Source organism: Sorex fumeus, unplaced genomic scaffold, assembly GCF_029834395.1.
Source record: "Sorex fumeus unplaced genomic scaffold, SorFum_2.1 ptg000041l, whole genome shotgun sequence".
In the NCBI taxonomy this organism is placed as follows: Eukaryota; Metazoa; Chordata; class Mammalia; order Eulipotyphla; family Soricidae; genus Sorex; species Sorex fumeus.
Window position 1 is genome coordinate 4,324,886 of NW_026606098.1, and position 107,316 is coordinate 4,432,201.

General features: G+C 56.3%; 1 protein-coding gene across 1 annotated transcript; it reads left to right on the forward strand.

Annotated features, from left to right (window-relative positions):
* The first annotated feature begins 31,418 nt into the window (after positions 1 to 31,418).
* On the forward strand, positions 31,419 to 100,731 carry BACE2 (beta-secretase 2). The gene is made up of 9 exons (XM_056119514.1): positions 31,419 to 31,858; positions 61,759 to 61,847; positions 67,634 to 67,850; positions 69,296 to 69,424; positions 70,164 to 70,298; positions 72,384 to 72,485; positions 75,978 to 76,127; positions 79,378 to 79,546; positions 100,445 to 100,731. The coding sequence occupies exons 1-9, from the start codon at positions 31,598 to 31,600 to the stop codon at positions 100,696 to 100,698; spliced, it is 1,506 nt and encodes a 501-aa protein (XP_055975489.1). The 5' UTR covers positions 31,419 to 31,597; the 3' UTR covers positions 100,699 to 100,731.
* The last annotated feature ends 6,585 nt before the right edge of the window (positions 100,732 to 107,316 follow it).

Sequence of the window (107,316 nt, forward strand, 5' to 3'; positions counted from 1 at the left end):
GAGGAGCCCACCACAGGAAACACGCTGCAGCTGAACCCGTGGGAAAGACTGAGGCAAGAGAAAGCGGTCCCCAGAAAACTAACCCAGAAAACATCAATGTATGGGGAAGATGAGGAGTAAAGAGCCAAGTGGGCTGTGAAGTAGCGGCGGGGAGAGGGGAGGAGCGTCCTGGAGCACCTCTGTTCGCACACAGGGACCGAATGCCACATTAGTCACCGGTATTTGTAACAGACCACATCTGACTGCAGGGGTCACTCTAAAACCAGGACACACTCGCTTTAGTTTCCAAGCAGAAGCTCAGAAATGGCAGAACCCTCCAGAAAATTGGTTATCCTGCAAAAGAATATTAACCCCCCCCCAAAAGCCCCTATGGGGGAGGATGAAGCAATGCAGCTACTCGGGGCTCTACAGGCGTGTCAGCATTGCTCTAAATGAGTTCCGGAAAGTTCTCTGCTCTGCAGAACCAGACCGCTATTCATTTCACCATTTCATACATCGTCGTGGGCGGTCAGTATTCACCAACAATGGGCCAGCGGCAAGAAGGCCCAGCCCTGTCCCTTCCTGGGCACATCAACCCTGCAGCCCGCGTCTCACGCACCCTGTTGAGCGGAGCCTTCATGCCAGGTTTGTTGTTCTTTTGAGGCTCCGAACGGAAATGTTACGGCAATCGTGGAGACAAGTGTAAAAAGGCTGAGAAATTTGGAGGCGCGGAACAGTGCAGGGACCATCTGGAGCGGCGCGGGAGATGACAATGACTGCTCAGCTGTAGGCAACCAGCCCCCAGCCGGTTAGTGGAAGCCAAGCTCTCATGGGCTGCCGAAGTGGCTGTGGGTTGTCAATCTCACGGGTGAGGTTTGTTCCACCCTAACAGACCGCAACCCCTCTCCCTGTGGGCAGACTCCACATCTCGAGAACTTCCTCAGGTCTGTTTCCACACACACGTGTGCACAAACACACTCACACACGCACGAGTGCACACACCCACACACATGCACACACGCACACACATGCACACACACACTCACACTCACACATGTACTCACACACATTCACACCATGCCCCCAGGGGCCAGAGAGGTCGAACAGAGGGGAAGGCTCTTGCCCTGTCTGCACCTAACCCAGCTCCGATGGAGCCCCAGCACCCCATATGGTCCCCCAAGCCCACCAGGAGTAATCCCTGAGTGCAGAACTGAGAGTCAGCCCTGAGCACTGCTGGGTGTGGCCCCCAAACAAAGAAACCAGTGCCCACTCCCACCCCACCCCCACTCCCCCGAGGCTGCCCTGCTGGCTTCTGCCTCACACTGCAACTTCCAAAAGCCAAGGAGGCAGCAGCTGCCCTGTGTTAGATGGAAAATGAATAAATCCAGGCTCAGTGTCAGCTTCTACAAAGTTCCAGGACGTCTGAGGTACGTGTTCCCAAAGACAGGAGCATGAGTTAGAAGCAGGGGTGTGTCTGTGACAGGCTGGTGTCCTGTTCGGGTGCCTGGAACCTCCTTTTCTTCATAATCAAGCTTGGTGATGCTCACAGAGCCCCCCCATGCCGGGCCCCCTGATCAGTGGGTGCACGGATGCAGGCACCCGGCCACTGACGTCAGCCGCTCAGGTTCAGACCCTACTGAAGCAGGAAAGTTACCTTCATGGCCTCCTGGTGCCTCCACCCCCAGAATTTCCCCTCTGTCCTCCCGAGTCAACCTGCTCTCCCACCTCACCCAAATCCCTGCTGCACCTCTAAAGCTCCCTGCTATACCCCATGTAATCCCCACTATGCCCCCAGTCTCCTCCCTTCCCTAAACCCCTCTATGATTGGATTTCATGTACACTCTACCCTCTGGCCCGGCCTTCCCTGGGTGCAACGATGCTCCCTCCTTGGTGAAGCAGTGCTCCGTCCCTGGGTGTGATGGTGCTCCCTCCCTGGGTGTGATTGTGCTCACTCCCTGGGTGCCACTGTGCTCCCTCCCTGGGTATGATAGTGCTCCCTCCCTGGGTGCCTCTGTGCTCTGTCCCTGGGTGTGGTGGTGCTCCCTCCCTGGGTGCCGCTGCACTCTGTCCCTGGGTGTGATGGTGCTCCCTCCCTCGGTGTGATGATGCTCCCTCCCTGGGTGTGATCGTGCTCCCTCCCTGGGTGCCGCTGTGCTCCTTCCCTGGGTGCATTAGTGCTCCCTCCCTCAGTAAGGCTGTGCTCCCTCTGAGTCCGGACCACAGCCTGGCTCTGGCCCCTTTGCAGACACATTGGAACAGCCCTTCCCGCTCACAGAGTCCATCTACTCTCAGTCTTGCCCAGGCTCAGGGTGGAGCTGGCCTGGCCTCATCCTCAGAAGGCCCCAGGAAGCTGCCCCAGCCCTGGTGGGTGAGGCGGAACCCTGACTTCCAGCCCAGCCAGGATCACCACTGTGATCCTTCCTTCCTTCCTTCCCCCAGCTCGGCCCTCCTATAGGCCTCGGGGACACCTCAAACCCCACTTATCTGGAGTCTTCTGGAAAGTCCAATTTACATCATACCAGGTTGATTCACACTAGAAAATAAAGTCATCCACATGTTTTGGAGAACTGAGATTTTTCCAATAAAAATAGATGATTTAAACATGGAACTTTAAGACAAAATCTTTACTTGTCTGCGACCCACAGTCGCATGACATGCCCTTTCCCTGCTGTGGCAGGACGGGAGAGCTTCGGGGGTCCCGAATCTCCTAGAGTAGCACCCACCCCCAGAACCTCACTCCCACATACTTATTATTTTGATAGGCAAGAGAAGGGCTGCAGAGCCCCTGAGGAGTAAATAAAGCTGAAACCTAGACGGGCTGGAGCACCGTGAGTAACACCTACTCAGGCAGAAGCCGGCCCGAAGCCGTGTCCCCAGAGGGCCTGAGTTATTCTCCCTGACCTGCATTCTTTACGTTTCCTGAAGGAGAGAGCTGGAGAGTGTCCATTTTTCTCCATGGCATTTGTGAAGGAATCTCACCAAAACCTGCTCCCCAGGGGTTGGAGAGACAGGACAGGGGCTAAGGCACTTGTCTTGCACACGACTCCATCCCTGGCACCACAGAGGGTTCCCTGAGTACTGCAGTGGGTGATCCTCAAGCAAGGAGTAAACCCTACAGATCCAACTGTGGTTGTGGAAATTCCCAGCCCAAGCCAGCGAAAACCCAGGCAGCAGTGGGAGGTCTGTTGCTTTTCCTTGCACACCCATGACGCTCCACAACCTGGTCTTGAACAACGGCAAGCGCATGAGGGCGCAGCGTTTGCAAGGACTGTAGCGCTGTAGCACTGTTGTCCCGTTGTTCATAGATTTGCTCGAGCGGGCACCAGTAACATCTCCATTGTGAGACTTGTTGTTACTGTTTTTGGTATATTGAATAAGCCACAGGGAGCTTGCCAGGCTCTGCCATGTGGGTGGGATACTTTTGGTAGCTTGCCAGGCTCTCCGAGAGGGATGGAAGAATCGAACCTGGGTCGGCCTCATGCAATGCAAATGCCCTACCTGCTGTGCTATCACTCCAGCCAGTCAAGAGAGGACAGAAGCAGAAAGTCCCAAGCACGTTACTTTGCAAAGCAGGGTCTGAGCACCTCAAGGACACGGTTGGTAACTATCTCCAGGTTACCAAGGTGACAAAGTGAGGCTCTGACCATCTCAAAGACAAATGCCTGCCCCAGGTATGTCACGTGACCTGTCTCAGCTGCCCCGGCTGCTCCTGGGGTGAAAATGCGGCTGGGGGCCTGTTTTCCTCCTTAACCAAACACCACCACTGCCCCCCACCAAAATAAAAACAAAAGTTCCCCAGAAGAATGCGTGTGGCTAGCGTGTGCATCTCCCCAGGACCCTGCTTACTCAGTGCCTGTGGGTGACTAGAACAGGCCCCTGCTCTGACCTGGTCCCCTGCCCTTTGCTGCTGCTCTGGCCTTGTAACCCATAACATGGTGTCTGCCCAGGGAGAGAGCCACAGCAGACACTGGGCAGCCAGTCCAGGAGGTGCGGTCAAAGGTGAAAGTGGAACTGATAGCAGGAATCACAGGTCCTGGATTCATAACTCGCCCAGCCAGCTCCCCTGGTGTGGCGCACGCAGGAAGAAAGGGCTTAGCACTGCCTTGGTGCTTCTCGGGGCTTCTCAGGCCTTCTGGGGGCTTCGGGGGCTGCAGGTCCTCGGCCTCTCTCTCACTGTCTCTCCTTTAGGACTGCCATATCGCGCCCACGTGTGTGGGTCTCTCCAGAACCTTGTGGTCTCCTACCCAGAGGGATTCCCTCCACAGCGTTTCCAGATAAACCTGTCTCTGTCTGTGCCTTGGCTGTGGTGGCTTTGGGGATCATGCACCCCACTTCCCGATGCACTCAGTTTCCCTCTGGGGGCCTGGGGGGGTGTCCCATGTACTTGATCTCTTCAAAGAAATTTTCTAGTCCCTGAAAGCATGTAACATTTGACTTTTCAGAGATACTCAGAAATGGTTCTAGAGTCAGTCTTCTCTAGAGCAGTTTTCCTGGTCATGAACGTCTTTCTTCTTCTTCTTCTTCTTCTTCTTCTTCTTCTTCTTCTTCTTCTTCTTCTTCTTCTTCTTCTTCTTCTTCTTCTTCTTCTTCCTCTTCCTCTTCCTCTTCCTCTTCCTCCTCCTCCTCCTCCTCCCCCTCCCCCTCCTCCTCCTCCTCCCCCTCCCCCTCCTCCTCCTCCTCCTCTTCCTCTACCCCTTCCCCTTCTTCTCCTCCTTCTTCTTCTTTTCCTCCTCCTCCTCCTCCTCTTCCTTCTCCTCTTCCGCCTCCTCCTCCTCCTTGTTCTCCTATTCATCCTCCTTCTCCTTATCCTCCTTCTCCTCCTTTTTCTCCTTCTCCTCCTCCTCCTCTTTCTCCTTCCCCTTCTCCTCCTCCTGCTTCTCTTCCTCCTCCTCCTCCTTGTTCTCCTTCTCATCCTCCTTCTTCTTCTCCTCCTTTTTCTCCTTCTCCTCCTCCTCCTCTTTCTCCTTCTCCTTCTCCTCCTCCTCTCCCTCCAACCACAGTCACAAGGCATGAGCTGGAGTCCCGGACTGGCTTCAGGATGGCTCCCCCAAGGAAGGCTCCCCAGGCCAGAGTGAGAGCACAGCGGGTGGGCACTGGCCTTGCACGAAGCCCACCCAGGTTCCATCCTGGCATCACATGTGGCCCCCTGAACACTGCCAAGAGCGACTCCTGAACACAGAGCTAGGACCAAGCCCTGAGCACCGCCATGTGTGGCCCCCAAGCAAACAAACAAAACAATCCCAAGGAAGGACCCCTCCCAAAGAGCAGCTGCTGTCTCCCACCCTCCCTCTTGCCAAGCAAGAGGGACAGGACACCTGTCCACGCATGCACAGATTGGTTTAGACCCTTCGTTCCCTGCCACCCCATCACTCCCATGCTCCTGAGGCAGGGCCCCCAACTGTGCTTCAGGGATGACTTTTGGCGAGCCGTATGTGGCGCTGGGGGTAGAACCTGGGTCAGTGGGGCAGTTAGTGAAGCCTGAACTCTCTCAGATGCCTAGAATTCCCTCTCCTGCCCTTGGGAATCCAAGAGCTTAGCAACAGGAGGACCCTCATGTTCTGGGAAACTCAGGGCCATGGGTGTGTGGGAACCACAAGTCCATTGGGACAGTGACATCAGAGCCAAGTCCCTCTTTATTACTCAAGGGTAAATAAAGTTCAGGGAATCCGGTTAAAGTTGGAAACGTAGAGCTCAACACTCTAGTCCCAAAGCAGGGACCCCCCCCCCCCCCGCCCGTCCCTAGGGAAAAAAAAAACAAACATGAGAGCAGGGTTGAGGCTGTGAGATCAGCCAGAGCGTGGGAGGAGGCGAGGGGAGCAGACAGACGCCGAGACAGGGAAGGGGGCGGCGGGTGAGCCCTGCAGACCAGGATGTGCCAGTTTGGATGACAGGGATGAGAAGGCCAAGACACGGCTCAGGAGCAGGGCTGTGGGACCGGGCGTGGCATCGTGTGATGGCTGCCGTGGGGAGTGGAGGGAGGGATGAGGTGAGTAGGGGCAAGGGTGCCCGTGTCCCCGCCTGACTCGGAGGCAGCATCCTGGGGGCTCAGGGGAGGGGGGCCCAGCTCTGAAGGCAGAGAGGCCACAGCAGGGAGCGGAAGGAGAAGGATCGGGGCTCAAAGGACAGGCCTGAGCGAGGGGAGGGAGGACACAGCTTCCGGCTTCTGTTTCATTAGTTGATGTTGAGGTGCGGCCTCCTGGAGTTTCCCACAAGCATCCCATTCATCACCATGCTCCACCCTTGTGACCTTGAGCTGTGCAAGTTTTCGGAGGGAGCTGCAGGGCAGAGGAGCTTCCAGCCAGAGTCACCGGGCTGCACGCAGGCGGGACCCCCGACACCAACCTGAGCACCCACACGTGGGGGCAGGGAGGGGGTATGCGTGCCCCCCAGCTTCACATCGTGGCTCCTGGCTCCAAGTCTGGGAGGTGCAAGTCCCCCCACCCTCCCCCCGCCCCAGGGAAGTCAGCCTGGCCTCTCCCAGCTCTCTTCCCTCGGTGACCCCCAGGCAGGGAGAGTACTCTGTCCACACAGATACCAGAGACCCCCGCCCCCCACCCCTCTGATGTGTGTGTCCCCAACCCTGATTCAGACCCCACCCCCACAACCTCCTCCCCCTCCAGCTCCCTGGCCTCTTCCTCCATCCTGTCCCTGCTGCCACCAAGAAACAGGACCCATCATTGAATCCAGAGGCTGGAGCATAGAAACAGACGGAACGTCCAACGCCAGGTGGGTGGGAAAGGAGTCTGCAGGCTGGAGTGAGCCGCAGACACGTGGAATGCGACACAGCACTAAGATGAAATCCTGCAGTTTGGAGGGCATTGGGTAAGTGAATGGATCAGAGGGAGAGAAATAGCAAGTACTCTCGTTCATCTGCGGTGCGCAGAGAAAGAAGACAAGAGAGGGGCACAGCGGGGAGGGCGTTTGCCTGGCATGTGGCCGACCTGGGTTCGATTCCCAGCATCCCATATGGTCCCCTGAGCACCGCCAGGAGTAATTCCTGAGTGCATGAGCCAGGAGGAACCCCTGGGCATCGCTGAATGTGACCCAAAAAGAAAAGAAAAAAAGGGGCCTGGAGCAATAGCACAGTGGGTAGGGCGTTTGCCTTGCACGTGGCCGACCCGGGTTCGATTCCCAGCATCCCATATGGTCCCCTGAGCACCGCCAGGAGTAATTCCTGAGTGCATGAGCCAGGAGTAGCCCCTATGCATAGCCGGGTGTGACCCCAAAACAAAACAAAAACAAAACCAAAAAAATAGGACAAGAGAATGGACGATCGAAGAATGACAGATCCCTGGCCCTTGTTCACAGACTCAGTGTGTGTAGGGGGAGAGGGAAGGAGCGGGAGAGAGGGGCTAGCGGGGACACAGGACAGTCAGCAAACCCTAGAGGACGTCACTACTGTGATCACATCACTGAAAGTATAGGTGAGGCCGAGCAGCCCACAGAAAGGCTGCTTCCCAACAAGTGACGTACCACGTGAGGGTAAAGCCCGACAGCTCTGTGGGAATCGCCAAGAACTTCTTCCTCCCTCCCCTGGGCGCTGGCTGGTAAGCATGAAGAGAGTTCTCTAAGTCTGTGTTAACGGGGAAGTGGCCTGTGAGCACGTTCATCACTTCCTGCAGAATGGAGCAAACGCATGGTTTGGGCCTCATGGGAAAACTATTAGGACAGGACAGCCTCAGACTGGGCCAGGGACAATGAAGATAGTAAAGTTTCCACTCAGGTCTCTACTATCTGCTTGTTCCAGGAGGAATGTATGGGCCCCTGAGCTATGAAACAGATGGCTGTCACGGTCCGGGCTCAGCCCTTGGACCCGGATAGCGCGTGAAGCCCAGAGCGGGTACCTACGTACATTGTGACCTTCAAATCTGCCGTATTGGCTGACTTGGGCCTATATCAGTAACGCCTGATATAGGGTCTGGGTCAGGGTCTGGCCTCTCACACGAGACCTGGGTGTCGCTCTGTGCGCGTGCATGACCCTGGCTAGCCAGCTTAATAAACTGCTTGCTGATTTCATTCCTGTGTGGCCCTTGTCTGTGGTCGGAGATCCAGAGCCGTGCCCTAACAAAACGAAAGAAGCTGAAGATCAATGAGGTGAGCATTCAACACAGGTGACAGAAGCGGCAAAGGAAACCTGAAGGAACAGATCTGCTCTGAAAATGGGAGCAGTCAGGGCCTGAGGAGCTGACTCAGCGGTCAGAACACCTGCTGGGCATGTTCAGGGCCTGGGTTTAAAGCCCGGCACCATATATTTTTTTATATACCACAAATATAAGACTAATATCCACGGCCAAGGAAAACAGCGGCTGGGAGGACTGGTCAATGGTTGGAACGAACCACAAGTGTGTGAGGGGCTGAGGTAGGTAACAGAGAAGGGAGCAGTAAGACAGTAATAGCTGGGAAGGATCACGCTGGACAAGAGCTGAGGGTTAAACGTAGGCAAGGGATATTCTGGATAACCTTTCAGTATCAATATTGCAAACCACAAAGGGGCAGGAGAGAGGAAGAAAGAGATAGAGAGGGTTGGAGGGAGAGAGGGAGAGAGAGGAGAGAGGAGAGGGTGAGGGAGAGAAGGGGAGAGAGAGGGAGAGAGAGAGGGAAGGAGGGAGAGAGAGGGAGAAAGAGAGGGAGAGAGAAGAGAGAGGGAGACAGAGAGGGGGAGAGCTATGAAACAGATGGCTGTCACGGTCCAGGCTCAGCCCTCGGACCCGGATAGCACATGAAGCCCGGAGCGGGTACCTAGGAGCCTAAGGAAGGCAGGGGGTAGGGTGGGGGGTGATGGTGGGCAACCTGGGGACACTGGTGCAGGGAAATGTGCACTGGTGGAAGGATGGGTGTTGGGACACTGTGTGACTGAAACCCAGTCATGAACAGCTTTGTAAGGGTCCATCTCACAGTGATAACAAAACAAAACAAAACAAAAAGCTGTTAAATTTTTAAAAATCCTGAAACCACATGTGCACCCAAGGACCACTGAGCATCTCCACACCCTCCAGGAAGAGCAGCAACTGCCCAGCACCTGGTGATGGATACACGAGTATCAAGGAGCGTCAGAAGAGACCCCCCCACTCTCGCAGAAGCCCCTAAACATGGCGTGAGAGGTTCCATTATCCATCTCAGCATTTAGGGACAGAAAACAAAACAAATCTATGGGAACAAGGATCTGTGTGAGAAAAGTGCTGACGGTACGTGTGGGAGAATGAAGAGAACTACAGCTGGATCAAACACGTGATGCGTGGAGGGACCCACTGAACCTGTGCAGATCCAGGCTAGATGTGGGCACATCGACATCGGCACACAGACATAGAGGCACAGACTCGGGCTGGACACGATAAAGACATCGCAACAGCGTGTGCCACAGACACTGCCACGGTAGATCTGGGGGTACGAAGGACAGCCAGACATAGCGTCTACATGGTGACATGCAGACACAGACAGGCCTAGACACGCTCACACACACAGACAGAGACAAAGACATAGACACACAGACACACAGAGACACAGACACACAGACAGACACACAGACACACAGGCACACAGACACACAGACACACAGACACGCAGACACACAGGCACACAGACAGACACATAGACACACAGAGACAAACACACAGAGATACACACACAGACACACACAGAGAAACAGACACACAGAGAGACACAGACAGAGACATACACACAGATACATATACAGAGACTCAAACACAGAGACACTAACACACAGACACAGAGAGACACACACAGAGATACACAGAGAGATACACACACAAGCACACAGAGAGACACACACAGAGATACACAGAGAGACAGAGACACACAGAAACATAGGCACACAGAGACACACACAGTGACACAAAGAGGCACAGACACAAAGAGACACACAGAGGCGAGACACACAGAGAAACACAAAGAGATACTCACACAGAGGCACACAGACACACAGAGACACAGACACATAAAAATACACACAGACATACACACAGACACACACAGACACTCACAGACACAGACACACACAGACACACAGACAAACAGATACAGAGACACACAGAGACACAGACACACACACAGAGACACGGCCATGGCCAAGGGCTCGGTCGGCCTCCTGCGACTGGCCTCCTTCTCCCAGCTACCTCCTCCCAGCCCGGGCAGCACCGATGGAGCCTCAGACAGATAGAAACGCTACATCCAGCGTGCCTGGGGCAGGAGGCCCAAGCAGAGAGGAGGAGACGTCCGGGAGGACCAGCCTGTAGACAGGGCTGCATCAGATAAGGGGGGGGGGGGGCAGAGCCACAAATAGTTAACAACGCTGGCATCAGCTGACCACAGGGAGGCTAGTACCACCAGCGAGGGTGTGTCCCCAGCCGTTAGGGCAGGTGAGGGCCCAGAGAGCAGCACCCACACGAACAGGAGCCCAGTGACCCCCACAAGGACATTCCCCAGCAGGGCGAGCCTAAGGACAGAGGCCTGGCTGGGAACTGGCCAAAGGCTGCAGTGCCCAGAGGCGACCAGGCCGGAGAGGATGTGGCAGGGTAAGGGGCTGGCCTGGCACACAGCCCACCTGCCTCCACCACTGGCACCACAGGGAATCCCCAGGAACTGCCAGGAGTGCTCCCTAAGCACCATGGGGGTGGTCTAACCCTGCCCCCGAGAGAGCCGACCCGGAGGGGCAGACCCCCGGCCGTCCTGCGTGGTGACAGGTCTGAGAGAGGCAGCTGGAGGGGTCACAGAGAGAAGCTGACTCTGCGTACTTTATTGTTTTTGTTTTTTTTTTTTTGTGCTTTTTGGATCACACCGGGCAACGCACAGGGGTTACTCCTGGCTCTGCACTCAGGAATTACCCCTGGCGGTGCTCAGGGGACCATATGGGATGCTGGGAATCGAATCCGGGTCAGCCGCGTACAAGGCAAACGCCCTACCCACTGTGCTATTGCTCCAGCCCAGACCTTGCGTACTTTAGTCCGATGCAACTCACACATGTTCAATGTTCACACACGCACAAACATGCTCACAGACATGTTCACATACACTCACACACGTATACACACATGTTCACAACCCTGGGGGGGGCTGGGCGGGATCAGATGCGGGGGCAGGGTCAGATGTGGGGGCTGGGGGGGGCGTGCAGAGTCTGGGCTGGCAGAGACAAGAGGCTACACCTGTGGCTCTGAGCAGGGCCAGCAGGGGGGACTGAGGCCCCTCAGTTCTCACCGTGCACACACCTTAGAGGCAGAGACTCGATCCCATCACCACACACGGTCCCCAACCAGGAGTGGCCCCTGAACAGGGAGCCAAGAGCAAGCCCTGAACCCAGCTAGCATGTCCCCAGACCAAGAAGACCCCCCAAAGCCAGCCATGCTCACAGAGGCTCTTTGATGTGGCCCCTTTTCTCTGGAGAACATGAGGCCCAGGCGCAGGACGGACATGCACAGACATGCTCACATGTGCATACATACTCAGACACACACATGCATGTGCTCACGCACAAACGCGCTCACAGACAGGCTCACACACTCACACACATGCATATACACATGTTCACAGACACATATGCACAAACACGCTCATAGACTGGCTCACACACATGCATATACACATGTTCAATGTTCACACACGCACAAACACGCTTACAGACAGGCTCACATACACTCAGACATGTTCACAGATACATGCACAGACACACTCACAGACATCTCACACATGCACACCCAGACACACACACATGCATGCACACATGCTCACACATGCACACACACATGCACAAACATGCTCACAGACATCCTCACACATGCACACCCAGACATACATACATACATGCATACACATATGCTCACACATGTACAGACACAACAAACACACTCACAGACATGCACACACATAGACACACTCACACACATGCTCACACTCGCACGTGTATATACTCACACTCATACACACTCATGCTCACACACAATCACAAATGCGTGCACACACTCATGCACACACTCACATGATACACACATCACACCCATGCACATAGACACGCTCATACAGACACTCTCATGCACAAGTTCATGTACATGCACACAGACATGCTCACACACACGCACACGGACACGCTCACCAACATGCACAAGTTCACGTGCGTGCATACAGATAGGCTCACACGCATGTGCAGAGACACGCAGGCACACACAAGTGTACGTGCTCCACACATGCACATCTTGCATGTGCCACTGTCCCTCACGGCTTCCCCCAGGGACTGGTCCCCAGAGTGGCCGTGAGAGCCCAGCCGCCCTCAGGAGTGTGGACCGCGGGACGCACGGCGGGCTCCGGGCAGGGCGCTGCAGGAAGCCTCCACCAGAGGGCGCTGGAGGCCACCTCAGAAACAGTTGGTGCCAGGACCGCCGCTGGGCCGTGTGCCGGACCCTGTCTGAGGCTTGTGCCTCTGAGATGCAGCCGGGCAGCCAGGGAAACCCTTCCCACGACCCTGCCCCCGCTGGCGCCCCGCACTCCATCGCCAGGCCGCCCCATGCCTGCCCTCACCCGTCCCAACCCGCGGCCTCCCTTCCTGCTGCCCAGAGCAGAACCAAGTGACACCCACAAGGACAGGCGCTCCGGTCAGAACCTGGCCTGGGCATGTAGAGGAGGGTGCAGCATCTGCTGGGCTCAGAGCACCCCCGGATCTGGGTTTGGGGTGCCCCCAACAGCTCTCAGCTCAGAGCCCACATATCTAACCCCTGCCCCCTGCCCCTGCTGTGTCCTGAAGTGTCCAGAGGCACCCCTTGACTAAGGGACTCTCAACTCACGCCTTGACTCGTTTGACACTTGGGGATGGGGGTTGGGGGTGAGGGGGCTTCTCCCCACTGGCCCAGATCCAGAGCAGAACTGCCGGCACCCCGAACCCTGCCCAGGCCAAGGGCATGGAGTCGTTCTCTGCCCAGAGCAGGCTGCAGGGCCAGGCGTGTCCACACAAGACCTGGTGGGAGACCTGAGGGCCTGACTGGCCGCTGTTGTTCAGTGCAGCGCTCTTGCTCTCCAGGGTAGGGGGTTGGGGAGACAAGGTCAGCCTGCCTGGACAGACACGCAGCAATGACTGTGGCCTGCCTCTGGAGGGGCAACTTTTACCAGCCCCCACCCGTAGACCTTAGGCTGCAGGAGATGACAGAGACCAGAGGGCCACGCAGTCAGGTTAGGGCCACTTGGTTGCAGGGAGCGGGATTAGATCCCAGAGTGTCTACACTCCTCATCAGGCCCATGAAGTTAAACTGGTACCCAGAGGACAAGAGTCGATGTATTTCCTTCCAGTTGGGGCTGGAGAGGTAGCCCTGGGCTTAGGTGCTGCCTTATATATGACCATCCAAACTCGGTCAATCCCCAGCACCAACAGGAGGGACCCCTGAGCACAGAATCAGGAGTAAGAAGCCCTGAGCAGCACCAGGTGTGACCCCCCCCACACACACACACACATACACACACACACAACCGAAAAGTAGAGCAGCAGCTTCCTTTGGTTTCAAATCGAGCCGTGACAGCCCAGGTTGTCTTCACGGGCTTTCCCACGGAGAGGGGTGAACAGAAGGGGGACCGGGGAACAAAAAGAAAAACATATTCATGAATAAACAGGGAGGAGCATGTGTACACAGTTGTGATGCCTGCAGGAATAAGCACGAATGACCCAACTGTGTGCGTGCACACCGCACACATACACACACGCACACACACGCACGGTGGAGTCGCCATGTGATTTGTACACACACACAGCAAATCCTCATGGCTCAGCATGAAGGCGATGGTGTCGGGGTCCAAGATGACAGCAGTGGCAGCAGTGTCTGGAGGGGGGTGACCCTATGCTGAATGTCCTTCTGTTAGGATCAAACAAGCCCACTGCAATGTGAGGTGCATGCGGGGGAAGCCTTTCCCCAGGGCCCGGAATACAACCCCACACGCAACGCATGTGTAGTAGCTACTGGGTCGCTGAACCCGTGAGCCAAGGCCTGATCTCCCCAGGAGGCCAGCTGGACAGGGAGAGGGAGCACTGTGCAAGGCGAGAGACCAGAGAGCCAGAGAGGGCTATGGCGCCAGCCCTGCGTGTTCTATCCCCAGCACGGCATATGGTCCCCAAGTCCGGCTAGGAGTGATTCCCAGGCACAGAGCCAGGAGCAAGCTCTGAGCATCACCACACTGACAGCTTTGGCCAGACCTTGCCCCTGAGGGGGGAGGGGAAAGAGAGAGAGGGAGATAAAGAAAGAAGAGAGAGAGAGGGAGAAAGAGGGAGAGAGAGGAAGAGTGAGGGAAGGAGAGAGGGAGGGAGAAAGAGGGAGAGAAGGAGGGAAGGAAAGAGAGGGAGCGAGAACAGCCATCCAAATGGATAAGGGCAAAAAAAAAAAACATTTGAGAAGGTCTCTTTCTTTTTTTCCTATTTCAAATATAAATCTTGCAAAGATATCTCACCAATCATATTTTAGGCTAAACTTAGCACCGAGACCATCAAGTGTCCAAACAACATCTCTTCCCCATGAGTTTTTCTGCCCTTCGGAGGAACGATAGTTAACCCAATAGTTAACACTCAGCTGAATGGAGGCAGAATTTGCGAGGCTCACGGGAAATGAGCACAAATCCAGCAAAGCTGTCCACTGAGGCTCGGGTCAGCTCCCACTGGACACCCAGAACAGTTCGCACCTGCCCAGTGTGGCAGTCCACTAACACACAGCCTCGAGAGATTCCTCAATAGACTCTGTGGAGAGACACTGAAAGCCAGCACACTCCCAGCACGGGACAAGCTTCCTAACGCCGAGGCTCCCTTGAACCCCCCTCCCATGGGTCTGGCTTAATCAGGGTCCGATTCCCCCTCTTCTTGCTTTTCCACCACCCTAGAGCTCCCCAGCTCCCCCCTTCAGAGTCTTGTGTGTAATATTCCATAATCTCCGAGCGTCTGGCCCCCGTCCCAGATTCCCGGGGATGAGGAGCGTCAGCTGGAAGCTGAGCCCTGCAGGGCCACCAGTGGGCGTGAGTGCGATTATACAATCACTGACGCCCTGCCAGGGACCAGCGAAGCCTCCTGTAGAACCACCAGGCCCAGCATGAGCCCAGGAAGGGCGTAGCCGTCCACAGGGGCAGCCTCCCCCACCCACAGTGCTCAAAGCCTTGCAGAAAGGCTGAGCTGGTGGTCCCCGCCGCAGACCACCAGCTGTCCTTCTCAGAGAGAGGAGACAGGAGATGAAGTTGTCTCCCATAGTCGACGAGCTGGTTGATATGGGCCGGGAGGGAGCGCAGGCCAGGGAAGCAGCCTAGGACCTTAGCCCAGGCTCTTTGGGGACAGGCGGACAGTGTCCACGTCTCACAGGCACCGTCCATGAGCCTGTGGGCTCTAGAGCTGGACTCTGCCCCCTGAGCTCCTCTGCACCACCCCCAAGGGAACAGACATCCCCAGTACCAGGCTCGCCCTCCCTCTGGGCTGGACAACAACCCTTTGTGGATGCTTGACATGGTCATGGCTGCCCAAGAAGAGGGTCCAAGAGAAGCCCCTCGTTTTCTGCCAGATGGGCCCAACAGGGTGAGGCCAATCCTCACAGAGCTTTGCATCATCCGAGCAGGCGAAACCCAGACCAGAGTCTGGCAGCTAAGACAAGAGGAGCACTTTGCACCGAGTACAAGATGAGAGGAAATATCACAGACTGGGGGCCCCAGAAACCGACTTGGGGGAGTCCTTGCGCCTCTGACTGGGCACCAGGCTGTGGGCACTTAGGGAGAAACCGCTGCCGCCCAGGGGGCCGGGGAGCGAGCGAGTGGAGGTTCTGGAACTTGCGAAGAGCAGGGAGGCATGAAAGCAGCCGCTTGCAGGGTGAACACAGCTCTCAGAAGAGCACCTCGAGAGCAAGGCTCTCTAGTCTACTCATCCAAGCTCAGAGCACGTCTGGGAGGATTATACTGAATCCTGGTAAAGTAGCTACTTGTCAGCGCTACTGACACTGTAAGGAAGGCGACAAGATCCAGACGGGAGCTAAGGCAGCATCCACCAAGACCAGCATAAAAGCCATAACTTATAGGCATAAAACAGAATGACAGAACCTGGAGGAAAATGAATGAGTAGGATTTGCAGTGAGGCCAGGGGCTGAGACATTTGCCCTTGCACGCGGTCAGTCTGGATTTGGTCCCAGGCATTTCCTGTGGTCCATCTGCACGAGAAGGGATCCAAGAGAAGCCCCCCCGCCCCCGCCCATTTTCTGCGAGATCCAGGTTCCAGCTACCAACAGGGGAAGGCCAACCCAGGAGCACCTCCAGGAGAGATTCCTGAGCACAGAGCCAGGGATAAGCCAGCAGCTCAGTATGGCTCAGAAGCCAGAAGATAAAAATGAACGATGACACGTACTATGAAGTTAGCTGACAGGGATTTTAAAACAACTCATTAATGACACACATGGAGAAAAACATGAACATGATGTTAGAACAGTTGGAGGCTCTCGACAGAGGAACGGAAACTAATAACGAAACACCACGGGGAAAGCGGATGAGAAAAACAAAGGCCGCAAATCAGCGACTCCTGGACTGGACCAGAGTGTTGGCACAAAGGACGATGAACAGGAAAACTCAGAAACAGAAATTGTCCAACTCGAAAACAAAGAGGAAAAGGCTGGCGGAACAATGAAAGCTTCAATAACGTGGTGAAAATTAAGTGTTATGGTCAGTGCGTGGCTGGAGATGGATTAAATACTAGAGCATGAAATAGTGAAGAAGCAAAGAAAGACACAAACAGTTCCTGATTTCGTGGAAACAGCATCCCCAAGACCTCAGAGAAAATAAACACAGAAGTCCGGGACAGCACGTGGCGATCGGCTGCTGAGACCTTGGCACCTGGGTCATCCTGCCAGGGCATGCAGGAGAAAGAGAATGATAAAACACAGCTTTTTAAAAAAAAAATCTGGTTCCAGCAGGAACTGAGAATGTTTTCAGACAAATACAAAGGAGGAGGACGTCTCAGAGGTGCACCTGAACTGCACAAGGGCCTGAAGGAATCCAGAAATGGTGAAATAAGGAACGAGGGGAAGGAAGGGTGGCCGAAATGTCGTCCCTGAAACAAATTCTTCAAGTCAATTCACTGTTGAAAGCAAACCCGGTTGCAGCAGGGTGGGAAAAAATAATGTGGCTGGTACAAATGCCCGTCGCAAGAGTGCGGGGTTCCGGGGGGGTGGGAGGGATTAATACTACTGGGACATGCTGGGTGATCCCCAAAAGGAAAGCCAGCTGGATGGAGGGCAGAGGAGGCCGACCACACACAGAGCAGACGCACGGCGGCCTGGGAGGGGACCCCAAGGGGGAGGGCAGACCAGCTCTTCGAGCAGTAAGGAGGTGGCTGCCCCAAGAGCCACTTCTACGACAGCCCCAGGCGGGGAGGAACAGCTGCCCGGACCCTAGACTCAAGACATGTGGCCGGGAGGAAGAGCAGGCTTCAAGACCCCATACCGGGGCTGGAGAGATAGCACAGCGGGTAGGGCATTTGCCTTGCATATGCGGCCGACCCAGGTTCAATTCCCAGCATCCCATAGGGTCCCCCGAGCACTGCCAGGAGTGATTCCTAAATGCAGAGCCAGGAGGAACTCCTGAGCATCGCTGGGTATGACCCAAAAAAAAAAAAAAAAAAGGACCCCACAACAGTGGGCGCCAGGCTGCTGCAGGAAACAGCTGGTGCACTTCTTCTTGAAGGACACCAACATGAGGCCAGAACACCGAGTGCCCCATGCTGGCCCTCTCCCTCATGTCCCCCAGCTGCCTCGCACCTGGGCTTCCCTCCAGGTGGGCTTCCAGAGTTCTGTCTCTTCTTTTGCTCCCTCTAGCACAGCCCCCTTGTACAGGAAATGTTGACACCCGCACTCCCTGGCCCCAAGCATTTTGCACGCCCATGGCATGATGCCACAGATCCAGCCAAATTGATTTTTATTTAATCCCTGAGACAACCCACACCTCCCGGTGAGACGGACGCCACCCTTGTCTCTGAAAACAAAACCTCGCCTGAGTCCCCCCAGGTGGCATGGGACAGAGCTAAGGTACGGTCTCGTCTGCTGTTTGTCTTCTTAGCCATCAGCCTTTCCCCATCATGGACCAGGGCTGATGCAGCACACCTGCCGGGAAGCAGCCAACCAGGCCGCCTTCCAGAGATGCACGCGCTCTGTGCCCACCTGGCCCCCCAAGGAATGGGTGTCAGACCAGGCTAGGGAGACGCAGGCCACGGGGAGAGCACTGCGACAGAGCAGGCCAGCTTCCCTGCAGAACACTGCCTGCTGGAGTCAGCACTTAAAGCAGAAAGGAGAGGACTGGGGTGAAGGGTAACCAGAAGACAAGAAGTTACCCAAGGCAGACGGTGCCCGGCTGAGATCAATCAGCGTTTGTTAGCCGTCCCGATGGCTCTGGAGCAGATTCTGAACCCAACTGCCTGACAGCTGGACAGAGAAAAGCCTGGAGACAGCAGGAACCCCCTGACAATTAGACCACGGCTATGTGGCTCCAAGGGGCAGTGCAGAGACAGAGCCACCCTGGCGCGGTCCCTGTCCCCACGGAGCCCTGGCCACTCTGAGCTCAAGCTTCCCCGGGGGCTCTGGAGCAGAACGGGCACAAGACTGGCACGGGTGCCTGGACCCCGCTTCCTGGGGGATGCTGGAGTCCTGAGCTGGGTGAGGGCCCATCTCCCTCCCACCCCACACAACTTGCCAGTGGCCTCAGGGTGGCCCTGGGAGAGGGAAGACTGGGTGTGAGGGTAGAAGCCGCCAGAGGCAAAGGTTTGGGGTGTGGTCGAAGGTGGTGGGGAAGAGCCTCATTGGCCATATTTACTGCAATTAGTTCAGGGCGTGGTTTGTCCCTCTCTGAGTGTTTATTCCTACAAAGGAATGCTTATTTCTTAGACAATTTTTTTGTTGTTGTTGTTTGGGGGCAACACCCCGCAGTGATCAGGGCTTACTCCTGGCTCTGTGCTCAGAAATCACTCCTGGTGGGGCTCAGACAGGGGACCAGACAGCGTGCATAGGTCAGCTGCATGCAAGGCAAGCACCCTACCCATCGCACTATCTCTCTGGCCCTCTTAATCACCATTTTTTACTTTTTAACCGCCTCACCTGTCTCCAGAAGCTTTCCCTTCTGTGTTGGCCTAAAAATAAAACCTAAGAAGTCTGGAGCAAGTATAAGGGAGGGACAGCTGTCTACCCACTTCCCACCTTCCAACAAAAAGTGACAAACCTGAGACTCCTGTCACTCCAGAGAGTGTTTGCAAAGATCTCCAGGTGACTCTATTTTCATGAGGCCACACAGTTTGTTTCCTTAAGAACTTTGTCCTATTTGCACAAAATTAAAGTGATATGTCATTAAAATGCAGATGGTGCCCATTTATGCAAGATCATATCCAACAGGCCACTGCGATCTAATTTCTTAAAAAGTATGTCAATGTCAGAGGTGAGCATCATCTATTTCCACAGAGTCTTCTAGAAAATTCTAGAAAAATCACACAATCTCAGATTTCTTTGTCCCCCTTTTAGCCCGTGTTTACCCTGGGATCTTTAGAGGAGGTGAGTGTAAGTCAATATTTACTTTCTCTTCCCTGAGTCCTTTCCAGGGCTGTTTCTCACACATCTCTGGCCAGGACAGTCGTGGGTCTAGGCTGGCCGGCTGTGCTCGGTGTGGGCCTCAGTGGCCAAGTGCTGATCCTCAGCAAGTCCATCTCCTCCAGTGTCCACGGTCCTGCTCGGGCTCTGCTGGTTACCTGCTGGGGATTCTTAAGGCGCCCGGTGCCACCCCTCACCACAGAAGCTATTTTTCCGGGTACATCGAAATGGATTTTTACCCGAAAGCTGACGTGGCCCCTGGGTTTCCCCTTTGAACACTGTGGGTCTCTAGCCACCCCCCATACCCTGGGCACCCTGACTCCGCCTGTCTCTCCGACCCTGCTTGGCATGGGCCTTCAGCTTGGTGTTCCTTCACGTCGGATCAGAGTGAAGGTGAAGTTCCCAAGGGCATCACAGAGTGCCTGGGCCTCCCTCACACCCCCGAGATCTCCCCTCTACTGCTGCACAGTCACTGGGAATGCATTCAAATGCGGGCCAGTGCCAAGCCCAGTTCGCTCAGTGTATGGGATCCAGTGTGGGATCAGCGTGTGGGATCAATGTGTGGGATCTAGTGTGGGATCAGTGTGAAATCAGTGTGTGGGATCAGTGTGTGGGATCAGTGTGTGGGATCCGTGTGTGGGATCCGTGTGTGGGATCAGCGTGGGATCCAGTGCGGGATCAGCGTGTGGGATCAATGTGTGGGATCTAGTGTGGGATCAGCGTGAAATCAGTGTGTGGGATCCGTGTGTGGGATCCATGTGTGGGATCCGTGTGTGGGATCAGCGTGAGATCCAGTGTGGGATCAGCGTGTGGGATCAATGTGTGGGTTCTAGTGTGGGATCAGTGTGAAATCAGTGTGTGGGATCAGTGTGTGGGATCCATGTGTGGGATCCGTGTGTGGGATCAGCGTGGGATCCAGTGTGGGATCAGTGTTGGGATCAGTCTATGGGATCCAGTATAGAATCTATGTGCAGGAGTGTGTGGGATCCAGTATAGGATCCGTGTGTAGAATCGATCAGTGTATGGGATCAGTGTGTAGGATCCAGCAAGTTATGTGCACACACCTAAGGACACAGTTGTGTACAGACATTGGTGTGGACACACGTGCTTCTGTGCACACCAGCATACATATGTACACATAGAAACATATGAGTGCATATGAATGGGCACACATCACATATGAACACAGATAGATCCACATACACATAAGACTATATTTGTACATGCATGAACATGTGTGTCTATATGCAGGTATATAGAAACACGTGGTCCATACATATCATCACCTGTATGTAACACATCCAGTGGCACAGTAGCGCCTGTATATGTACACATGAGCACAGATGTGTACAAACACACATAAATGTGCATGCGTGGGTATAAGTACATATATGAATACCTGTATGTACATTTACCCATGTGTCTATGGGGGGCAATACACACCAGCACATGTGTGTTCATGCACAAGTCTGGTGTACATACATGCACACACAGGTGCACACGCGGTAGTCGTACTGCGTTCCGAGCTGTGGCAAGAGGGACCTGCTGAGTTCCGTCGTCACCTCCCATGTTGCCTCCCCATCCCCATGCAGCTGGGGGAGGACACGGCACCCTGAGGAGTGCACGTGAGCCCTCCCAGCTGCAGGGGAACTCAGAGTTTCCCACCTCGCTACCTTTGAAATTGGCTCCAAAAGAAATTTGGGAAAAATTTGTCCATCTGCTGCCCAGCCCTCCCCCGCTGGCCCCGCACGCAGGGTCACGCTGCACGAGCAGCCACGGAAGCACACGGCAGCCGCGTCCCAGCCCACACACGCCATGCTCCAACACCGCCTTCCTGCCAAGTGGGCTTCTGGCTGCGTCCTCGGAACGGCTCCCGGCTTGCCGAGTACGGGAGGCGTCTTGGCAGGAACCAGAGCCTGGGTCGGAGTCTGACGTGACCCCCCCCACCATGTGCTGGGAGGCCCAGACTGGGCTGGGTGCCTGGTGCTTGCGGGCAGGACCCTCCCGGCTCAGTGGGTGCCCACCCACCCCCAGCCCCGCCCACCGCCAGCTGCTTGCTTCCCACACACACACAGCGTGCTCATCCACGTGGGTCCAGAGCCCAGCAGCAGGACTGACGGCTGGGGCCAGCCGGAGGTCTCGGGCCTCCCAGAGCAGCCACATGTGACCTGGGGGCGCCTTGGACCCCTTCCTGTGGGGGTCCCTTTTTAGCCAACAGAGCCAGCCAGTCCTCAGGCTCCAGAAACTCTTCAATTCCTGGCATGGGGGGGAATCTGAATTAATTGTTGCCTGTTGTAAGTTCAGAAAAACAGTTACTGCTGCCAACTTCCTCATAACGCCCAGAATCAGTCGCCCCATCCCACCTGGGCTCACGGACCACCATCAGGAACAAACGCAGCCCTGGACAACAGCTGTGACCACTGAACCCATTTTGCAGAAATGCCCCCCACCACCGCAGTGTGCCCACACCCCAGCTCAATGTCCCCACCACCCCACCACCATGCCAGCACAACCACCAGTGAGTGACCCCAGTGAGTGTGAGTTGCAGCCAGAAGGGCCCGGCCAGCTCCGCTGCAGGACATTTGCTGACTCGTGGTTAGAGCAGGGCTGCAGAGGGCAGGCCAGAGGGAGTGATGCCCTCGGAACTGGCCTGATCCCCCATCTCAAAGGGGCGCCCGGACTCTTTGGGGATCAGGAAGTTCTTCCGGAAGAGCCAGGGCAAGTTCGCTAGGGACCCACCTGTGGGGTGTGGGGGTCCCCCACTGCTCCCTGCCATGCCCCCCGAGGCCCCACTGCGCCCGCCCCACCTCCTCCAGGGGTCTCGCAGTACCTTCCCCCTGCAGTGAGCCTAGCGAACAGCCCCCCACCCGGTACTCAGGGCACCTGGGGTGACCAGCCCGGAGGCCACCTCCCTGGGCCATCCATCCCCACCTCCCGCCTCCCACAGGATGGTGAGGAGGGTCTGCCATTACACACACACACACACACACACACACACACACACACACACACACACCCCAGCCTTGCCTGAGTGACTCATGCTCTTCTTCATGAAAACCTTCCAGGAAGTTCCTTTGGCAGAACGCAAGCTGTCCATCGAGGCCGTGTGCAGCTGACCCCACACCACGGAGGGGCTTTGTTGGCATCAGCAAAACCAGCTGCAGACAGTGACGTGGGATCTTTGGGCGAGGGTGAGGTGTGTGGGGAGGTGGCGGGGGGGCGGGAGCAGAAGCTGGCGGCCCCCAGGGCTGTGAGGAAGGGGCAGTTCTAGCCAGCGCTTTGGGTGTTTGAGTCAGCCCCATCTGTACCCAGAAAGCCCAGCTGTTAGCTTTGTTTGGGGGCCACCCCCGACAGTGCTCAGAGCTGTCTCCTGGCTCTGCACTCAGGAGTTACTCCTGGCAGGGCTTGGGGGACCCTATGGGATGCCGGGGACCTAACCCAGGCCAGGGATGGAACCTGAGTCAGCCACACACAAGGCAACTCCCTCTGGGCCCAGCAAGCACAACCTTAGGGAAGGAAATGAGAAGTCTCCAGGAGAGCTCCAGAGGCCAGGACGGAGAGTGCGCTGTGAGGGAGGGCTCGGGGGTCCCAGCTGGGCACGGGGGAAGGGAGAAGCAGCTGTGTCAGCCGACCCCCCACCCCCGCCATTCTCACCATTCTCGGCCCAGCACCCCTCAGTCTCCGCTCCTAGGGGTGTGTCCGATCCCCCCCCCCCCCTCGTCTGGAGCAGCTCCGCCTTATTTCTTGAAGGGAACAAAAGCAGGAAAACCTCTTCATTACCTGACGTGCCTCCCTCCCAACCAGCGGGAGAGCAAAGCCCTGGTCCCTCATCAGGGACAAAGAGGGACTGATGGGCTGGCTGGTGGGTGCATGCGACCAATGCAGCGTCACGGGCCCCTCATTCCTGCCCAGAGAGCATGTTCTGTCCAGGGGCAGCAAAGGACCACACTATGATTCCCTGGTCTCCCAACAGGACCTCGAGGACACTGCAGCATCACCGTGTCCAGTGACCAGGACACAAAGAAAGTGGACACTTGTCACCAAAGGCACTGCCTGGGCGGGACCCTGCTCCTAAGAGGCCCAGGCTGGCCCAGGAGGTGCTCTCAAAACCTGCAGGCCCCTAAGTATCCCATCGGCCACCGCCATGCCCTCCTCCATCAGCCAGTCATGGATGCGCAGGAAGGACACAGTGTGCTGGAGCTGTCCAGATCTGGCCACTCAGTGACTCAAAGAGGAGATAGGGACATGACAGTGGGCAGGCCTCATGGAACATATACCTCACACATACAACAGGGCACACACACCTCACACATACTACATGCAGCATACATACCTCACACTTATTATACAAGGGGCCGGAACAATACCAGAGTGGAGAGGGCATTTGCCTGGCACACAGCCAACCTGGGTTCGATTCCCAGCATCCCATATGGTCCCTGGAGCACCACCAGGAGTGCAGAGCCAGGAGGAACTTCTGAGCATCGCCAAGTGTGACCCAAAAAGAAAATAAAAAAGCACACATGCCTCACACATACTATATGCAGCCTACAAACCTCATACTTATTACATAGATCACACACATCTCACACATAATACATGCAGTATCCACAGCCCACACAGACTGTAGATAGCACAGACCTCACACATAGTACACACATCACACCTCACAATACTACATACAGCACGCACATACCACCTACAACACACACACACCTCACACACACTGCATGCAGCATACGACCTCACAATGTGATGTGCAACACATCCAACACACAAACTCCGTACAATACACACCTCACAATACGACAGACAGCAACATACATCACACACTATGGGATACACATACTACCTACATCATGAGTCATACACGTGGCACATGGCACACACTATGTACAACACACATATCACACGTGGTACATATAGCACACAGAGTGCTGTGTGCTGCATATACTGTGTACGCTGTGTGTGTTTGGTGTGTGCTGTGCATTATGTGTGTGTATTGGGTTGCTATGTGGAATGTTCTGTATATTGAATATGTTGTGTGGGCTGTGCTGTGTGTAAGCTGTGTGTGTGTGCTGGGAGGTGTGTGCCGTGTGTGCTGTACGGTGGAGGAGGTGGGTGCCGGGTGACCCCTGAGCAGCAGTGCTGGGTGCAGGGTGAGCAGCACGTGGGAATCCTTGGGACTGGCCTGGCTCTGCGCCTCCTGGAGTCCGTTTCCCTGAGTGTCCCCAGGATGACACTGAGGCAGCTTCCTGGTTGGGGAAGTGGGTGCAGGGCCAGGGAGGGGCAGCTGCTGATCCAGGAAGGGCCCACGTGGCACTGGGCAGGTCCTTGCCCAGTGGCACCCAGCAGGAGGTCCGCCTGGTGCCAGGGAGCAGGCCCAAGATGGGCACTGTGCCAGGCAGGACTTGGGGTGGGGAGTCGTGCTCTGCCCCTCTTCCTGCTTGGTGCCTGCCTCCTGCAGGAGCCCACACGGCTCCCTGAGCACTGCCAGGAGCACCTACCCGAGCATTGAGCCAGAAGTACTACCCAAGCCCCCTGGGCATAGTGTTAGAACCAAAAAATTCAAAGACTCAAGAGCCTATCGCCGATCACCACCCCATCCCAGATGGAGGTCGGACTCCTCCTGCAGTGCTCACAAGGCGAAGCAGCCCCGAACCTGGTCACCCTGTGCACCCCAGCCTGTTGGGGCACAACCTTCCAAGGCCCACGTGAAGGAGAAACATCGGAGATGCTAGCCAAGGGCACAGACAGGATCGTCAGCCCAAACCCGGCATGGGGCCTGGCGTGGGAGCCCAGCCATTGACACAGGTGCATTACGCCTCCTCCTGGGAGGAGCAACCCAGAAGCCCCAGCCTGCCCTCCCGACCCCAAGGTGCCACCACACCCAGTGACCTCACAGGACAGTGCCCCGAGAGCAGGACAGGCCACTGCCCCACCGGAAGCCGATCAGCAGGAGCCCCAGAGGCCAACCAGGACTGGGGGAGTGTCGGGCATGTCGGAGTGACAAAGGTAGAGTTTGGGGTGTGGAAGCTCCTACTGGGATCCAGAAGCCACAGCCAAATCCCATGCTGTGTCCACTGCTCTTGGCGGCTGGCCCGGTCAGGTGCTTTCCTGGCTCTAGACTCAGTCCCCCACCCACCTGCGGGAAGGCAGCCGCCACACCCAACCACCCTCCAGCTCCACCCTGCTTGTATGCTGGATCAGAGGAGGGGCAGGAGATGGTCGGTCAGTCCACATAGACCCAGGGACAGCACAACTGGGGTGGGGCCCCTGACTCTCTGAAGCCACCACAGCAGTCCTAGGAATGCAATGAACACCAAGGAGCTGGCTGAACCCATCTTTTCCCACCACTGAGAGTGAAGACAGTTTTTATTGAAATAAGAACTGGAGGGAGAGTGGATTGAAAAGTATTTGCCTTGCAAGCAGCTGACCCAGGTTCAGTACCCTGATCACCACCAGGAGAGCCCCAAGTGCAGAGTGAAGACGGAAGAGAGGGAGGAAGACGAAAGAGGAGAAGGAGGGAGGGAGGGAGGGAGGAAGGGAAGAAGGGAGGAAGGGAAGAAGGGAGGAAGGAAGGGAGGGAGGGAGGGAAGGAGGCAGGGAGGGAGGGAGGGACGGAGGGAGGAAGGAAGGAAGGAAGGAAGGAAGGAAGGAAGGAAGGAAGGAAGGAAGGAAGGAAAAAAGGAAGGAAGGAAAAAAGGAAGGAAAAAAGGAAGGGAGGAAGGAAGAAAGGGAGGGAGGGATGGAAGGAAAAAAGGAAAGGAGGAAGGAAGGAAGGAAGGAAGGAAGGAAGGAGGGAGGGAGGGAAGGAAGGAAGGAAGGAAAGAAGGAAGGAAGGAAGGAAAAAAGGAAGGGAGGAAGGAAGAAAGAGAGGGAGGGAGGGAGGGAGGGAGGGAGGGAGGGAGGGAGGGAGGGAAGGAGGGAGGGAGGGAGGGAGGGAGGGAAGGAAAAAAGGAAAGGAAGAAGGAAGGAGGGAGGGAAGGAGGAAGAAGAGAAGGAAAGAAGGAAAAAAGAAGGAAGGAAGGAAGGAAGGAAGGAAGGAAGGAAGGAAGGAAGGAAAGAAGGAAGGAAAGTCCTGAAGGGATGTGTTGAAACTGTGTGCACAAACAGATCTGGTGTCTCAATAAAATTTTATTGGTGACCCAGGCAGCAGCCCATCAGTCATGCTGAGATTTATCTGAGAGAGGTTGAATAGGGTGTTGGGCTGTCTCGGAGCCTCTGAGTGTGGGGTGGGCTTCTGTGTGTCACCTCTCAGGTATGCTTGTGGGGCGCTTGCACAGGGTCCTGGCTGGAGACGGCGGGCAGCCCGCCATCCTCCCGCTCCTGCTTCCTGCTGAGCCTCAGTCCCCAGGGAGTGATCCCCTCCCTCTTAGCATGCCAGGCTGAGGGATTGTTGATGCAGACAAATCGATATGTCAGAATGGGCACGGGCAGATTTCGCCTCTGCCAGAAGGCCCCAGTGCCCCCCACCTGCACCCGGCTTCTTACAGCACAGAATGGCCCAGCCCCCTAAGTCCTCACCTGCCGAAGCCCCCACTCTGCACCCAAAGTCACAGTCTCTGGCAGAGAACTGACCCAACTTCACAGCTTCATGCTGGATCTCAGGAGGGGTGCCCAGACAGTGAGACTCCCGTGTACACCCATCTCAGGCTGGAAATTCCAGGGCCTTCTCAGAGCAGGGGCAGATGCGTTCCCCACACTGTGCTGCTAGAAGCCTCACCCACTCCACAGCCTTCAGCACGTAAAGGGTCCAGCTTCATGGCTAACTTCAAGGATGCCAAGGCAGAGAATCATCCCAGTGTACAGCTCCTGGGACGCGTGGCGGCTCATGTGGCTGCAAGACACCTCCAAATTCCATGATACCGACAGCCCACTAGGAGCACAGCAAACTAAATGGCAAAGGGCATAGACACCCACTAAGCTCAATAAAGAATAACACAGAAGGTCAGCTAGCAACAGACAGCTCCGTAAACTCTCAATGACTGATTTCTCCATTGTGAAATAGAATACTTTTCACAAACTTTGTTTTTCTCAACTATTTTGATAATTCCATTTACCATTTTGTTGCAAAACAAGCGATATAAAATAAATCACTTTGCACTGCTAAGGGAGCAGGATTTTGGTGACACCAGTAGAGGAAAGATCCCACTGGTGATGGGATGAGTGTTGGAACACTGAATCCCCAAAACAACTGTATTACTTCGTAGACCATGATGTTTAAATAAAGCTAAGGGAAAAATGGTGGCACAGCGCCAAAACTCATCTTGAAGGGAATGCCAAGCGTTGAATTGTCTCAGGTGCACCAGGCTGAGAACTCCGGGGCCTGCGTGGAATATGGGCAGGCAGATTCTCGTGCCCCCCTGCCCCTGCTGGACAGCCCACCCCACCTGACACCCTCAGCACAGAAACAGCCCAGCTCCACAACTGAACCTCATCAAGCCACCAAACCACCAAACAGTCCCAGCCCCACAGTTCCAGAGCATACGGCCACATGTGTGGTCATGCGGCATCTCCCAGTTTCAGAGTGCTGACAGCCCCCGGGGAGCACAGTCAACTGGGTGGGTGGAAAAGTTGTGTGAAAACCCACAAAGCTCAAGGCGAGAAACAAGAGGACAGAAGACTCAACTAGCACCAACCAGGCCAGTCACTCCTCAAGGTCTGCAGTGACCCTACTGGGACAGATGACAACAGTCGCAAATTGGCTTTCACTGATCTATTTCATATTTCTATTTGCCATTTTATCTAAAAATCTATATAAAGCAGATGTTTTTGTGTCTGCAAAGGGGACAGGTTTGGAGGGCGGATGGAAAACCGGGAACACTGGTGGAGGGAAGGTCACATGGGTGGTGGGATTGGTGTTAGAACAATGAATGCCTGAAATGTCTATTATGGACAACTTTGTAAATCACCGAGTATAAGAAGAAGAAAGAAAACAAAAGGAGAAAAGTTGAGTACTTGCTCCTGGCCTCCTTCTGCTGGCTCCCGGCTCCCTGAGGAACTTGGTTCTCCTGCATTTTTCAAAGGCAATCAATGCGCTTTCTTAAAGGAACAAGGGAGTTTGAATGCCGCGGAAGCATCTGGAGGCGACAGAGGCTGCTTCTCGCCTCCAAGTGACCCCGGACCCGCCTCTGATTGTGCCCAAGAAAGACAGGAGCTTGGGGGTCAGTGGGCCCCCGCCCCAGCCCGGAACAGAAGGCTGGAGGTGACAGTGGATGTGAGGGACACTCATGGGGAAGTGCTCTCCAGGTCCCCAGGTGTGGGGTCGCAGGATATTGTAGTGGCCTCACCTTGACCTGCTCAGCCTCTGGCCTGGGCTCTCTCTCCTGGGGGGGTGGGGCACAGAACATGGAGGGGCTGGGGGGACAGAGCAGGCAGAGGACATGTGGGGGAGTTCAGAGGCACTTTCTAAGGAATGCACGCCAGGCACTGCAGAAGGGCGGAGGCTCAAACAGGTTTTGAAAGAACAAACGAAGAGAAGGGTGTGTCTGAGCTCCAAGGAGAAGGTGCTGGAAGGAGCAGAGGAGGTGTGTGTGGGGGGTGGGGAGGAACAGTGGGTGACACCTCTGCCCAGGAACTGGGGTCTGGTAACCTCGGGGGTGCCCCAGGGGCCATAGGTAGCCAAAGGGCCTCCCTCATCATCTCTGAAAACTCCAGAAAATGCAGGGGACCCCCGCCCAGGGACCCCTCACTCAAACCCCTGCTTTAAGATGCAACTCGCATGTGACTTACCTCTGTCACTCATCTTCTCCTGGAGGTTCTCTAGGATTCATGAACACAAAACAGAGACCAGACTCCGGCCACAGCACCCAAAACGTGGTGCAAAATGGGAGGTTTGCCTGCTCGCCTGAAGGGGGGCGGGGTGGGGAAACACTCACGGGTGCTGCTGGCTTCCTCCAGATGTGGAACAGAGATAGGGAACGGTGGCCCAGGACCGTTCTCATTTTGAATTCACAATTAGGTAACAAGAAACGGGTCTGAGGAAGATGAACAAAATCTCTCTGGGTTACGGGTGGGTCTCACAGTGTGAGGGGTCCAGCCAGCTGCCCTCCGGTACAGAGCAGGGACTGAAGGCAATCAGAAGTGAGAGGAGGAGAGCTGCTGGGAGAGTTGGGGGGGGGGGGAGCACGTGAGACCCCCCTGCTCACTAGCACACAGGCTCAGTGAGAAGGCTTGGTCTTTGCAAGGCTAGGGCACCCCAACAATAGGCCTTTGTTTCTCTGGGTGCACAAGGAAACTTGTGTGGGTGAAAATGGAGGCACTTATACAGCCTGGAGGGGAGGAGGAAGGGGAGGAGGGGGACAGGGAAGGGGAGCAGGGGTGAGACCCAAGAGACTGGACTGGGATTACGTCCTGCTTTACATCAGTTCAACTCTGCATATGGTGCCCACAGTGTGACCCAAACCTTGGAAAAAGGAGGAGGAAAGGGATAGGAAGGAAAGGACAGGAAGGACAGGCAGAGAGGGAGGGGTAGGGGGAAGGGAGGCCCAGGAAAGGGGGAAGGCCACCCCCTCCCCCCAGGGATGGGACAGGAGGTGAGAAAGAGGAGGGGGAGAGAGAAAGCAGGGAAGGAAAGAGGACCCTAGCAATGAAGGGAGGGAGGGAAGAAGGACCCTAGCATGAGGGGAGGGAGGGAAAGAGGACCCTAGTATAAAGGGGGGGAGGGAAGGAGGACCCCAGCATGAAGCCCACAGAGATACCCCCACCACAGCTGACTCCTGTCCCGTGAGCTCCTTGGAGGCCCCGAACGCAGCACCGTGAGCCTGGCCAGCACTGTGGAAAAGGTCCTTTATCTGCAGCCTGGCCCTGAAATGAATCTCAGCGTGTGGGCACCGCGTGGGGCAGGAATGTCCATTCGGTTTTGCCATACACCAGCCAGGCTGGCCCTGAGGCTGAGGGATGGGGGATGGGGGTGGTGATAAGCTTGGGGTCTTGCCTGGAAAAGTGTCACTTAGCGCAAAGTCATCTCCGCACCCGCACCCAGACCGCCCTGTCCAAGCGGCTGGGTCAGTGCCAGATTGGACTCTGCAAGCGGGAACAGGGGCGCCCGGGAGTCTCCGGAGCTGGCACTGCCGGGCCGAGTGCGCTCAGCGCCAGCCCGACGCCGCCCTGGGACGGGTGGGCTGTGTCTGCAAACATCCAGCACGGTTCCCTGGCGGGAGGCGCCCGGACCCGGCTACCTACCCGGGGCTTTGGCAGCAAGATCGATGGCGCTGAGCTGGGGCCAGGGCCGTTGCGAGCCCTAACTAACATCCCACACAGCGCGGCACGGGCCTGGCCGCACCGGTCCAGGGCAAGGGCGGGATGCTAGGACCCTGAGGCCCGGGATGGAGCGAGTCCAGGTGCGCTCCGCAGGGCGCACGAGCCCGGTGCCGCAGACAACGCCCCCAGACACAGCCCCCAGACACAGCAAAGCGCTGTGTATAGGGGGATCCTCGCCGCCCCCTGCCACCCTAGAGACCCCCTTCCCAGCCTCCGCTCACACTTCGTCCAAGTAATCCACTCGGGAATACAGAGGAGAGGGGGACGGGACTTGGGGGCGGGGGGCGCAGGACTGCCCGACCACCCCCCCCCCCCCGCCAAAAAAAACTCAGGGGAGCCCGGGGTACTCTTTGAGGTGAGGCCCGACTCGCGGGCTCCTCGAGATCCTCCTCCCCAAGCCGCCGCGGGATGCGTGGCTGGGGGGGCGACGGCGGCCGGGCGGGGGGGGGGCGGCGGGGCGCGGCTTCGGCCCTCGCTGCCCCTTTAAGGGATCCCCGAAACTGTCCCCCCTGGTCCCTGGTGCCTCGTCACATCCGCCGAGCGGGCGGCCCGGGGGCCAGCGGGGTTCCCCGGCGGGGGGGCGCGGGCCCCGCGCTGACCTTGGCCGCGGGGGAGGAGCGCGGCGCGGGCCGGGCGGCGGCCGCCAGAGGGGGCAGCGGCCACCAACTCGCACAACTTGGCGCGGGCTGGGGCGGCTCCCGCGCGTCCGCCGCCGACTGCCCGGCTCGCCGCCGCCTCCCGGGTCCCCCCGCCGCCCCGACCCCGCGGCCCCGGACCCCGGCCCGGGCATGGCCCTGGCGCGCGCGCTGCTGCTGCAGCTGCTGGCCCAGGGGCTCCTGCGCGCCGCTCCGGCTCCCGCGCCCCTGGCTCTGCCCCTGCGCGTGGCCGCCGCCCGTGCCCCGCGCCCCGCGCCCCGCGCCCCCGGGCTGGCGCTCGCCCTGGAGCCCGCCGGGGGGCCCGTCAACTTCTTGGCCATGGTGGACAACCTGCAGGGCGACTCAGGCCGTGGCTACTACCTGGAGATGCAGCTCGGGACCCCGCCGCAAACGGTAGGTGCGGGGGGTGGGTGGCGGGGGTCCCAGCCGTGTGTGCTGGCTATGAGGAGGGCGGGGGGCCGGGGGCGCAGGGCGCGCGCGCAGCGCTGTTGGCACAACTTGGGACGGGCGCTCCGACCCGCGCGCGCCCCCAGAGCGCCCGGGGACGCCGTGGCTCGGGGAGTCCGGGACGCAATGCCGCCACCGTTCGGCATCTTCTGGGGGTCCCGGGACCTGAGGGCTGGGGGCTCCCTGCCCTGCAGAGGGGCGCTGGCCCAGCAAGCCCTCTCCAGCCACTTCCCCGGGTGCTGGCGCCGCCTTCTCCGCGCCGGACTCCTCCGGCCGGCCCAGGCGGCCGCGCACTCGCGTGTACCCAGGGCTCTGGGCTCGGCACCGCGGGGAAGGTGGAGCCCCCGGACAAGAGGCAGTAGGAGCCGAGCGCCGCCCCTCAGCCTTTCTGCCCGGGTACGTCTCTGGACACACTTGGTAGCAAGACGGGCAGCTCCCCCCGGCTTGTAACTTACGCGCCACCCCAACAGCGAAAGGAATAGGTCCCCCAGAGTCAGGGCCCGCTGGTGGCTTTCAAGCCGCCAGCCCAAGTGTGACTGAGTCAGGGTTCCTTAGAGCGAGCCCTCACCAGGAGCTTCTGTTTGTGTTTTTAACGTTGTCATTTGGCTTCTAATTCGGCAATGATTTCTCCACAAATAGAACCGTGCTGAGGACTTTGGTGTGAATCTAATTGCATTATTCACCGCTCCAGAAAGATCGGCCATGCAGATTTTTTTCCCCCAAAAAAGAAACTGCTGAATAACTTCTAGAGTTGTTTAATGAATTTAAACCAAAAGACAAGGAACCCTCACAGCCTTCTGCCCAGACTTTGATCCTGGCTCCTTTGATCTCCACGTGGCCTTTGCTCTCTCCAAAGGAGGCTGTTTGCTGAGCCCGCTTGGGGAAGGAAGTCAGCTGAGAAAGCTTAACTTGACCCTATGATGTGGTTCTGCTGGCCAGGCCATGCAGAAGCCTGCGGGCAAACCTGGTGGGGTGTCCTTCACGAGATCTCACGGGATGGGGGTGGTGAGCATCTCGGGGTGGGAAAGCATGATTTCGGGGCTGAACACTGGGTCTCCTGGATGTTTGAGAAGAAGGGAGTTCTCTCTGCAAAGTCGTGGAGTTTGGGGCCGCCTGGATCTGTGGACAAAAGGAGTCCCAGACCTGGGAAGAAGGAGCAGAGCAGCCGCCTCGAGGACCCTGTAGCAGCGCATCAATGGTGCCAGGAGGAAGGCGCTGGCCTGAGTGGATCCCCAGCACCAGAGATGGTGGAACCCTGAGCACAGAGCCAGGAGTAAGCCCTGAGCACAGTGAAATTGTCATCCTCATAACCGTTAATGTTAAATAGTATTGATCTTTCATTAATAGTAGCTTGTCTTATTAGGGCTGTGGCCTCGATTGAAAACCATGACTTCTAAAGAACAGGTGTGCCTCCAGCACCTGCTCCCACACGGGCCCATCCCCCGCCCTTCCCCACCATCATGAAGAATACATGGGTTAGCCCACTCTGACTAGCAGGGCATGCATGCATGTTCACCTGTGCCGGATTCTCTCTTGCATCATGTCGCTCTCTTGCATTCTGGAGGTGGTGCTTCAGGGGCCCTGCGTGCTCCCACTGTCAGGATCACACCAGTGGCCCCTGCTAGCCGTACTCCTGGACACAGTGCTCACACGCCTTTCTCTGTGGCATTTGGGGGGCAGGGGTGGGTTTCAACTCCGCGGTTCCGTGCTGCTATCCACCAGCTGTGCCAGAGGGTGGAGCCCCAAGCACTGTCCTCTGCACAGAGGCAGCAACTCTGGGCCTCACAAGCTTGGCAAGGCAGGTGCTTCTGTCCCAAACCACCCCCCTCCCCGCCTCACCTCCACCCCCATCCTCAGGCCCCTGTACTCCCATCTTTACTTTGAGGAAAGCGGCTCCTCCCGGGTTACTGGTGAGTTAAAGCTGACGTGTGTCCAGGAAAGGCCGCTCCTGCCATCAGACTGAGAGTTTGCACTGGCTGGGTCTGAAGCTCCAGGGCCTCCCTGCCAGCCTGGCTGAGCAGGAAGCCACCCAGTGGCCAGATGCACGCGTCAGCCAGCTCTCTGCCACAGTGCTTTCCGGCATTGCCGGTGCGTCTGGACCTCCCGGGATGTCCCTGGCCACCCTGGGTGGTGTGAGTCTCCCTGCTCTGCTAATGGCCAGAGATCAGGCAGCTATTCTCTGCTGATCCTCCAAAGCCCAAAATAAAAACTGCTTAGGTGGAGGGAAATGCGGGCCGGATGGGAAATCACCCAGGCTGCTTCAGGAATTAAGTGATGCCTCTGGGCACTGTCGCCTGCCCCCCACCCCCTGACCTCCCAACACCTCAGACTTCTTTTACCCTGTTAGAGGGTCTGAAAGCAGGAGCCAGGGAGGGGGACTGGCCTGTCCAGTGCCACACTGGGCAGGAAGGAGAGGGGAGACACGCAGTGGGACAGTCAGGCTCCCGGGTTCAAACTCTGAACTGCCTCCCGCTTCTGGCTCCCTCCACTGTCCCTGCCAACGTGCTCGCGAACCAGCCTTCTCATGCCTGAGCTGGACAGCCCCACGTGTGGGAGGAGACTCTCCCCGCCCTCCGCTCCCCTCCTCTGGGGTCTGCAAGCAGCCCATCCCCCAGACCGGGTGGGCAATGGAGGAGTAGGGTCAACCGAGCTCCCTCAGGAAGATCCCTGTTCGAATGCGCTTCCGCAGATGACCGATGCCCGGGGGTCTCACTCAGAATAGGGGTGAAGTCACCCCCCCAGAGGCCCCCGGAGTCGACCAGGTTGGCATGGAGATGCGGGCGCCTGTCTGATACCCATTATCTGTGACTCTCTCTAGTGGTGGAGAACCGGCACCGGTTCGAACTAGCAATTTGCTCTTATTAATAATAATAATGGTGTTCTAAAGTGATTATAATTACAGCAATTTCCATTATTTGAGGGAAAAAGGACTTTCATGCTCGCACAGTGAATCCCACGGAAGATGCAAAGGTCTGCATCTCCTTACCTGCTGTGACCTCAGAAAAGCATCCGAGTTGCTGCTGAAAGGCTTTCTGGAATTTTCGCTCTGGTGAAGCCAGGGGCTGGTAAAGGCCCCTACTGACACACGGGCTGTTGAGGGCTCATGGTGTTGCAGGGAGGACCCGCCTTTTAGAACCAGCATAGTGGGTTGATCTTCCGCTGTCCTTTATTCGGGGGGTTGACTGCAGATGGGAACCAACTTCAGAGTCGGGTTTTTTTGCAAAGACCCGTGCTCTGCCCCCAGCGTCTGCTGCCAGCTCTCAGGAAGGGTGGTGAAGGGAAGCAGAGTGCGTACAGGCAGACGGTAGCAACTTGGGGCAGCTTAAGAGGGAAAGATGACGGGTTAGAAGGATGAGAAGGACAAGTCTTCTTCGGGGGCTAGAGCAATAGTACAGGAGGTAGGGTGTTTGCCTTGCATGAGGCTGACCCGGGTTCAACCCCAGCATCCCATATGGTCCCATGAGCACCGCCAGGAGTAGTTCCTGAGTGCAGAGCCAGGAGTGGCCCCTGTGCATCGCCAGGTGTGACCCAAAAAGAAAAAATAAAAGTCTTCTTACATGCTCCTTGGAGTGCGAGGTTCTATCTGAGATCCTGAGAAAGAATTCAGGACCAAGGCTGAGAAGGCCTGGCCCCGATGGCAGCCCAAAAGCTTCAGGGGTCAGGCAGAGTCTTGGGCCAGCCCTAACTGTGGCCTCTTAACTCTCTTACGGGCGCAGGTGGGTGTAGCGCTGAACGTTTTCATCCTCACTTAATCCTCACCGAAGCCAAGAGCTCCTTCAGTTATCTGATTTCACTTGGGGTTGGGGAAACTGAGCTTGGCAAGGCCAAGAATGTTCCAGACCCTTGTGGGGAGGCACAGAGCTGAGTGCTCTGAGACAGACTCGTGGGAAGGGAACAGGTGCTGGCACCCTTGTCCCCATGGCTGTGACCAGGCGTGCAGCCATGTCCAGCCCTGTCCTCACTGGCCGGCCCTCTCTCCTGGTCTGTGTCATGCGGTCGCTGTGCTAAATCACCAGGAACCAGGAGACTGGACCCTAAGCCTTGTCCCCTCCGTGGGGCTGGACATCACCACTGGGCCCCGTCCAGGGCTCTGTGACGACTCCTTCCTCCCCCGACCCTCCGCCCTGTCCTCGCCTGGCCTCTGGCCCTGAGTCAGCACCCTGAGATAGGGCCCTGCCACCCACAGGGTCATGCCAGCTCTCCCCATGATGAGTGACGCCCACAGAGACAGGCCTGTGGGGGAGGGGTGCCGCTGGGGTGCCCCTGGAACCTGTATGACAGAGCCCCCGAGGCAGGTCAGCACGAGGAAGAGTATGGGACAGGGGACGGCCAGATGGCCAGAATCTTCCCAGCATTTCTTCCAGGTCCTCCCCATTCTGGGAATCCGGGGGTCCCAGGAATCTCGACAGAGTCCATGGGATTGGGTGTGGCGAGCTGGGGGTTCACGCGCCCATAGGGACCATGGGGCAGGTGCGTCCAGAGGCAGCACCCCCGCCCCCGCCCCCAGCCAGTGCCCCCAATGCTGGCAGGAGCCTTCCCGACCTGCTCTGGAGGGTCCGCTCTTCTCGACCTGCCCTGGGTGGGCACAGAACCCAAGGGGAGAGTGACCACGACCCTTGGCCCTGGGGATCCTTCTGCCCTCAGGGCACCACCCTGCCTGGACTTTATTTTACACCTCAGACCTTCAGGGTTGGCTCAGCAGTGAATGTGTGCTGTGTGTGTGTGCGTGCACACATGCATATGTGTTGCATGTGTGCGTGTGTGTGTATGTGTGTGTGTGCAGACCTTCAGGGTTGGCTCAGTGGCAAGTATCTGCTGTGTGTGTGTGTGTGTGTGTGTGTGTGTGTGTGTGTGTGTGTGTGTGTGTGTCCCGGGCTCCATCCCGGCCTGGTGGAAGCAAATCCAAACATCAAATTCTAACCCCTCCACCAAGGAGGCCGGTGCAGTCTTTGGCTCTGGGTTCCGGAACTTGGCTGAGGGTGGTCTGGGTGCAGGAGCAAGGGGCTGCATGGGACCCAGGCTGTGTCCCCTCCACCTCCCCTCTCCAGCATCTGCTCTGCCCACCTGCTGGGCGAAGAGGGCACTGGTTTGGGGGAACACAGTGGTGTGGTTGGCGGTGGCCGGCCTGCCCGGCTCCGTCTGTGTGTTGTGTAGAGGGGTGCCAGGGGGTCCAGGCTATGGGGGCATCCTGCCAGAAGGTTCACCTCATTCCCCTTGGCCCCACCCACATGGACGTTTGATTTCTGGTTTGATTTCCGGTCTATTTGCTGGTCCCTGACCCAGGGAGATAGTGGGGCTGGGGATGGGGGGCGGTCAGCACAGGCCCCCAACTCAGTTCTATCGCCAGTGCCACGTGGTCCTCAGCTTAGCCAGTCACAGCCCCAGGAAGCCCATCTCAGAGCCTCCCTTCAATCACTGCCCGGGTGGCGGAGACCTTGAGCACCTCTTGAGAGTCTCCAGCCCCCTAAAACAGGAGAGATTTTTTTTCTTTTGCTAAAAAAAAATATCATTTTTTGAGTGCAACAAGGAGTTTTGGAATTCTCCAGGTGAGTGTGGCCAGTCCACAGGAACTCAGTCGGCCTCACAGCCTGGAGACCCGCGCTCTGGAGGAAGGCAGGATGTAGGAAGACAAGGGCCGGGAAGTGGGTCAGCAGCCCCTGCCACCCTGAGAAAAGGCCTGGGACCTCCCTGCACCCTCCCGGGAGGGAGAGAGAGCCCCCACGCTGCTACTGAAGGGCGGGGCCTTCCCCAGGCCCAGAAGCGTGGGAGGAGAGTGGAATGTGGAGCAGTTTCATTCAGACAAACCACCCATTCAGCCCCAGGCCCACAGCATGCTGCTCGCGTGTCCTGAAGAGGCCCCTGGACCCGGGCGTGGGCCGGCCTTTCTCACGCCATGAAGTCAGGTGCGGGCGGAAGTGGCCGCCTGTTTGCACACAGGTGTGGCTGGGGAAAGCTGTTTGTGCTGGGGTGTGGTCAGAGAGAGGTGCCTGGGCTCTCAGGGAGGCGGTCAGCCACCTTGGCACGGCCCAGCGTCCCTCCTCACTGACAGGCCTGGAGGCCCCATGTGGGACCAGCAGCCGCCTTTGGCCCGGGCTACCCTCTCTGGCCCAGGAAGATCAAGTCGCAGGGCCTGGCCGCGTGAGGGTGCTGTCTCTGGAGACATCACACGACTGGGCCGGGTCCCCGTGTAGCCTCTGCTGCGAGGTGGGGAGGCCGCGTTTTCTATACTGTGCGTTTCTAGCTGCCAACTGGCCTCCCGACCCTATAAATCATTCATCTGCAGTTGATAAGCTGAAATGAAACAAGGCTTTTAAAATGGCAACAATAGGGGTTGGAGCAATAGCACAGCCGGTAGGGCATTTGCCTTGCATGTGGCCAACCTGGGTTCAATTCCCAGCATCCCATATGGCATCCTGAGCACCACCAGGGGTCATTCCTGAGTGCATGAGCCAGGAGTAACCCCTGTGCAAAGCCGGGTGTGACCCAAAAAGCAATAAATAAATCACGATCACGATCATCCTGTTGTTCGTCGATTGCCTCGAGCAGGCACCAGTAACGTCTCCTTCGCCCTAGCCCTGAGATTTTTAAAAGTGCCATATTCAAGGCTCTTTCAGGGTTAGGAGAATGAGACCCATCATTGTTACTGGTATTTGGCATATTGGGAGTTTGCCAGACTCTGCTGTGTGGGCAGGTTACATTCGGTAGCCTGCCAAGTTGTCCAAAGCAAGAATGAGATAATAAGATGTCTCTTGAGAGCAGAACCCCGGCAGCCGAAGACCTCCAGAAACAATAAATAAATAAATAAAATGGCAACAACAACAAAACAGAATATGAACAAATGGTCAATTGCAAGAGGAGAGTGAGAGAGAAAGAGAGAGAGAGAGAGAGAGAGAGAGAGAGAGAGAGAGAGAAACAGAAAGAGAGACCAACAGAGAGAGAGACGGCGACTGAGAGGAGAGACAGAGAGAAGGGCAAGAGAGAGAGGATGGGGGAGGGGGGAGAGAAGGAGAGAGGTACTAGTGTGGGGCCCAGGGGAAGGCGGGACTTCTTGCTTCCAGAAGCTTCCCAGGAGAGCGAGCTAGGGTGAGTGCTGGCCGGTGAGCCACTCCGCTGCGGCAGTGGCCCCCTTGGGTAGTGGCCAGGCCATGCAGCCATCGGGCATCCCGAGGAGGCCGTCTGTCCGTGCTGGGGCAGGAGGGCATCAGGACTCCACTGTCTGGGGCCTTGCCTTGAACGTGGCCGGACTGAGTTCGATTCCCAGCACCCCATATGATCCCCTGAGCACCGCCAGGAGTAATTCCTGAGTGCAGAGCCAGGAGTAACCCCTGCGTATCGCCGGGTCTGACCCAAAAAGCAATAAATAAATAAATAAATAAATAAGATGATAAATGGGCTTCTCGCAGGCAAGCATTTGCCCACCAATGAAAGGAACCTCCTGAAGAATAAGATTGGGGGAAAGTGGAACAGTGGGCGCTGCCAGCTGGGTCTGACCCCGGCACCGCTCCTGCAGCTATAGCCCTGGCGGCCCCTGACGTAGCCAGAGTGGTCCTGGGGGTCCCGGGCATCGCGGGGTGGAGCGTGGACTCTGAAGCCTGCTGTGAGAAGACACGACCCAGTAATGACCCGTTCAGTCACCCGAGAGTCCCGGGGGCCTCCTCTCCCGCCCGGGTCAGCCTTGAGCAGCGCGGCCTGAATCTGCGGATGAGTGAGGGCAGTGCCTCTCCCCGAGTGCCCAGCCAGGGCGGAGGACAGAGCGGCCTCAAGCTGGGTCCCTTCAACCCCTCCGGGGCTCACATGATTTGCCGCTTCCTCCCCTGCTAGGGCAGGAGGGGGGCGGGGGGAGCTTTGCACAGGGAAGGAAATGCGCCTGACAGTATCTCTGCTCCCTCCGCCTGCATGGGCCAGGGTGGGGGAGGGGTGGAAGCGGGGCCGGCTGAGGGTACCCAGGGGGTCAGGACACAGGGCAGGCAGGGGCAGGGTCTAAGTCACTTTTGTCATCTTGGGTTAGGCTGCTGGGCCAGCGGGTGCGGCCAGGGGAGTCCCTCCCAGTCCTCACAGAGGGTGCACTGCCCCCTTGCCACGTCCACCTGCAAGTGGCCACATCCTGTCACCGCTGGCCGCTACAGCGAGGAGGGCATTGGCCTTGTACGCAACTGACTAGTTCCAGCCCCGGCACCGTGTATGGTCCCCTGACCACCAGCAGGAGCCGGGAGTACAGAGTACAGAGCCAGAAGTGATCCCTGAGCACAGCCGGGGTGTGGGTGAGACGGGACAGGGTAGGGGTGAGAGAAGAGAAGAGAAGGGGAGTGGGGAGAAGAGAAGGGGGTTGGGGTGGGGGTGGGGAGGGGAGGATGGGAGTGAGGAGGGAAGGGGTGGGGGTGAGGAGGGAAGGGGTGGGGTGAGGAGGGAAGGAGAGGTGAGGAGTGAAGAAGAGGTGAGGAGGGAAGGGTGGGGGTGAGGAGAGGAGGGTGGGGTGAGGAGGGAAGGAGAGGTGAGGAGGGAAGAGGTAGGGGTGAGGAGGGAAGGGGTGGGGTGCGGGTGTGAGTGACACAGGGGGCAGAGGCTTGATGCCTGGGTCCTCCGGGGGATCTGGAGTGAGCTCAGCTGTCCCCAAGGAAAGACGTGGGCGAGGTGGTCACTGGCCGCTGTCCCGTCCATGGGCGGAGCGCCAGGACCAGGGAGCTCAGTCATAGACGTGGGTGGGCCACAGCTGGTGGGAGACGCCCACAGACGATGCAGCGGGATGCCTCTGCGGACTTGGGGGCTGCGTGCCCAGAGCTGATGGGACCAGCACCAGACGGGCTGCTGCCGCTGTGCCACCCGCCCAGAGCCCCACAGAGGAGTTGGGGCTGGGGGAGGGGCGCACACGCACTCCCCAGCACTTTCGCCCCTTTCGAGTCCTGAGTCTCTCATGTGACCCCTGGCCCTGGCTGCTTTGAACCTTGGAAGGCTGAAGGAGCTGCAAGAAAGTGAGAAAGCGAGAAAGCAGCAAGAAAGCGAAAGTGCGGGGCAGTGGGATGGGGGTGGGGGGGCGGAGGTTGAAAGCAGCCCCAGGAGCGCCTTTGAAGACAAGTGCCCAGAGCAGAAGGACGCTCCTGGAGCCTTTCATGCAGGGCCGGCCGCCAGAAGGGAAGGAAAGAGATCGCAGCTGTGCACCCGACACTGGACACTCGACGCTCGAGTGCACCCACCTCCCACCTTGCATCTCCCCCGCCCCACTGCCGCCACCCCCCTGTGCTGAACACCCAGAGCAGGTCGGCAGAGCTCAGACCCAGCATGGCTGCAGCCTGACCATCTCTAGCGGGCTCGGGCAGCTTGTCTCAGTCCCTGTGGCTCTGGGGGTCGAGATCACCCAGGAGACCCCTTCCCAGGGCCAGAGCTGCCCCGCCACACCTGCTTAGAGCAGGGAGGGCCAGGCAGCCTATTCCCTCCCCAGCCAAGAGATGGAGAGAGCCCTGGGGTGGGGGGGAGGGGGTTAAGGGGGCGGTGCAGCATGGTAGGAACTGTGCACACACACAGGTGTCAGAGGGGACATGCCCAGCCCTGCCGCCTCCCCTGGCTAGAGCAGCCAGACCCCGACTCAGAGGGTCTCCCGGCACCCCCACCTCAGTCTCCGTCAGCCCCTGGCCAGAAGCCTGAGATGAGGCGGGAAGGGTCTAATCTCAGACCTGCCTGTGGGGAGCGGAGGCGCCCGCCTTTCCTTCCAGGACAGGAAGGAGGGTTTGCAGTGCTGGCCCAAGATGCTGTCATACCAGAGAACGTTCTAGTAAGATGAAATCCGGTCACAGTCCCCAGATAGCCATCCAGACACAGCTCAGATCTGGCTCACCTGGTGTTCAACCCCCAGCTACTCAGGGGCTGCTGCAGTTACTTCGGGAAGAAGCAGTAAAAGCAACGCACACCTGCTCCTGGGGGAGAGGGGCTGTAGTTGGGAGGGGGGTGTAAGTGCAGGTGTAAGTGCGAGTGCAGGTGCAAGTATAGGTGGGAGTGTAGGTACGGGTGTAGGTGTAGGTGAGGGTGTAGGTGGGGGTGTAGGCACAGGTGTAGGCGGATGTAGGTGTGGGTATAGGTGGGAGTGTAGTTATGGGTGTAGGTGCAGGTGTGGGGGGGTGTAGGTACGGGTGTTGATACGGGTATAGATGGGGTGTAGGTGTGGGTGTAGGTGGGGGGTATAGGCACAGGTGTAGGTGGGGGTGTAGGTGCGGGTATAGGTGTGGATATAGGCAGGAGCGTAGTTACGGTTGTAGGTGGGGGTGTAGGCGTGGGTATAGGTACGGGTATGGGGGTGTAGGTTCGGGTGTAGGGGGGTGTAGGTGAGGGTGTAGGTGCGGGTATAGGTATGGGTGTAGACGGGGGTGCACCCTTGCTCTTTGCTCTGCCCTGGGGCCTAGTTGGGGGCAGCAATGGGCCATCTCCACTTATCTGCGGCAGGCACAACTGCCAATGACCCAGCACTGCTTTTTGACACTGCCCCTTGAGGACGGCAGGGTAAAGGATAGAGGACAGTGTGAAGGGGGCACCGTCCTCCCCAAGAGGCTGTCCTGGGACAGGGCCTGCAGGGCTGAGAGGATGCAGCCATCTGAAGAGTCCATTCTCTGCCCGCCACTGGTGTACCCTCGGTCCCAACCCATGCAGCCTGTTCCCTGACCACGCACCTCCTGACCTCAGCATGCTTGTCCTCTGCCCCAGCCAGAACAATCTCTGATCCCAGCCAGCACCCCTCTGATCCTGGCCAGCACGCCCTCTGATCCCAACCAGCACACCCTCTGACCTCGGCCAGCATGCCCTCTGACCCTGGCCAGCATGCCCTCTGACCCCAACCAGCATACCCTCAGACCCCAGCCAGCACACTCTCTGACCCCAATCAGCTCGCCCTCTGACCCCGATCAGCTCACCCTCTGACCCCGGCCAGCATGCCCTGTGACCCTGGCACTGATGTTTCAGCCTTGGGTTTCTCCTCTTGACAGCACCTACGTTTCCTACCTACAAAACGTCTGTGCCAGAGTTCTGGGAGCAGGAGGGGAATCAGGCTGACCGGCTGGCAGGCCTGAGGGGTGGCCAGGAAGAGGAGGGCTTGCTCCCCCACATGCAGGAGGAAACTGAGGCACAGACTCGCAGCGGTGAGATTGATTGAGGTCCGGGGTTTGAACGCTGACCCTGGGGGGCTGGGCGTCTTGATTCTGGTGCACAATGCCCCCCAGCACAGAGGGGGTCGCCCCCAGCACAGAGGGGCTCGTCCCCAGCAAGGGGGGTTGCCCCCAGCACAGAGGGGGCTGCCCCAAGTACTGCTCCTCCAGTCTATGGGTCCAGGCATGTCAGGAGAGCTGGGTGGGCCTGCTTCCTGCTGTCCCTGGCCAGTCCCTGGAGCAAGCCCCCCTGGTGCCCCCCCTGACCATATGTCCTTCCCCTTGGCCCTCTCTGGTGGCCTCATGTGCCTACTGAGCCCTTGGCCAGCTTCACTGAACCGCACCTGTGCTCCCCACTGTGCTCCCAGCAGAGGCACGGGGGTGCTCCTTCCACACCCATGCTCCCCATTGTGCTTCCGGCAGAGCCACAGGCCTCGTGCTCCTTCCACACCCGTGCTCCCCACTGTGCTCCTGCCACCCCATGATCCCCACTGTGCTCGCGGCAGAGCCATGGGCCCCGTGCTCCTGCTGTTTCGTTCCATTGCGTGACTTGCATTCTGTGTCACTCTCCCACCACTTGTACAGCCTCAGAAGTTGGGGTGCGGAATTCACAGCTCGGAAGCTGCACTCACAACTGTGCAGCTTCACCCCCAGACCAGTCAGGGGCCCCCAAAGCACACCGGCCAGCCTGGCTAGGTTCTCAGAAGGCCACCCTAGGGCCAGGATAACCTTGTCGCCCTCCCCGCCTTCCCCATCTTCCCCATTTTCCCAGCCTTTCCCAGCTTTTCTCTGCCTTTCCCAGCCTTTTCCCGCCTTTCCCAGCCTTCCTGGCCTTTCTTGTAGAGGGGGCTTGAGCCCACAGCCCCGAGCCCCTGCAGCCGCGCCCGCACCCTGTCCCGTCCGTAGAGAAACACCAGGAGCATCGTGACATTTATTTGTTTCTCACAAATCAAGACACATCCACTTGGGCAGAGCCGTGCGGCTAGGGTGAGTGAGACAATTAGGGGCCCCGCATGAGCCGGCCGCCTGCAAGCAAGCGAGTGACGGTCCTCGCATGCTTCCAAGCTGGGCACTTCGCCGGGAGCCTGCCCAGGCTGCCTGAGTGGCGCATCGATCCGACCCGGCTGCCTCCTCCGGGGATGGGAGATGGACACGGTGGGGCGGCTCCAACCTCCACTCGGTCTTGGGGGCAGGAGGGGCAGCGGCTGGGCGGGAGGATCTGAGGGTTTGGCTGGGTTCGGGGTGGGTCTCTCTCGGCAGGGAGGGGAATGTTTCGGCAGCTGGCAGCAGCCCCCCGTGTTTCCAAACAGTCATCAATATTTCCCTGACCATCATCAGTGTTTCACTGGATGCACCCCCTGGCATCTGTCTCCCGCATCCATTATCATGATTAAAATAAAAGTGGGGGAGGGGGGCTCTTGCCTGGTGCACAGCTGACCTGGGTTTAACCCGTGCTGCTCCTTAGGGACCCCGGAGCACTGCAGGTGTGGCCCAGTAAACAGACAAACTGGCCTGGGGCCACTGGACGCCCAGAGCCCGTGCGGGAGGAGGGGGTTGGCGGAGAGGACCCCTCTTTGCTCTCTGACTCCCTTCCCTGCCGGTTCATCCCTTCTCTATGGTGTCTGTATCTGGTGCTGTGGTGAATCCTGTGTCCTGTGTCACGAACCGTTTTCGGTGTCCAGCGCCCGAGTAAGTGGTGTCCGGGTGAGGAGACAGCCCTGGGGGCAGGAGCGGGGAGGAGTGGCCGGCGGTTCACCCCCAGCTCCTAGCCAGAGGAGATGAGCATTGACTTGGAGTCGAGTGGGGAGACATGGGGGCGGGGGGGAAGGGGCTGGGCCACACCCGGCAGTGCCCAGGGAACCGCACGGGATGCTGTCTCTGGGGTCTGCCACCAGGACCCCAGCCCTGGATACTGACCTTGAAGGGGACCAGGGGAGATGTATCACTGCCCCACCCTACCCTCCCACAGCCAAGAGATGCCACCGGGGCTATGGACCCTGTCCCTGTGCCCACGGTGGAGAGCCCTGAGCTCTCTGGTGCTCACCAGGAAGGGACCTGGGGCTGGCCCTGTGGAACCCCTGCTGAGGGTCTCTGAAATAGTGGTCCTGGGCAACACGTGAGTGGACAGGGACAGAAACTGGAGTTTCTGCAGAGCTGAGCAGAGAGGACATGAGGGGGGGGGCGGAGGAGGTGAGGCCCCCCCCCCCGCCCCCGCAGCACATAGCTGGCCTCAGGCAGCACGGTTTCAGGGCCAGGTGCCAGAGGCGTTCTCAGGTGGGGAACGTAATTTCTCAGCTTCTGGGGTGACCCTGATGCACGAGATAGTGACCCCAAGATTCATCGTGGTTCCTCCAGGTCTGTTTTCTTCACCCGAGCTCACCCCAAGGCTGAGTCTGATGGTTCTGGGGAGACGCTGCCAGGCACTCAGGTGCCCACACATGTCCTCCAGGCCTGAGGGGCTTTTAGACCTGTGGGTCTTGGCCAGCCCGCGGAGGGCGGCAGCTCTGAGTCCTTGATTCCTGCAATACAGCAGGGAGGCTGACCGTCCTGGGAGACTGACCATCCTGGGAGACTGACTGTCCTGGGAGGCTGACTATCCTGGGAGACTGACCATCCTGGGGAAACTGACCATCCTGGGGAAATTGACCATCCTGGGAGACTGACCATACTGGGAGACTGACTGTCCTGGGAGACTGACCCTACTGGGAGACTCACCATCCTGGGAGACTGACCATCCTGGGAGACTGACCATCCTGGGGAAACTGACCGTCCTGGGAGACTGACCGTCCTGGGAGACTGACTGTCCTGGGAGACTGATTCTACTGGGAGACTCACCATCCTAGGGAAACTGACCATCCTGGGAGACTGACCGTCCTGGGAGACTGACCATCCTGGGGAAACTGACCATCCTGGGAGACTGACTGTCCTGAGAGTTTGACTGTCCTGGGAGACTGACCATCCTGGGGAAACTGACTGTCCTGGGAGACTGATCATCCTGGGAGACTGACTGTCCTGAGAGACTGACCCTACTGGGAGACTCACCATCCTAGGGAAACTGACCATCCTGGGAGACTGACCGTCCTGGGAGACTGACCATCCTGGGGAAACTGACCATCCTGGTAGACTGACCATCCTGAGAGTTTGCTGTCCTGGGAGACTGACCATCCTGGGGAAACTGACCGTCCTGGGAGACTGATCATCCTAGGAGACTGACTGTCCTGAGAGACTGACTCTACTGGGAGACTCACCATCCTAGGGAAACTGACCACCCTGGGAGACTGACTATCCTGAGAGTCTGACTGTCCTGGGAGACTGACCCTACTGGGTTACTCACCATCCTAGGGAAACTAACCATCCTGGGAGACTGACCGTTCTGGGAGACTGACCATCCTGGGAGGCTGATCGTTCTGGCTACCCGCTTAGCCTGGCCCCTGATGAAGGCTCTGGGGTGGGGACACTGGTGGCTGGGGCACTGGGTGTGGTGTAGAGGAGTCTCAGTCACCTCCTGTTCATGGTCCCTGGAGCACGAGAGGATTCAGGGGCAGGGGAATGGGGGCTGGCAGTCCATGGAGGGGTGGAAGCTGGTTCAGGGTCCAGAAGGTCCCATGCTTATTGTGTCAGGGGAACCCCAGAGGGGTCCCATCAGACACCCAGAGGATGATCTGGGCATGGTGGCCAGAGAATTGGGCAGCCTGGAGCTCCAGGACTGAGCCAGGCCTTGGTCTGGGGGAAGCCGGAGTGAAGTGCTTCCCATGTCTGGGGGATGCAGCTGGGCTCCAGGGACAGTTGGAGGCAGCTGTGCCCAAGCCGGCCAGCTGTGCGGACTCTCAAGCCGGTGCACACATTGCAGATTTCACCAAGGTTAATGCGGCGCACTTTGTTTTTGTCAAGTGATCATTTCTCCCCTTTCTAGAATGTTCTGGAAGATTTCCGCGTGACCTTTCTAATAAAGCCGACTTTGGGCAGCAGCTGTGTTTCATCGGCGTGGGGATAACAGAGCGCTGCAGCCCTCACTCCCCTCCCGGGTCAGCATTCTTTCAGGCTGTCTGGGCACCATAAAAAACATGCAGATTGAATGTCCATCCCGAGGGCATCTGCCCGGGAGGGTTCTGCAGCCTCTTTAGCAGAGAATGATATCTCTGATCACCACTTGCTGTCAAAGCATCTCCGCACCCGCCTCGTGGGCTTAACCAGGGTGAAAATGACCAAAGCCTTTGACAGAACCCAGAGGAGCCTCCGATTTGCTGAGCTCTGGCCTGATAATGGCAGAGGGTCGCAGCGTTTGGGGGCTTGCCGCAGCGAGGGGCTGATCAGATGGACCCTATGCAGGGAGATTAGAGTGTGGGATGCAGATAAGGTTTTGCGGCTTTACCAAGGCGCCCCTGAGAGGCAAGACGCCGTCTCGTCCGTGTGAAGGGGCTGAGGTGGTCAAGCAGGGCCATTCGCAGCCGCCGGCCTGGCCCCCGGTTTGGGGACCTGCAGCTGGGGATGTTTCTGCTCTCAGCCCCTCAATGACGACAGTTCTGCGCATGCTCCCGGCGATGGAATGGACTCGCAGACGCTGACCCCAGAGGCCACTCTTAAACACAGAACAGACATGGTTGGCTTCTTTGCCCAGACACGAGAGTGGACTGCGTCCCGGTGGGATGGCCCTCGTGTCCCCTCCCCCCGTTAAGACCCCATTAGCCAATTACACCCTGTGGGTTGGGAAAGTGTGTTGAGGGGCGAGGGAAGACTGATAAGTCAGACGTCTGATTCCGGGACAAGCTTCACACTCAGCATCACCAGCTCACGCTCGGCAGAGACCGGGACCCCGGGACGGGAAGGCTGACGGTAGCGCGGCTTCCCTGAGGAGGGCCATCACTGCCACCTGGGACCGGCGGGTTGCTCAGAGGATGCAGGAACTTTATTTTTTTATTTTTATTTATTTTTATTCATTTTTTATTAGTGAAACACCACGAGGTACAGTTGTAGACTTACAATTTTTTGTGCTTGGGTTTCAATTGTACAATGATCAAACACCCATCCCTCCACCAGTGCCCATTTCCCACCACCACGGATCCCAGTATCTCTCCCACCCCCATTCTCCCCCCCATCCCACCCTGCCTCTGTGGCAGGGCATTCCCTTTTGTTCTCTCTCTCTCCTTTTGGGTGTTGTGGTTTGAAAAAGAGGCATTGAGTGGCAATCATGTTTGGTCTATAGTGGGATGCAGGAACTTTAAACAACTCCCAGAAGACTTGGTTTGGCCGTGCTTGTTTGGGGGGACCACCCCCTGCAGTGCTCAGGGGCTACTCCTGGCTCTGTGCTCAGGAGAGCATCCTAGTGGTGCTCGAGGGACCCTGAGCAGTGTCCAGCATGGGTCACTCTGAGGTGCCAGGCCAGTGCCTCGGCTTCTGTGACCCCTGCCGCCTCCCCCCAAGACTTAAAAGGGGATTGCCAAGAGAAATCTGTGTGAGCAGAGAGCGTCGGCGGCAGCTTCATTTGTAGCAATCCAGAGGCGAAGCACCCACGGGTCTCTGATGGGTGAAGGGGTGAAAGGAGCAAGGGGCAGCCCCTCTGCCCAGTGTCGGGTCGGCCGAGAGGACCCTCATGTGGGTGGTGCCCCTGGGAAGCCCTCACTGCCCGGCCCAGACTCTTGTCAGCTCTTCCCTCTGGGTCTGGGGGACAGCATCCGCTAATGTCAACACAGCCACAGGCTCAGCTAGTGGCACATGCCACAGCATCGCCACGGGGCCTGTGGCTGTTCCTTTACCCTCTGTGGTACCCTCTGGCCCTCTGCCTGTGGCTGCCGGGGTAGACACTTAGCACAGCGGGTAGGGCGTTTTCCTTGCACACAGCCAACATGGCCGACCCGAGTTCGATTCCTCTGCCCCTCTCAGAGAGCCCAGCAAGCTGCCAAGAGTATCTCGCCCACACGGCAAAGGCTGGCAAGCTCTCCGTGATGTATTTGATGTGCCAAACACAGTAACAAGTCTCACAATGTTACTGGGCCCGCTCAATCAAATCGACGAACAACGGGAGGACAGTGAACAGTGACTCTTTTTTTTTCCTGACGCTTACTAGAGTCTGTGACAGCATCGAGTGTTGGGAGCCAGGGAGCTGTGCATCCCGTGTTCTCTTCCCAAAGTTCAGATCTGGACCAATGTTGCCATTTGGTTTGGGTTGGGTGGTTTTTGTTTTGGTGTTTGGTTTTTGCGGTGATTTGGCGTACACACCCAGTGACACTCAGGGGTTCCTCCTGGCTCTGCACTCAGGAATTACTCCTGGCGGTGCTCAGGAGACCCTATGGGATGCCAGGGATCAAACCCGGGTCGGCTGCACGGAAGGCAAGTGCCCTCCCCACTGTGCTATTGCCCCGGCCCTTTGGAGCTCTGGAATCACCACTGAGCCCGAGAGAACCTCTAGTGAGACTCTGGGAGGCTCTGAGCTGAGGGCTCAGACGTTCCGCCTTTGCTCAGAATCTGCCCCCCTCCAGGGGGAAATGGACAGTCAGAGGGTAAAATTTTACTTTGGGGTAAAGTGAGGGAACCGGTGCTTCTCCTGGGGGTGCTGGCCTTGTGGGCGTGGGGAGGGCATCTCTGCTTTCTGCCCCTGGAGAGCCAGGAAGGCTGGCCTGGGTAAGGCCACTTTCTCCTGCGTTGCCCGGCCCTCCCTGGCCCTCTCGCCATGCTCACCAGCAGCTCTGCACATGGGGCCCCTGTTTGGGTTGGCATGGGCGGTGGGTGGGGTTCCCGCCCGCCCTGGCACCCGGGACTGTTCAAACATCCGCCTCCGTTCACCCACAGGGCGGGAGTGGGAGGCTGTGACCTGCCAGCCAGAGATTGTGAAAGTCGGGAAATTCCACAGCCGGGAAGACCCTGGGGCTTCCCCCCTCAGAGGGAGACCCACGCCAATCCTGGCCACTCCCCTCCCGTGGGCCGGGAGGCACACAGGGGGAGCGGAGAAACGGTTCCATGCTACAGACCGGCAAACTGAGGTCCAGAAGTGCCTGCAGAGCTGCAGGTGGCCAAGCAGAGAGCCAGCATGACGGGTCCCCTACGAAGACCCCGGGTTCAGAGCCGACCACCCCAGGGGCACTACTCACGGCCAATCACTCCTGGGCAACTGGCCGTGTCAGGTCCAGCGTGAGCCAGAACGTGGCCCAGAGTGGCCCATGGCCCATTTGTGGGGCTTGGGGGGTAACTGCCTACTCCCCGTGGGGCGTCGTCACCCTCTGCCCTCCCTGTGGCCTCCCCGGCTCTGTCCAGAAGCCACAGGGCTTCCCCTCTGTGCCTGAGAGAAACTCACCCTCAGCCCCACAGCCGGCAGGAGACGCCTCAAGCCGCGGTCAAACAGCCTCAAAACAGAGAATGTTGTTTTTATTCCTAGAGGGGATGGGGGCAAGGGCGAGGCACACCCAGTGGTTGCTCAGGGATTTACTCCTGGCTCTGTGCTCACCCCAACAGGGCATGAGACCCTATTTTGTGTTGGGGCTGGAACCAGGCTAGGACAAGGTGAGACGGTGCCTGAGGCCACTGCTGTCTCCTGGCGGGCCGGAGACAGGCCCCTAGGCACAGGAGGGTGGGTCGGGGGTCTCTCATGCAGCTCTGCCTTCGCTCAGACAGCCCTGAGACTGCACGCAGGGCCATGAGGGGCAGTGGGGAGGGCTGAGGGACCCCTCGCCCCATTTCCTGAGGGCGGGCTGAGAGCGTCCAGTCGGCTGTGCCCCTCCGTCTGCTCACATCCTCCTCCCAGGTGGGTTTCAGCTCCGGACCCCCATTAGAACCCCTGTTCAGGATTCTGGATGGGAGGGGCCTAGCTCGGGACCCCCACGGCCATCCACCTTTGCCCTAAGCCAAGGAAGGGCCCCGCCCCCTCCCGACCCTGGGCTCCCCAGGACCAGGCAAGTCACGGACCTCTGTCCCTTTCTGAAAGAGCTCAGCCCGCAGGCAGAGAAGTCAGGTGCATTGTGTAGCGGGGTTCTCTCAGCTGAGTCCCTCAGCACCCCCATGCCTCCAACAAAGGCCTTTGCAGGTGCCCCCGTCTCTTTGTCTCTCTCTTACTGCCTGTCTCTCTCTCCTTCTGTCTCTGCCGGTCTCTGTCTGCCACTCTGTTTACTCTCTGTCTTCATCCCTCCCTCTCTTTCTCCCTCCCTTTCTCTCTCTCTCCCTCTCTCTCTTCCTCTCTCTCCCTCTCTCTCCCTCTCTCCACCCCCCGCCCCTCTCAGCAGTCTGTCAGTCTGTGGAGCATCACCGTCACCATGTGGCAGTCACTCTGGCTCCCCCCGACAGGATTGTGTGAGTAACTGAGCTCCGTTTCTGGAATCGCGGCGCTCCAAGGCCCCGATTAGCAGGATCAGCGCCGACAGTCGCTGGAATAACTGTGGGCAAACCACCCCGTTGCCGGGCCGGGACGTGGCTTCCTGTTCTGAGCCGCATGCCAGAGCTCCAACAGATGGGCTGCCGAGCCTCAGGGAGCGCATGTTCAATGAGCCACCGCTGAGATTAGCGGCTCGTTTTCCTATCTGTTAACCTGCTGATAAAGACACTGCCCCCCCCCCAGTCCCCGCTGCCCTCCCCCACTGCCCCCGTCCTCCCTGGGGGCAGCGCTCACCCGAGGGGCAATGAGCGGGCAGTCCATGGGAGGGCGGAGATCAGGGGGTCAGCGCTGGATGGGCACAGCCTGTGCCTCAGGTCCAGCCAGTGCGGGGGCGTACGCTGGGGGAACAGGTCTGGCGGCCAGTAGGTACAGAGGGGCAGCCGAACAGGGCGTGGCCGACACAGCGGGCCCCAAGCCAGCAGCTCTCCCGCCCGAAGGCTCAATCGGCTCCTCCAAGCCCCGTCCTCTCTGGGCATCCAAGCTGGTGTTTGCAAACTTCAGCCACCTCCCATGCAACCCTCCTGAGGTCCCGGGGTGGCAGGGTGGGGCAGGACAAGGAGGGAGGAGCCGGCCCCAGTGGACAGTGGGTCCACCCACCAGCCCTGTGGGGCAGCTGCACAGTGGCCCTCGGAGAGAGGGCCAGCCTCCCACCCCCAGCTGACGCATCTGCACAACCAGCCAGGGGCAGACACCCCTGGGCCCTCTCAGTGAGGAGCTCGGACCCTCCAGGGGGAAGTGGAGCCAATGTGAGCTCAGATCCCCAGGGAGGGCACTGCCCCCGCACCCCCCCACCCCAGGGGAGAGACCGCGCCACAAACTTCCCGAGAATGCCACTGCCCCCAACCCCTGGGGGAGAGACCACCCCCTCCTACAGACCCCTGGAGAGTGCCACTGCCCCTGTACCCCTGGGAAGAGACCACCCACCTACAGACCCCCAGGGGAGAGAATGCCCCTCCCCCACAGACTTCTGGGGAGTGCCACTACCCCCACAGCTCCCAGGGGAGAGACTGTTCCTCCTACGGACCCCAGGGAGTGCCAATGCCCCTGCACCCCACCCCTTGGGGGAGAGACCCCCCTCCCCCCACCTCTCCCAGATGTGCAAGCAGGCAACCAGAGCTCCGGTGGGTGGAGCTGCCCTTTGAATGTACCCTGTCTCCCCTCCCCCTGCACGCCCCCATGCTGCCCCTGGTGAGGGCAGCATCTGCACTCAGCACGGGGACCATCTGGTCCAGTCTGGTCCAGTCTAGTCCAGTCAGAGCTCGTGGGAGCCCAGCCACTCCGCATTCTGCTGAGCAACTGCTCCATGACATCTCACTGTGACATCTTGGTGTGTGTGGGATGGGAGGTGATGGTGTCCAAGCACCCCAAGGTGGGGAGAGTCGCTCATCAAGCCCACCCGCCCCCCAGTCTTCGTGCAGTCGAGGGCATCTGGGGCCTTCCTCCGGGTCAGTTCATGAGTGACCAGCAGCGTGCGTGGCTCACTCGCTTCCTCTCTCTCTTTCTTTTACATTTCGGCATCATACCAACCGTGCTCAGGGTGACTCCCGGCCCTGTGCTCGGGGTTCACTCCCAGCAGGGCTTGGGGGGGCCTGGGGAGGGGTGCCAGGATGGAACCCAGGTCAGCTGTGTGGAGGGAGGGAAAGTGCTTTACCTGCTGCACTGTGGCCCCAGAACACACCCTCACCCTCATTTGGAATCGGCGCAGTTCATTGTGGTCACTTCTGGGGTGGGCTGGGACCAACTACTTCATGCAGTTCAAACATTCACTGAGCAGCTGCTAACCGCCAGACGCTGTCCGTGGTGCTGAAAACAAAGCGCTGACCCGCACTGCCCAGTTCTTCTGGCGGACTCCCTGTGTTGAGAGTGACAGATGGGGTCCAGTGAGCTGTGGCAGCACCGGGCGGGGAAGGCCAGGAGCAGGCCGGGAGGCCGTTGCAAGAGGAGGACTCTGGGCTGGGGCTGAGCCAAGGACGGTCTCACGGGGAGCTCCAGGGGTGTTTCTTTCTGCAGCTTCTCTGAGGGAGGACGCTGCCGCGGGCTGGTGGGGCAGAATGGGGAGGTGATGGGCGGGTGTGACCAGGGGCCTCTGAGCCCATCCATGGGTCATCGGGAGGAAGGAAAGTAGAGAAGGCCAAGAAGGAGCAAGCCCACCCCTGTCGGCAACGAGTGTGTGTGTGTGTGTGTGTGTGTGTGTGTGTGTGTGTGTGTAGGTGGGTGGAAGTGCAGTGTTCAGAAAGGCACAAAAATGTGCCCTGGCCAGTCGTATAGCCTCAGCGTCCCTCTGCCTTTCTCTGGTGTGTGGCGACAGGGGGGCTAGAGAAGGCGCCAGGACCCTCACCTTGCTCCTCCCACCTATCCTCCTGGGCCCCACTACCAGGATGGATCTCTGCCCACCCCCAGCACCCTCATAGTAGGGTGAGGGAAGCCGCAGGGAGGCAGCCGCTGACAACAGGGGCCAGCGCCCGGTGGGACTACACCCAGGGGTGCGGCTGCCCCGGGCGGGGGGGAAGACCCCAGAGCCCCACGTCCAGGCCAACCCCTTACTGTGAATGTGACTGCGTCCCCAGCTCCCAAGGCCTCGGGCAGTTCCCCTGTGGGAGACTCAGTGCTGCTCCCCGTGTTCTTCCCGGGGGCTGTCACCTGTGTGTGGAGCAGGGCCCAGGAAGATGACACGACTCAGAAACTCAGGCTGTGGTGGGGGGAAAGGGAGGGGGGCGTTGCCAAGGGACCAGGAGCACTTTAGTTCCACCATTTGAGATGGGGCATTTGTAGAGCAGTGACTCTGTGTGTGTGTGTGTGTGTGTGTGTGTGTGTGTGTGTGTGTGTAACTGGCAGGAAAGTTTCGGGCCTGCCATCAGCATAAAAAAGTGTCTGTCCGCAGCATCTTTGGCACTGGGGAAAGGTCAGCTGGTCTGCACAGCCCGGAGTAGTACCGTTCTCTGGGGGCTGCCTTGTTTGTGGGGGAGATTTGTTTATTGTATTTTATTTTGGTTTGGGGGCCACATCCAGTGATGCTCATGCTCAGTTGCTGCTCCTGACTCTGCCCTCAGCAGTTACTCCTGGTGGGGCTCGGGGAGCCCAGGTGGGCCGCATGCAAGGCAAAGGCCTCCCTGCTGTTGGGGCTGCTTCTCTCTTACCCTGCAAGTGGACAAAGGAGCGGCCAGCTGGACCCTGTGGTGCCTATGACTTGGGCATTCATGGATGCCAGCTTGGGCTTCCCTGGAAATGGGGGTGGGAGGGGCCTCTGTGGCCTGGAACGCCCTCTGTGGTTGGCCCTCTACGGTGGGCGGGTAGATGGGGCATGTGTGAAGGTAGGCGGGACCTTGGCAGGATATGTAAAGGGGCGGGGGGAGAGAATGTGGGACCCAGAAAGGGCTGGTTTGGGCCATGATGGCAAGGACAATGGTTGTGTGTGAGGAGGTAGAAGGTCAGCCTGATTAGCCCCTGGCCTTTCCTGCTGGGCAGCTGCCAGAGTGACCAGGATAGCTAGCGGCAGGGACACGCAGCTGTGGCTGGCCGGGAGCGGGAAGCTGGCCCAGCACCGCGTGCGGTGGGACTTAATGAACGAGCCGCAGCGCTCCTGGGTCCCTGCGCCTCATGGTGGGTGCCTGTCCCCGAGGGGGCTGTTGTCTCTCGCTCAGCTTCCCCAGCTGAGACAGACTGAGGAGTCAGGTCCCCCTTTCCGCATCTCCTTCCCCAGGTCTTCTCGAGACACAGGGGCAGAGTCCCGGGGTGAAGGACCGCAGTGGGAGGTGGACTCTACATCTGAGACCTTTGTCCCTTGCCTTGTTCTCCCTGACCATTGTGTGCAGTTTGGGGATTTCTAAGGAGAAACCGATTCCATTCATATCCATGCCCCGAGAATAAAGCTCCTGAGAATCTTTTTTTTTTTTTAATTTTTATTAGTGAAATACCATGAGGTACAGTTGTAGACTTACAAATTTTTGTGCTTGGGTTTCAGTTATACAGTGATCGAATACCCATCCCTTTACCAGTGCCCATTTTCCACCACCAATGATCCCAGTATCCCTCCCACCCACCCCTAACCCCCCATCCCACCCCGCCTCTGTGGCAGGGCATTCCCTTTTGTTCTCTCTCTCCTTTTGGGTGCTGTGCCTTGCAAAAGAGTCATTGAATGGCAATCATGTTTGGTCTATAGTTTACTCTCAGCACGCATCTCCCATCCTGGGAGGATCTTCCCAACACCCTTTATTTGGTGCTCCCTTCTCTGTCTGAGCTGCCTTTACCCCTAGCGTGTGCGGCTGGCCTCCAAGTCATGAAGTAAACTTCCTGGTACTTATCTCGGCTATTCTGCCCGAGAATAGATGACTGGTTAAAAAAAAACTTTGGTACATCTACACAATGGAGTACTATGTAGCTGTTAGAAAAGATGAAGTCATGAAATTTACATACAAGTGGTACAACATGGAAAGTATCATGCTAAGCGAAATGAGTCAGAAAGAGAGGGACAGACATAGAAAGATTGCATTCATCTGGGGAACATAAAGTAGCTCCTGAGAATGTTGAGCCTTCCTGGCTTGAGTGAGGAGGGGTCTCCGGTTACAGCCAGACTTCTCCCAGCCCACGGGCTTACATTCCAGGGAGAGGAGGACAAAGGAGGCCGAAACAATTGCCAAAGGTCAAGGATTCCTTTTGCGGGGTGGGATTACTGAGGCCCCAGACATTCCAAGGCGCAGGCAGTCACAGGAGTCCAGGGGAAACTGTGCGTTGCTTGGACACAAGCGGAACCACTTCCCTCCTTGAAGAATGAGTCTAGCTGAGGGGGGCGTGGACACAGAGCCCTCGCAGGTGTGAGGACTGGGGTTTGGTACTCAGCACTCCCTTAAAAAAAAAGGAGGAGGAGAGGAGGATAGAAGGAGGGAAGGGGGGAAGGAGGAAAGGAGAGAAGAGAGGGAAGGAGGGAAAGAGGGAAAGGTAATAAAAATACTGAACACCCTGATTGAACACGATGACCTCTTAGTACCTGTGTTGCAAACAATATGTACAAAAAGAGAGAGAGAAGAAAAGTGACTGCCACGGAGGAAGGCGGGGGCAGGAATAGGGGAGCACTGTGGGGGATGGTGGGAGGGAAATGGGGGACATTGGTGCTGGGAATTTACACTGGTGGAGGAACGGCTGTTGGATCATTGTATGACCGAAACCCAATCATGAACAACTTTGTAATGGTGTATTTCATGACTATTCAATTAAAAAAATTAAGATAACATTAGAAAAAAGGAGGGGAGGGAGGGAAGGGGAGGGGAGGGAAGAAGGAAGGGAGGAAGGGAGGGAGAGAGGAAGGGAGGAAGGAAGGAAGGAAGAAAGGAGGGAGGGAGAGAGGGAAAGATGGAGGGATGGAGGGAGTGAGGGAAGGAAGGAAGGAGAGAAGGAAGGAGAGAAGGAAGGAAGGAAGGAAGGAAGGAAGGAAGGAAGGAAGGAAGGAAGGAAGGGAGGGAAGGAGGGACGGAGGGAGGGAGGGAGGGAGGGAGGGAGGGAGGGAGGGAAGGAAGGAGGGAGGGAGAGAAGGGAGGGAGGGAGGGAGGGAGAGAAGGGAGGGAGGGAGGGAGGGAGAAAAGGGAGGGAGGGAGGAAGGAAGGAAGGAAGGAAGGAAGGAAGGAAGGAAGGAAGGAAGGAAGGAAGGAAGGAAAGCAGGCAGGCAGGCAGGCAGGCGAGGTTGCTTGGAGCAAGTGGAGCATCTAACATGCCACATGCCTTGAGACTCGGGCCCCTGATAGTTTACGCTGGCCAGGGTCATTTCTGCTCGTCAGTGTGGTCGAAGCAACATGAGCAAACAATGCCCTCGGGGGAGCAGGCATCCCTGCCCTGCAGCCCACCCACACAGGCTCTGGGCCCTGCCACCCCACACTCCAGACTTGGGAGATTTCTCAGCATTGCCGGAGCATCTCCAGGCAAACCCTTACCTAGGCAGCAGGTCCCAGAGCTATGCTGACTTTGGGGGATTCAGAGCCCATCCATGGGGGCTTCTCTGGGCACTTGGCCCTGTTGGGCGCCCACCCTGGGGCAGAGAAAAAGCTCACAGGCATTTCTTTGCAGCTGCCTCCTCCCAGGAACCATCAGGCACCACCGCAGTAGAGCACAACCCGGCCGTGAGCAAGGGCGAGTAGAGCTTGGCTGCAGGGAGCTCTTGCCGACTCTTGTCTCGCTCAGAGAAGGCCGTGGTGGTGGGCTCTGCTTGCCGCATCTGTGTGGTCCTTGAGGGTTCAAGGCCCCCAGAATACACTAGCCCAGCAGGACCAGAGGGGGCCCTCAAGTCTCCCAGCAGCTTCTGGCCAGCGACAGGCCCCGCCCCCCCCACCCCCCACCCCCCGTGTCCACAGCCTCTGCCAGCTACTCCGAGGCCACTTCAGTCCTTGTTGTCCCAGGTCCTCGCTCCAGGGGAACAGGTCATCTTCTGAGACCAGGCTAGCAGGCGGCAGCTTGTTGCTGCCCAGAGGCTGCACACTGTCCCTTGACAGCTGACCACAGCACGGCCAGTGCACTGTGACGGCCCGAGTGCCTCTCCTCTGCGCTTCCAGAATCTTCTCTCTGCACGCAGGGGGGGAAGCACAGTCTCTCCTGTTCTTCCCCAGAAGAATAGCCCACCTGTTTATGGAACAATGATGGAAGTCGGCCAGGAGCTGGTGCAGGGAGCACACAGGGCCCTGCCTGCCCCCGGGTGGGCTCAGTGTCCCCGTCCCCCACCAGAACCTCCAGCCAAGACCCACAACCAGCACAGCCAGGTCAGAGGCTGCCATCACCAGTGCCGTGGGGAATGGAACTGTAATTCAGGCAGTGGCAGCGGGACCAGGAGAAGGATGGAGGGAGAGAAGCTTCTGGCCCAGGACCGCACCTGGCGATGTGCCCAGGGTCACTCCCAATATGCTCAGAGGGCCCAGCACGGTGGGGGCAGCCAGCATCAGCCTCGTGCAGGGCCACCCTGCCCGCCCCCAGTAGAGTTCTCCAGCAGGTTTTGAGACACACAGAAACCTCTTCCCATCACCCAGCCTGCTTCACCCAAAAGCAGTGAGATCTGACCCAGAAAGGTGCCACTAAGGATGAAACCAGAGGCATCGTGTTACATGAAACAGACAGGATGGAGGGCGGGCACCAGAGCTTCTCTTCGCCTGAGCTGGCAAGAGACCAGCATGGAACAGACGCCTGATAACCCCGCCTGGGCTCGCAGGATGGAGGTCACAAACCATGGCGGGTGGACGAGGGACAAGTGGGGACAAGGAGTGACAAGAGGGAGGGGGAGGGGGAGGAGGGAGAGTCTTGGGCACTGGAGTGGTGGTGAAGGGACAGTGACGTGTTGGCATCAAAGGACAGTGACATGTGGGCATCAAAGCCGTTGGGGAACAGTTTTTCCCTAATGTGCCCAGACATGTTGTGCACCGGGTCCAGGCAGACATGGAGTGAAGGATGACGGGCGTGTGGAGAAACCACTCGAGGAGACAGCCAATGGCCGCTCACTCTATTGCCAAATACACACATATTCTATAGAGGGTCTCGGCTTTAGAGGATGGTCCAATCACGTAAAGTTTAGCATTACTGACCTATCACCGTTTTGTTTTGTTTTGGTTTTGGTTTTTTGCTTTTTGGGTCACACCCAGCAGTGCTCAGGGGTTACTCCTGGCTCTGCAACTCAGGAATTATTCCTGGAGGTGCTCGGGGGACCATATGGGATGCTGGGTTCGAACCCAGGTCAGCCATGTGCAAGGCAAATGCCCTACCCACTGTGCTATCGCCCCAGCCCCCTGTCCTATCACCTTGCCAACTCTGCCTTGCCCGGCCTAATCCCAATTAGGGCTAGATGCTGCAGTTAGGAATGACTCGCTAAGCGGAGGTGACAATTCTTGGGGGGTGGGGTGAGACTCAAGGCTGGATGCCTGGTGCTTGTCAGATGCTTCCAGATACTCCCTACTGGGTCGCTGTGCAGGAACAGATCTTAGATCTTACCTGCTGTGCAGGGGCAGATCTATCTGCCTGTGACCCTGTTCTACAAGAGCATTACCATTAAGTTCCCACCCATGTGAACTTCACAACAACTTGAAAACCAAAGAGTCGGGGAGGCTGGAGCGATTGTCCACAGGGAGGGCGCTGGCCTAGCACGCATCCTCGTATGGTCCCCTGCCTGCCAGCGCCCCATGGTGACTTCTGCAGGTATGTCTGTGGTAGCCTGGTTCTTCAGAACGTGCATCGGGAAATGAGGCTGCCGGGGGCGATGCATGGGCGGTGCATGGTGGAGTCTTCTCCCCTGTGGCTGCGGGAAGATGGTCAGACACACGGCAGAGGCCAGAATCCTGTCACACAAACAGCCATACTCGCCACTCCTGGGAAAGCAAAGTCACGTGATACGGAACAGCATTGCTGTCCCGGCCAGGACCCAGGGAGGCCAAGTGAAGCCCAGTGAGCGGGAACCTGAGGGACAGACTCTGGAGCTTGGAGGACTGGGGGGAGGGGCAGGGGCGAGAGATGTCAGATTTTCTGGCTTCTGTTTGGGGACACTTGAAAAGTTGAGAGTTTGCAGGGGTTTTTTTCTTTTTTTCTTTATAAATTTGTTCACAATCATTTATTACATTCAATATTTCAACACCAATCCCACTACCTTTACACCTTCCCACCACCATTATTTCTAATTTTCCCACCACCCCCCAAGCCTGACCCAAAGGCAGATGCTAAATAATTTATTTTGTATTGCTTGTTATGAATAATCCACTAAAAATAATCAAAAAGGTTTCCTTAGAGGAGAAGTGTGTGAAAATTGTTGTATCTCACCTTGGAGTCATTAAGCCCCTGGATGAGAGATCACTAGCATGTTGTTATAGGTTGAGCCTTGTGCTAATATATGTATATATATATATATAATATATATGTATGTGCATATATATATGTGTGTCACTGTCACTGATCTCCTGTTGTTCATCGATTTGCTCAAGCAGGCCCAGTAACATTGTGAGACTTGTTGTTACTGTGTTTGGCATATTGAATACGTCACGGGTAGCTTGCCAGGCTTTGCCATGAGGGCAAGATACTCTCGGTAGCTTGCCGGGCTCTCTGAGAGGGGCGGAGGAATTGAACTCGGGTCGACCGGGTCAGTCGCATGCAAGGCAAACACCCTACCCGCTGTGCTATCGCTCCAGCCCTATAGATAGATAGATAGATAGATAGATAGATAGATAGATAGATCAAGATCAATTGCCTTCTGCTTCACACCCCACCAAATGTTGTGTGCTACTCTTGGTATATCAGTGGCATAAAGTATGAGATACCACACTGCCGAGAAAGTGGCCACATGCTCCAGGGATTCTAAAATTTTGAATAAGGTGCTAGAGCTGTAGTTAGATTTTTAACTGGATGGTGACTTTGGAGTCCGGAGGTATCTCTGTGGCATGTTGCACTCTTCCAAGATTTATCTGTGAGTCTCTGGATCATGGCCAGTTAATGCACTTATGTGGCATCCAGAGGCAGTTTGTGGGCATGGCTGCCAGGAAGCAGGAAGCACAGCAAGATGGGGGGAGGAACCCGTTCCCAACTCTGTGCAAACCTGGAGGTTTCAGTCACAAAACCCGCCTACCTGGGTTTTTCAGTGGGTTCATTCTCGTGTGGGGGTTGGAGGGCCCCCCAACAAGCCCGTGGAGGTCGGCCATGAGCATGCTGGAGACTGAGTCCTGGAAGTTGCAGCTGCCGGTGTTCTGTCGGGGCAGGCCAGGGACTTGCCCTCCCCCTCCCAGGTGCCCCCCATGAAGTCAGCCTGGCGTGGCGGGAGGCGGCATCGCTCAGTTTGCACATTTTATGGAATGTCACTGAAACCTCCTGGAAACTGGAGGCAATGCCTGTGGCCGCGGGCTGGGGTATGGGGTGGAGGGTGGTGTGCTCAGGGTGTCCAGTGGAGAGGCAGCAGGGGAGACCCTTGCAAGACACAGCCACAGCCCAGGCCGCTCCCCAGAAGGCCCAGGGGAGGAGGGTCGGGGTGAATCGAAGGCTCACCTCGGCCCTGCCCACAAGTCCCTGGGCGGACCTGGCCCCCAGATCTCCATGCCAGAGCTTTTTACATCCTTGTTTGGGGGCCACCCCCAGCAGTGCCCAGGGCTGACTTCTGGCTCTGCGCTCGGGTTCACTCCTGGTGGTGCTCGGGGGATCCTGTGGGGTGCCGGGGATCGAAAAGGAGCAAGGCCAGCACCCTCCATGCTGGGCTGCCGCCCCAGCCCCCGGGTGACAGCTGTTCCCAGGGCTCCGTTCCAGTGCTCCCCCCATGGCACTTTGCTGGCCCCAGTTCATCACCATAAAGAGACTGTTTCCAAGAGCAGCCTCACCTGAGTGACTGGCGTCTGTCTGTCTGTCTCTCCTCCCGGACAATGAAGCTGCAGATCCTCGTGGACACGGGCAGCAGCAACTTCGCCGTGGCTGGAGCCCCTGACGCCTACATCGAGTCCTTCTTTGACAGCGACCGGTGAGTGAGAAGCCCCACGGGCCTGGCTGGGTTTAGGGCACCAAGGAGCAACCTCAGGGTCCATGAGGGCAAGACAGCCCCTGTGTTTGTGTTCGTGCGCATATGTTTGTGTGGATGCTATGTGTGTATGCGTGATTGTGTGTGGGCACGCGTCTATGCGTGCATGCTCATGTGTGTAGGTGTAAATGTGTCTGCGTATTGTGCAACGTGTTGTTTGTGTAGATGCCTTTGTACAGTTTTGTGTATATTTATTTGTCCATTGCATGTGTGAGTTTCTTCGTGTATATGGGCATGTGTTTGTATTTGTGTATGCATACATATGTGTCTGTGTATTTGCTGTGATATTGTATGTATGAATATATTTATGATGTTCGTGTATGTAGACATGTATGAATACATTTTTATATAACTGTGTATCTGATTGTGTATTTGTTTGTGTGGATGTGTGTATTTGCATGTATGCATGTAGGATGCTGCATGTCTGAGTACTTGTGTCTACATTATGTACAGATGTGTGTATACACGTGATTATGTGAACATACGTGGCTGTTTGTGTTTTGTAGAAATGTTGTCTATAGGGAGCTGTATGTATACATGTGCATTTGTGTTCATGCATGTGTTGAGTGTGTCATCTCTGTGTAGTCATGGCCCGTGTGTGTGTGTGTGTGTGTGTGTGTATTTGTGTTTGTAGATACTTGTGTTTGTGTTGAGCTAGAGTGCCACCATCAGAGTCAGGGGGTCTGTGCAGCATCAGCCCTGTGGGGGGCCGTCTCCTGCCCGCTCTCCTTGGTATGGACAGGGGTCCCTGGTCCTTGTGGCCAGCCCCCATTGCCGACAGACTGAGATTGCAGTGGAGGGATGGCAGTATGGGTGCAGAGCCTTCTCATGTCCCCGCCCCCTGGCCCGCCATACACGCTTCTCTGCCAGGTGGTCTTGGCCCTCAGGCTGGTGCAGTGGGGACTCTGGTTGAGTGTTTGGGGCTCTGGGCTCCTGGCTTCTGTGGGAACCTCCCAGGCTGAGGGGGGTCAGTGGTCGAGACCTCCCACCTGCTAATTTAGGGCCTCCCCACCTCCCTGATTTCTTTTGTGAGCAAATCAGGAGACACCCCAGTGGGCAGACAGAGTGTCCCGGCCAGCCCTGGGCTGATGGCCCACCCCGCAGCTCTGCTGAGGGACCCAGCTCGCTCCAAGCTGCCTCTCTCCTGGAGAGGACTCTCTCCGCAGTGCTTTCCTGCGTACCCGCAGAGGTGGGGCAACCCCGTTCCTTCGCTCCCCTCCCACCCTCAGCCCTTTCCCCATGCGTGGCCTTCCCGTGCGGCCCCTTCCCCCCATTGACCCTCCCAGACGCAGCTTCTCCTTCCCGAGCCTTGTCCGCGGCCCTCTGCTCAGGGACAGCCATAGAAGCCGACACATCCCCATCCCTGCTCCAGGTCTGACTAGTGCTTTTGTCCTGAGCCGGCTCCTGCCCTGCAGTGCTCCAGGCTCACTCGCCTCTGATCAGGCTCCGTGACAATAAGGCTCCTGGGGGCGTTGGCGGAGCAGCTCCGTGCCTCCCTGCTTCGGATATTCAGGATTCTTTGCTTCCTGGAACATTTCCCGGTAATTGGGGATCCAGCTTGGGAGGCTTTGGCTGCTTTGCTTTCAAGTGTGTCGCGAGCTGCCTGGCGGCTGCTCCTCATCTATGCCACTGGCCCCGTCATCCACCCTCCAAACGGAGAATGTTCCCTCGCTGGCTCAGAGGAGGAGTGGGGAGGGGGGGAGCCTTTGTCCGTATTCTCGCTTTGACCCGGAACATGGGCCTGGCCAGCAGGCCTGGAGAGTCGCCCACGGATGCCTCTGCCCCCGGCCCCCATGCGTGTTCGGGAGAGGAAAGATCTTTCCTTGAAGTTTGTTCCTGCTCTGTCTGCACTGGCCTGAGGCCCTGGAATCGTGTGCCTGTGTGCTGGGGAGGCCAGGGTCTGACAGAGTATGTTGAACGGCACTTGGTGCTGCCCTAAGGGATGGCCTTGGCCCCAGCCTCTGAGCATGTTCCTATTTCTGAAGCTGACCCTCACAACGTCCAACAAGGCTGAATAAATCAGTATTTTTGTGGCGTGAATGGGGGGTTCCCTATCCAGCATTAACCCCACCCTCATGTTTAGAACCCTGTGACGGCCCAACCCCTGCCTAGGCTCTGCCCATTCTTTATTTTATTTTATTTTTATAAGGTAATTCACAATATTTGATTACATTTGATATTCAAACACGAATCCCACCACCATGACACCTTCCCACCACCGTATTTCCAGTGTCTCCATCCCGAACTTCAATCCCCGCTCCAAAGCAAAACCGAAATAATGTAATATTTCCCACTAAGGTTGGTTGCCTCCTACTTTGAATCCCAGCGAAGGTGGTACAGTGCTCTTGGAGTATGGGTAGGGTGTGTCCTAGGAAGAGTCGCAACCACAAGGTCCAGGAAAAGCTTCCACTCGTGGCTGACGCTCGGCCAGAACGAGTGGAGAGAGGCTGTGAGCACGGTGGTGGTTGAGTTCTGGAGGTTTTCGGCTGCCGGGGCTGGGTCCCTTGGGGCGGGGAGGGGTCTCACCGATCCCCCTCTGGGACGGCCCGAGTGAAACAGCCTGGCACGGGGTCCAGCGGCATGGTTATGGCAAGCGTCATGTTTTGGTCCCTTCCGGGAGAGAAGGACATGCAACTTGGATGGTGGCCAATGACGGGATTATCTGGCACCAGCCAGCGGTGGCTTGTGGGTGTGACTGCTGAGTTGCCGGAGACAGGGGTGCCCATTCTTGTCAGCACCCCGAGTGCTGAGCTCACTTTCCAGCCTGAGTGTTATCCAGACAGTAAATAGATGAACCAAAAGAGCCCGTCGCTATTAACCATGCTTTGTGTTTTATATCCTGCTCGAAGTGAGAATAAATTAAATGTCTCCAAAGTTTGTCTGCCAGACATTTTAAAAATAAGTTCTCTCTCCGATTATGAAATGCGTTACACATTTCACAGAAAATGTGGGAAATGCTAGTCCTTCAAAATCTAATGCAGTTAAGCACAGTGCCTGATTTATGGAAATTTCTTGAGACCCAGAGAATAGGTAAACTTAGGGGTACCCCACTACTCATGAAAATGAGTGTTTCCCCTCCCAAATGCCACCTGTCAGAGTTGACTGAGTGTAGCACTGTAGCACTGTCCTCCCATTGCTCATTGATTTGCTCGAGTGGGCCCAGTAACATTGTGAGACTTGTTGTTACTGTGTTTGGCTTATCGAATGTGTCATGGTTAGCTTGCCAGGCTTTGCCATGTGAGCGAGATACTCTCAGTAGCTTTCCGGGCTCTCTGAGAGGGGTGAAGGATTTGAACCTGGCTCGACCGGGCCAACCACATCCAAGGCAAATGCCCTACCACTGTGCTATCACTCCAGCCCCCTGTGCTGAGTGTATTAGGGTTTTTTATTTTAAAAATAACTTTTAATAAAGGTTCTGCCATATGCACAAATCTTCCTTTTGCTTAAATTTTTCCAGTCAATGAAAATGTCTTAGAACATTGCTTTTTTGTGCTGTATAATATTCCTTTGTATGGTCTTACCCTAACTGACTGAATCGTTTCCCTCTCCCTGGGCATTGCATCTGTTATCATAGAATACAGTGGCTTAGAACAGAACACAGTTCTTTGTCCAGAAGCACGGTCTCTGAATTAAGGACTGTTCAGTGGGACTCAATTGGCCCTCCAGCAATTCTCAACCCACCAGGCAGACAGTTGGGTGTGAGGACCCGAGGGTGATGCTCAATGCTTGGGCCTGCTGGGTGGTGCTGGGGATCCAACAAATGTTGGCTCCATGCAAGGCTCTGCCTTCCCTCTGCACTCTCCCTCCTGCCCCAACATTCACATGTTCAAAGCTTAAGAGAGATACATGGAAGACCAAGAGCCGGGTCTCAGCCGAAGCTGGAGTGGGGGTTGGGGTGTAAATTAGGACAAGGGAGGAGTGGAAACGTGCCTTCCGCAGAGGTGGGGTGGGGGGGGACTGGGGACAGTGCTGGAGGGTCACAGGCACTGGGGACAGCATGGGTTGGAACAACGTGTGCCAGAAACTCGATCATAAATATCCTTGTAACTAACTTTGTAGTTCATGGTGATTTAATAATAATAATAATAATAAAATTTAAAAAACTAATTTCAAAAAAAGATACGAAAGCTAAAGGTGGTCGCATCCCTGGGATGACTCTGCTCCCTGGCCCTAGAGGAGACTGTCGGAGCCTTACACCAGCCCCTGCTGTGTGTGTCAGGATTTCCTGGTGGGGCACAGGTCAGACCTCCACACAGCAGATGGCCCAGGAACCCGGCACTGGAACGTGGGCACTTTCCCGGGATACTTCCTGGGGGCACTTCCCAGGGCCACTTCCTGGGGGCACTTCCCAAGGGCTCTTCCCAAGGGCACTTCCAGAGGGCACTTCACAGAGAAACTTCCCGGGGGCACTTCCTGAGGGCGGCTGGGAGCTGTCCCATGGACTCCGTGCTATACATGGTCCAGTTAGGTTTTCAACCTCAGATGGGTGCAGGAATTACTGGATGGTGAGATCAGAGCTATTCCACAGCAGGGAGGCCACTGGCCTTGCACACAGCCAACCCAAGTTCCATCCCTAACGTCCCACATGGTCCCCTGAGCACAGCCACGAGTGACTGTGGCCAGGACTGAGTGACTTGAGTGCAGAGACAGGAGTAGCCCCTGAGCACTGCAGGGTCTAACCCAAAAACAAAAGCAAAGAATTACTGGATGGGATGGGACACTTCTGGGTCTGCTGGTCCCAGGGCCCCCCAAGGCCACATGTTCTTTTGGCCCCACACCAGGCCCAGTAGAGCCACCTACAATCCCCTCCCTTTACCCCTCCCCGACTCCATCCCCTGCACAGTCCTCAGCCCCCAGCCCCCAGGGTGGCTCTGGCCTGTCCCGGAAACCCCAGCCTGGAGTGTCCCCGCCCCACCTGGTCCTGTCTCTGGGGTGTCCTGGCCGGCTGAGACTGTAGGTCCACACCCTGGGGGTGACCCGGGGCCCAAACCTTCACTGTCTCTCACACGGGCCCCACCTGGCTTCTCGGAGGGAGGCATGTGAACTTGGGGGTCATCAGCAAGGGGGGGGGGGGGGCGTGTGGGCCCTGAGGGAGACGCCTCGGGCTTCAGCCGTGACATGGAGTATGGATGAGTCTCAGCCCCTCTGCCACAGGCCAGCGGCCCAGTGGGTACTGGACTTGGCTGTTGGGGTCACAGATAAGCACAGTCAGGTAGAACCCCGCTTCAGGAAGTGCCCCCAGGGGCACAGCTCAGCCACTGCCTTTCTCTTGCGAGGGCCCCCCAAAGAGGGCCCACTGGTGAGTCCAGGCCAGCTGCAGTGGTCAGCACTAGAGTCCGAGGAGGGGGTCAGAGCCAGCCGAGCTGGACATTGCCTGGCCACTGGGCAGTGCCCAAGGAGGACCTCAGGGCCACACGTGGCAATGGCCAGGGGACCAGGAGGTGCTGGGGGTCGGACCCAGGTGAGGCACATACTGCGCATGTGCCCTACCCCCGTCCTCATCCTGCCCCCTGACCCCGAGTGCCCTATCCTGTCCTGTCTCCCAGCCCCTGGCCCACCCCGTGTCTCCCTCGTGCGGTGGCCAGCACCTGCCTGCCGTGCAGGTGACCAGTGGCAAGCATGGCTCTGACCGCACGCTCAAGGCAAGCGTCCATGTTAGCCACCAGGCTGCCCTGCGTGGACATGATCCCAGGACAGCCAGTGCCCCTTCCCTCTGTCCCCGGCCGCAGGTCCAGCACCTTCCGCCCCAAGGGCTTTGACGTCACCGTCAAGTACACGCAGGGCAGCTGGACGGGCGCCGTCGGGGAGGATGTGGTCTCCATCCCCAGAGGCTTCAACCGCTCCTTCCTTGTCAACGTGGCCACCATCTCTGAGTCCGAGAACTTCTTTCTGCCGGGGATTAAGTGGAACGGGATCCTGGGCCTGGCCTACGCCACTCTGGCCAAGGTGAGCTGGGCGGGAGGGCTGGGGGGGTCAGAGACAAGAGCAGAGGCTCAGCCATGAGGGGCGGCCATGCAGCTTCCAGAGGGACTCTCGGGTGCCGGCCAGCTCGAATCACCGGCGGTTGTATCTCTGTGCATGCCACGCTCACGGGGCCCAGGGCTGCTTCTGGAACCTTCTGCAGGGTCTACGCTCACACCATGTGGGTGTGTGCCCTTCATTCCCTTTACAGTTTCAGTAGGTTAAAGATTGCGAATTCCTTTTTTTGTTTGTTTGTTTTCTTTTTGGGTCACGCCCGGCGATGATCAGGGGTTACTCCTGGCTCTGCACTCAGGAATTACTCCTGGCAGTGCTCAGGGAGCCATATGGGATGCTGGGATTCAAACCCGGGTTGGCCGTGTGCAAGGCAAATGACCTCCAGCCCCGAAAGCGAATTCCTTTAGCCGGTGCTGGCTGAGGGGAGTCCTTAGGGCAGGAGAAGGAAAGGACGGTCCATAACTCAGACACTCCCATGAAGACGGCACTTTCAGGACAGGAAGGTGCCCCCGTGACTCAGAGGCCTCCTGTGGCTTCTGTGTCACCCCAGAGTCCCCCATCTGAAACCTGCAAGCCGAGGGACCAGCCGGGTTTGGGATCTGGGACTCCCTTCTTGGAAGGACCAGGACTTTCTCCCGAGAGAGAGGCAAAGGGTCCTGTAGACACTCGCCCCTTCCCCAGGGCACAGCTACACAGGGAGGCTTCTGGCTCACTCTGGGGTCCCATATAGACTTCAGGGGATTCACACTGAACCCCGAGTCCAGACCTCAGGTGGAACCACACCGTGTCCCAGGGTGAGACTGGCCATGGCCCAGCACCCCTGCAGCGTCCCCCCCGACATGGGACAAGAGAACCTGGGCTGTGAAGGCCTCTGCGAGACGCGGTTCCTCCTGGTCTAAAGTTCGCTTCTCCTCGGCCCCTCCCGCCGTGGCCGCTGCTGTGGGCAGTGCTCCTGCCGTTGACCCCAGTTCTCATCACCAGCTTGGTGGCAGTTTGGCTTATGAAAAAAGTCAGATGTAAAAGTGTGTCATCAGGGCTGGAGTGATAACACAGCTGGGTAGGCGTTTGCCTTGCACACAGCCAACCCGGGTTCGATTCCCAGCATCCCCTATGGTCCCCCGAGCACTCCAGGAGTGATTCCTGAGGGCAGAGCCAGGAGTAACCCCTGTGCAATGCTGGTTGTGACCCAAAAAGAAAAAAAAAAAAGTGTGTCATCAGCAGGTAGGGCTTCTGCCTCACACGCGGCCAACCCAGGTTCCATCCCCGACATTCCTTACGGTGACCCCTGCCAGGACTGACCCTGAGCATCAAACCAAAACAAAATGTCATCATGGCCCACCTGCCTGCATCTACACTGGCGCAACCACTCTGTCTACACTGGGTTCGCTGAGTCCCTTGCCTTCCTTCTCCTGCAGCCTTCCAGCTCCCTGGAGACATTCTTCGACTCTCTGGTGACCCAGGCGGGAATCCCAGATGTCTTCTCCATGCAGATGTGCGGAGCGGGGCTGCCCGTGGCTGGCACCGGTACCAACGGAGGTAGTCTTGTGGGTATCTTTTAGTCATAAAGGGGCGAGGTCGCAGGTGGGTGGGCCCTTCTCGCGTGGGGCCCCGGGGGAGCACGGAGGGAGGCCACCAGGGCCGTCTGGGGTGGGTCACCCAGGAGGCAGGAAGTCACTGCCCGTTCACCACTTCCCAGACTCCACTGGGGCTTCCAGAGAGCTCTGCAGGGTCTGGGGGTAAGGGGAGGGGGGTGTCAGGGGGTGGAGAGGCAGGAAGAATCCGCAGCCTGGATTTCGCCCACCCCCGTCTCTGATTTCCGTTTCTCCCAGGCAGGGCAGTCGAGGGTTTGAAGGAATACTCACATGGTCTTGAATACCAATTCGAATTGGGAAATTGGGAATAGTCTTTGTCCTGCTTTCCAGAAAGATCTGGGCGCAGGAAGCGTCCGCTCTTGCTTGCGGGACTCAGTGATTCTCCTTCTGTGCAACCTGCTACTTTACTGCATTTCTTTAGGGGCAAGCTCTCGATATTGCAGAGCTGCCTTTGAGTTGTATGTTCCGTGTTCCCCTAAGAAACCCGCGGGGGTGTCTTGCAGAGAGGGGAACGTCCTACAGTTTGATCTTTGGAGAACGGCCTCTGTCCCATCTCAAGAGCAGGGGAGAGGCCGGGGGAGGGGGGAGGGAGGAGGGTGGGGAAGCTCCCGTTGAGGCCGTGCCTTGCTGCGTGGCTTGCTGAGATGCTGTAGGTTTCTGCTCTTACCCCTACAAATAATTCCCTCCCCAGGTCCTGGGTGGGATCGAGCCCAGCCTGTACACAGGAGACATCTGGTACACCCCGATTAAGGAGGAGTGGTACTACCAGATAGAGATCCTGAAGCTGGAGGTCGGAGACCAGAGCCTTCACCTGGACTGCAGGGAGGTAAAGCACGCGGGGTGCAGGGGGCTAGGGCGAATCCCCGAGGGCTCATCTAGGCGCAGATCAGAGGTTCCTTACAGTAATACGGTCCCTTTCATATGGCCTTAGACTCCCTCGCCCAAAACTCTTCACTTCCTGCCAGCCACTGGGCTTCCAGGAGGGGTTCGTGTGGTGGTGGGGGTGGGGGGATGTCTCTGGAGGCTGCCCCATCCCGGACTCTGAGGCACAACCTCGTGTGAGCATCTGAAGCTGGCAGCTCTTACCGGCAAGAGACAAGAAATCAGCCAACTGCAGCCCTGCCCCATTCCCAGCTCCACCCTTGGTCCCGCATACGCTTCCCCAGAACACAGACTCCAGGAGGTTCTGGAGCCTGCCACCCTGTCCTCTCAGGCCCGCGCTGCCCTCAGGCCCTTTTCTGCCTCTCCTGGAGGACTGCCAAGCACGCCTGCGTCCCACTGTCCCACGCACGCCACACGCTCCCCCCGCACCCTGCATGGCCCAGTTCACCACACGCAGACCGCAGTTCCCGATGCCCATTCAGCAGGGCTCGCTGAGGCTCTTAGGGGCCCCAGTGAATCCAGCGGTGGGTCTCAGAAAAATCACAGATGGCGCAGGGCAAGTGTGCGCTAACGTGTGCGTACATTAGCAGTTTGGGGTGTGTGTACAGCGCAGTTTGAGATGTGCTGAGATGTGTGATGTATGTGGTGTGGGTGCATGTATGGACTTGAGTGCTGTGCCCCGTTTATGTGTATGCTGTGCATGTGAGTTTAGTGTGTTTGTGGCATGTCTGTGTGTGCTGTGCCTGCGTGTGCTGTGCCTGCATGTGGTATACATGTGTGCAGGTGGTATGTGTATGTATTTGGGTAGATGTGCCATGTATGGTGTGGTATGTATGTGTGTTGTGCAGTATGGTGTGGTAGGGCTGGAGCGATAGCACAGCGGGTAGGGCGTTTGCCTTGCACCCAGCCAACATGGCCGACCCGAGTTCGATTCCTCCGCCCCTCTCAGAGAGCCCGGCAAGCTACCGAGAGTATCTCGCCTGCATGGCAGAGCCTGGTAAGCCACCCGTGATGTATTCGATATGCCAAACACAGTAACAACAAAGTCTCCAATGGAGACGTTACTGTATATGATATGTCTACATATCACAGACACTGTCATATGTGTGTGGTGCATTGTGGGGATTCATGTATGTGGCATGTGTGTGGTAAATGTGTGTATATAGCAAATGCAGGAACATATGTGTATACGTGTGTTTGGCGTTTGTGTGCTCTAGTGCATGTGATGTCTATATAAAGTGTATATGCTGATATTAGGACATACATATGAGCTGTATGCTTGGTGTGAGTGTATATATATATATGTGCTTGGTGTGTTACATCTGTCATATATGTGGGAATGTGTGCATATATGCATGCGATGTGCATTTGATGTAGGTAGGTGTGCGTGATGTGTGTTTGGAGTGTGTACATGTGATATGTGTGCATGTATATATGTGGTGTGTGCAAGTGTATGGTGTGTGTATGTGGTATGTGTGTTTGGAATGTGTACTGTGTGTAGCGTATGATATATTTGTGCATGTAAGTGTGGTATATGTGCGTGCATAGGTATGGTGTGTGTGGAAAGTATAATGTGTGCTGTGTGTTGTGTATAAGTGTGCACATGTGTATATGGTACATGTGTGCATGTGTGTGATATAATGTGTGCTGTGTGGTATATGTATGCATATGTGTATGGTGTATACATGTGTGTGCGTGTGTGTGGTATAATGTGTGCTATGTGGTACACGTATGCATGTGTGTATGTGGTACGTGTGTGCATGATGTGGCATACTGCGAGCTGTGTGTATGGTGTGTGGGAAGTGAGTGCACATGTGTATATGGTACGTGTGTGTGTGGTGTGTGTCTCCAGGCCCTCTCACGCGTGCACAGAGGCCCACAGCCCATTCTCTCCCGCTCCCCATCGTGGGAGAAGGCGCTTCCCCTGTGGGCTCCGTGGCAGGGTGCCCGCCCACATGGGGAGCTCTGGAGGGCGGCGAGTGGGGTCCCGGGCATGTTCCCTGTCCTGTGCTCATCCCACCTGTTGCAGTACAATGCGGACAAGGCCATCGTGGACAGTGGGACCACACTGCTGCGGCTGCCCCAGAAAGTGTTTGACGCCGTGGTGGAGGCTGTGGCACGCACATCCCTGGTGAGTGGGCGGGGCTGCGGCCTGGCATGGGCACCGCAGTGGGCAGGGGACAGCATGGCCAGTCAGGGTCTGATGTGTGTGCTGTCAGCAGCCCCAGGCCCTCCTGGGCATGGCTGCAGCTGTTTTCCTCTCCCGGAGATTAAAACCCTGCCACGTGGCAGAGCCGCAGAACCAGTGTCCTTGAAGGTAAACAGCAGTCAGGGTGTGGGCGGCTAGGACAGCAACACGTGCATGGAGCCCTTCCTTCTGTGGCCTCTCGTCCACACAGTGCTGGGCTTAATTCTCCTGGAAGTCACTGCCTGATTCCAGGAGACACGGGGCCACGGGCCAGTCATTGTGGTTTCTCGGCCCTGTCGTGGACCCCCGGTGGCCCGATTCCTGGGGGACCCACGTCCGGGCCTAAAGCAGTGCCCCAGTCAGCAGGTCTTGTGGGCCGGTTTGGGTGGAATTAGCCTTGGTTCCTGCCGCCACCGTGCACTGAATGCTGGAGTGAGGATTTGTGCCCTTGTGTTGGCGGGCTGGGAGACAGTGCGTGGCAGGGCCCTCAGCAGGTCAGAGCTCCTGTCTCAGCCGGTCCACCTGGCTTCCAGGGAGGCTGTCACGAAGCCCCAGGCCAGGAGCCCACAAACGCACCCTTTCCTGCAGAATGCGTGGCCACTGCGTGCATGGCCGATTCCTGCCGGGATTCCCGGCAAAGGTGAAGCTGGCTTTGTCGCCGGGCAGGGAACAGGCTCTGCGTCAGAGCCCCCAAACTCACAGGGAGCTGGGGGGGAGAGTGGCGGGAACAAAGACGATGGGTACAGAGCAGCGGCCACTGCTCTTGGCTGAATCTGCAGGCCAGAGGCCCGGGAGGGCTGTGGCAGGACAGCAGAGACCCCGGAGGGTGCCTGGGCCTGAGCTGCAGGCTACCACCCTGTGCTTCTGTCACAGAAAAGGCAGCGGCAGAACCCAGAGACCCAGAATGTTCCAGGCTGTGGGCGCTGTGTCGCTAGAGGCATGTGTGCCCCCATCCCCCACCCCCCAGCGCAGGCCCCTGCGGAACTGTCACTGACACCCATGAAGTCACCGGGACAGAAAGCCACGAGGCAGGGTGACGCCAGCCGCGACTCCTCTAAAATTAAGCTCTGACTTCAGCACCCACGGGAGGAGGCTGGGAAGGGGGTTTCGGCGGACTGGGAGGGAGAAAGGGAAAGAGGGAGGGGCGCCGGACTGCCAGCTGCCTGAACCTTCTTCTTTCTCATCTGCAAGGCACGTCTGCCCACGGTCCCTTTTTATTTATTTATTTATTTATTTATTTTTATTGAATCACCGTGAGATCCAGTTACAAAGCTTTCATGATTGAGTTTCAGTCGTGCAGTGATTGAACACCCATCCCTCCACCTGTGCACATTCTCCATCACCAATGTCCCCAGTATCTCCCCCCTCCACCCCGCCCCCCACCAGACCCTGCCTCTGTGGCAGCTCCGTGGCAGGCACCTTTCTTCTTTTTTTTTTTTTTTTTTTGCTTTTTGGGTCACACTGGCGGTGCACAGGGGTTACTCCTGGTTCATGCACTCAGGAATCACTCCTGGCGGTGCTCGGAGGACCATATGGGATGCTGGAAATCGAACCCGGGTCTGCCGCGTGCAAAGCAAACGCCCTGCTTGCGGTGCTATCACTCCAGCCCTGGCACCTTCCTTCTTACTCTCTCCTTCGGGGCATCCTGGTCTGCAGTACAGGCACTGAGAGGCCACCATGCTTGCTCTTTGGTCTCCTTTGAGCAGCGCCTCCCAGGCCCCCTTCTCGGTTCTGAGCCAGGCTACATAGCTGTGGGGCCCCTGTGCTGTGGGTGCAGCCAGGGAGTAAACTCAGGGCCTTGCGGGCTTGTGCCCTACCCCTTGGGCCACCTGACCCCTGCCTGATCTTTGTATTGACAGGAGCCCACTAGGGGCGCTGTGCCCACCCTGCCCTCCAATGCCTCCTGCTTTGGGGTGTCCACCGGGCAGTGGGCTGGAGCTGGCCCAGCGCAGGGACGGGTGCTCCTCTGCCACGTGGAGCGTGTACCTCCATGGAGGGAGTGTGTGCTGAGCCCTGGGGTGGCCCAAGCCTTAGCCCCCTCCCGGGATGGGGAAGGGCAGCCCCTCCCCCAGCACAGGAGTCTTCCCGGGACTCCACTGCCGAGAGACTTAACTTTTGTAAAAATGCGGAACACTGGGGCTGGAGCAATAGCACAGCAGGTAGGGCGTTTGCCTTGCACGTGGCCGACCCAGGTTCGATCCCCAACATCCCATATGGTCCCCTGAACACTGCCAGGAGTAATTCCTGAGTGCAAAGCCAGGAGTAACCCCTGAACATTGCTGGGTGTGACCCAAAAAGAAAAAAAAATGCAGGACACTGGTTTTAGAGACCGACTTGGTTTCCCTCGAGCACTGCAGGGGCAAACCCCAGAGCACAGAGCCTGGAAATCATGTGTAGCCCCCAAAAGCAAGACCCCCAAGAGGAAGCAGAAGCCGCTCCATGCCTGGGATGGGTGGAGGCAGACCCTAGCTTCTCTGTCTGCCCCCGGCGGGGTGGGGAGAGCCGTCCACCAAGTGGCAGTCAGGAGGCCCTGTGCCTCATCCTCGTACCCCTCACTCCTCCCCGCCTCCCCCACCCCTTTCTGGGAGTCTTCCTCACCACCTCACCCCTGGGCAGGTCCTGACATCCACCCTTGCCTCTGACACCCAACCCCACATCCCAGCTGCCTACCCCGGGGCCCACCACCTTCAGCATCCCCCCAGGCCTTAGTGATCTTCCACGGCATGGCCCTGACACAGACCCCCTCCCCGAGCACCCCCGCTCCCCTCCAGCCCAGCCAGTTCTCATGTCCACTCCCTGCCCCGCCCAGACCACATATCCCCCCACCACCATGTCCCCGGCTGACTCCGGGTGCTGGTGACATCGTCCGTCCTCCCATCCCCGTGAGAAGCTCTCAGCCCTTTGTTTTTGCCAAAACTCTTTCCTGGTACCAGGGAGGAGAGGAAACAGGAGTTGACCTCTCACACCAATAACACTGCCTGTTAACTGCTCCAGAGAGAGGGTCAAGGAGGAAAGAGGCACAGTGGGATACTCACCTCTCAGAGGAAGATGTAGTCATGGAGGACTTCCTGAAGGAGAAAGCATATGCCGATGTGGGAAGCAGAAGGGGGGGCGTGAAGAAGGATGCAAAGCACACCCAGGGCTCTCCCCAGGGCAAACTCACCGGGCCTGGGGGATCTGGACGCCTATCATAGGGTCTTCCGAAGGGCACGCCTTGCTGTGTAGCCCTGGGCAAGCCCCACTGTCTCTGTGCTCAGGTGTCCTCACCTGCAGGTATGGCTGATGCCAGAGCACAGACGGAAGCCTTTGGGGTGATTTAGGCGGATCCTTAATGCAGATGCCCATCCAACATGGTCAGCTGTGTCTGTCCCTGCGGGCATCTCTGAGGCTGCAGCCAGGCCAGTGACGTTTGCTCCGTGATCCGCTCCCGTGCAGATTCCAGAATTTTCCGACGGCTTCTGGCTGGGATCCCAGCTGGCCTGCTGGACCAACGCAGAGAGCCCGTGGTCCTACTTCCCCAAGATCTCCATCTACCTGCGGGGCGAGAACGCCAGCACCTCCTTCCGCCTCACCATCCTGCCTCAGGTGCGCTACTGCCACAGGCCCCGAGACCCGGCTGGAGCCCTGACGCCCCCCCCCCCCCACCATGCTGGGCGCGCGGCCACCAGCCCTGGGACTGTCACCGAGAGCGGCCTTCGGGAAGGGCTGGGGCTCCCGCCGTGCCAGGCATGGAACTTTCGGGGGCTCTCGGGGAGACCCCCATCCCACAAGGCTCTGGGTCACCATGGCAGAGGGAAGCCGCGGGGCCCAGTCAGCCTCTGTGTCCTGCACGGAGTGTCCACACCAGGCCCAGGGCGGTCGGGGTTGGGCCCCATCTGCCATCCCCTCCCGGGCTTATCACTTTGTGGGTTCCAGGAAGAGTAGAGACAGGAGGACACTCCTGGTCCAGGTGTGTCCCGCCAACTTCCTGTAGAGACCCCAGCCCTTGGGAGACCCCCACCCCTCTCTCCCGGGTCACTCTTCCCGCCTCCCCTAGACCCCTGGTGTGGGAGTCTGTCCACCAGAGTCACGGTTCTTTCCCCGTCTGCTCCTTCCCTCGCTCCAGCCCTCCAAGAAGCAGCCCGAGAGCATCCAGAATGTTCTCCATGCTCCTCCTTGACCCTTTCTCTCTTCCATTTGATTCTGTCATTTTCATTACTCCCCCAGAAGTGCTCTGGCCTGACTCGGGCGTCGCACTCAGGGATCACCTGCAGGTGGGTCCTGCCCTCGCGGCTTGGGCCAGGGGCTCCCCACTCTGCTGCCCCTCAGCTGACCTTCATGCGTTTGTGTGTGTGTGTGTGAGTATGCATGTCTTTAATCATGTTTGTGTGCTTGTGTGGTATTGTGAACAAGAGTGAGTTCATATATGTAAGTATGTACATGTACTTATATGCTTTGTATTATGGTACGGAGAATGTGTGTGTGTGTGTGTGTATGCAGTGTGAGTGTATGTGTATGTTTTTGTGAGTGTGTATTTTGTGAGTGTGATAGCACAGTGGGTAGGGTGTTTGCCTTGCACGCGGCCCACCCAGGTTCAATTCCTCTGCCCCTCTCAGGGAGCCCGGCAAGCTACCAAGAGTATCTAGGCCTCACGGCAAAGCCTGGCAAGCTATCCGTGACGTATTCGATATGCCAAAAGCAGTAACAACAAGTCTCACAATGGAGACATTACTGGGCCCGCTCAAGCAAATCAATGAACAACGGGAGGACAGTGACAGTGACAGAGTGTGTGTGAATATATGTGAGTCCGAGTGTGTGTATGTATATGTGAATGGATGTAAGTAGGTGTGTGTCTGTATGAGTAATGTGTGTTATATATGTATGTGTGAGAACACGTATGTGTGTGAATAAGAGTGTGTGTATGTGTATAAAAGTTTACATGTGTATATGTGTGTCTATGTGTGAGTGTGTGAGTATGAGTCTGTGTGTGCATCTATGAGTGTGTATATGTGTGTACACATGTGTATGAGACTTTTGTATGTATCTATGCATGTGTCTATGTGTGAGTGTGTGGGTGAGTCTCTGTGTGTGCATACATGAGTATGTGTATATGTGTGTACACACGTGTATGAGACTGTGTCTATGCGTGTGTCTGTGTGTGAGTGTGTGGGTATGTGTCTGTGTGTATGTGTACAAGAGTGTTGTACCTGTGTGTATATCTGCTTGTCTGTGTGTGCCTATGTGAGAATGTGTATCCCTGTGAGTGCGTGTCTGAGTCTGTGTGTGTGTGTGTGTGTGTGAGTGTGAGTAGTGTGTGTGTCTCCTGCAGAACCTTCGTGTGTTTGGGCAGCATCCTGAGTCCGCTCCCTCCTCTCGGCCCCTCTATGCTCCAGCCTGCCAGACCTTCCCCTTCTCACAGGCGGCACCTCCTCCCGCCCCCTTTGCTTTTGTCTCATCTCTGTTTGATCTTCAGTTACCCCAGGACCCTCCATCTTCCCGCTTCCTGCCTCTGTGTGTGCAGCCAGGGAAACAGACTCCAGAGCACTGTCGCTGCCCAGTGAGTCTAAGTTCAGACTCTGGGCTGCAGAGCCGCTGGCCTGGGCTTCCCCTGCAGCCCTTCTGGCCTCGCCTCACCCCCAGGTCAGCCTGGCCATGTCCTCCCAGGGTGAACAGCTCCTCCTGCCCCTGCCCAGAGAAGCCCCCCGCACTGGTCCCTCCCGCTGCCCCACACTGACTCTGTCCTCCACACCCCCCCAGGACCCCTCCTGCCCTTCGAGATGTGCTTCGGGGGCCGTTGATGCAGGCAGTGCTCACCTGACCCCACGGTCCCAGGGACAATGGCTAAGGTGGCCGGACTGGAACCACGCGGGCAGCTGCAGGACGGGCAGGAATGCCCAGCCCCACCTCTGCCCATTGCGTGGAGAGGCCGTGGTAGCGTCAGTGAAGACATGAACTAAGAGGGCATGGGGCAAGGTTGGGTGGTCCTGAGGATGGGGGCGCTTTCCTGCATCCCCCTGACAGGGGAGAGCCAGGCACTGGAGCCCTGCAGTGAGGTCACCGCGTGGGCCGGGAAACATCCCAGTGTGGACACGGGTGGCCACGAAGCAGCAGTGAGGACAAAGGCTCACGGGGCATTTCGAGTGGGCATCAGCAGCAGATGGGACTCATCAGACGCCCCCTTTTATTTTGTCCTTTTGTTTTGGGGCCACACCCAGCTGTGCTCAGGGGCCAGTCCTGGTGAGGTTCAGAAGCCAAGATGGAGTGTGGGGGACGGAACCCAGCTCCACTCACGCACCCCCCACACAGGGCGAGGTTCCTATTCCAAGGGCACCTTCTTCAGAAATAGTTCACCCCCACAGAGCAGGGACCCAGAGGTTTGTGTGCCCAGTCAGAGGACAACATCTAAACCGGATTGTTCTTTCTGGTGGGGGTGTGGATTTCAAGCCCCACCATCCCTCCCGGCTCTGTGCTCAGGGCTCACTCCTGACTCAGGGCTCAGGGCTTACTCTTGGCTCTGTGCTCAAGATTCACTCCCAACTCAGTGCTTGAGGCTCACACTGACTCTGTGCTCAGGTGACATATGCGTTCCTGGGAGAGGGTCCAATCAGGCTTGGCCGCATGTATCACAAGAGCCTTCGCCTCTGTGCTCTCGCCCCAACCAACATGGACCATACTGAGTATCCAATGAAGGGCTGTGGGGTGGATGGACGATAGCAGACAGTCTCCTTCCCCGGGCATCCGTCCTGCCCAGTAGGGCTCATGCCCACAGGGACAGATCAGCCCTGCCTGGTGCTCCCTTGTCGGCGGGAGGCGCAGCCCTGGGCCGGGTCTGACTCTGCCTCTTGTGTGCCCGCAGCTTTATATCCAGCCCATGGTGGTGGCCAGCCTGAGCTACGAGTGCTACCGCTTCGGCATCTCCCCGTCCAGCAACGCGCTGGTGATCGGGGCCACCGTCATGGAAGGCTTCTACGTGGTCTTCGACCGAGCGCGGAAGCGGGTGGGCTTTGCCTCCAGTCCCTGCGCAGGTAAGGGGGCCGCTCGGGCGGGGCTGCTGAGAGTGTCCGGCGTCCTCTCGGCTCCAGACAGACAGGGTCTTTGCCAGTGCCCGTCCCACTGTGCGTCATCTCTGCAGAGCTACATTGCTCCGAGCGGGGCTGCGGGGACAGCCCATGAATGCTGGCATCAGGGCTTGGCCCGGGAAACACTCCCCAATGTCAGTCACTGCAGCACCACGGAGATAGTGAGGAGAGGTGGGAGGCGTGGCTTGCACGCAAGTTTGCACCCCAGGCTTGACCCTGGGTGCCACAAGGCCCCCTGGGCACTGCTCTGGGCACAGAGCCAGGAGCAGCCCCTGAGCACTACTGGGTTTGGCCCAGAACCTCCCAAATACAAACAGAACAGAGATAAGTGCACGTATGTATGTAGCACTATCACCCTCAGCTCCCAGCATTCCACACCTGCTCCAAAACACTCCCTGCACCTTGGGCATGAATCACAGGGCTTGGTGGTGGGGGGGGGGGGGGGGGTCAGCTAAAGAGAAACGAACCCGTCCAGGAAATGTCTCCCTTGTGGAGTTCCTCCCGTGCCGATGGTGACCCCAGTCCACTCCACAGATCTGCAGAGACCCCGGGGGAGCTAAGCAGGGCGCTGTCGCTTGGACACAGACCTGTCTGCGGATGTCAGAGTTTGCTGCAGACAGACTGTCCCAGGGCACCGGGTTCAAGAGGACAGGCAGCACCTTTGTGCGAACCAGGAAAGGGATATGAGATTCATTGCTGAGATGAGGAGAGAGTGAGAGAGAGAGGGAGACCGAAAGAGAGAGGGGGAGAGAGGGAGAGGAAGAGGGACAGAGAAGGAGGGACAGAGAGAGGGAGGGAGAGAGAATGAAAGGGGGTGGGGGGCTTGGGGTAGTGGCTCAGAGGATCACAGCTGCCCACAGCTTTCCAGCACCTGGGGAAAGGCTGGGTTTCTCTATTGGGGAAGATGGGTCTTATAGAGCAGGGCAGGTACTTGCCTTGCATGCAGCCAACCCAGGTCTGACCCCTGGCACCCCAAAGCTCCCCGAGCACAGAGCCAGGGACTCTGCACTCAGCCCCGAGCACCCCCGTGTGTGACCCACAGGCAGAATGAAGCCTCAGGGCTGTGCTGGCACCACACAGGCTGGGAAGACACCGTGCAGCTGCGGCCAGGAGGGACACAGAGGGGCGGCACTGCAAGGGGCCGGGGGGGGGGGCGCATGTAAGGGGCAGTGGGTCCAGGGGTCTGAGGGGGAAGCGGCACTGTAAGGGGCCGTGGGTCCAGCAGCACTGCGGGGCCTCTGTGATCACGAAGCACCTGGGAAGTTGAGAGCCAGGACCAAGGACCCGGCACAGAGTCTCTGGCCCCACTGCCCTGTGTGGGAGGGAAGAGCAGGTCTTAGTTCTGAGTGGGAACACAGGACACATCATCTAAGGTCGAAGGCCACCCCCTCCCACCTGGCCTGTCTCTGCAGGAAGTGCAGCAGCATCAGGATTGATGAGCTCTGCCCTGGCACCAGCAGCCCTGCAGGGCAGGAGCCCCTGAGTGGCCCCGCAGGGCAGGGGTCACACTGCACCCGAACTCCACTTGGTCTGCAGGGCGTGTGGGATGTGATGCCCCCACTTGGGCTGTGGCCATGGGCATCACGGTCTCAGGCACCGAGGGTTGGGGGCACCGTAGTCTTGGGCATTGGCATCTTGGGTGCTTTCATCTCAGCGTCTGGTCATGGTTGAAGGTGCTGTACTCTCAGGCACCGTGGTCTCAGATGCAGTGATCTCAGACTCTGTAACTCTCAGACACCACGGTCTCGGGTAGTGTGGTCTCGGGTGCCGTGGTCTCTGGCATCATGTCTCAGGCACTGTGGTCTCGGGTGCCATGGTCTCGGGTTCTGTGGTCTCAGGCACCGTGGTCTCAGGCATTGTGGTCTCTGGCATCGTGTCTCAGGTGCCATGGTCTGGGGCTGGAGCAGGGATTGCTCTTTGCAGGGAAAGGAAAGGCAGTCCTCCCTCCACCCATGCTCCATGGTTCCTTATCTGCCCTCACAGACAAGCATCTCAAGAGGGAACGGAATAGTGAAGTCAAAGATCTCTGCTGAGGGAGCAGGAGGTGGAGGGGGTGGGGAGACGATGGGGTCAGAGGGAAGGAGAGAACATGGGCTTCCCCAGAGGGAAGGAGCCGAGGGCAACCCATGAAGTGAAAGGAAGGCCCCACACAGCCAGGGGAGCTGCTCTGAACCCTGTGTGGTCTCCACATTCTGCCCTTGACCTTTGGATCCTGCTGGAGCTTCTCCTCACTAGAGGCCCAGATCTCAGGGTGCACTAGAGCCCTCAGGGCTGATGGCGAGCAGCCCCTGTAGGTCATATCTTGATTTCACTCCTTTCCAGGAATTCCCTAGCCTGGGCCCTGTCTGCTGGCTTTCACTCGCAAACGTGCCGCTGCCTGCCGGGTACCTGACCAGAAACCCCCCCCCCTCCCCACCAACACCGTCGGCTTCTTTTAGCCCAGAACTGACGCAGTGTCCCCACGAGCCCTGTCCTCTTGCTAAAGCCATGGCTGGATGGGCTACCATGGCAACCGAACACTCGCCCTTCCTGGCCGGCCGAGCCCAGCTGCCCTCCTGCAAGGCTGCTGCGCCTTCTCTTCCCAGCGCTGCTCGAGGTGTGGGGTCGGAGGCACTGGCTGTCCCACAAGTGCTCAGCTATTAAAGTAATGACATCCCTTGGGCTGCAATCAGGACCCAGACAGGCCCGTGGCCCAGAATAAATGGGAGGCTTGCCGCCCCTTTTTCTTCTGTCAAGTGTTTATTTTTCATTGATAACATGTTTTGAATCACAATGGAAACATTTAGCCCCCACCCATGCTGTGGGACAGGCCCTTGAGGCGGGACTGCATCCTGAAGCCTGGCAGAACGAGTCTGCAGTTCCTCCTGGTCTTCAGGGCTGGCCGCACAGGTCAAAACCCCTCCTGCCTTCCCCAGAGTGTCCCCAGGTCCTGGGGTCCACTGCACTCTCCTGCTCCAGACCTCCACATGGCCCGGACCAGTCCCTCATATACACACACACACACACACACACACACACACACACATACTCACACACACTCACACAGATTCACACTCACACACACTCACACAGATTGACACTCACACACACTCACACAGAAAATCACACACTCATACTCATCTACACACACACACTCACATACTCTCACACATACATACATACACACACATGCATGCACACACTCACACATACTCTCACACATGTACTCACACATTCATACACACACACTCACGCTTACACGCACACACACTCACACATGCTGACACACACACGTACATACATGCATGTGCTCACATACACGCACTCTCTACCCTGCAGTGTAGGCATGCTGGAGCCATGGAGCTGGAGGCTCTGGGCCAGGGGCTTTGTCCAGGATCACTCACTGACCACGTGACCACGTGGTTCAAATTTTGTAGGAACTGAGGTCAGTGGGAGAGGTGGGGTGCCAGGAAGAGAGAGAGAGAGAGGGAGAGGGAGAGGGAGAGGGAGAGACGGAGAGACAGAGGGAGAGAGAGAGAAGGAGAAAGGGGGGATGAGGGAGGGAGAGAGTGGGAGAGAGCTCACTTCTCAGCGTGACTGTAGGTTTTTTACTTTCACTCTGTGGATCATTCTTTGCTTCCTTCCCCCTTGGAGAAGCCTGAATACACTTTGGCCTCAGACTCTCTGTCTGTCTGTCTGTCTGTCTGTCTGTCTGTGTCTGTCTGTCTGTCTGTCTCTCTCCCCCGTTCCTCCTTCCCACTAGATGACTTGTTCCCTGCCCACCCCCCACGCCGCCCACTCATTCAGTTCTGTCTGGATTTGGGCCACCCAGCACCCGTGCTGAGGCCCACTCCACCTCCATGCCCGCTCTGGGTTCTGTTCTGTCACGTTGGCATCATACCTGTGCCAGCACCTGAGTTAGTGTTAATGGGTTTAGCAAAACCCGCTGTTGGGTGGGAGCCTGAGTCCTCTTGAGTGCTCCCTGGCGGCCGACTCTGTCCTTTATTCAGCCTGCCAGGAGCCCTGAGGAAGCTCTGGTGGGGTTTGGTCCCAACTGCTGGGGTGTGACTGACTGGGAACAGAGTCAGCGTGGCCGCCCACATCTCCCGGCTTTGGGCTGCCTGTCCTGGGGCAGCATTTCACAGTTTCCTCTAGAAAGGTCTGCCGTGATACTAGACTTCTCCACCTCTCTACTCTGGCTGATCCTTTGTTTTTTTGTTTTTATTTATTTACTTATTTTTGCTTTTTGCATCACACCCGGTGATGCACAGGGGTTCTTCCTGGCTCGTGCAGTCAGGAATCACTCCTGGCTGTGCTCAAGGGGACCATATGGGATGCTGGGAATCGAACCCGGGTCAGCAGCATGCCAGGTGTACTATGCTACCTGCTGTGCTATCACTCCAGCCCCTCTGGCTGACCCTTATAGGAGACTAACTCAAACTCTCCTTGAGTGAGTTACCTCATAGGCGTGTGATAATTTTTGCATATTGACCTTCAGCCATCGTTATGATTTATTTTAAAAATAATTAGGATCGTTGGATTTTCTGTGAAAGCAGTCATGACACTCAGCAGATAATACCTTTTTTGGGGGGAGGAGGGGGTTGCTGGGGTCACACCCAGCAGTGTTCAGGGCTTACTCCTCCTGGCTCTAAGCTCAGGGATGACTCCTGGTGGTGCTGGGGGGGGACTCTATGGGGTGCCGGGGATCAATCCCAGGTCAGCTGTGTGCGAAGCAAGCACCCAACTCACTGACACCCTGCACTCTCTCCCCGGCCCCAATCACACAACCTTTCTCCTTGCCCTGGGAGCATGGAAGAGAGATCGGTCAGAGCAGGGATGGAGCTCTCCTGCTTCTTTCTGCTTCTTCCCCTGAGCTATGTCAGACTCACCTGGAAAGGACTGTGTGAGCCACAGAATATTTTTTTTTAATTTTATAAGGTAGTTAACAATATTTGGTTACGTTTAATACCCAAACACCAATCCCACCACCATGACACCTTCACACCACCATATTTCGGGTGTTTCCAACTGGAACCCCAATACTTTCCCCATAGCAGAACTTAAATAATATATTTTATATTGTTTGTCATGGAAAAAACCGCTGAAAATGCTACGAAAGTGTATGCTTAGAGGAAAGAGTGTGAAGATTGTTGTATTTCACCCAGGGGCCATTAAGTCCTTCCATAAGAGATCACTAACATGTTGCTAAAGGTTGAGCCTTGCATGCTTTTTATATATGTATCTGTAAAAAAAAAAATCACGTGATCACTTGATACCCTGTTATTCGTGGATTTTCTCGAGCGGGTACCAGTAACATCTCCATTCATCCCTGTTGCGTGCTAGTGTAGCCCAATGGCATCTGCTCGTTCTAGAAGCATGCAGAGCCTCAAACCGATTATTCAGGGTCTTGACGAAGAAGTCTGACCATCTTGTAGGTGGGTGTCCATGCAATCTTTTGATGTCCTGTGGAATCCAGTCAGTAATTGCTCTTGTCCAGCGGTCATCTGTAAACCTCATTACATGTCCAGCCATCTGATTTTTGATGCCTTGGAAAATGAGACAGCATCCCTGATTCTTGAGCATTGACGGAGATTGGAACTCCGGATTCTATCTCTCATTTGAGTGAAGCGTGATACTCCAAGAATAGCTCTTTTGATTCATCTTTGAGAGACCCGAATAGCGTTCTCATCCTGTTTGCGTAGGGCCCAGGTCTCTGAGGCATATGTTAATGCAGGAAGAACAATGGAATCGAAGAGATGTGCTCGGAGCTGGAGGTTCTTTCTTCAACGCTCTTGAAGGCATTCCAAGCCACTCTCTTCCTCCTGCGTAACTCAGGTGCCAGGTCATTCATCATGTTGATTTCTCAACCTAGGTATATATAACTGTTGCATTCGGACATGGTGGTTTCGTTGAGAGTGAATGGAGCATCAGGAACAAGACTGTTTCTCATGAACATTGTCTTTTTGAGATTCAGTTGTAATTTGACCTTTCCACACTCACGGTCAAAGTCGGTCAGCATTTGTGCTGCTTGACTGATGTTTGGTGTTATTAGAACGATGTCATCAGCAAAGCGGAGGTGGTGTAGTTGCTGACCATCTATCTTCACTCCCATTCCTTCCCATTCTAGTCATCGAATGATGTTCTCAAGGGTGGCACTGAAGAGTTTTGGTGAAATGGTATCACTCTGCCGAACCCCTCTCTTGACATAGATGATTACTTCTTTGTAGAATGGTGAGATCCTGGTAGTGAATTCGTAATAGAGCTCACGGAGGATCTTGATGTATTGAGTTTGTACACCCTGATTGGCTAGGGCTTCTATGACCGCTTCCGTCTCAACAGAATCAAAGGCCTTCTTTAAATCAATGAACGTTAGACAGAGCAGCATCTTGAACTCCTGAGAAACCTCAGTGAGCTTAGTTATCGTGTGGATATGGTCGATGGTACTGAATCCTTTTCGGAACCCGGCTTGTTCACATGGTTGTCCTTCATCTAGTGTTCTGTCAATCCTATTCAGTATGACTCAAGTGAACAGTTTGTAGACGACAGACAATAGGCAGATTGGGCAATAGTTGCCAATGTCATGGATGTCTCCCTTCTTGTATAGTAGTACAGTCTTGCTGGTTTTCCATTGGAATGGAACCTTGCATTCAGACAGGTAGCGTGTGAAGAGCCGAGCCAGTGTATTGATGAGTACTGATGGTAAGTTCTTCAGGTGTTCAGGTCTGACCTTGTCTGGGCCAGGTGCTCTTTGTTTCTTTACCGACAAGATGGCGTGTTGAATTTTGTAAGGGAGAACATTGGGAACGACATATCCACCCTGCGGAATTTGGTATGTGGGCAAGTGGACATAGCTATTAAAGAGATCTGAGTAGAAGTCATGAATAATCTTTTCCATTGCCCTTATGGAAGATGTGATAGATCCATCAGGATGTTGGAGGGCAGTCATTTTGGTCTTGTAGTTGGTGAAGGACAGGCGGGCATTATGAATGCTTTTCCCGGCTTCTGCCGCATCTACCCGCAGCACTGCTCTCCTGTCTTTGAGGTCATCCTTGATCACTTCTCTGCATTGTTTTGCCAGCTTGAACGTTCACTTGCGGTTGCCTGTGGCATGTGCCAAGCCATGTTGGCAAATAAGTTCAAGAGTGTTTGAAGAAAGGCGATTTTTTGTGGTTATCTCTCTCTTGGCATTCCTCGTACAATCATGGAGGTGCTGAATCATTCAATCGTATTCCTCATCAATGTTGTCAATGACGGCATCTTCCCATGTTGCCACAATAGAGCCAAAGAGCTCCCAGTTGGTGGTTGTTCTGGGAGTTCTCTTCTTAAACTTTGCATTCTTTTCTCCCCGTTCTGTGAGGTAGAATTTTGCATGAAGGAGACAGTGGTCCGATCCCGTTTGGAATTTTGGGACAACAGCAACATCGGTTAGGCAAAACTGCCGATTGAATATGATGTGGTCTATTTCATTGTGGAATCGTCCATCGGGACACTCCCATGTCCAACGTTTAGATTCAGCCTTTTGGAACTGTGAGTTACCATGGAAGGTCTTGGTTGACATGATGAACTCAGACAGTCTGTCACCCTGTTTGTTCCATTCTAGGCCATGGGTCCCGATGTGGAGTGCATCGGCTGATCTTCTTGGTCCTATCTTGGCATTAAAATCACCAACAATGATCTTGTAGAAGGTGTGGTCTTTATGACTTCTCCAGCTCCATGCAGAACTTCTAAATTTCTCTTTCACCATAATTGGATGTTGGTGCATAGACAACAAAGATAGAAACTGCCGGCAGTGAGCCACATCTATTCAAGTGTAATCGTCCGATTCGGGTTGTTAGGCATTCGAATGAATCAATGCTCATGGCTAAGTTCATGTTGACAAGGATACTGACACCACCAATGCCTCTTTTGTCACATGTTCCAAGGAACAGTTCTTCTCCAGTGTTGAAAACAGCATGATGTGATTGATGTCTTCTCGTTTCGGTCAGACCAATTATGTCGTACTTGATCTTTCGCGCTTGTACCATCAGGTCCTCGATGGCTGCATCAGATGCCAGCATACATGCATTGAAAGTACAGACAATCATTTTTGTCTTTCTTCCTTTTGGCAGCCTAGTTCTGCCTTGGGATTTTATCAGCCTCTCCTTCCACATCCTTCTCGACTCTGCCGTATTCAGGGTCAGGGGAATGAGATCCATTTTTTTTTTTTTGCTGGATTTGACATATCGAATATACCACGGATAGCTTGCCAGGCTCTGCCGTGTGGGTGGGATATTTAAGGTACCCTGAAAAATTAAATAAATATAAATTAAAAAATCGCGTGGCCACAAATGCGGCCGTGCACTCCCAGGAGCTTGGTGTGATCATCTCTGGATCCTGGCCGTTGTTTGGGTTACACGTCAGTTGGTGGGTGTAAATGTCTAGCTACTGAAAGGTCCAGTCCCAAACCATACAGGCTTGGAGATCTCAGCCCCGGGTCCCGCACACCTGGGTTCCTCTGCCAGTTCTTTAAAAAATTTTAAAAAATGTATATTTAACGGGTCTCATTCCCGTGACCCTGAAAGAGTCCCCAGTGCAGCAGTGTAGGGAAAGATGAGTAAGGAGAGGCTGTTGAAATCTCAGGGCGGAGACGAATACAGATGTTACTGGCTCCCACTCGAGCAAATAGATGAAACAACAGGATGACAAGTGATACAAGTTATTTTCCCTCTAAGATTGGTGGACCACAGAATCTGACTAGGTGGACGGATGGGCAGGCAAGAAGGAGTGTACTGCCTCAACAGCCTGTCTCCTGCGGGGGACGGGGGGAGCTGCTTCTGCCAGGAGCAGGGCAGTAACTCCCTACCCCAGGGTGAACACTAGGGCACTGGCCTTGTGGTCTCCACCTCCTGTCACCCGGAAGCGGGACAGAACCCACAGTCCCTTCCCCCGGGATGGCCCAACTGTTTAGTGATCACATTGATCACCGAACGTGCCATTGCATCATGAGGCTGCGGGTCCAGGCAGAGGTCCAGGCAGAAGAGAGCAGTGGCAGAACATGCCTACACAGCTCTGGAGGCGGCTCCATTGCTTCCCCCAATCGTGCCCTGCGGGAACACTTGGCCGACCTCACCCCTTGGAGTTTGAAGACTGATTCATGTTCTCTGGCCACCTTGCCCTCTGACACCGAGCCCCCAGCCTGCTCCAACTATTAGGAGAAACTCCGCCTTCTCTCGGGGCGTCCTGGAAACGTCACTTGCTCTCAACACTCTGTGTTCGTGGGGACCTGGTGTAGCTCAGGGCTCCTGGTGTCCACGGGTCGTTATTCCACAGTCTTTTCACTTTCCTTTCCTCTCTGTCTCTGAGTCTCCAGTGACATATGCTAGGCTTTCTCATCCCTCTCCCTGGGACCTTCCTCGTCCACACCGTCCCCTCCGCTGTCCTCTGGACTCCCAGGAGAGCCCCTGGTGGCCCAGAGATTCCCAGGCAAACGCCCAACCCACACTCCCCCTTACTCCCTTGTTCCCTCGGGACACTTTTCTGAGTATATCCGTTTACTTGGCCATGGCTTCCAGTCATAAATCCCTTGTAGCGTGCCTTGCTCTGAGCTCCGTTGGTCTTTGTAAGTCACTTTTTTAAAGCTTAATGTTCCCTGGCAGGGTCTTCCTCCTCCTCCTCATTCCTCAAGGGTAAACTCGAGTCCCCTTCCCGCAGAGGAAGCCTGATGAGGACAGTGTCTGTCACTGGACAGTGGGACTCTGTCTGCAAAAGTGCGTCCGTTGATGACTTATCCTGTGGCACAAACGCTGCTGAGTGTGACAACAGGGTGAGATGGCGGGGGTCACGCCGGGACCCTCAAGACTGTGTCGGAGGCCCCGCGGTGTGCGTGTCCCCCACAGGCCTGTCCACGGGCGCCGTGTCCCCTGAGGGAGTCCGGCCTGTTGAGCAGGTCTTGCTGCCCGCGTGAGGTGGCTTCCAGATGCTCTCGCCAGCAGCACTGTGTGACCCCTTTTCCCCACCCCTGGCCACGCAGGCAGGCACACTGAGAGTCGAGCCTCTATGCCTCACAGCCCCCAGCACCCTGCTCTTGCATGCCCAATGAGCCCATGTCCCTCTGCCAGCCCTGCCTCGGGCGGCTTACCTGCACCCTGTTGCCACATCTGGGAGCGTGACCGGGTGACGGGGAGTGACAGGCGTGGGAGTCACAGCTCAGCGTCAGTCTCCCTTTCCGGCTTCACTCCCTGGACCAGGGGCATCGCGTCTCCTCTCCACGCAACTGTCCCCAGGTGGGTGGGACTGGATCTCAGTTTTCCGCCTGGCCGCCTAGGAGCCCCCTGAGTTAGCTCTTTCCCCCTTCTCTGGAGGGGGGTCATCTAGTCATCGGTTCCAAATTACCCTTAAACTTTGCTGATGCTCAGTTTTGCTGTCATGATGTTTGTTTCCGGGCCAGAGAGACCATAGAGCAGGTGAGCGAGGGCATCCCCTGGCATGCCACTGGGTCTGGCTCCATCCCTGGCACCTCGGGTTGTCCCCTGAGCCCTGCCAGGGGCCACTCCTGTCATAGAGCCAGGATCAAGCCCTGGGTACCACTGGATGTCCCCAAAATAAGGACAAACTGTTTGTTTCTATGTGTGTAAATATATCCACTTTTTTTGGTCTGAGTTTCTTTTGTGTCAATGCTTTTTTAAAAAAATATTTATTTATTTATTTATTTTGCATTTTGGGTCACACCCAGTGATGCTCAGGGGTTAGCCCTAGCTCTGCACTCAGGAATTACTCCTGGTGGTACTTGGGGGAAACTACATGGGGTGCTGGGGATTGAACCCAGTTTGACCAGGTGCAAGGCAGACGCCCTCCCCGCTATATTATCACTGCGGCCCTCATGTCAATTCTTAAATAGCCTTGCTCACTAAAATTCTTCTGTGATTTATTCAATGACTTTCATTTGAACTCCCTTATATGTGTGCAGTCTTTTCTCCAGGATGGTCACTCATCCGTCCTCTATTCAACAAGAAATCCATTTTTTTTTTTTCACAAATTTGAAATTATCGGTCAAGTGCCAGCAGTAGTTTGGAGATCTTTGCTTATTTCCTTGTGGGAGTGATGAAACTTCCATACTACTTTCCTTTTCCTCTTTTCATTGAAAATTCCTTGGTATTCTTTCTCAATTGTCTCTCCCTCGATGAGCTTCTCCGATGAGCTTCTCCGAGGCACTTCTCTCAGAAAGTGTTGCAGGGGCGTGTGGTTGCGCTTCCCTGGGTGTGAGCTCTCGGGCAGGCGCTGCAGTCCCTGGCGATGACGAGTGGGGCTCTGGTGTCCCGGGTCCCATCCCATCCCCAGCTTGGGGCTGTTTCTCAGCTGGTTCCCAGTGCGTGGGCTTCCACTTGTGGGGGTGCCACTGCCTTTCCTTCAAGTCAGCCCAGCGCCTCAGGTTGTAAAGCCCTTACAATGAGGGGAACAGCATTTGTTTGCTGTTGTCTGCATTTGTTTGCTGAGCGGCCTTAGCCCGTGATCCCTGACGGTCCCCCCTCAGCCTGAGAAAGGGCTGGCGTGGCTGTGCCCAGGGTCCGGCAGGGCAGTGCGGGAAAGTACGGGTCGGGGACTCCTAGCCATACAGAGCAACTGGCCTCATGCAGTATTGACTGCGCATGTCCAGCGACCATCAGGAGAAAAATATCCTCTGGCCAGGTGACGATTCCCTTAATCCACGCGGGCTAGCCTTGGACACATCTGAGGCCTCGGTGCACCCGGACAAAGTCTTTACGAAGGGCTTTCTCTGGGGGAGAGACTCCCGGGGCTGGAGCAAATATGAAGTCTCACGGGAGCCTGTGGGTGCCAGGACTCTGCGTTGAATGGCCAGGAATTGCCCATCCCACCCGTCCATCCCCTTTATCTCTCTGAGCTTAGTCCCTGATAGAGGAGGTCACAGCGGAAGGGTCACACCATAGGGGGCCACATTGGAGGGAGATTATGCCAGAGAGGGCCACACCACAGGGGGGCTACGCCACAGGGGATGATGCTGGGGCCCTTGTGGAAGCGTCTCTGGGGGACCCTCTCTTGCCCTCCACCCCTGCTGGGCCTCAGAGTCCCGCCTCCCTACTGGGAGCGTTCCTGGTTCCCCCCACTGTGCTTTCACTGGCCTCCTGGCCCTCGTCCACATCCTTGGAGCTGGGCCCAGGTGTCTCCCCACTGCCTCCCGGGGTGCAGAAGCCCAGCCTCTGCCATCTCTGGGCTCAGAGACACATTTCCGTATCAGAGACTCTGTTCTGTGTATTTGGTGTGTTCTGATGAGAGCGTGTGTTCCCTTTATGTGGAGACTCTTCTTCGTGTTTCCCGTGTTCTGTGGGAGCGTGTGCTTTGACATCAGCACAGGCCTGGACCTTTCGGACCTGCCCTTCCCACCATGTCCACCTGTGTCCTCACTCCCTTCTCCATGTGGTCTGTGGGTCAGCACTGGTTTCCCCATATGGTGTCCTCTCTCTCTCTCTCTCTCTCTCTCCCCCTCTCCCTCTCTCTCTCTCTCTTTCTCTCTCAGCTGGGAAGGGGAGTGATGGGGGGGTGAGGGTGCTGGTTTTTGACGAGAACCGCCTGGAAGCTTCTCAGAATACACAGGGGCCGCGCCTCCACCCTTTCTTGGCGGTTGCATCCGAGGCGGCGGGTGGGCGGGTGGTGGAAGATGCTCCACAGATGCTCGCCGTCTGCTGCCGCGTCTCCTCAGCTCACCCCACCCGACGGCGTCACTGTTCTCGCCTCCGCTCACATCAGCAAGGGACCCTCCGGCTGGACCTGACCTGGGCTGCCTCTGGGAACAGGTGCTGGGGACGGGCCACCGAGCCCTCGACCATCATCGGGCTGGGAAGCCATCAGCGTTCAAGCCACCAGAGCCATCTTCTCCCGGCCTCTGAAATGCCACCATCTCTTTTTATAGACCCCCCCACTTCGCACCCGGGCGCTGCCTAGATCTCAGCTTCTCCAGCCGAGACGCGGCTGTGCTCGGGGCTGTCTTTCCCACTGTGAATTTCCCTCGCGGTGGCTTGGCAGCGGGTCATCTGCCTCACGTTCACGCTTAAAAATAGGCAGCATCGCTGGCGAGAGTTGGTGTCCAGACGCGCCTCCTGAGGGCGGGGAAGGTGAGCTGCAGCCACAGGTGCTGGGGGCCCCCAGCATGTGCACGCGAGAGATCCTGCCCTCCCTGAGGCCTTCTGGGGACCACAATGCAGTGCTCGGGGCTCATACCTGGCTCTGTGCTCAGGGATCGCTCCTGGCAGACTCAGGGAGTCATTTGGGGTGCCTGTGTGCATGGCGACCCCCTACCTACTGTGCCGTCACTCAGGCCCCAGCTTCATCTTCATGTGTTACAAATCTGCAGCCCCGGAGCAAGAGCAAAACAGAGCATACTGCCTGGTAAACTAAGTCAGCTCAGAAGGTCCTTGCTGCCAAAGGCTGCATCTGGAGGACACTTGTTCCACTCAGCCCACCCATCCCTCACTGCTTCTACCTGATGAATGGACAGTCTTTCTCCTCCGACATTCCTGTCAGCTGAATCTAACCCGGGGAGTGACGGGGTAGGGGTGGGCAAGACGAAAAACAAATCAATGGGGACGGAGTGATAGTACAGCAGGGAGGGCGTCTTCCTTGCATGCAGTCAACCCAGGTTCGATCCCCAGCATCCCATGGGTCCCTCAAGCACCACCCTGAGAACTTGGTTATTTCTCCTGTGGCTGCCATTTATCGATGTTATTCATAGTGAGAGGGATCATCCCATGGGCAAAGGCATTTGGCAACTGGGCCAAGATGACACAGCTTGTAAGGGTTTGAACCTCAGAAGTGTGAACCCGGGATCCACAGGCTTAAATGGACATAACTGTTACGTTACGTCCATACGTTACATACACACCAACTAGTGGTGCGTGTGAAACCCAGTGTGTGAGCCGTCTGGTAAACCCGCTTCCGGGAATAAACCTGCAGAAGTCATTGTCAACCTTCCTTAATATTGAGCAACACTCAGCAAATGTGAGACACTTATCTACTCAACAGTCCCGAATTGGTGGTACTTTTCAAAAACTTTTAAAAATATATTTTTTAATTTTTCTGATGACAAAGATAATACGTGTCCATTGGAAATACGTCCTCTAGATAAGTGGTTGGCATGCATTTCTAAACTTGACTTGTTAGTAAGGAGGATTTGAGTCAGGTGCATGGAGGAAGGGTTCTCTCCTGGGCTCTGCCTTGCAGTCACGAGCACAGGGTGCAGAGTGGTTGGATCTGTGGATGCAAAGCACAGGGTGGGAGGGCCGACAGGTCACCCCCACATACACAGAAAACTATGCCTGGTACCGACCTTTCAAGCATGACAGGCCCCGGTGCCCAGCAGAGCTGGGAGTCATTCTGTCTTTCTGGATGCACACAACCAGACATATGCATTATTCTTCAACAAACTCTTTGGACTTCCATGTTCTTTTGATTCTTTTTAAACAGCTCGATTAAGATGTAACTGGTATCAAATGGACAGTTGTATGGTGTTGGAGTACACGGAGCTTAGGTTTATCAGATTGTACCCATCACAGTGCTCCCGAGTCACTCCCATTACTTTGTCTGCCTGTAACCTCTTCTATGCTCTCTTCCCCAACCAATTTGTAAGGTCTCATCCTTCTTAGACACTGAAGCTGTACTGTAAGTTAATATTGTCTTTCTCCTCTCCTTATGTCTTTTGAGCAGTTTACTTTAATGCAATGTCCTTTTGTATAGATACAGGAAGGCAATTAATTAATATGCTCCGTAACTTAGGAATTGATTGGCTTTGAATATTATTCACTCCTGGGCATCTGCCTTCTCAACTTAAGCCTCAGTTGCCCTCACTTCCTAGCACTCCAAGGGCAGGGTCCCGACGTGGGACTGGATGGAACCAGGGCAAGCCGGTAAGTTATGTGCTACCCTGGCATCGCGATGGGCCAGGCCAAGGTGCCACGATTCTTAACTATAAGTTAAGAGGTTGATCATAGGCATTATGTCATGATCCAATAGTAACGATGAGACTAGGGCCCTGCTGCTAGGAATAGGAAAGATATCTGGCCTGAGCACTGCAGTCTGAGATCGAGATGGCCCTAGGAGAGCAATTCTATAAGCTCAAAGTATTTCTTACTGTGTCCATACGAAATGATTAATATTATGTATGCTTATATGTTGTTTGGACAAGGAGAGGAGAAACACGTCCTAGAAGCAGTTTCCTGTGTGTCCTGACTAGCTTGGATGAGACTGCCTTTTTGGAGATGTAGATTCCAAGCTCTAGCAGACTGGTCTTTGTTGTGCTAATCTAAGTACTTGTAGCTTGTGAAAAGGTGAGGCCAGGATTACTGGCCTGCGGATGTAAGGAAACAATGTATGGTTTGCCGCCTCAACGTTCTTTCTGTAACTCCTTCTGATGACATCATTATATTGCGCCCTTTAGAGGTACTATGATCTATATAAGGGAGATTTCAGGGCTCTCTGGGGGGACACGTGCACCAGAGAACGGGGGGACACGTGCACCAGAGAACGGGGGGACATGTGCATCAGAGAACCGGGGAAGATGGGGCTGAGGACAGAAGCGGGGAGAACAAAGGCGCACGTGCTCGAGGATTCCTGAGGCCTCCATGACATACATCTCTTCCATGTAATAAACGGCTACTAAGACCAACTAGCTTGGCCTCGTTTCCTTCCTTCACCTGACCATCGCCTTCGACCTCCCTGGAGTGGGGAAACGGCAAGACTGGAAACAGCTCGATTAAGATGTAACTGGTATCAAATGGACAGTTGTATGGTTGGGTGCAATTTAGAAACTTTTTACATATTTATGCTCCGCGAGCCTCATCCCCACAAAGCAACCTAACTCTGTTCCCACCCAGCCTGGAAGGGCGATGTACTCCCATTCTTCCAGTCTCCAGCCCAGGCTGACCCCTCAGAACTGCCCACCACTGCCAGCCTGACCACTGATACTCTGATGTAACATATTCTCACATGTTAGAATCTTACATAAATGGGATCACAGTGTGTGTATGTGCATGTGTGTGTGCATGTGTACATGTGTGTGCATACATGTGTGCATGTGTGCAAACACATGTGTGCACATGGATTTGTGTGTACACGCACATGTGTGTACAAGTGTGTATGCATGTGCGTACACATGTTTGTGGTGCGTGTGCATGTGCATGCATGTGCGCACTCATGTGATGTATGTGTGTGCGTGTGTGTGTGCGTGTGTGTGCACATGGTTTGTGTACATGCACATGTGTGTGCGTGCATGTGTGTGCACATGTGTATGGTGTGTGCATTTGTGTGTGTGCGCGCGCTATTTTTCCTGACTTTCACTCGGCATAGTTTCTTTGAGATTTATTCCTTTTGCTTCGTGTAGTCTTGTTCATTTTAACCCAAACACAACCGGCTAATTAGAACACTATGGGTCCACCCATTCCCCTGCTGAACTCTGGGGCTGCTCCCAGGGGCTGGAGGAAATGAGCAAATAAAGCTCTCAGCAGATGTCTTACCTGCATTTCTCAGGGACGGATACCTATAGTACCGGGATGCCTGGCCGTGTAAGAGGGGAACGTGCCGAGCACAGCCAGGGGCCTGGTCACTTTAGGACAACGACGGCTTCCTCAGTTCATGCTCCCCCAGAGTGTTTGAGTCCCTCCCCGCTTCATCACCAGCCTTCACCGCTTCCCCCGGGGGGCAGTTAGAAGCATCTGTCTGGTTTCGCCTCCCAGCCTGGAAGGGCAATGTACTCTCTCAGACTTCTAGTCTCCAGCCCAGGCTGACCCCTCAGAACTGCCCACCACCACCAGCCTGACCACTGATACTCTGATGTAACATATTCTCACATGGTAGCCAGTGCTCCAGCGTCTCCCCATGGGTTTATTTGACATCATCCACACGGCTTCTTTGGTGAAGTGTCTTTGAATGAACAAATCATTGTGTCCCTTCTTACATAATTTGTCTTCTTGAGCTCTCTGATGTCTTTATGTTCAGAATACAAATCCTTTAACAGAAATTGGACTTGAAAACATTTTCTTCCAGCCCTTTAATTCTCTTGATATGCCCTCCAAAGAGAACTTCTTAATTTTAATAAAACAAGATGTATCCTGTTTTTTTTTTAGAAAATTGGGATTTTTTTTGGTGTGAAACAAATAAACAAACAAATCCCCTGAACCAAGGAGCAGTGTTTTTTTTCTAGATATTTTACACATTTAAAAATTGCTATCTGGGGGCCCGAGGGAGAGGAAGGCATTTGCCTTGCATGTGAATGACCTAGGTTCAACTCCCAGCACCCCAGCACTTCATATGGTCCCCTGAGCACTCCCAGGAGTGACCCCTGAGAACAGAGCCAGGAGTAAGCCCTGAGCACCACTGGGTGTGGCTGAAAAAAAAATGAAACTAAATAAATAAATAAATAAAATTGTTATCTGGGGTCAGAGAGATAGTACAGCAGGTAAGGTGCTTGCCTTGCATGGGGCTGGCCCAGGTTTGACCCCTGACACCCCAATATGGTCCTCTGAGTACTGCCAGGAGTCAACCCTGAGTACAGCTGGGTATTCCCCTCCCCCCAAAAAGTTAGTTTCCAAATATTAAGGGATGTTTAGGGATTTTCCAGATATCCTTTTGCTGTTGCTTCCTAACTCCGGGAAACAGGGTGTGGGCTGCTACTTTCCTTTCCCCCGTCTCTTACTTTGCTGTCTGTGTTTCAGGGACCCAGGTGTCACATGTGGCGGTCACGCTGGGAGTCCCCCTTGGCCATGTCGCTGGGTCACACTCAGCAGGGTCTAGAGCAAGAATGGAACCGTTACTTCATGCCAGCAGGCAGGTCTCCCATTGCCCGCCTTCCTTGGGAAGGTGTAGCTCACCTGTGTACTGAGGCTGGTGTTAGGGCCGGCTATAGTCTGTCCAGGTCAAGAGTCCCGGCACTCTTGAAACCACCAAACCCTGCTGTGTGGGGGTCTGGAATTACCCTGCAGGTCCAGTGGGTGGGCAGTGATGAGTTCTTCCCGGGAGCCAAAGTGTCAGTACAGCCCGACCTGCGATTTAAGAACTGATCTCTTCTTGGAAAAATGTTAAAATACATTGTGTAAGTTTCTGAGCTATGCCCAGGATAACTGCCGTGAGCCCACCATTAGGGCTCACATCCTGATTTATTGAAAATCTGCATGCTTTGTTAATTCCCCCATTTTGCCCACTTCCTCATGTAACCAATTATAAAAGGCTAGCTTGGGAGAAATAAATTTGGAGCTTGATCAGAGTCTTGGCTTGCTCCCATTCTTCTTTCTCTTTCTTTTTCCCACTCGTGCACCCTCTTCCGGTTATCCACGTTGACTAGTCCCGTGGGTCGGAGCAAGTTCTGTCAGTGCAGACATGTTTGAGCATCTTACGTTTCGTCCCTGTTGGGGTCTGAGGTTGCTGGCCCTTGCTCGCTTGGGCCCTGTTGCTTATACAGAATCTGGAGGGTGGGGGGTTCTCCTGGCTGCACGTCCAGAGCCTACTTTCTTTCCAACCCCTTTCTTTGTTCCTTTAAGCATACTAGTTCTTTTTTCACTACTTTTTTTCTTTCGTGGATGAGAAGCCTGTGTTGGCTACACCTGGCAGTGCTCAGGGCTGACTCATGGCTCTGAACTCAGGGATCACTTCTGGATGGGCTCGGGAAACCAAGTGGGTGTCAGGGATTGAACCCAGGTCGGCCATCTGCAAGGAGGGGCCTTCCCCACCGTCCTCTCTCCAGCTGGCTCTGGCTACTTCCGGGGCTTGCTCTTGGCCGCAGCTCCTGGGCAGTTCACCAGTGGAGTTAATGTGATGGTTCTTGTCCTTGGGTCCACTGAGCTTGGAGCTGTCAACTTACAATTTACATCAAATTGAGGGACTTTTATTTTTTTTGCTTTTTTGGGGTCACACTCAGCGATGCACAGGAGTTACTCCTGGTTCATGCACTCAGGAATCACTCCTGTTGGTGCTCTGGGGACCATATGGGATGCTGGGAATCAAACCCGGGTTGGCCACGTGCAAGGCAAACACCCTACCCACTGTGCTATTGCTCCAGCCCCCCAAATTGGGGGACTTTTAAAAAATTATTATTTTATATCTTTCTCTGCCTCCCACCCTGTGCTCTCACTAGGTTGCTCTGCTTCCTTGGACTCTCAGATCCTTTGAGAACCCGAGGCCTGTGTCCACTGAGGTTCTCTTTTTTCTCATTATTTTGCTCTCTCTGCATTTCGTCTTCGACAGTTTCCCTGGCCATGCTGGTCAGCTCACTTGTCTTTTCCCGCTGGGTGCAATGAGCATTTAATGCTATGTGGTGCATTCTTCTTCCTGTCCACTGAAGTTTCTGTCTGTGTCAGATGGATCGGGCATTCCCTCCCCCGTGGCCATCAAGAGGAATTTCTGATGCGTCTGAAAATATGATTTCAGTCATAAAAGCAGCAGGGTTAAAAATTAAATATATGAAAAGATTTCTATCGCATGCAGAGTGAAAGTATAGTGTCTAAAACGCTCGTCTTCATTTGAAAAATGGCAGCCGGGGAAGACTCTAATGATGGTGCTTATTGCTAAGTGCTGGATTTATGAGTGTCTTTATTGCTTTCTTCCTCTCTGACTTAGATCTTCGAGTTATCTACCGTAAGTGTTATATGAAGAGTGGAGTTGATTGTTTTTTTAGTTATTTTCAGTGTTTGAAATATTTGCTCTCCGTCAAGGCTCGGTCATCCTCCCTGACCATTTTTCAGAGATGAGTGTTGGGTCCATGCAGTCTCCCAGCATGGTCGGAATACCATGTCACAGGGACGGTGTCCCATGACCGTGTGGGACTGTGTCCGGGCCCAGCCTGACTTCCTAAAGGACACGCTGGACTCTGGGATGAGCCCTTGGTGCCAGGGGTCTGAGTACCTGAAGGTGTCCCTCTTCCTGGCCTCTCTGCTCCTCTTCCCTCCCCACACCGAGAGATCCAGAAACCCACGTGACCACAGTCAGCATCTGTCTGTCGCAAGAAAATGCAGCCTCTGCCCTGCCGACAGGCTGGTTCCTTACTGCTAGAGACCCTGGTTTCCAATGCCCGCTCAACGTTTCCTTTCACGCAGTCTGAGCGGGTTCCTGGGGCAACTGCCACAGCTGCGGGAAACACCAAGTGCTCAGCGACGTTATTTTCTGGTGCCTCGAGCCCCGCCCCCCAGACTCTAGAGTCCGTGACAGATAAGTGAGTAACAGGCCTTTCACTTTTTCCTGGTGAAATACCCAGTGTTGGGTGAATCAGATGTGCCCAAGAGGGCGGGCGAATCCCAAGGAAATCCATGGCCGCTGCCAGGTGCCAGGCCTGGGGTTAGGATGGACACTGCTTCCTCTTGCCCCCGGGGCCTCGTGGGCAGGGCCTGGGGGTCTCCCAGGGAGTCATTAAAGACAGGGTAACTGGGGTTCTGCAAGCGGGAGTGAACGGAGGGTCTCAGCGGCTTCTCTAGGCTGCCGGGCGGCCACGTGTGCTGGTTCCTTCCCCCTTCCCTCCTGCAGCCAGGCCCTCTGCTCACCATGACTGGACACCAGGCAAGTGTGGGGGGCTGGGGGCTCCTGGCCCAGACAGGCCCCCATCGCAGCTTAAGCTGGCCCGGCTCCTGGCCGCCCACCAAGCCTGCAGACCCCACCATGCCTGGCCCCCCACCTCCCTCCTTCTGCCCATCTGCAGCCTTGGAACCATCTACCCTGCCTCTCCCCCAACAGCACGCACCCCCCACTCCGTGACTCCACATGCCCCCGAGGCCGGGACACGGGGCCCCTCCTGAGGACACCTCCGATGCCCGTGTGTGTCTGTGCTCTGAACCAGGGGCCCTCGGCGGCACTGAGGCTCATGTCACAGCTGTGACTGTCCCCCTTGTGTCTCCCCAGAGGTGGCAGGTGCGCCAGTGTCGGAGATCTCCGGACCCTTCTCCACGGACGATGTGGCAAGTAACTGCGTGCCCGCACTGCCCCCGCAGGACCCACTGCTGTGGCTCGTCTCCTACGCACTCCTGAGCGTGTGCGGCCTCATCCTCCTCGTGCTGTTGGCCCTCCTGCTGCTGCCCCGGCCCTGCCGCCCCCTCCGGGGGGATGCTGAGGTGGTCAACGATGAGTCCTCACTGGTCCGGCATCGCTGGAAGTGAGGCTGCCACGGCTCGCGTGCCCATTCCGGCGCCGTCCCGCTCTCGGGGCCTTCCAGACTCACTGTTACTTGATTTTTAACACTCCCTTCTTCTCCCTTCCTTCTGAGAAATAAAACAAACACACCAAATCCTTCATTCTCAGCAAAAAAAAAAAAAAAAAGTGAATTGGGCTTCAGGTTTATGTTACTGGCTCTGCCAAACTGGTTAAGCGTGCCATCAACACACACACACACACACACACACACACACTCATACACACATACACACATTCACACACATACTCACACTCACACACATACACACACTCACACACATACATACACACTCACACACATACATACACACTCACACATACCTATACACACTCACACACATATACACACACATACACACTCACACACACATACACACACTCACACACATATACACACACACTCACATACTCACACACATACACACTCACATACATACACATACACACACGCTCACACACTCATACACATACACACTCACATACATACACATACACACACTCACACACACACATACACACACATACACACATTCACACACATACTCACATACATACACACACTCACACACATACACATACACACACTCATTCACACTCACACATACACACATACACACGTTCACACACTCACACACACTCACACACACACACACACACAGCCCAAAACCAGTGTCAGCGTCAGTGACTCCGGCCAGTTGGTCACGCGCTTGGCTCCCAGGAAGCACTTTCTCTCTGTCGCTTCTCGAGCCGGGTCTCACCCAGGCCATTCCTGGTGACTCACAGTCTAAACGGGCCCCTCTGCAGCTGGAAATGCTTTGGTGGGGTGTGTTTGCACCCACAGTGGGGCCGAGTCTTCTGGAAGACCCTCCCCCAGCAGCCTCCACCAGCCTCTCCGAGACAGAAGGCCTTTCATCCGCCGGGTCTCTGGAAGGACACGTTCTGCTCTTTGGCACCTCACACTGCCATAGGGTTGTGGGGACTGAAGTTCACAACTACCTCTGCTGTGTCCCTGTGGGGCCGAGGGCCGGGCAGCTGATTCCAGTCGTTGCCCTCCGCCCTGCGGAGAACAGCAGGTGCAGTGGGAGCTGGCCGCTCTCTGGCGACTGGTCACACCCCCACCTGCCCCCTCTTATAGTGAAGGAACCTTTCCTTAAGGGAACCCAGCTCTCTCTCTGGCGGCAGCTTTGCCCACATCTCTGCAGCTGGGGGGCGTGGGACCCTCCCAGAAAGCAGGGTGAGCGCTTTCGGCCTGAGGAGGCCATGGTAGGTGTGTGGAGGACATGTGACACCCACAGTCTTTGCTAGCATGAGTCTCCATTCACTGACCCCTGGGCCTGGGTCAGGCTCACCCACAGAGGAGGCTGCTGACCTCCACACCCCTTCCCTGCAGCCTGTGGAACTTCGGGGATGAGCAAGGTACGTGCCGCTGGCCTGGTCTGTGCCAAAGCGCCACCACTGATGTCACTCATTTGACCACCTTTGCCAAAGAAAAGCCAAAGACTTGGTCTCGATGCAGTGTCCTGCGCACCCATGCACTGAGAAGGCGAGTGAAGCCAGTCTTGCCTGGCGGAAGGTCTGGGCACACCAGGAAGGCCAGCGGGAGGGACGTCCAGCCTCTCAGCCTCGGGTCCATGCCTGCTCCCTGGGCTGTTTCCGCACCCACGGTTCCACCAGCTCATCTGCATGGTGGAGGAATTCACAACCATGCCGTAGAGATGTGGGGCCACTTAGCCAAGGCCTCATGTCCTTAGGCACCTGAGAGCCATGTGTTTCCCGTTGGAAAGAACAGGAGTCATCTGCTTAACAGGGTGCTGTCCACTGGCCGTGGGGACAGTGGCTCGGAGAGCTGGACTGGAGGGTCCTCTTAGTGGGTGCTCGTCATCCCCACTCATCATTTCAAAATACAATCAGAATTGGAAGTCTCCAGTGTTCAAATTCTCCCGGCCTTGGTGGCTGTGCTGGGCGCTGCCTCGCGGGATGTGAAGAGTGACCCCTTCCTACCCCCCGCTGTGAGAACTAAGGGTCCCTGAAATCAGGGGCCGCAGCTACAAGAAAAAGCCGGTTCGCTTGCTCCCAGGGGCTTCCACCAGCCCCTCCAGGGCTTGGGTTAGGTTCGGGAGCTGGGGCACCGTCTCCGTTTGGCAGGGATTAGCCGGCCCTACTCCCAGAACATGAGCTACTAGCAGGTTCAATCTCCAGCAAGGATATTTGTTGGGGTTTGGGTTTGGGGACCACACCTGGCGATGCTCAGGACTGGCTCCTGACTCTGTACTTAGAGATCACTCCTGGCGGGGTTCAGGGGACACATATGATGACAGGGATCAAACCCAGGTTGGCTGCGTGCAGACGCCCTCCCAGCTGTTCTGTCTCTCCATTCCCTGTGAGGATGTTTGAACAGTGTTCGCCATCACGGTCTTCAGTTCCTGTCAAGCTGCTCTACCCTTCCATCAGTCGCATGTGGTTGGAGACAACATTTTTATGTCACTGTTACTGTCCTCCCATTGTTCATCGATTTGCTCGAGCGGGCCCAGTAACATTGTGAAACTTGTTACTGTGTTTGGCATATCGAATATATCACGGGTAGCTTGCCAGGAAATACTTAAATCACAAAAGCCCAGTTTAGCAGCCGAACTAGGCACTGTGGAAGGGGGCCAATTTTTTTCTGGCAAGCTTCACTTCTGAAAATTGGACTTAGACTTGCTCTGTCTGGGGTACCTGCCTCCTCCAGCTACTCAAGGGACTCCTTCACCCGGCAGAGCCTCCGCGAGAATCACTTCAGACAGGAAATGAAGGAGCGTGGGGCCAGGGGTCACTGCCCTCGGAACCCACACTGGAAAGGGTCGGGAGAGAAGCCTCGTTCTAGAAGAAACAAGTTAGCATGAGCTTGTCAAAACCTCATCGGCCTGCTGACGGGAAGTGGAGCTTTCCTCATGAACAGTATGTCCTGCGGATAGGGTGGGGTACAGGGTGTGTGTGTGTGTGTGTATGTGTGTGTGTGTGTGTGTGTGGCACGCTTATGTGTAAACACTTTCTGTTCTTGTTAATTTATTCCAGAGCCTGGAATCCAAGTCTGTCTCCAGCAACTAAAGATGTTTATGAAAAGACGCAGAAAGTGTGGGGAGGCCTACAGCCGCAAGGGTGCCTGCCTCGCACATGGCCGACCAGAGCTCGGTCCCTGGCACCCCAAAGTATCCCTTGAGCCCCTACCACAAGCGCTCCCTGAGCAAACAGCTAGGAGGAAGCCCTGAGCACTGCTAGTGGTGGCCCAAAAACCAAAATAAAAATAACAAGAAATGAGCTAGGGACTGAGTCTCTGGACTGCCTTGGACATTTAGAGGAACCCTGGTCAGGGCACTGAGTCTCTGGTCTGCTTCGGGCTTTTAGAGACACTCCAGCCAGCCGGGTCAGCCTAAGTGGAGCCCATACAGACATCTTTTCTCTGAATGCAGAGCAAGTGCCTGGCCATCCCAGGCTCCAGGTCCTGGCAGGTGACCACAGGGGATGTTTTCCTGAGCACAGCCAACTCCCAAACTCCAGGAAGGGTTTTTATCTGACTCGTGATAGAACAGAGGCCTGCCAGAGATAAGTGTGGGGTCAGCCACGGTCCAGGTCTCCCAGGGGGAAGCCGTCCCCGCCCTGAGCTCTGGGCAGCCCGGCTGGCCTGGCATCTCTTGATTGGGGGCGTTGCAGTGTCCGGGTGAAAGGGGGAGGAAGGATTGTTTTTCTTCTCTGATCCCCTGGAAGGAAATGTGTTAGATTTCTCTGACCAGGCTCCCACACGGAGGAGTCGCCCAACTCTGCCAGTTCTGGCCTCTTGCCTCCTGGGAAGTGAGTGAGTGAGTGAGTAAGCACCAAGCCTGTTCTCTAAACAACGGTAATCGAGTTTCACACTCTTGGTCCTTATTAGTGGAAACCAAATAATTGGGTGGAACACCAGTGTGCTTTTCACCCAGCAACTTAGTAGGACTGAGTACTGGCCCCCCTCTGTGGAAGGACTTGCCACTAAGTGTTGTTGTTTTTTTTTTCCTTTTTGGGGGTTGGGGGTAAGGATTAAACACCTTGGAATATGAGACTGCAGGTTTTGCCAGTAGAGATACTAGATTTTTGTGTGTGTGTGTGCCAGGCAAACTCCGTACAACAGAAGTTCTTGTGTACGTTTGTGTTTTTAGATTTCATATCTGAACTTTTGGGAGTTTCCCAGAAAAACAGCAATCAGGGAGCAAATACAACTCTGAGGGTGGGAAAGGAAAATTCAGATGGAACCAAAGTATGTCAACAAAATCAGCAGAATTAACTCTCTTGGGAAAGTATCTTTAATTCCAAGATTCCCCTGATCTCTTTCTGTCATTAAGTTTTCTGAATCAAATGAGGTGGGCGTTCTTGAACCTATCTGAAGCTTCCAGAATATTCTAGCTGGAGTCAGGCGTGGGATGTTAGCAAAGATGCACATTGAGAAAATGTGGCATCTGGCGCTTCGCGTTGCCTGAGGCAGGTGAAGACCACTTCCTTGCAGGAAGAGTCGCAAGTGGAAAGTTCTAGAACCTGGGAAGGGAGGGGGGGGATCAGATGTTATCTCCTTGGTGTGGGCAAGTGAAGAATGCCCCTAGGACATCTGAGGCAGCTCAGCTAACCCTGAGCTTTCAGCATGAACCCCCCCCTTTTAGGGGATCCCCAAAAAATAAACCTCAGGATTTCTCATCTATTAAGAGGCAGCATCTAGATTGGACGCTCGCTTTGCCACCATCCCTAGAAGAATCCGTTTAAGCCAAAGTAGACAGACCGGAGCCCAAGCAGGCTCGAGTGGACACGGGCGACTTGGGGGCTAAGGCTGGGAGCCGTGGGAGGGACTGGCGGTCCCCTGAGGAGACAGGCTCCTCCACCCAGCCACTGCTCCCCAGGTCCCAGACATGCTTCTGAACAGAGCTTGGGAGGGGGCAGGAGGGTCCCCTGGGTGCCTCAGCCTCGGGCCCTCAGCCCTGTGTAGGGCCAGGCTCTGCCAAGGTGGGAGGCAAACCACAGCCACATGGGCAGGAGATGGGGACAGTCCGGGGCCCTGGTGGCCAGGCGGTCACCTCCCATCCTCAGCTGTGGCTTCTAAGCAGGGGTTACCCACAGGGGGCCCAGGTATCCCAGTCACACCACACCCTGGCCTGGCTCCAGTGCATGTATCATGGCCCAAGGCTAGCCCAAGAGATGCACGTTCCAGCCCCAACCTAGAGAAAGTGCACCAGCACACGAGGGTGCCTGATGTGGCAAGTCTGGGTGTGTCCCATGGTCCGGGGTGGGCTTTCTCGCACCCCTCGCCCCCATATCTGGTCAGACCCATGCCCCGGGCAGCAAAAGTGGGTGAGCAGCTCTTGGATGGAGAACTATCAGCATGGGGTTCGTGGGGCACAGAGTAAGGTGTGTGCCACACACACGGTCAGAGAGAGGCCGTGGCTGTGGAGCTCTGCAGCAGAAGTTCTGGAGATTTCTGGAGAGTTCACAGCTGTGCAGCAAGCGGCCACCCTGGTCTCGGGGCCTCGTGAAGCAAAGCCTGTCTCTACCGTGGGTGTCTCTGTATCGAGGCTGGCTGGGGGTGTGCGTGCGGTTCCTGGGGACAGATGGAACCGCCCTCTCGGGGCTCCCACCCTGGATATCACATTTCCCAGGGGACTGTCTTTGTGCAGGAGGAAAGTGGAGAACATACCAGAAGCGGCCCCACAAAGCTAGTGAAGAGTCTCTTTCCCCGATCCTGAGACCGCCCCCCACCCCCCCACCTCCCCACCCCCCGCCAGCATGGGTGTCCTCCCCACCGCTCTGCCTCCACGTGTTCCTCACTGCACTGGGAACAATTTGGAACTGTCGTTTGCTCGTTTTCTTCAGGGCCTGAGGTATGCCTCACGCTGCTCCCGGTGGCTTGTGACTCTGTCGAGCCTTGGGGTCCATTAGAAGAGAATGAATACACCTGCCCTGTGCTAGCCAGCGATGAGGTGTTGCCATCTAAAGTGATGCATTTCCTGCCATTCTGGCTATTTTGCAGTTAAATGTACTTTAAATGAATGGCCTCTGTGTCCAGCCACGGGACGCAGTGCCTCATCCTCTCTTTACAAGATTGACTTGCTGCCCCCCTGGAGATGTTTCCTGCCTGTGGGAGAGGGGCAAGCGGGACTTTTCCGAACCTGACACTGCTGGCTTTGAGTGCTTCGTCAAATGCGTTTATGTGCCTACCGTGAATTAATCGCCTTCTGTATGTAATTCTAACATGTCACGTGCAGTGCTAGAGATACTCAAACATTTCCCTGAAGGCATCCTCACAGTGTCTAGCTTCTCTGCCGCCAGCAATCAGGCTGGCTGAGTCGGGGTGGGCCCCTCCGCGGGCTCTCTGCCGTGCCACAGGGACCCCGTGCGTTCCTGCAGGAGTTTCCTAAAGGAACCTTATTTTTCTACTTCTGCTCTCTGTCCATTGAAGAGCTCCACCACCGAGAAAGGAAATCAAAGTGGGGGTTGGTCGGTTGGTTGGAATAAAAGTGCTTCTGATTTAATTGGGCTTGGAATTTTCTTTTTTGAAGGCTTATTCCAGGTCACAATTCTGCAGTGACAGT

What these genes read in the sequence shown, in the direction of transcription:
- BACE2 (XM_056119514.1), top strand. Translation starts at nt 31,598, where the DNA reads ATGGCCCTGGCGCGCGCGCTGCTGCTGCAGCTGCTGGCCCAGGGGCTC. An exon ending in CCTACGCCACTCTGGCCAAG is followed by an intron (nt 67,851 to 69,295) that starts GTGAGCTGGGCG and finishes CTTCTCCTGCAG; the next exon opens with CCTTCCAGCTCCCTGGAGAC. An exon ending in CTGTGGCACGCACATCCCTG is followed by an intron (nt 72,486 to 75,977) that starts GTGAGTGGGCGG and finishes GCTCCCGTGCAG; the next exon opens with ATTCCAGAATTTTCCGACGG.